This window comes from Ochotona curzoniae, unplaced genomic scaffold (assembly GCF_017591425.1).
Source record: "Ochotona curzoniae isolate NIBS_2020 unplaced genomic scaffold, NIBS_Ocur_1.0 scaffold_1037, whole genome shotgun sequence".
Classification (NCBI taxonomy): domain Eukaryota; kingdom Metazoa; phylum Chordata; class Mammalia; order Lagomorpha; family Ochotonidae; genus Ochotona; species Ochotona curzoniae.
In genome coordinates, this window is record NW_024467083.1 from 27,502,204 (window position 1) to 27,646,382 (window position 144,179).

Genomic DNA, 144,179 nt, shown 5'->3' on the forward strand with positions numbered 1-144,179 from the left:
TTATTCTTATTGTAAAGGCAGACTTAACAGAAAGAAGGAGAAAGAAAGATCTCCATCTGCTGGTTTCTCCTCAAATGGCCACAACAGCCTGAGCTGAGCCAATTTAAAGCTAGGAGCCAGGAGCTTCTTCTGGGTTTCCCAAACAGATGCTGGATCCCAAGGTTTTAAGCCATCCTCTGCTGCTATCCCAGGTCATAAGCAGGGAGTTGGATGGGAAGTGGAGCAGCCGTAACAAGAACCGGAGTACATATGGTATCTTGGTACTTGCAGGGGGATGATAAACCATTGAGCCATCATGCTGGGCCCTAATTTAATAGTTAAACTCATTGTTTCACCTTGCATATTGAATTTCTCCATTCAGTTAATAATTAATTTACTGAGATCTTACTGTATTGTGGGCAGTATATTAAGTATTAGAAATACAAAGATTAATTATAAAATATCTTCCTTCAAGAAGTTTACAAGTCCAAGGAAGAAGCAGGTGAGGGACTCAAATTTTATTCCTATGGTGAAAGGCTGTCTATCAACCATAATTAAGAGTTATCCCAGGGCCCGGCGCTGTGGCGCAGTGGTTAAGGTCCTCGCCTTGCACGCCCCAGATCCCATATGGGCGCCAGTTCTAATCCCGGCGGCCCCTCTTCCCATCCAGCTCCCTGCCTGTGGCCCGGGAAAGCAGTCGAGGACGGCCCAAAGCTTTGGGACCCTGCACCCGCGTGGGAGACCCGGAAGAGGCTCCTGGCTTCGGATTGGCATTAGCCGTTGCGCTCACTTGGGGAGTGAATCATCGGACGGAAGATCTTCCTCTGTCTCTCCTCTCTGTATATCTGCCTTTCCAATAAAAATAAAATAAATCTTTAAAAAAGAAAAGAAAAGAGTTATTCCAGGTGTAATGAAACCCCAAAGGAAGTTCACGTATCTAACACTGGGAATCAGGCAAGTATCCCTGGAGGAGATAATAGTTGATAAATTTAAATCTTAATCCAGGGTTTAGCCACTGTGCAAGTAACAGGGCACACAGACCTGTATTAAGACCTTAGTATTAAGTAAAATTACCTTACTTATCAATGTGCTTGCATTATATGTGTCATAAATTTTGTTAGTGGTGACTACTGTCTCATTGGGTCTCTACAAGAGAAAACTTACCCAAATAATTTTAAGAAGTAGCATCCTGTGACCTTTTAGCATCATTTTCCTTTCCTTTTTTTTTTTTTTAAAGATTTATTTATTTATTGGAAAGTCAGATATACAGAGAGGAGGAGAGACAGAGAGGAAGATCTTCCATCCGATGATTCACTCCCCAGGTGACTACAACGGCCGATGCTATGCTGATCCGAAGCCAGGAGCCAGGAACTTCCTCCGGGTATCCCACACGGGTGCAGGGTCCCAAAGCTTTAGGCCACCCTCGACTGCTTTCCCAGGCCACAAACAGAGAGCTGGATGGGAAGTGGAGCTGCCGGAATTTGAGCTGGTGCTCATATGGGATCTCGGGGCGTTCAAGGCAAGGACTTTAGCCGCTAGGCCATGCTGCTGGGCCCATCATTTTCCCTTGCTAAAATTAGAGCCTATGCCAGATTTGGTTAAGGAAACTAAAACTAAATACTAAGAGTATTTTTTTTTTTAAGAACAACTTAATTTGGGCCTGTAATGGTAACCTAGTGGCTAAAGTCATCGCCTTGCATGCATCAGGTTCCATAAGGACACCGGTTCTAATCCCAGCCACCACACTTCCCATCTAGCTCCCTGCTTGTGGCCCGGGAAAGCAGTCGAAGATGGCCCAAAGCCTTGGGACCCTGCACCTGCACGGGAGACCTGAAAGTGGCTCCTGGCTCTTAGCTTTGGATTGGCCTAGCGCCAGCCATTGTGGTCACTTGGGGAGTGACTCATTGGATGGAAGATCTTCCTCTATGTCTCTCCTCCTCTCTGTATATCTGACTTTCTAATAGACACATATTTTTTAAAAAGCAACTTAATTTATAATCCTAGAAAACAATGTTAATTCAAACACTAATAACTATACACTATACTAATAACTAATCTTCTTGAGAATATTTTCCTATAGTTCTTGTGAAACAAAAAACAGTTTTTGAAACATAATTCTTTATTTTGAAAGATTTAAATTATAATGACAAGACAGAGTTCCCATATGCCCCACATCTCCTTTCCCTTATTATTACTCCCTTAAAATAATGTAGTATCCTTGTCATATCTATGAACCATACTGATACACTGTCATTAACCAAAATATATCTATTATTAACATTCCCTTGAAAGTGCTCTTTCTGTTCAGTATACCCTATTGTCCCACATTATCCTTAGATATCACGTCTCCTTCCTCTATAGTTTCTCACACTTCCCTTGTTTTGCGGACCTAGAGAGTTGAGATGATCAGGTATTTTGTAAATATTTCTCCACTTGGGTTTATCTGAAGGTTTTCTCCTGATCCCTTTAACAGAGGAAGACTACAGAGACAAAGCGACCTTTCCATCGAATCTTATCCGGAGTCCACCCTATCAGCATGACTCATTCGTATTCCCATAACCTTGATCACTCAAATGACAGGGTGCTTCTGCAATTGCTCCCCTGCAAGGTTATAAATTACTTGGAAATCTTCCAAATGGGAGATAGGTCTATGTCAGCCCGTTGACATATTTTTTTTCATTCATTTATATCATATAGACTCAGGAGGTTTTTAAACATATATTTTATATTAAAATTCAATAGTAAAATATTTCTTTTGTTGCTCAGATTATTCCAGCTTTGGCTTTGGGGACCACATTCAGATGGTCTCTTTGATAAGCTATTTCGTTTACTTTTTGAGTAATCCTTACTCTCTGGCACTACTCTCTACTACTACTACTACTACTATATAGTTAGTTTACAAAATATACTTGAGAAAATCATACAACCATTTCATATGGCTACAGGAACAGGAATAGCAGTATACATGTATAAGTGCACATTTGTTCCCATTCCTCAGTAACTAGGGCTTAGTGTCTCGAGTTGCTCTACCTTCCATTTCCTATTCATATCTTACTGATACTTTGGTTTGGAAATTAACCAGAAATTTTCTTGTAACCTTACATATTTTAAGAATGAGAGTGTCAATTAATTCATAAACAAGCTAAAAGAGCATCACATTTCTGTGTTAAAAGAAATTAAAGAGACCTTCTGTTTACTTTTGCACTAGAGTAATCTGCAGATTTAAATACTAAATCTGTTTCAACACATGATAAATATCCAGTATCACAGGGATTAGAGAAGGAAAAAAGCCTTAAAAGTAATACAAGTTCTTAGTTTTCCAATTGTCAGAAATTATTGCCAAAGGTAAAATAGGCAAAATGGCTGACAACCATCCAAATAGTTAAATGATTAGGATGAAGTTCTTGTATTCTTCTTTATGTTTTTTATGTATTTGTATTAGGAAAGATAATAATTCCTAATGCTATTCTTTGAATTATTAAAAATATATCCTCTGTTAAATAATAGGCAGCAATCCAAAAACTTGTCTATCTTGCCCAAGCCTGCTCCATCTTATACCTTTCTTCGTGGTTTCAGCGTCCCTGAGAGCTAACATTGAATTATCATCTCTGTGAAGAAAGAACAAAACTTCTACAGGTAAGAAACCATATTCAGCATCAGTACCAGAGGGAAGCCTAAATCCCTGCTTTCCACTTCATTTGTTCTGTTTCTCAGTTCTCTGTGGTGCGACCGAGGTCAGCTGGCCTAAGCAGACTACTTCCACATTTAGTTAATCTCAAGTCTAATTTAACACATAAATGATCTCTTCTGCTACTTATTAATTAAACTCCATGGAGGAAAAGGAAAAGAAATTGGAGCTAGGGGAGATAAGTCGCTTTTGTAGATCACACTACTACAACCATTAACAGCTAGTTCTCCTATTTCCCAAGATAAAGTCTTGTTGGATTCTCAGATATGGGAACTGATAGATCAGAAAAGATAAGATAGCCGCTGTAAAAAATCCAAATTCTCAACCAATCTGACCCAGTTTGCAGATGCCATATTATTAGCATGGTTTGCGAACCTAGAAAGTTGAAGGAAAAATGAAGAGAGGGATAATGCTTTCCAAAGAGAAATACTAGCAGAATTCTGGCAATTTGAAACAGGGAGGTCTTTGATCTTGTCAAATTCTGAAGGCATCTCTGTGTTAGCTTCTCAAGGAAAACTGGTGCAATGACAAAGTAATGGCTAAAAATAACCCAAAATGATAGCAAAGAAAGCAACAGCTAGCACCAACTTGCCCACTGTCATTGCTGAAGTTGCGGAATTACTTCTGTCAACTGCTCTTGTCATCAAAGGCTTCCTGATACGATCCTCCATGGTGAGGATAGCTTTTCGAGCCCCAGCCCATTTTCCAGGGCCCTGCAAACGATAGTGGATTGGCGTACAGGGTCCCACAAACAATTTTAATGCCAGCTTGGGGTCAGTGAAGGCCAGGGAGAGCAGATTAGGCCTGACCCCCAAAAAACCAGCAATTTCTTCCATGGTGTCTATGTAGTCTCCCTGAATAGTATGGCGTTGGCTCTCCACATACCTAAAGTAGAAAGGGCAGAAACCATAGCTTGTTAACAAGTCAGTCATTCAATCAGTGCTTTTTATTGGCTCAGTACCAAGCTAGGATCAGTGGTAAAAACGATGGAAAACAATGACAAGACATTGTCACTGTCCTTAATGAGGTTGTCATTTCCTGGATGAGAAAAGACAATGTACATGGAACAACAAAGAATAAATACTTGGTGAATTATGTGATTTTAGATTACTCAGTAGAAATTTAGACAAGGAGCAGTTAAAGGAGATCTGTAATAGGTACTTAGAGGATATAACAGAAGCAGATGAGAACACAGAGGAAAGGAGTACAAGTTACGGAGCAGCAGAGTGAGAGCGCCAGGCAGCAGTGGACGGAGAGTATCTGTGGGCACCATGTCCAGTGAAGGAGGCATAGTGTGGAAAATGAGAGCAGGTGTTGGCAGATCCAAGAGGTCTTCCTACAGTGGACTCTGATGTTGTCAGAAAAACACTCACTCTAAAATTCTCAATTATTTTATGAAGGCATTAGTGACAGGATTTACAGAATAGGGTGAATTTCAGGGTGAGTATGAATTTCAGGGTGAATATGAATTTGTAATTCTGAAAAAACAAGGGAGGATGACTTTGCCACAGTAGGAAGTAGCCCTCCAAATGGAGCCAAATGCAATGACTGCACCAAGTACAGAATGGAAGAGTTTAAAAGACTTTTGGGGGCGGGGAATGTGGTTCAGATGTTTCATTCTGTTAACTCCCAGCTCCCAGCTTCAGTCTGGCTTAGCCCTGGCCCTAAAAACAAACAAACAAACAAAAACTAAAAGCATTTTTTTCTGGGAAAATTTCTGTTTCTGTGCGGAAGAAGTGGGATTTGGAGAGCTAATGGAAGACTTTCACTTTTACTACTTTTTTTTCTATATATTTTTACTTGAAAGGCAGATTTTACAGAGAAGGAAAGACACACAGACACAGAGAGAGAGAGAAAGAGAGAGAGGTCCTCCGTCTGCTGGCTTACTCCCTAAACAGTTGTAGCAGCCAGACTGAGCTAATGCAAAGCCAGGAGCCAGGAGCTTCTTCCCGATCTCTCACTTAGGTACAGGGGCCCAAGGATTTGGGTCAGCCTCTGCTACCTTCCCAGTCCGCAAGCAAGGAGTTGGATCAGAAATGAAGCAGCTGGGGCATGAACCACCACTCACGTGGGATGAGGATTAGCCTGCTGAGCCACATCATAACTTTCACTTTCTATACTGAAAGAACAGTGGGCCCAAAAGGAAGTAAGAGAAAGTTAAGTGATTGAGACTGAGAAATCAAAAACCATGTATAGAAAAAAAAATACATAAGATGAATATGAAGTAGAACTGGAGAGATGGAATTCCAGAGGAAGTGATAGATGGTCAAGCAGGAATGTACTGGAGTGGATTACAGTTTAGAAGAGAGGAAGAAATGGCAACTTTCTGTTAGGGAGGGAGGGAGGTTACGTTGGCTCAGGTGTTGGGAGCCATGCATGTATGTGTTCTATGGTATTGGACCATAAGCTGTAGAATTCATGAAGGCTTGACAAGCCGTAGAATTCATGAAGGCTTGACAGAGCACCTGCTTGTGAGTTTGTTATGAGGATGAGATAACCTCCCTGCACGTGAAACACTTGCTCTGTATATACCCTCAGTTAAAGTGATAGTTCCTGGGGACTGCTCACAGTCAGAAGGTGTAGTTAGGCAAAAACTAAGCCAAAGGAAGAAGAAAGTTGAAGGATGACAGATGAGTGACAAGAAGGGACACACGCACTCCGAGAGGGAAGGGATGCTTAAAGGGGTTAAGCTCAGTAGAGGCAGAAAGGCAAAAGAGGCCAGTCATGGGTGACCCCCCAGTTTCAGGGGTGACTGTAAGTTCTGAGACAGGGGCTTACAAGGGAGCAAATGGTGACACCTTAGGGCACAAGATGTGGAAATTTTGCCACAGATGTTTGCCAGTGAAATACAGGAGAAAATAGAAGTACCTGGGGAGGATGCTAAATAAAAACATTTTCTCTTCTTCCTCCAAGATAGGGGAATATATGTTGATACCATCACCCATTAATGACCTCTATGGGTCCAGAATGATCAGTTTCAGCCTTATACAAAGAGAACCACCCTGTAACTGCTCTCAGATACTGAAGTTCAAGCTGCTGCATTACAAGGCACTAAGCAGCTGGCTGATGGTATTGCCTTCCCAATTTATGTGCACCTAGGGGTAGTGTCACATGATTATAGCCAGCCAAATGGCCACCTCAGATTGATAAAACTACCTGCAGACCTGGAATTCAGGCATATCTGCCCCATTAGCTCATTGCCACTGGTCCTTCCTTGGGCAGCTCTACTAACATTCTAAACACACACACACACACACACACACACACACACACACACACACACACACACACACACCATGGCTGATGTTCTCTCTATGTTCTCTCTCTTTCTCCTACTCACGTTTTTGTTTAGGGCCAAACACCTTTTCTTACCTTTTAAAAAAGCATCCTCTGCTTTGTTACCCATTTTGAAATCATCAGTGCTATTGTCCCATTCTAGGTTCACAAAATATTATTCTCTTTTCCACCAAAATACAATCTAAATCCTTAAACTAACACAAGGAAGCTAAAAACAGTCTAATGTAGTCTTTTTTTAAGACATAGAAAGAGACACAGAGGTCTACTGTGTGTCCATCTACTCCAACCACTGGCCCACTCTCCAGATGGCTGCAATAGCCAGGGTTGGGCCAGGCAGAAGCCAGAAATAAGGAGCTCCATCCAGGTCTCCCACATGGATGGCAGGTGCCTAAACACCTGAGGCATCATCTGCTACTTTTTCCAGGTCATTAATAGGAAGCTGGATTGTAAGTGGAGCAGCTGGTAAACAAATCAGCATCCATGTGAGTTGCTGGTGCCACAGGCAGTGACTTTACCCATTACACCACATTGCTGGCCCCACTAATAAAAATTTTGAAGGGGAAAAACAAATAGAAAAAGTGTCCAGGGAAATTAAAAAGATCCGAGAAGGATTTCTTACCTTTTTGCCATTTTCTCTTGACTTTCAGTTATGTCTGCCATCATTTCGCTTTGTGAAGGTAATGTCTTTAGCCCTAAAGAGAAAAAAATAAAATTGTAAATATAAAATTACCACAGTGGAAACAGCAATCCTTATTAACAATGACTATGCTATAGAGAATTCAGAGAACTAGAGGATTATTTTCTGAACTCAAGAAGATTTCAGTTCACTTAATTACTTACCTACCGCAATGTACTGATGTAAAAATCTGTAGCTTAATATATTCTAGTTTGTCTTAAAGAAAAAAAAAAAGGTTTACTTATTTTTATTGGAAAGGCAGATCAGATTTATGGAGAGAAGGAGAGACGCAGAGAAAGGTCTTCCATCCACTGGCTTACTCCTCAAGTGGCCACAACAGCTAGAGCTGAGCCAATCTGAAGCCACGAACCAGGATCTTCCTCCAGGTTCCTCATATGTGTACAGGATCCCAAGGGTTTGGGCTTTCCTCTATTGTTTTCCCAGGTCATCAGCAGGGATTGGATGGGAAATGGAGCAGCTGGGATATGAACTGGTGCCGAGATGGGCTCCTTGGATTTCCAAGGCGAAGATTTAGCTACTGAAACATCATGCAGGGTCCCCTAGTTTATCCTCAAAAGATACTTCTCTTCAGCTCTGCCCTCCAACGGATATCTGCCTCTTCAATAACATACTTTTCCTAATGAGAAATAGAACATGGACATGAATATATCATAAATGACCTTCAAGGTATATGGAAAATTAAGTACAAAGACCTGGGGAATGAGGAGACATCTCTACCTGTACTCTTGATAACACAGAGACTTTATATCCTAGGCAGAGGAGAAAATAAAAGCAGGCTGCTAATCACCTTGCATGCAAAGTCCTAGAGAAGATAAGCCTCACCTTCCAAATAGGGGAAAGGCCAGGGTCAAGTCTTATTACCTAATCTTGACAAACAAATTTAAGTACCATTACGTAAACAATTCCAATAGTAGGAATTTAACCCTAAGGAATTTAACCCTTCTGGCTAGCCAGAAGGAAACTGATATTTAGGTCAATATAAACAACTATAAACTTTAATAATTAGATATCCAGGCCGTATACCACTTAGAAAACTACCCTGAGCAAGTCCTAAGGTGTTATTCCAAGACATTCTGGAATTTCGGGTTTCTAGATGGAAGTATTTCTTACCTAACTCAAGCCTTCTCATCATGGACACATTAATCAAGTGATTATCTCATCCCTCCTGAAATACCTTTGGTGATGAAGATCTCATTTCCTTCTGAGAAGATACAGTTGTTTGACTACTTACTGGACTGTTATTTAGCTTGACCTGAAAATCTGCACCTATGCAACTTGCATCATTGGTCTTAGATCTGCCTGCCACAGAGTTAATTTTAATATACGTAAGCCCTTGAAAAATGTCTAAAACAACTGTCACAACACCCTTCAGTCTCTCATTAGGAGACTTAACAGCTCAAGTTCCCCATAGAAGGAGTTTCATACACTGTCAACTCTTCTGGGCATGCTTAAGTCATTATGATGGTGGATCCCGCTTATAAATGTAAGACTTGAAATTCAGCACTCGGAAATAGCATGCTGGATTTTTCCATGTGTGTTTCCATTGAATCCATATGAATTTTATTTATTATTGCCATCAAACAGGAAACACTGAAACGCTGCATTTGAGATTAATCACAGATCTCTTAGAATGTTAAAAATCAATACATTTTCAGAGTTCCAAATTCTGAATCTCATAGTACAATTATAGGTTTCTTCCTCCATAACATTTCTAACTAATAGCAGTTAAATTTATAATTGTACTATGAGATTCAGAACAGCCCATTAAAAAATTCCTATTATCACTTGCAGAGGATATCTGGCACCACAACAGAGGACAGAACTAATCGATCAACTACCCCTGCCATATGTTGGCAGTGAAAAACTGGGCAAACGGAGACTCTAAGATGTACTATGTCAATCAGTGGATTCTGCAGCGACTTCATCGGGCTTGGAATGGCGAGATTGGCAGCAACTCAGAACTGTTGAACTATCAAAACCACTTGAGCAAGACCCTCGGAGCATGCCCCACATCAGGGACCTGGGATGGGTGGGAGGTTGGGTGGGGTTTCTCCCTTTATCTCCCTATTTACCCCAGATACAGAAAAAGAAGAGAATGTGGAAATAATAGTCTTACCCACTTTTCTGTAGCCTTTGAACCTTTGTGCCCTAATTAACCATGTGAAGATTGTCAAAAATAAAGAAAAAAATTCTTATTATCTAGATACATGTACAGTATCAGATACTGCAGTCCTAGTAACTCATTAATCTGTCTTTAATAGTGTTTCCTTGATGGGTACATATAATCTTTACTATGTTATCTCCTTGTCCTTTGCATCTTGCTCCCTGTTTTGAATTCTCAATTTAAATAGAAGGCCAGAGTCTCATGGCAAGTGCTTCTCTCCTATCCCCAGCATGCATTCTGTGATCAAATCCTTTCAAATTTGCCTATGAAATTTCAGTTGAGTTTCTCTCTGTCCCTTAATTATTACATTGGCTTAAGCATTCATGAAGTCTTCCTCAGACTCTGACCACAGACTTTTACTAGCTGATTGCATGCTTCTCTAATGCAGTGTCTAAGTTGCACATCTGTTTTCCAGTTAAAATCTTCCCATTGGGGCTGGCATTGTAGCTAGTGAAACTGCTACCTGCAATACCATCCCATGTGGATATCTGGAGAGAGCAACAGAAGATAGCACAAGTGCTTGGGTCCTTGCACCACATGGGAGACCTTGATGAAACTCTTGGCTTCAGCCTGACTCAGCCCCAGCTGTTGCAGCCATCTGGGGAGTGAACCAGTGGATGGAAGAGCTCTCTCTTTGCCTCTCCATATACGTGTGTATGTATTCACACATATATGTACGAAATGTTGCCTTTCAAATAAACGAATGTTTAGAAAAAAACATTCAGTGATTCTCTATAGCTTATATTAAATGCAAGCTTCCTGCATGGCACCCGGAGATATTTTCTTTCTTCATGTAAAGATTCATGTATTTATTTGAATGACAAAGTGACAGGAAGCAGGAAAGCCAGAGACAGACGGGTCTTGTATCTGATGGTTTACTCCCTCAAATGGCCACAAAAGTTGGGTCTGAGCCAGGCTATAGGCAGAGGCTTGAAACTCCATCCAGGTCTCCCACTTGGGTGGCAGCAAGCCAAGCATTTGAGCCATCTTCTCTTTTCTCAGGCACATTAGCAAGGAGCTTGTTTCAAAGTGCAACAGCTGGGCCTCAAACCAGCTTTCTGATAATGTGATGTCAGCATCACACACAGCAACTAAACCCAGTCCTCTTAACAGCCCTCCAAGATTTGTCTTGCTATCTTCTTCATGACTATCTCTAGCTTCATTTTCTTTAATTCTTATAACATTTTATTTTTTCAGCATTCGGGACAACATGCAGATCCCAGAGCTGATTTTGTTCTGTCATTTGTTTTTCTCTAACTTTACGTAAATATTAGTGATTTCCCTCTCTCTTATGGTCAGGATTTCCTTGTCCGTTCTTAAACCAAATGTAGCTCTGGCTGAGAATGGTGTACATAGTGCCACGGCCCCCAAGGCAGCTCCTCTCCCTTGCTATTGAGGATACAGGAAGCGTCTGCAGAATGAACAAAAACATTAATAGTCTACTTCTCTGTCTAACTTGACTCTGAGTTCCATCAACACAAGGATTTTCTGGTTCATTGTATTTCCCATCTCACTACCCACAGAGGGCCTGGTATGTGCTGAGAGGTCAGTAAAGGGGAGCTGATTTTCTGTTAATCCTGGCCTGCTCCAGCGCATTTCAGCATGTTAGGAGAGAGGGCTGTCACTCTCCCAGTGCAATCCAGCCTTTCACAATACTGGAAATGGCCTAGATAGTTAATCAGCTGAGATCTCCTGATAAGAAGTTACAGTTATATAATGTACATTCACCCAAGGCTAACAGGTATTTGTTTGAACAAAATGTTGTTAAACTCTCCTCTGTGTGCTTGGTATTGGTTTAGGCTTAGAACACAAAATAAAACAAACATGATTCTTCAACATTTCAGAAGCAGTTCTTTCCATCTTAAAATGATACTGGTTTGGGCCCAGCGCGATGACACAGTGGTTAAGGTCCTCTCCTTGCACGCCCGGGATCCCATATGGGCGCCGGTTCTAGTCCCAGCAGCCCGACTTCCCATCCAGCTCCCTGCCTGTGGCCCGGGAAAGCAGTCAAGGACGGCCCAAAGCTTTGGGACCCTGCACCCGCGTGGGAGACCTGGAAGAGGCTCCTGGTTTCAGACAGGCATAGCATCGGCCGTTGCGCTCACTTGGGGAATGAATCATCGGACGGAAGATCTCCCTCTCTGTCTCTCCTCTCTGTATATCCGCCTTTCCAATAAAAAAAAAAAAATGATACTGGTTTATAGGAAAAGGTTTAAAATTTTGTGTGCTATTAAGATAGCCCCCAAGATATCACTCCTGGGTGCAGTTCAACTGTTCGATCTTTCCATATGCATCTGCTCTGATATCTGAAGGGAACTCTCTTACTTCCTCTACACTTGTTTTCTCCAGTTAAACCTCTCTAGCTCTTGTAGCTGTACTTAAAATGTGCTTTCCTTCCTTTTTTTAAAAATGTGTTTTTAAATCCTTTAAATCATTCTTATCACTCTCCTTACTTAATGCACTCCAGAAATTTCACATATAAAATTTGCCTTGAGGTGTGGCCTAATTTCAAAACTTATAATGTGCAATGCATTATCATTATTTAAAATAAGGCTAAATTTAACTAAGATTTTTGGAAGTCATGTATTCTAGTAATTCATATTGAGCTTTTTGTCTCAAACTCCAGGAATAAAGTGGGAAATAAGAAGATCTAATAGGCTGACTATTCTACATTCTAAACTAGACTCCTACCTGGTGTCAATTTTTAGCTGAAGTCAAGTCAGGCCATTTATGTATCTGACTTTATCAGTAGTAAAAGACAAATATATACCAGTTGTATAAAATCATCTACAGAGTTGAGGTCACAGCACACCTAGTTTGGAATAATGTGTGAGATGATCTTGTTTAATATTCATGGTTATAAATTATTACTCTGAAATCACTCAAGAGTAAATTATATATGCTGACTTTGTACCAGTCACTATCATATACTATCTTGAGTTGTTTAAAAGGAAGTACACACACATACAGAGTTCAACATACTACTAGTTCAGTCAATTTTGCACACTTACCTTTAAACACTTGAGTGGCCCAACGTGCTTGCAGCTCTGAAATAGGCATAATGGCTCCCAAGGGCTGGATCAAGCCTATCATTGCAAGAGTTGGCCTTTCCAGGTTAGGGGGGAAGACCTTCTTATACAGAGACACCTTGTTTTTGACCACTTTAACAGAGTCTTCAAGAAAAGGAAAGGAAAAACTATAGCCTGTAGCAAAAATAACAGCATCAATGTCATCCTCCCTGGAGCCATCCTCAAATATGGCAGCTGTTTCAGTGAATTCCTTCACATTCCCTTTTATCTTGACAAAGCCAGAAATGATGCGGTTTGGCAGGTCATCATTTATTGTTGGATGTTGACTGAGAACTCTGTGAAGTGGTGATACAGTCCAAGAGAAGGAGAGATGCGAGTGAGAGAGAGAGGGAGAAAGAGACAGAGGAATGGGAGATGGGGTGGGGAGAGGAGAGAGGAAAAAGAGAGAGAGGAGTCAGTACCACGTAGGCAAAATTCTACATCGATGAAGATGGCCAATGGCCTCCCCCCTCAGTTCATAAATAAAATTCTAAACAGTCCTAAATGCACCAGCTTGGTACGCATCAGGATCTAAGAACAGAAGTTAGACCCTGGACCACTGAAAGGAAGGATGTTGGACTAGTGAAGGAAGGAGAGTGTCACTTAAGGAGTAGTACCCTTGTGGTTTCTCAGGTAACAGTTATACTATAGGCCAGTGGTTTTTATCCATGTATCAAGAAACCTGGTAGAACTAAACTATCAACATGTTTGGTCTCATTTTAGTTCCAAAGGTGCAAGGAACATCATTTTCCAGGCTGTGCAACACAGTCCATGCACATGATAATTTTCAGTTCATAAATTGCTTTTCCACTCATTAACTTATTTAGCCCTCATGTATTGCTGTGAAGTAGGCAGACAGTTGTCATTAGGTCTTACAGATGAGGCAGCAGAAGCTTACGGAAGTTAAGTGACTTGCTCAGTGATACACACCTAGGGCTTTAGAATTTTTATAACAAGTTTTGTATGCACTCATTTAAGATATGTTGGGCCTGACAGTAGCATACCAGATTTAATATAGGATAGGAATACAACTAAATGAATAAAATTAGTTAAGTCCCCAGTATTTTGGATTTTTCTAATAGGTTGCCTTAACTCCTGACTCCTAAATTAATCAGCTCTGAGAAACCTTAGCCCATTATCCTCAGTCAGAGCTAACTTAGCTTTAGGAATGTTTTATGTCTAAACAACTTAATGCTTTGCTAGATGTAGCTGTGCTTTGGTTATAAGCTTTAGTCAGATTCATTATTCTTTCCAAACTCATGACCATGTCCTTCTTTCTATACCTTCTCACTTTTACTAACTGGACCACCATCTACCAAGATGCCTAAGTCACAAAACTGAAAGTCTCATATCTGATTCCCAAGCCTTTCCCCTTTATCCTCTTAACATCCTCAGAATAATTTTATCTACTCCCTCTCTTGACTGCTGGCTTTCCTCATTCTCCTTTTATACGAATTTTGAAATGGTCATTCTGAAATGTATTTGTTATTACATCTCTCACTCTTTTAGATCTTCGAATACATTTGTGCTGTGTTTAGTCCAAACGTTTTGTTAAGCAAAGCATGCAAAGGTTTTTATGCCCAATTAAACTAGAGCTGCAGTCAGTCACTCAAACCTTTGTCACTAGTCCAGCCAGACTATGTGCAACTCCCATAGCATAAGGCCCTTTTATACTATGCCAAGACTTTGCCCTTAAAGTAATCCTTCCCTGCCCTTTGGTCTTGGCTTACTCCTACTATTCCATAAAGCCTCTCTTCTGCAACCAGAAAAGCCCTGCATATTAAAATAATTGAGGGAAATGTTGGGAAATACAGATTTCCATTATCACCCCCAATGATTCATTTCACAGAAAAAAATGTCTTTTTAAAATGGAATAACTTAGTAGTTATCCAAACAATACACTGCATCATTAACATGGATAAACTGATATCAAGTGGTTCCTGATGTGACTCACCAGATAGTATCTAACCTTAACACAACAAAGGAAAACTACTACGTAAGTCCAAATTGAAAGACTGTCTTCAGAAGAGTGCCTTCAAAAACCTATTGGATTCCTAATAAGAAAAGTTCATGTCCAAAAAGAAAAAAGAAAAGAAAAGAAAAAGAAAAAGAGTGGAGAATTATTTCAGACTAAGAGAGAAGAAAAGGACACAGCAACTAAATACAATAGTGTTAGTGGTAAGTGATAGGGTCCTGAATTTAAGAAAAAACTATGAAGAATATTATTCGAGAAAACTGTTCAATTTGAACATGCTAATATATTAGATGATATATTTTACCAGTGTTAAATTTCCCAAGTGTTACAATTGCATTATGAGTATGTAGAAGAATGCACTCTTTCTTAGGCTACTGAATGCTGAAATATTTAGGGAAAACTATCTTAATCATTGTGACATATTCTCAAATGGCTCAGAAAAAATTGTACTTACCTTTGTACATATATGGGCTATGTACGTGCACATCAGATCTACACATAGAATAAAGTGTAAATGTACATATAGAGTGAGGTGTATCCAGGTAAGAGGTAAATAAGTTTTCTCTGTACTACTTTTGTGAACCTTTCTATAAATACGAGCATTTTTAAAATTAAAAATGTAGGCAGGAAAAAGCATTTAAAACCAGTCCCTAGGAATATTTTCACCATTAATCTTCCCGGCTGTGGGAGGACTCTATCCTTTATACTGCCACAGAATTCTAAATATTTCTTCATCATTTTCTATTATATTTTCTTATCTTTATCTAAGATAAGATCCATTTCTCAAGTTTGCTGTTAGCTGCTTGTGTTGACCTTGTTTTAATTACTTTGCTTTCCTTGAGACTCACTTTTTATATGTGTAGTATGTAAACCAAAAATAGATTAAAAAAACATCAACCTATTGGATTATGGTGACCTTAAATGAACTAATTGATATAAATCATTTAGCACTGAATTTTACAAAATAAGTCCTCAAAGAGGTAAGTTGTTTTTATTTGAGTCAGTATTACAATTGTATCCTTTCTCTCTCTGTTTCATGCCCTTTATAATGCCTGGCTGTAACAAATGCTCACTGCTTTTGCAATGAATGAATGCATACATGAATGAATGATGATGTACTATCATTCTGTTGTTGAGCATCATGCAAAAACATCTGATTCTGGGGAGAATGAGAAAATGGTTCATGCCAAGGAGAATTGTAGAAACACACAGACTAGCAGGTCTTAGACTTCTTAGGGGGGAGGGTAGCCCTCAGGCTCCCAATTGGTGTAATTCAGATTCCATCGGCTTTACTAACATGCAGGTTCTTCTAGCTCTAATATTCACCTGCAGAAACAGTCCTTATTCCTGTACTTTGGCCATTAACCACCCCAGCTTCATCCTGAAAACGTACCTGTGTTTAGGCTTCAGGCCAAACAATGTGTGATCAAACCTTTGGTTCAACATTCTTTCAAGATACAAATTTGAAAAGTGTTCACCACAAATCTTCTTTAAAAATTGGGCAAGTCGAGAAGAGAGCAATATGTCAATAGGATATCCATGGTCCCCTACACGATTCATGACCCAAGACCCTCTCCTGGTACTGAGGAAAACCTGGGAACAGAGAACAGATGGAATGTTTTTGTCAGTCTGGCTTATAAACCTTCAAAAGCACCCCTGTGTTTATCAAGAGTAAGTTCATGCGTTAGTCCTGACTTTTAGTACCTGTATAGTCTTTATTTTCCTGACATTTTCCTTCCCTAAGAATAAGCTTACAATTAAGTTAGTGGATGCTCTCCCCAAGAGTATGTCTTGCTCTGACCTTCCATTGCCATTTGGTTAATGCCACTGCACTGCCTGAAGCCCTTTCTTCTCTTCATTCCCCCAAGCCTATTTACTTTTATGATCTGGATAAGATCTACTTCCTGCACAAAGACACCACTGACAATTCATGCTAACAACTTTCTCTTTACCCTCTGAACTTCTCTAGTACGTACCACTTGGACACACCTTCCAAGCCATGGAATAGTAAAACTGAAAGCAAGTGGAGACCATTTACTTCAAAATTGACATAGATTGCATTATTACCCCAAAGTCCTGTCATTCTTATGCTGATACCACGCTTTATACACTAAGTTCCTGATTCTTCAGTGTGGGAAGTCTAAACTCCCCAGCAGGTCATCGCTTCAATATGTGACCTGTCAATCATTGTGCTAGCTCCTTTATATTCTTATTTATGCAACACAACAACCTCTAGAGGAACGTACTGCTATCACCATTTTATGGGTGCCAGAGGGAGCATGGGCATCTGGCAGAGGGAGCATGGGCATCTGGCTCAAGATTGTACTTATGGCTGTTTCTAAGATCATGCTTAAGAAATTTTTCATTAATTGTTAATAGGAAAAGAAATAATATAGTTAGTAGGACAACAGGAAGTTGGAGTTTCTGTGTCTTCTACAGGAGGAAGTCCATGTTCAGAGATCATCAGAGTTTGATATTCGGTTATGTGGCGGAAGCACAGGTGTCTGGAATGATCCCCAGAGCTGTCAGATATTGAGCATGGTCTTTTGTCTAAGATGTCATGTAGTAAACTAGTCTTCCTCTAGAGGAATAATCCTGTCCTTTACTCCTGTATCCTCTCCAGTGGTAACCTTAAGTGAATCACAAATACTTTTATATGTTTAATTTAAAGAACATGCATAGTCTAGGGACCCCACAGTTTTATGTCCAAGCTATGTAACTTGTAATGAGTAATGTAAGTACATACAGACTAGCCAAAAGGTTTCCTGCTTATAAAATAGTAACAATAATGCACATAGAAGGCCAATATGATGAAGAATGAATGATTTTGTAGAAGATATGGTATATAGTAAAGACTTCATAAATGTTAAATGGTTATTTATGCTTCTTTTATTTTTCCTCATGATGCAGTTCCATAGATATAAGGATTTACCCCTCTACATCCCCTTCCTCTTCATTCTGTTTTTCCCATATTTTTACAATGGTAAAGTCCTTCAGTAACAGACACAAGTCCCACATTCTGCTATTTAAGTGAATCATGGCGTTGTAGGTACAGGCAATGTACCTTATTATTATTTCTTAAGAAAAACAGTAAGAAAATATGTTTAATCAAAATAATCCTAGATGAAAGCAGTCTTCTAAGAGAGGGATACTTTCTTTTCACAGGAGCATTTTGTGATAAGAATTAGACCAAAACTTCCTTGGTGAACTGTGAATGTATAGATCTAGCTAAATACAGTACTGTCGACATGCCCAGTGGAAAGCTAGAAGTTGGCCACTGAATTTCTTGGGCTTGCAGGAGTGGTGTGAGGCAATGCATGCCCCCAGGTTCTCTCACAGAAGCCGCTGCCTGGTCTCTGCCCAGTCTGTTTTCTTTGGCAGTCTCTAGTTATTCAGGGCAGGGAAGGCCTAGTATTCTGAGATGGTCACTGGATAAGCCAATAGTAATAATATTAAAGAAGGCTCTTGCATCTCCACTACCATAACACGACACAGGTGTTTACCTACTCTTTTCTGTGTAATTACTTCCTGGTAAGTGTTCAGTGAATTCACACTAAGTAGCAAATATAGTCTCATTTGTGGTTATACCTAGAGATAGTACAAGGAAAAAAGTATGATTTGGACTGAGTTGCTGGTTAAGGTTCACTTAATGAATTTAGGGCATGAAGTTTCCATTAAAAAAAAAAGGCTTACAGCATATCTGTGAAGCAAAGGTTTAAGTTATGGAAGAAATATTAGGCATTAACCTATGGCCAATAAAGATATGGATAACAAGATGTAATAACATGTCCTTTTTCAGGTATTTAGTTTGAAGATAACAATTTTGTTTTTACCTGTTCCAACTCTAAGATACAAAAGTCAAAACCCAAATCCAAGCGGACAGAAATCACTTTAGAGTGAATGTCCCTTGGTGTTTTCCTAACTGTATGCAAAGGTTAGCATACTGCTCGCCTGTGCTACAAGTGTGGATGCTCTCTATACTGACAGCTGCTATGTCATTCAGAAGATAAGTTTTCTTTTTCTTTAACCTCCTGCCATTTGGGGAGTGAAAGGAATATTCACCCCCACCTTCCGAGTGAGAAGTTTTCAATGAATGCAAGGGCCACACTCTGAACAGGGTACTCTAGCAACCTCTCCCAGCAAGCATTTGGTCTTCTTTGTAGCTAGAGGCATGCTCTGAAAAAATGCTGACTGTCAGCATGGCCATAAGCTCCAGTGCCTCAGTGTGAGGCCAACTGAATGCTGGAACACTAATTAGTCATCTTGGCTCTTCCCTTAGCAGTAGTCACAGTGTTGTCAACTGAGACGTGAAAACCAAGGCCTGCGTTTGCACTCATCCTGATGGCTCTGCGTAAATACATATGCTCTCTGGGAGATCTACTTCCTAGGTGACGGTGAAGCTGCAACAACTTAAAAATAATTTATTGATTCCAACCTGCTTAGCTGTGTGGCTGATCTCCACAGCCAGGTCCCCTCCAGAATTCCCAATGCCAATGATAATGACTCTTTTTCCTTTGAACTTCTCTGGGTTCTTATAGTCTCGGCTATGCATGTACTGTCCTTTGAACTTCTCAATCCCTGAAAGAGAAGGGGGAAATTTTATTTCGAGTGGATTCCTGCACTGGATATCATGAATCAGGTTACTTGGTTTCTAAGCAGTTGGAAGCTAACATCTATATTCTCCCTATACTTAAACAGCTCTCTTGTATTTCTGAATGTTTGTGTCCGTTTTCTGATCCAATAGTCTCAGTGTACAACTTTGGGGTTTCCTTGTCATAATTGGCTTTTCTAAATTTTATGTCACTCTCTGTGTGTCTCTGTCACTCTTTCTCTCTTTCTCTCTCTCCTTGTCTCTTAACTCAGGAGCTATTTGTACTGTGGATTTGTAGCCTCATAAATCTAAGCTGCCACAGAAAGCCCCCATTCTCTTGTCTGTTCACTCCCCCGATATCTATCCTTGTTGCAGTTACAGCACACATGGTGTTATGAGTGCTAAACCAGTAGTGGGGAACATCCCAGCCTGCAGGTCTATGAAATGGTTTGGTTTGACCCTGCCAAGGCAACTGCAGGTGGGACTTGAAGCTCAATAAGTCTACAGCAGGCTAATTTTTAAGCTGCTAATTTTGTTTGGCCCATGATTGTAAGTATCCAAGTGGCCCTTGGCAGAAAATATGTTCCCCATCCTTTGCTCTAGAGTATACATGGAATACACATTTTTTTTTCCAAAAATGAAAATCCCAAGACAGAGACTGAAATTAAGTTCTAATCTTTCATTTTTTCCTTAGGAACCCAGTATTTTCATTTGCTTCAATTGCTAAACAAAACAAAACCCTCATTTAACATAACCGCGATCAAGAATTCTCCATTCTTTCTTTTTATGCTTAGAAAAACCTAAGTTATAGTGAAACTAGATAGACAAGACCTCTGATTTCCTCTAATCTACAAAATGACTCTTTCTTTCTGCCATCCCCAATGGCAAACCATACAAAATACCCAGACATGTCTCAGGGGTGCATGTAGAAAATTAGGGTAAGTCTTATTTGATATGAATGCAGGAATTCCCCAGACCTCAGTCCTCTCATTTCTCAGGTAAGGGGCAAGGTTCAAGGGGCTTCCTCCAGGACAGGCTACTCACCAGGAAAGGTGTCCAGCGGCAGGTGAGCGGTGGTGTGATGGCCGCTACAAACCAAGACTCCATCAAAGACAGTCATCTCCTTTTTCCCTTCACACTCAGTGACCACCTCCCACTGACCAGAAGTGGAGAAATCAGGCCGTTTCTTCACACTGCACACAGTGGTCTGAAAAGGAAAGTGAGGACCACAGGGGACTGACCCCACAGCTTCTTTGATGTGATTCCTCTGTGCAGAGTGTCTCACAAAGGGTTAACATCGCAAGCACAAGGCTCTGGAGGGATATTTGATGTCCATATGCCATGTATGAGCTGTTGTGTGTTGGGCTTCTGGCCAACAGAAAAAAAACTTCCAGAGGGGGAACTCAACTTACTGAGTTCGCAGGCTAATCTACTCTCTACTGCTTGAAGAAAAGTACAAATTACGAGGTCTCTGTGTCCGTGCGCTGGCCACACTGGCACTCAGGGATAAAGCCTTGGCTTCCATGACACTTGCTGTCCTCAATGCTCATTCCTTCTCCAACCCTCTCACATCCTCTGATATCATCTTAATGATATCAACCTTGGCCATTGCAGGCATTCTGGGCGCAAATTAGGAGATGGGGGAGTGCTCTCTTTCTCACTTTTTCTCTTTGTTTGACTGTTAATACATAAATTTTTAATTTGATGTAGCAGAATAATTCCAAGGTAGAAAGTGTGGGCCATTTTTCCAGCTATCAGAAACTGCTGTTCCTTTGTAGTCAGAAAGTATGGAAAAATCATGAATGGTTTTAGAGCAGGAAGGGGACTTTGAAGTAATCTAGTACAATCTTAATACAAACAAGGAAATTCAGACCAACTGAAGCTGAAGAAATTGCCTGGCTAAGGTTGTAAGTGAGTAAATGATAGATCAGAGACTCAGAATTCAGATTTCTGTTTTTCACTTCAGGGTTTTTCCTCTACATAAGAATTCACATGTTTATCAATAACTTCCTGATAGTTACCTAAGTCCTTGTAATGACCACATCAAATAATATATCAGAAAGTATTTTAAAAAGTATAAAAGGGTGAGCAATGGAGCTGAGAGGCCAGAAGATTTTAAAGTGCCCACACTTATCAGTCCCCTTCTCTCACTGGAAAACAATTCTCCTTATCTGTTTCCTTGCAGTCAGATCTAACTGTGAAATGCAGGTAATGAAACACTCTGGCAGACGCTGCCTATATCAGCAGCCAAGTGAAAGACCTCTCCCTGAATATTTTCCAGGTCCCGAGTGGACTGCATGGAATCTGCCTGGACAGATTCGATCCATGTGCTTACCAAATCAATCATGTCAGATGTCAGTGCTGGTAACCAAAGCCACGTCATTTATTTACTTAACAATCTTCAACACAAAGACACCCATAGGCTTCCCTACCTTGAACTGAATATGCTTCAGAAGGCCAAATTCTTTGGCATACATCCTGAAATACTCCAGGACCTGGGAATTGTGCATGAAGTTGGGAAAATGATCTGGAATGGGGTAGTCACTGAAGCACATCATCTCCTTGGAGGTGTTGATGATCACGGACTTGTAGATGCTGGCCCTTCCTTCTTCGGGACTTTCCTGCAGTGAATACAATGGGAGGTTTCATGATTTAGAAACCATCGGTGAACATTTGAAAAACTATGGTGGGGCCCGGCAGCATGGCCTTGTGGCTAAAGTCCTTGCCTTGAACGCCCCAGGATCCCATATGGTGCCGGTTCTAACCCTGGCAGCTCCACTTCCCATCCAGCTCCCTCCTTGTGGCCTGGGAAAGCAGTCGAGGATGGCCCAAAGCTTTGGGACCCTGCACCCGTGTGGGATAACCGGAAGAAGTTCCTGGTTCTTGGCTTCGAACTGGCATAACATCAGCCATTACACTCACTTGGGGAGTGAATGATCGGACAGAAGATCTTCCTCTCTGTCTCTCCTCCTCTCTGTATATCTGACTTTCCGAAAATAAATAAATAAATCTTAAAAAAAAAAAAACTATGCTGGAAGAAATGCTAATGAGCTAATGAAAACAAAGTGCAGACACACACCATTTGCACATCCGCCCATGGTTTGTGCTGTCAGTGTGACTTGATTTTGAAATGATGCTGAATGACTTTCCAAGATTAACTGGTAAGTAGATCAGCAGCGTCTGGTGGGGTCTCCTAGAAAGCTCACTCTGGTGAAAGCCAGCTGCTGTGTAAGACATCTAGCTAACCTGAAACTACCCCTTTGGGAGGCAGCCCCACACAGCCACATGCAGAGAACGCTGCGAGATCAGCTATCCCAGCTGAAGTTCTAAACATAGGAACAAAGACCACATCAGCTGTCAGATCTCATCTGTCATCTGATTGCAATCATGTGAGAGTCTAGAGGACAGTTGCCCAGCAGAGTGGCAATCTTTTCAATATATACTTAGCAGCCAGTGTTGTGGCACAGGAAGTTAAACCAACACTTGCAACATTTGGATCCCATATTAGAGTGCCAGTTCAAGTCCCAGTGCTTCTTTCTCATCCAGCTCCCAGCCAATGTATCTGAGAAAGCAGAAGAAGATGGCCCAAGAGTTTGGATCCTTGCCACTCATGTGGGAGACCCTGATGGAGTTCATGGCTCCTGGCATCTACCTGGCCCAACCCCAGTTATTGTGGCTATTTTGGGAGTGAAACAACACATAGAAGATCCCTCTCTGTGCCTCTCCCCAACTGTTTGTCTCTATATACATAGCTCTTTCAAAATAAATACATCTTTTTACGTTTATTTAAACATTTTGCTTGTACATGAGGACATTTCTAGAGACAAATTAAGAAATAGCAGACACATTCTGGAATTAGGATGGGAGAGGGGAGAAGGGACCTATTCCCAACTCCCCATTTTTTTTTTTAAGATTTATTTCTTTTTTTGAAAAGACAGATCAGATTTACAAAGGGAAAGATCTTCCATCCACAGATTCACTTCCCAAATGGCTATAATAGCCAAGCTGAGCTGATCAAAAGCTAGGAACTTCTTCCATATCTCTCGTATGGGTTCAGGGTCCCAAGACTTTGGGATATTCTCTACTGCTATCCCAGCAGGAAGCTGGATGGGACATTAAGTAGCCAGGACTCAAACCCGTGCTCGTATGGACTCCTGGCACTTACAAAGTGAGGACTTAGCCACTGTGCCGGGCCCAACACCTGAATTTTATTTACTCAGCAGGTATTTTTAAAGTTCTTCTGTAATAAAATACTGTATTAGCTGCTGAAAAATATAGACCTATAATTACAGCTATCTTTGACATTACTCAATTATTTATATTCTTTTTCTAGTCTCTGTCACATCAAAATATTATCTTATGTCAATAAAAATCTTCAAGTCCTCCCAGCCACCTGATTGGATGCTAAGATAGGATGTTTCAACCATCAGCTTTACAGAGAAAGAGAAACAGAGTAGTGTTGGCTCAGCGCTGGTCAGATTTCAAAGTATACAGTTTCCAGCCACCAGTAAATAAATTAACCCACTACAAATTTTGTGCCATGCTTGTATTTTTGCCTAGAAACGAGAGTCACACTTTTGAGTGAATTTCATGTAAGAAAATAGAAAGCAGGAGAAATTGGGTTGGGTAATTGGAGTGGAAGGGACTGGATGCAATAGTAAGGCCAGAAGACAGGAGAAAAGAATCCCTTTTGGTGGGGGGAGGGTGGGAAGAGAGGGAAGAGGGGCGTGAGGATTGTTGGGTGTTCTGTTTCTATGTCAGATTCAGGAACCCACGCATGGGAACTCAATTTGAATTGTTATTTTCAATCTTGTCTGCAGATTAGAATCAGTTGGGGAGCTTTAAATAATTTCAATGCCTGGGTGCCACACACATCAGCCCCTCCGTTAACTGCACCCTCTGCAATGTGCAGACAGGTCTGAGCATGTGTAAGAGGGAGGACATAGCCTGAGAGAACACACAGCACTGGAGTTATCCCACTAACCTCAAAAGCCCTTTCCACATCCATTCTAGCTAGACTTCCAAATGCCTTGAGAGCAGGATCAGATAGTCTTGTGTATCTGTGTCTCAAACTGATCCAACATAATCTGAGGTCCCCAAGTGTTTGCTCTATACTGACACTGATTTTGAATTATGACTGCTGTGTCACGCTCATTTATGACCTGGGAAAGCTGGGTAGAGGCTACAGGGTGAGGATTCTAACTTATTTGAGTCTCAGGCCAATAAAACCATAAATATGTAGACATAGACTGACAACATGTTTGTTAAAGTTCCCCAGCTAATATTTTCAAAATGTAGCCAAAGCTTAGAACCATTACTCTCTTAAGAGTTTTTGCATCCATTTATTCTCTATTTTTTTTCCTATTTTTAAAGGGATTTACAAAATTTGCAGATTTTAAAAGACTAAGAGGATGTTTTCTACATATTTTTTTTGTTGTTTTTGTTGTTGGAAAGGCAGGTCATATTTACAGAGAGAAAGAGGGACAGAGAGGAAGATCTTCCATCCACTGATTCAATCCCCAAGTGACCACAACAGCCAGAGATGAGCCAATCAAAACCAGGAGCCAGGAGCTTCTTCCACATGGGTGCAGGGTCCCAAGGCTTTTGGGCCATCCTGTGCTGCTTTCCCAGGCCACAAACAGAGAGCAGGATGGGAAGTGGAACAGCTGGGATATGACCTGGCACCCATATGGGATCTCAGCAGTTGTAAGTTGAGGATTTAGCCATTGAGCCATCCTGCTGGGCCCTCCTACTTAATTTTATATCTCACATTTATGCTTAAAAACATTTCTTAAATATGCCACATAGTATATTACATTGTATTATTTTTCATGATATACATATACTTTTTTAATGTTTAGGATTTTTTTTAAAGATTCATTTTTATTGGAAAGGCAGATTTATACAGAGAAGGAGAGACAAAGTGAAAGATCTCCTGGTTCACTCCCCTATACACATACTTTCCAGCTTTATTTTGTGAATGTGCTTATCTGGTCAGCAGCATCTACATGACTTGGGGCTTGATAGAAATGCAGAATTTGGGCCCAGCAGGATGGCTCAACAGGCTAATCCTCAGCCTACCAGTGCCAGCATCTCATATGGAAGCCATTTCCAGTCCAGGTTACTCTTCTTGTAATCCAGCTCCCTGCCTGTGGCCTGGAAAAGCAGTCGAGGACGGCCCGAAGCCTTGGGATACTGCACCCGCGTGGGAGACCCAGAAGAGCTCCTGGCTCCTGGCTTCTGAACGACTCAGTTTCAGCCTTTGCAGCCATTTAGGGAGTGAACCAGTGCATGGAAGATCTCTCTCTCTCTCTGTAAATCTGATTTTCTAATAAAAAGCAATGAAATCTTAATAAAAGAGAAAAAAATGCAGAATCTTGGCACCACACCAGAGTAATGATTCTGAATGTACATTTTAGCTAAGTTTCTAGTGTTTCATGGACCTGTTAAAGTTGGAAAACTACTGCATAGGTATGCTTTAGGGTTTTTTTTTTTTTTTAAATCCAGGCTGACTGAAGGATATTAAAAATTGCTTTTCCAGTATCAAGTACTCACTAAATTCCCAGAATTTCCTAAGAGGTTTGTCATTTGCTAAAAATTACTTAGTTATTAGCTATGACAGAAAAGCAGAAAGGGAGAGAACTTTCATCAACTCGCTCACTCAGCTGGCCTCAACAGCCAGGGGTGGGCTAGGCTGAAGCCAGGTGCAGGAAGGTAAAGGCTCAAGCCCTTGGGTGTTCCCAGGCACTTTCATGGGAAGTTGGATCAGAAGCGGGGCAGCCAAGGTTCGACCTGCACTCCAGTTTAGGATGCTGCAGATTAACTTGTTGTGCCGCAACACTAGCAAACAAAAGCAGTTGCAGGTGCCCTCTTCCAAAGACAGAACTTTGGCCTTCTGAAAAGTTCCAAACAAACAAGGCTGTCAGACTCTGTTTTCTGTTCAAGGATTAGCACCCTGAAAGAACTGCAGAAGGTAAATCAGACTTTTTAAAAAAATGAAATATGTAATAAAGTTAGAGAAAACGGAAAGGGGGGAGTCCTGAGAAGAGCTGCTGACAGGTGCTTTTCAGCACATTCACCTGTGCGGACAGACGAGGCGCAGTCCTTCAAGATTATCTAGCCCTCCTTGTTTGATAGTGCTTGTTACTTTGTTACTCTTAATGAGTTTGCTCCTCTCTTCTCAGAAAGTAGCAAAAGCCGCTAAAGGAAAACGGTGCCTGTGTCATTTTCACAGAAAACAAGAAAACAAACACAGAATGTTGCAACCACCCATGTCCCACTTTGCTGCCAGTTCAGGCTCACAGGAACCTGTATTGCCACCTGCGAAGACACTAGCTGGCTCCACTCCTGCCAAGCCCGTCCTGTCGCCTGGTGCCGGGGAGAAAGTCTGCGGCTCCTCGTTGCAGAAGGAGCCCAGGGAACCAGGGCGCCGGCAGGTTTACCTCGAACCTCCAGAGCCCTCCGATGTCGTGGGATCTCTCAAAGCAGACAGGCTCCAAGCCCTCATCCAAACAGGTCTTGATGGAACACAGCCCGCTCGCTCCTGCCCCAATCACGGCGACTCTTTTCTTGGTCATGATCTCCCAGGAGTGTCACTTGGCTAGGTTTATGTCCCTTGTCCTAAAGAGGGAAAAACACGGCAAAACAACAACAACAAAAACAAACAAACAAACAAAAAAACCGGAAAACACGCATCAACCAACACGTTTTGAAGAAGACACTGGCCCCAGCAATCCGCCTCAAAGGCCGCAGGGAGAGGAACGTCTGCGGAAACTAGACTGTGTCGTCCTGTGGGAGTTGCTACGCTGGGCGCCCGGCAGCCTCCCGCCAGCAAGGTGCAAAGCTACGGGGCCCGCGCTGCGCCGCGCCCTGGACCTCACCGACTGCGCGAGGTCCTAACGCCGCGATCCGAGGAACGCTGGTGAGGCTTTACTGCGACCGAGTAAATATAAACAACGTAAAACCCCCAAAGCATCGGCCCACGGGGCGGAGCTTCCCGCTGCACCGCCTCCCGGCCAACGTCCTGCCCACCCTGTCCCTGAGCGCGAGGGAAACCTGGACTGCGTGCAGTTCCGGCAGAAGTGGAGGGTGCGACTCCTCGGATGCACCACCGCAGGTGCAGGCACTCTGATCGGCTCTCGCCCGACACTGAGCGGACTCGGGCTCCGTACAGTCCTCCGCTCAGCTGACCACTTCCTGGTCAGCCTTAAAGTGATTGACAACCCCAAAACAAAATAAGCCTTGGTCCCAACGCTTTTGTAGAAAGCTACGTTTCAAGGGATTTGATAGAACAAGTGACACCGAAGGACTGGTACCCAGGGTAGGAATGAGCCTTGTGTCAGAGAGCAAAGAGGAGTGGCGCTGTTTCCAGCCCGTGAGAGATCCCCGGAAGAGAGCCAGCGAGGTGGCCCAACAGCCAATCCTCCACCTGCAATTGCTGGCAGTCCAAGTGAGCTCCAGTTCGTGTCTCCAGTTCCCGTCCTGCCCCCTTGTTAATGGCCTGTAAAGCACAGTGGATGACCCAGGTCTTTGGGCCCCTGCCTTTCCGTGGGAGACTCCCCCGCCTCCCCTGGGGAGCTCCTAGCTTTGGATCAGCTCAGCTGTGGCCCCTGTGGCCGTTTGGGGAGTGAACCAGTGGATGAGAGATTTCTATCTCTCCTTCTCTGTGTACATCTGCCTTTCAAATAAAAATATTTTTAAAAGGAGAGAGAACAAAACATAAACTGCTAATTGCAATGATAACAGGATGGGTTTTCCATGTACCACAATATCCACTAATAAAATATAACATAAAATGTAGCAGAATCAACCTTGTAGAACTGCCCACAAAAAGGATGCAGAATTTCACACATGGAATCAGGCTTCTATTCTGACAGCTGTCAGGTGCTGTGAGAGGCACACACTGTGAGTGATGCTATGGGTTGTTTCTTGCTCCCCTCCTACCATTTCCTGACTCAAGTCTTCTTAAGGGGGCTCAGTGCCAAGCAATGCTAGGCCTGGGGGTTTGACTTACTAGTTTTACTCTGGAAGTATTCGCCACAGGTCGGTGATCAGATTTTTGTTTGTTTGTTTTGTTTTCAGAGCTTACACTGTAGAGTTCAAAAACAGTTTCTTGCTAATCAGCCAATGAGATCATCTCATCAACCCCATGAGGCCAGCCCTAGCATCACCCCACATATGTTTTGTGGAAATAGTGACACAGAGAAGCTAACCAACCCACAGAAGATCACACAGCAAGCAGGTGGATAGGAAAGGAATGCGAGTCAGCCAGTTTGTCCCTGTGCACAGGCACTGGGTCACTGCATACACTGCTCTCGCACCATGGGATTTTTTACTTATGAGGCCACAAATCCTTTGTCTTCCATTTCTCTTCTCTTTGTTGCATCCCCTTTCTCTGTCTAACCCATGCATCTCATGGCATTTTAGTGGAACCACTTTTAGATGAATTAGAGCCCACCTTACTGTGACTACTTTATAAGACGTTTGAAAATGGGTGTGAGAGATGCAAGAGGACAGGAGTGCTGGCATGGCAGGTGTCACACTGCTCAAGATGTCCACAATGTATATCAGTGGGCCTGGATTTGGATCCAAGGCCCTGCTCCCAATTCCGTCTTTGTGGTAATGTTTTCCCTGGGAGGCAAGAAGCAGCTACTCGAGAATGGGGGGTCCTCAGAGAGAGGGATGCAAGTATATAGTGGGCTGGGTTGGGCTGGGCTGCAACATCCATTGTCTTGGTAAGAGGTGGAGGCTTGGTAAGGACTGGAGACAGAACTGACCTATCAATTATAGCTACGAGTATGTGCTTAGGCTGATGTGGGTGACAGACTGAGCCAGACACTATACTGGTAAGCACACACAAGAGTTAGTTCTGAAATCACTTCAAAGTTTCTTTCAGAATCCACCCCCCAAAAACTGAATCACTGGACTCAGAACTCCAGCAACTGTGGGGAGAACTGCAGGATCTGTAGTCTGACCATGGAGTGCATGTGTCAGAACTGCGCCTCCTCAGTGTCTAAGACTAAGCAGTGGATGGTCTATCTGGACGCACATGGAGGATATGGCAGTCCACTGGGGCATGCAGAGGACATCTGGTACCATAGCAGAGGATAGAAGGCAGAACAAATTGGACAACTACCCCAGCCAAGCTTTGACAGCAAATATCTGGGTGAATGGAGACTCTAAGGTGGACTATGTCAGCCAATGGACCTTGGAAGCACTTCCTCATCCTTTAGATGTAGTTCTTTCAAAGGAGCTATTTATCAAAACCCCACAAATCTCTCAATAGCCATATCAAGGCAACTTAATCAAATAGCTCTTACATTTTTTTTTAATTGACAGCATTCCAGAACTATCACAACCACTTGAGCAGAACCCTTGGAGCATGCTCCACATTAGGGACCTTGGGATGACATCGGATAGCTATTACCCATTCCTGGATACTAAGGCAATTGGAGGCTTGGTGCCGGGGACCAGCTCCAGCTGACTGAGAGCTTGCAAAGGATGCGTGGATTGGCAAGATGATAGGAAGAGATAAGACACGGACCACTATGACTTGATGCTCATAATGGACAACTCAGAAAAGTTGCCTTGTTTATTTATACATAAATCATCACAAGTTTTTGCACAACATCCAATTGTTTCATTTTTCATTACATCATGGTTATGAAAATGCAAGAAGCAATCCTAAAAAATATTTTTCTATTTCAAAGAAAACATTCTTAGCAAACCATTACTCATTGAAACCTGCAATCACCTAGCTGAAGCCAGGAACTCCACGGTTGGCAGCACATGCAGTTACATAGTGACAAGTAGTTTACTTATACTCAAAATCAATTTTTACTAAACACAAACTAATATTGATTAAAATATTAAGAATACAGAATTAAAAGATCATAAATGAAAGGATTTTATAAAAGCATATAACAGATTCTTTGCTAAATCTTATAATCAAATCATGCATTAATTACTGTCACCTTCACCTAGTGCTGATTCAATTGTTTTTTATTCTTTTGTTAAAGGGCAGTGAAAGGGATCAAGGCAATTCAGCTAATCTACAAACAGAGGGCCTCTACAAGAAACTTCCTTTCATCTATATAAACTATTTTCTTTCCCTAAATATAAATGCCAATATAAGATAGAAATTTTTATAAATTGTTTTCTTTCCCTAAATATAAATGCCAGTATAAGATTGAGATTTAAGCCATTTCGAGGGGGTTTTGTTTTGTTTCCTTTTAGAAGATGCCCCACATATTTTGCTTTCTTGTGATAAACTAAAATGCGTCATATCATGTGTTGTAACAGTTCGAGGAGCATGGTAAACAAACTCTTTGTGCCTCCATGATTGCCATCTATTCCAGGATATTATCAAGCCATTTCTTAAAGAAAACATTACTTATACTAGGGCAAATTTCAGGACAAAAGTGGGCACATAACAGGATGTTTGGAAACATAGTGGGCTCAATTGTACTATTGTATACTTTCAACTGTGTGTCATAGCCTTACTATAGGTGTTTTTATCATAACATGATAGATCAATTTGAGGTGTCATACCAGTTACAGGAATCACTTCACATTAGCAGAAAAACAACAACACCCTCAGAAGAATTCTATGAAACATCAGAGAGGTGATTGAGTTCCATACAATGGGTGAGGCAGCAATGAGGTGACCAGAGACATTCTGCTGGGCCTTGCCTCGCAGTCAGAAAGTCCTCGCAGCCTTGCTAACTGAGGAGTGGTGCTCATCACACACCCATGCCATCTGACCCAACTGCACGGCTCCCCACAGCTTGGTATGGTTTCTTCTCTCATCTCCCCTCTTCCCCCAGATACAGGAGGAAGAAAAGAAAGTTTGGAAACAATGGTCTCATCCTCTTTCCCCTAATCCTCACCCCTTCCCATCCTGATCAATTATGTAGACATGATTTAAAAAAAAAATGGGATTCCTACGACTCGTGTGGGAGGTGGGAGGCCCAGGTAGTTTCTGCAGCCAGGCCCACTCATGGCTACTGCTGGCATTTAGAGGGTGAACCAGCATATGGGAGATTTCTCTGTGTATCTTTGTGTTTCACATAAAAATGAATGGATGAATTAAAAATAGGTTATTGGCTTGGGAAATCATTTGACTCTATTAAAAAGATTTCTGCCCCTTGCAAGATTTAAATTAGATGAAAATATAGTAAACATACATTGTGGGGAACATGGAAAAGTGAAAAGAAGAAGGCTCAAGGGTAAAGAATAATTTTTTTCCAGGAAAAAGCAAAGTGCTTTTTTACTAGTTGATGTAGTTCTGTCAAAGGAGTTATTGTAAAATATCACTAACCTCTCTAGCCATATTCAGGCAACTTAATCAAATAGCTCTTACATTTTTAAAATGTTCCATTCAGGTTTTTGCTTTTGATTCTCTTTTCATTTTGCTCCAAAAACTTTAGTATCCTGTGAAATTACTACCAAAAAGAATGCCTTTTGTCATTAAATCTCTTTTCTTCTATAGCTGTTTTCTCCTAGGTAGAAAAAGCAGAGTTCTTTTTTTTCCCCCCTTTTATACAGTTATCTAAATTTATCTCCTTATAAATTTCAGGAAAATGATTTAAAAAAATTTTTTTAAAGGTTTTAAGTTTTATTTAAAAGGCAGAGTTACAGAGAGAAGGAAAGCCAGAAAGATGGCTTTCTCGTGTGCCATTATCATGTTTCCATGATATCGTGGTTTATTAGGTACTGGAGTTGCTGAACCTCATGCAAGCACATGCGAACCAGAGTGAAGCTAGCATGTCACCCAGAATCCCCAGAACTGGAGTTGGGTGATCCTTTTGGATGCGATTTGGAGTGAGGGTAAGGAGTCCTGAAAAGTGAATACAGACTTTTAGCAACTAGAATGGTAGCAGATACTACTCACCGTTCATGAAAATCTGTTCTCTTCTCTTACGGCACAGTGTACTTGCGGCTGCCAGAGGCTGCCTATGCAGGAACTGCATTTCCCAATCTTTCCTGCAGGCACACGCAACCATCTGATCATGTTCTCACTATGGAAATTTCTTCTAACCTGTTCCAACGGGAAGTGCTTGCACTAGTCTTACTCCATGTCTTTCTTCCTGGAGCCTGGTCTATTGACATAGATATTCTTTTGAAAGCAATGTGTTGAAGTGGGCAGGTTCACCAGTAGGTTGAGTCCCTAACAGACTAGAAGATCACCTGGGTTATCAGAGTGGGCTCATGGAAATCACAAACATCTTATGAGAAGAAAGGTGAGGAGTATCGATAAGAGAGATTGAAGCCATGTGTACAACTAAGACAAAATGCTGAGCTGTTGGCTTTGCAGATGGAGGAGGGGCCCAGGAACCAAGGAATGCAGCTCCAGCAGGTGGGAAAATGCCAAAGTAAGAACCTTGCAGGCCCATATGATGGCTCAGCTGGCTAACTCTCCAGCAAGTGCCGAGATTCCCAAAGGGTGCAGGTTTGTGTCCTAGTTACTTTACTTCCCATCCAGCTCCCTGCCTGTGGCTTGGGGAAGTAGTAGAGCATGACCCAAAGCCTTGGGACCCTGCACCCTTGTGGAAGATCTGGAAGAAGCTCCTGGCTCCTGAATTAAAATCCTCAGAAGAAAAGTGGATCTTGATCCAACTTGTCAGGCACTAATCACTTGTGGGGCTTGCCTGTTGGAGCAGTGCAGTATCACACTCTAAGGGAAATTGCACCTGCAGTGGTGTGCAGCAGTGCAGGGGGCCTGATGGTCCTTCACTATAGACTTATGAATTTTCATCTGACAAGTTTAGGCATATTGTAAGGAGGGAGGCAAAGTCAGGAAGCTTCTGCAGGACTGTGTCTCACCAAAGATTTCCACTGTTACAGAACTGCCACCATTGTGATATAATTTGACTACTGTATTCAACCCCAGCAGTCATGACATTTAGAAGCACAACTGGAGCAATGGAATATGCCCATTTTCCAAGGGAGTTTATCATCAGATGGAAGATATTCCTCTCTGAATATCTGACTTTGCGATAAAAATAAAATAAATCTTTAAAAAGAGAGAGAGAGAAGCATCCATAGTTCAGGGGAAATTTTCAAAACACTGAATTAAAAAATATTTAAATTTTTAAAAGTTCCTTTTAATCTCAAGTCTTTGAGATAGATTGGTGGCTGTTTTCTTCTGTGTTGAGCATAAGCTTCTGAAGCTGGTGCTTGGCATCTTGCTATTTGGGGTGGCACCAATTGGGCAATCATTTTGTTTATCTTTGTGCCTATCCTCTACTGTATGAATTATATAACAATTGTAAAAGTTGAGATTTGTTAAGCGTAAGTATTTCACATTTGTACTTACCTTAAAGATGATTTTAGTTATTCTGCATTTTTTTGCATTAACATGTAGACTCCTAAGTCAGATTACCAATTTCTTTCAAAATAACCCTGTTTGGATATCAATTAGAATTTACACTGAGAGCATAGATCTATTTGGGAAATAGTTTTTTTTTTTTTTTAATTTCTTTCTGTGGTGTTTTAAATGTTCAGTGTAGATTCTTGCCCATGAAATGTGGTATCTATACACTATAGAATAATGTTCAACCATAAAAATGAATGGAAGTCTGTCTTTTGCAACAAGATGAATGCATCTGGCAACCACTATGCTTAGTAAAGTAAGTCAATTTCAAAAAGACTAGTATCATATGTTTTCTCTGGTATATGGCAGCTGATACAGAATAAAACGAATATATAGGAATGAAATGGTCACTGTGGGTATGAGTGTTGTTTTTAGCCTATGTTTGTACTCCAATGGCCTTTTTTGCGTCCTTTTACTTACTGAATATTACGATTAGTGGTAAATTAAGCCTGTGAATTTGTGTCTTTGTAAAAACAGATGAAGAAAGAGGAGGAAGGGTATTGAGGGGGATCGGGGAAGTAAAGGAAGTGTGGTCATCTTCCTGGAACTGTACCTATGAAATACACAAAATGCATTCTCTTTACATTAACAAATTTAAAAAAATTAGTCTATTATAGGGACTGGTTTTGTGTTACATTGGGTTAAGCCACCACCTGTGATAACAACAACACGTATAACTCTAGCTTGAGTCCTGGCTGCTCCACTTCTGATCTAGCTCCCTGCAAGTGCACCTAGAAAAGAAGCAGAAGATGGCCCATGTGCTTTGGCCACTACTACCCATGTAGGAGACTCAAATGGAGTTCCAGGCACCTGACATCAGCCTGACCTGGCCCTGGCTTTTACGGTTATTTGGAGAATGAACCTACAGGTGGAAAATCTCTCATTCTTCATCTCTCTGCGACTCTGCCTTTTAAATAAAGATTTTCTTTCTTAAATTCCCATTCTAATCCATTATTATAAAATTTTCAATATTCAGACATTATTCTGTGGGCCAGGACAATGGATCATTAGTTAATCCTCCACTTCCAAGTGTGGCATCTCATATAGATACTGGTTTGTGTCATGGTTTCTCCACTTCCCATCCAGCTCCCTGCTTGTTGTCTGGGAGGGGAATGGAGGATGGTCCAAGTGCTAGGGACCCTGCATCCATATGGGAGAACTTAAAGAAGCTCCTGGCGCCTAGCTTTGAATCTACTTGGCTCTAGCTACCGTAGCCATTTGGGGAGTGAACCAGCAGATGAAAGATCTTTTTGTCTCTCCTTCTTTCTATAAAAATGCATTTCAATGAAAATAAATGTCTTTTTTTTTTTAAAAGTAATTGCTGTGAAAAAAAGGACAAATATATCAGAAAACAGTCAAGAGTGGATTGATTCATGTATATAAAGTAATTTAGTTTCCAGTAAAAGGTTCTTTTTTGGGCCTGGCACGGTGGTCTAGCGGCTAAAGTCCTCGCCTTGAACACACCAGGATCCCATATGGGCGCTGGTTCTAATCCAAGTTGAGAATGGCTCAAAGCCTTAGGACCCTGCACCCACATGGGAGACCTGGAAGAAGTTCCAGGCTCCTGGCTTTGTATTGGTGCAACACCGGCCATTGTGGAGAGTGAATCATCAGATGAAAGATCTTCATCTCTGTCTCTCCTCCTCCTCTCTGAATATCTGACTTTTCAATAAAAGTAAAACAAATCTTAAAAAAAAAATAAATAAAGGAGGTTCTTTTTCAAGTTACTGGAGGAAAATATGAATTATCAATAAATAATGTTCAGTATATACTTGGAGAATTTAAAAATGAGGTCTTCATGCTGTATAGAAAAATTTTAGAGCTAAATATAAAAAAGTGAAACTAAAGAAATACTGGGAGAAGTATACGAAAATTTATAATCTGGAAGATAAGAAAGGTTTTTCTAATTAAGAGACAAATTTCCAAGATCTATGAGAATAAGATTTACATATGGAAATTCAGAAAGTCTTTACATAGATAAAACTGAACAAAGTCTAAAAAAGCAATGAACAGTAGAACATATTCAACAAATAATTAAAGCAGAAGAGCTCTCACACAACTGCAGTAATACAAAAGGACAACACAAAAGAAAAATAAGTAAAAATTATGGAGATTTGCAAAAACATTTGTTAAAAGATATTCAATCAGGTATATAATAAAAGGAACTTCAGACAATGAAAAATTGTTATCATTCATGAGATTACAAAACAAAAGATTGATCCTACTTTTGTTTTTTTTAAAGATTTATTAATTTTTAATACAAAGTCAGATTTTTACAGAGAGGAGGAGAGACAGATCCTCCATCTGATGACTCACTGCCCAAGTGACCATATTCCCAGGCCACAAGCAGGGAACTGGATGGGAAGTAGAGCTGCTGGGATTAAGAAAAAAAAATCTTTATTTAAAAGGCAGAGTCGCAGAGAGATGAAGAATGAGAGATTTTTCCACCTGGAGGTTCAGGCAGTCAGTTATGTAGAGGGACTCCAGGGGTGTCTTCAGGTACCTCAGCATCTCTTTCAGGTGATCTTCACGGAAGCAGATGGAGTCCAAATGGAGCTCTTGCAAGCCGTCCAAACGGTGGAAATGGGAGATAAACACACAGATGAGCTCTTCTTTCTTCTGTGGGGTCATGGAGGCAGACTCATGGGTTATGGGAGAGATGCAGCTTCCAGACATTGATCACCTGGCCCAGGTAAGGAGCAATCTTGACCAAAGTGGATACTTTCCAAGAGTAAAATACTTACACTTACGGGTGGAGTCCAGCTCTCCGATATCCAGCACCTCATTGACATTTTGGATGGGCTTGGTCAAGACCTTGAACTTCTCACAAACCATGTGCAGCAAATTTTTCCTCCACCCACAGAAACAGGTGGGAGAGAAACTTGTCCAGGGGTTCATCCTTGAGGCAAAGCTCAATGGACACCTTCAAGGTCAGCCTTGCCCCAGGCACAGACTGTGCTGCGTGAGGAGCCTCTGACACTTGAACTTCAGGCAGTGGAGATAATCTGCCCCCCCCCCCCCCCCCCCCCCCCCCCCCCCCCCCGCACCACACAACCCAGAAGTCATGAGTATCCCATAATTACACCACCTGCAGCTTCAAGGGCCTGGAATAAACCTTCCAGTGAGCAGGAAGTCCATCCAGTACAGTCATCAAGGTCCTTACGTGAGTGGTCCCCACCTGGACTCCCAAAGGGAGGCAGGCAAAGGGCCAGGCCTGCACCATGACCTTCAGGATCTCAGAGTACTTCCCAGTGTAGGCCTCCAAGAACAGGGATGGGAAGAGCTGCGGGGGCAGCTCCAGCACATTGGCCAGGGCCTAAGCTTTGAGCCTCATCAGGCACTTCCCTACTAGCTCCAGGAGGCGGGATGGAGAGTGCGGGCTCATTCTGAGGAAGCTGAAACCACCAAGACTGCTGCGGCAGGTGTGGGCTCCTTTAGTGACCGGGCATGGACACGCCCACCACAAGTTTTTAATATTCTCAACAAAGAAGTGGCCTTCAACTTTTAAAAAAATAAATTAGCATATGCCAATTGACTCAACTTTTTAAGAAATTTGAGATTTTTTTTAAAGTAACTAGCCTATCTTTTATGACCTTTTCGTTCCCATATGAGTATTCAAAAGACTTTATCTTAGGAAATAGGAGAACCAGCTGCTAATGGTTTGACTTTGTTCTACAAACGTGATTTAATTTCTCTCCTCCAGCTCTCACTTCCTCCCCTTTCCCCCCATGGAGTCTAAGTTGTAAGTAGCAGAGAGGTCATTTATGTGTTAAATTAGACTTGAGATTAACTAAACGTGGAAGTAGTCTGCTTAGGCCTGCTGACCTCGGTCGCAACATGGAGAACTGAGAAGCAGAACAAACGAAGTGGAAAGCAGGGGTTCAGGCTTCCCTCCGGTACTGATACTGAATATGGCTTCTCATCTGCAGAAGTTTTGTTCTGTTCTTTCTTTATGAACATGTGTTAGCTCTCAGGGATGCTGAAATCATGAAGAAAGGGCACAGGAAAGATCAGGCAGTTGGATGTTCCCAAGTAGCTGCTGGACAATAGAGGTAAGTTTTTGGATTGCTGCCTATTGGCAACAGGGTACACTTTCGTACTAAAACTGGCTTACTTATTTGGAGGAGTGACAGAAGGAGAGGCACAATGACAGAGACAGAGGTCGGTGTTCCATCCCTTGGTTTACTCCCCAGATGACTGCACTGCCAGGGCTGCTTCAGGCTAAAGATAGGGGCGTGGAGCTTCTTCGTGCTCTGCCATGTAGCAGGCATCCAGACACTCAGGGCACTTTCTGCTGCCTTTCCAAGCTACATTGGCAGGGACCTGAGTCTTCAGGGACAGCAGCTTTAGCCTTCTGCACTGCAACACTGGCCCTGACAGAATGCATTTTAACAGCAACATAAAAAATTTTATCTGTGGGGGACCAGTGTTCTGGCTCAGCATATTAAGCCACTGCTTCCTGTGACATCACATCCCACATGATTGCCAGTTCAAGTCCTGGCTGCTCCACTTCCAATTCAGTTTGCTGCAATGCATCTGGGAAAGCAACAGAAGATGGCCAAACTGCTAAAGTTCCTGCCACCCTGGGCAAACACTGGAATTGAGGTCCAGGCTTTTGGCTTCAGCCTGGCCAGAAGATCTGTTCCTCTATCACCCTGCCTGTCAAAATAATTTTCTTTTCTTCTTCTTTCTTTTTTTTTTTTTTCCTTTTTTTCTGAAGACCTTCCATCTGTTGGTTCACTCCCCAAGTGACCCTAACAGCTGAACCTGAGCTAATCCAAAGCCAGGAGCCAGGTTTCCCACATGGATACTGGGTCCTAAGGCCCTGGATCATCCTTTACTGCTTTCCCAGGCCACAAGCAGGAAACTAAATGGGAAGTGGAACAGCCAGGACATGAACTAGTGGCTATATGGGGTGCTGGCGCTTGCAGGTAGAGGATTAACCAGATGAGCTATCACACTAGTCCCAAATAATTTTTTTTAAGAAGTTATCTCTTGGACCAGGCACGGTGGCCTAATAGCTAAAGCACTCACCTTGAAAGCACTAGGATCAACATATGGGTGTAAGTTCTAATTCTGGCAGCTCCACTTCCCATCCAGCTCCCTGCTTGTGGCCTGGGAAAGTAGTCAAGGACGGATCAAAGCCTTAGGACCCTACACCCGTGTGGGAGACCTGGAAGAAGTTCCTGGCTCCTGGCTTTGGATCGGTGCAGCACTGGCCGTTGTGGTCACTTGGGGAGCGAATCATCATATGGAAGATCTTCCTCTCTGTTTCTCCTCCTCCCTGTATATTTAACTTTGCAATAAAAATAATAAAGTAAATCTTGAAAATATATCTCCTTATATAAATATTTGTAAAACAATTAGAAATGGGAGAACCACAGTCAGACAGTTACTTGTCATTTTGCCTAATTTACCTGTGGCAAATTAGAAAACAAAGAAGTGGTATTTTTTCTTGGGCCTTTTTCCTTCCTTAATTCTTGTGACTTTAGAGATTTATCACCTATTCAAACAGAACTAATGTTTTTAATCTACAAATTATTCTAGTTCAAGGTAAACATAAGATTTCTTGCTTTTTAAGAAAGTCCTTTTAACACATAAATTTGACTCTTTCATCATGCAAATAAATATATTGACACACTTCTACATTTAATACATAAGCTTACAAGAAAGCCCTGATTAATTTCTAAACTAAGTTTTAAGTAAGATGTGGATAGGAAATTGAATTCAGAACAACCCAAGATATTCAACTGTAGTTACTGATAAATGTGTACTAATATTTACTGATATTACAGTTACTGTACTTAGAAGAAATATCATTTCCTTATTTATTTATTTATTTATTTGAAAGTCAGAGTTGGCTGATGAAGCACTTGGCTTCTGCCACTGTGGGAGCTCCTGGGGGCCTGGGGTATGGACTTGCAGGGTCCTGGGGATGGTGTTGGTGTGGGCATGCAGGGACTGTCGCCAGGCAGGCAGGGGGAACCTAGGGATTTCCTCAACTGCTTGATCTTGGACAAGGTTGCACAGAGGGGAGAGAGCCCTAGGTTAGCATGCTGGCTTGGAACTCTGGTGGATTGGACTTGGGGAACTGTGACCTGCTTGGATATGGGTGGACGGAGGGGTAGAATCGCAAACCAAAATGTGTGCCAGAACCTTGGGTCCCTAAAGGGCGGCAGAGCTCCAGGCCAGCACACAACCCCACAAGAAGCCTGGTGTGCGAAGTCCTGACTGGGGAACCCATGCACTCCTGGGCCTGAGCACTGTGGATTGTATAGCAATATGTGGGAGCAAGACTAGTAAGGGATCATGTTGAAAATTAGGAATGACTACTGGGGGACATCCACTGACAAGGCCACTACACTCACAGGTACCTGAGGGGGCTGATAGAGCAGTTTGGAGGAGGGGAGCTAAAGGACATTTCTGAGTCAGATGCACCTGCCCATATGGGAGACATGAGCTGGGCTAGTTAGCATCAATCACTGCTGTTCACCAACCACCAGCACACACTAAAGCTAAGGCTATGGGCCTACCTGTCAGGACTAGATAATAGTGCCTGTCAGAACAGGGTACAGATAATGTTAGGCTGGGTCATAACACTAACCAGCACATGAGAGAACTAGTCTGGGAACAGATTCTGTGAGGGAACAGTGGGCTCACCACTGTGGAACTGTAATTTCCGCTGAATTGCACAAGAGCTGGGGATGATGACAGATTAATCTAGGCATGACCATGAAACCCCAAGGCACTCATTCCTGGGGTTGGAAACAGGCTGGCTGGTCTAGGCTGAAACACCTGTATACGTTCCCAGAAATGGGGTATGAGTAGGTCAGGCTGCAAAATAAACCATCAAACAAAAGGCTGAGGACATGGTAGGTAAGATCCTAGCACCCACTGACACATGTGAGATATGGCTCTTTGGGGAACTAACCTGGTGGGCCACACTCCTGCTGGTGAGCACTTGATTCAGGCCTGTGTGTAGGAAGGCCAGCCAAGGCATCTCACTTGTCAACAAGTGTGTGGAGTGGTTCCAGGGGTGGGGAGGAAAGAGGGAATTGTTGATTGGACAGAGCAAAGCCAAACTCTAGCACATTGGCAGGCACTCCAGACAGGATGGAGTGAAGGCCATGCCAGACTAGGCTATCGAACATACCAGTTTGCATGAAGGACAGAGATGGGGACAGGCTGGGCAGGGTCAAGCTGTAGCACCCACCAGTCAGAACTGGGATCCTGGGGACAGACTGGGACAACCCAGGCTGCAGCATCTGGTAACAAAGGCCAAGATGGAGGATGGGCTACACTGGGCTGTGTCAGAGAAACTACCAGCATGTGCAATATCTGTGACTGGGAGGAAGCTTGGTCAGAGAGCTAAAGGGACACCCTGGCTGGGTTATGGTTCCCAATGGTGAGCATGAGAGTTGCAATGGGGATGCTGAACTGGGCTGGACATGACTGCAGTATAGCTGGAATGGGAGTGGAGTGGGTCTGGAGTGTGCCAGACTAGCCTAGATTCCAGCATCCACTAGTGCTCACAAGAGCCAGGGTGGGTCTAGATGAACTGGCTAGGTTTGGATGCCTGCTGAACCATGTGAGAGCTGAGTCCGGGTGGACAAGCCATGGCTGGGCTGTAGAACCCAACAGTAGGAGCCAGAATGAGTGTGGGCCAGTTGCACAAGGCTTCTGTACCTTCCAGGACAGGAGATGGACCAAGTCAAGTTGAGCCAAGGACCCAGCAGAGTGAATGTGAGATCTAACACTGAGAGGTAACATGACAGAGGAGCTTGGGGTACTCCCCTGTTAGGATGCAGTCCTTGCAGGTGAGCACAAGAAGCAAGACTGGGAGCAGCCCAGACCAGCTGAGGTCACAGTACCCACTGGCATACACGTGGGTCAGTTCTAGGGGCAGGCAAGGCTAGGCCAGTTCATAGCACCCACTGGTAGATGTGAGAACCAGGTTGGGGTGTAGAATGGGCTAGGCTGGGCCACAACTCTAGCCAGTTCACATCAGGGCTGGGACTGGGGGCAATCCAGGCTGGATTAGGTTGTAGCACTCATCAGCTTGAGCTGGGACTGGGGTAGGTAGAGCACCCCCAGACAAATGCTGAGGTGAGGCAGGACATGCCAGACTGAGATGCAGTTCCCACCAGCACACATAATTCTTAGGGTGTTGGGGGAATGTAGTTGGAGGGCAGCAAGGACTCTGCTCCTGGGCCACTGCTCTGGCTGGTAAGATTGAGAACTGGGACTGGGGCAGACCAGGCTAGGCAGGGCTACAACACCCCTTGGCCTGCATGTGAGCAGGTTTAGAGGAAAAACCAGGCTAGGCTATGAGACTGTTTCTACTGGCACCTGCATGAGCCAGAGTTCAGTGCAGGCTGGTCAGGCTTTGCTAAAGCTTCAGCTGGCAAGTGCTGGGAATGGGGGCAAGTCCTGTGAAGCTTGACTGTAAAACCTCCTTGAAAGTGCAAGATGCAGGGCTGGGTGTGGGCCCAGTGGGGAAACGGTGGGTACCCCTCTGACGGGCTTCATCTGCTATCAGTGAGCATACAAAGCAAGGCTGGGGTGGTCCTAATTGGACAGGCAGTAGCACCTGGCAGCGTAAGTGTGGGCTGGATAGCAGAGCTGGTTGGTCTGAGCCAGGATAGAGCACCAATTGACATGTAGAAGAGCTGAATGGGATGTGGGACAGACTGGACAAGCCTGCTGTACATAACATCATACACTGGAGCCAGTGTTGGTGGCAGGCCTGGTGGGATTTACTGGGGGTTTCTCTGACTGGGCTACAATTTCCACTATTTGTGTGATGCCCAACTGTGTGCTGGCAGGGATGGGCTGCAGCATCTGTTGGTTTGCATAAGAGATGGGGCTGGAGACAGAACTCACCCAGTAGCTACAACCACCAGTTGTATGTGTGTGTAAACCAATGTGAGTGACAGACTGAGCCAGACCTGGTATGGTTTGACACATACAGGAGTCAGGTCTGGGGTTACCTCTCAGAACGTTTCTTTGGGGACCACTACTTCCTTCTCTCCCCCAACAATGGGACTGCTGTACTCAGAACTCCATCCATGGGGACAATTGCCAGATTCTGTGGTCTGACCACTCATTACATGACCCATGGCGAGAAGTGATTGGTGGAGAGTGGTATAAAAGCAGCTGCTAAAAGCAATAAGACCTATTTGGAGAAGAACGGACAGCAAAGGGGGACAAAGAATGGACAACAAAAGCAATAAGATCTACGGGGAGAAGAATGGGGCAGTGAAGAAGGGTACAAAAGCAGTAAAACCTATGGGGAGAAAAGCTAAGATGCACAGGGAGAAAAGCAGCGGAGAAACATTTAAAAGCAGCTGCTTTTGCTCTAGAGGTCCAGTTGTGGTTCCTGACCCTCAAGAGTGTGCCTCATAGGTAATGCCGCTGTGGGTCGGCGACAAGAGATAGTACTGAACTTCCCCTTGACTTACATCCTAAAGGCTGCCTCTGTGGTCTGCTGTTCCAGAGGTCAGGGGAAAGAGCAGTGTGCTAGGTAGCAGGTGACTTATTGATTGTTACCCAGTGTTTTGCTATTCAAGATACCCAACTAGGCCAGTCCAGCCTCTGATAGCACTTGTTTCAATGTGGAAAGCCAGGGATTTGGACAAACAGCTGCCAATGTCAGAAGCTGGCTTCCCATGAGTTCTGTTAGCTCTGCCAATGCCAGGCCACTGACAACATAACTCTCCTAGGGGTTGAAGGACTTCTAGGTCAGAAACACAGACTTTGTTGGCCTGAGGTTAAAAATTCTTTTGCTCTGTGCAGCTTCCAAAACAATCATTGCTATTAGAGAGGATAGGCTAGGGTTATTGCTACTGCAGGTACAACTGAATGTTCTTTTAGATTGGGATGACCGTCTGTTCAGACTAGCTCTCCCCCACGTCCAGTCAGGTAATGGAAGTCAACAGGGTGTCTCTTGTAAGACACCACCTTTTCTTCCAGGATTCAGGGATCATATCCTTGAGGAAATTACTAACCATTTCTTTTTAAGGTATCTTTAATCTCTGCCACAGAACCAGGGTATCTGGGAAGCACTGACCACTCTGTTAATTTCATCCTGTCATCACTTTCAGTCAGGGGACCTGGTTTACACCAAAATGTTCCAGAGAGCAAGACCAAGCTCAGTCTGAAAGGAATGTTACTGTGTCATCCTCACTACTCCATCCCTGGTCAAAGTCCACAGAATACCTGCTCGGGTCCATCACTATCATGTTAAAGCTGATAATTATCTGGACTGATGACCCTACAACCACAATAAAGTTTCCCTTTTATTGACTAGAAGAAAAGTCTTGACCAAAAATGGATGATCACATCTGAATCTGACCTGTCTTTATCATAAAAGGGTTATTGTTATAATAGTCCCATAATTCATCTCTGATTAATGCTTCCCTAAGTCTGTGCTTATTCCACAGATAAAGGATACACAGAGAGATAGTGGTCTCTGTGTGCAGAGTAGAAATAGCTGCTCTTTTTGTTATCTCTGTACCAATAGGTTTATAGGTTTAGGACTGGCCACAACTATAGCTCTGAGCACAGCTGCATTAGTTCAGGAAAATTAGACATCACCTAGCTAACAGAAGCCACTGACGACAGCAGAGGCCACCTTCAATATTCTGTCAGCCACCTCCATGACCAGGTTGCTTTATTGGCTGATGTGGTTCTCCTGATGAGGAGAGGGCTGAATTTCCTCTTCATGACTCAAGGCAGACTCTGTGTCATCTTGGGAGAAACTGCTGTTTCTATTCAAACCAATCAGGAGTCATTACTGACTCACTCCAAAAGGTTAAACAAAACTTAGACTCGCTGAAAACAGCAAGTAGAATCCCAGTCTTGGTACAGTGGCACGTGGGACTGGGATCCCTGGCTGATCACTAGTATAATGATCCCATCATAATATCATGAATGATATGGCAGGTCCATTCCTGGTATTCATTGTGGCCCTCCATGTTAGGAAATAGCTCCATGTTAGGAAATGGCTCCCGTCTATTATCTGAGAACAGTTTGTTCCTATTTAGTTCATTGTATATGTGTACTCATGATTCCATTTTAAACTGTTTCTCTGATCCATAGGATGATCACACAGTCCTCACATCAAAAGCAAGGGTTTGATTACCAACTTCAAAGTGGGGGGTGTGGAATAATAGGCCTGACAGTGAGGGCCTCCATCGTGAGTGGTACTCCATTTTAGGTAACTTCTGACCTGTGAGCCTATAGCTCATTGAAGAAAACCACATCCTGCTTGGGGCAAGAACACTCCAACCCCTGGCTAGGAGAAAAATGAGTTTCACCTGGTTCAGCCACATCGCTAAGGTAGTTCTGCATTAGCTCAGGCCTCCTGAGCCCCTCCCAGTTTATGGTTTTTGCCTTTATAAACCCTGCTGCTCTTACAGTTCAATGTGGTCATGCGCCCATTCTTTACCACTGCCAATAAGGAACTCCCAAATGTCATCCGCGTGTGGCTCCTATGTATTGCTTGCTTGGTTTTACTATTTCTTTTAATACCTTTTAAATTGGTTGCCTAATAGATAAACCTACCCATGTGTCCTGTAACAGAGGATATAAATCAAACCTAGAGATCAGGATGCAAGAGCCACTTAGGCGAGGTCACATAAAACAGAAGGCACCTAGAGAAGCCACCAAAGAGTAAAAGCTAAGTTTTTTCTTTCTTTTTTTTGGAAAAACCCAAGTTGGAAAGCTGCGTTGTAACATCACTGTAGCTCCACTATGTGACACTTTTTTTTTGTAACCTGTGCCTTAGAATTGAATCTTGATTTTTTGCTGCCTATTTCATTAAACAATACAAGCCGCCTGGGATTAGTGGTCCATCTCTAGGTTCGTAAGGAGCGTTTCTTTAGACCTGCATCTCATGGGTGCTAGCTCAAGTCCCAGTGACCCTACTTCCAATCCAGCTGTTGCTAAGGCACATGGGAAAGCTGTGGAAGGTGACTCACGTGCTTGGGCCACTGACCCACCTGGGAGACCCTGATGGAGTTTCTGGCTTTTGGCTTCAGCTTGGCCCAGCCTCAGTTTTGCAGCCATTGTAGGAGGGTTGGGGAACCAGTAGATGCAAGGTCTCTTTATCTCTGCCTTTCAAATAAATAAATTGTTCCTTAATGTTCCTCAGACATAGTAGGTGCTCAATCAATATTTATGGGATAACTGGGGATAGATTAGCTTGCAAAAAAAAATAGCCTTTTATGTTTAAAATGTATAAGCCAACATGGAGTTCTCATTTTTGCAGCTCCCTAAAATTCATTGTAGCAGTGACATCTTTCATGATCTGGGTTGACTACAGTGCTGAGGGTCTCAATTTTGGCGTACAGCTACCAGGGAGTAAGGACGGGGTTTAGGAGCCTAAACTTCTCATGCAAACGAGCTGAGCATACTATCCTTTGCAATGTCGCCATGAAACACTAGAAGGCAGAACTCACCCCTTACAGAATTCCATGCCCCTCAGAGCCCAACAGAGGGTCTGACCATGGCAGCGCTGGTTGTAGAGCTCAGACAGCCCACCTCCAGGATCCCCTAGTTGAGCATCGTGGAGAGTCAGTAGGCTGCGGCGCACAGCGAAAGAGGAGTTTGTGAGAAGTTTCACCTGATTCCCCTAATCAGCTCGGGTCCAGACACTCGCGCAGGACTCGCCCCCTTGCGGCGGCGCACGGCGCGGAGGGGCGGAGCGTCGCGCAGCCCTCATGGAGGACAGGACTCCTGGCTTCCTGCTGGCCCTTCGGACCAAGAGCGGACCCCAAGGGGTGCGCACGCGGGTGCAGGAGCAGGACTTGGAGCGGTGGGGCCTGACGGGTGAGTGGGCTCCCGGCGAACGGGCCACGCGGGTGCCTCTTCCCAGGAGCTGCCCACCTGGCGGCGCCAGGGCTTTCCCGCCTTGGGGGCGCATGGAGAGAAAGCCACCGCCCGAGCCCGTGGCCTCGCGGGCCGGCGCGCCCTGAAGCCTCCGGTGTCCGGTCCTGCAGGACCCACGGCAGGGGAAAGTTGGCCTGAGCCGCGCGGGGTCGGGAAGGGGAGCGATGGCCCGGCGCTCCGGAGGCCGGGTTGAGAGCTTCCGCTCCGGCGGATTACCAACCCAAGAGTGGAGTTTCCGGGCAAAGTGTGGGTCAGAACTAGGCGCCCCGTTTCAGGAGGCGGTTCCGTCACCCGCGCACGCGCAGTTATCTCCTGACGAGTGATGGTGGCGGACCGGCAAAGTTGGGGCGTCGCGCCCCTCACCGTGGAGGCCAGCTCCCGGCCCGCGGCAGCCGCCCTTTCCCGGGGCTGTGACACATGGACAGCGGTGCTCGCGCCCCCCACTCCCCGCCGTGTCTGTCCTGTGCGGCCGCGGAGTCGGGGCGCAGCGGTCTGGCTTTCCGGGTGTGCCAGCTCTGGCTGATGGCTGTCTTCGTTGATGGGGGAGGTTGGGAAGGGGTTTTGGGAAACGCTGACCGAGAGGGCTCGAGGGACAGGCCCCAGAGACGTCCCTAGACGACCCGTGCTGTTGGCGGGAGAATGAGCAGCCGGGAGTCGCTAGCTTGAGAGAGGGAGGCGGAGGTGAGTAAAAACAGTGAATTGATAATGGGAGGGAAAGAAAGCCAGGAAACAGGTGTGGTCACTGCGTCCCTACTGGATATTATCATTGGTAATTCCTGTGTCCATCTGACAATCATTGATTGTTCTCTGTAAGTTGGTTAGAATTGGTAGATTGTTTTTTTGGCATGACCCGCCTCACGTCAGCGTTTGCCAGTGGGTGCTGTAGCCTGGCTGGTCGGGCCCACCCCCAGTTCCAACTCACACTTGTGGGGGCCTAGCCCAGTCGAGCCGGCCCCCCTGGTCCTAATGTGAACTGGCATGTGTTGTGACCGAACCTGACCCGACCCATACTCTGTTGTGGTGCTTGGATTCACCAGTGGGTGATGTGAACTGGCTCAGCCTGGTTTGCCCCTGACCTGTGCCAAATGTATGCCACTGGGTACCGTATTTTTGGCCTGCTCTGGGCTGCTCCCTGTCTTGGTTCTTGCACTCACCTGCAAGGGACTGTGTCCTGACAGAAGAGTTTCCCAAGGTCCTCCATCTGAACCTCTTGCAATGCCAGATATCGCACCCATTGGTGGGTGCATGGATCAGCCCTACTTAGTTTACCTTCTGTCCTAGGAGGGACAATGGCCTTTCCTGACTGGCCTTCAGCCCATTGTGGTTTTTACTGTTGATTACTATATTCCAGCCATCCCTGGTCCACACCCAGACACAGCTCACACATGGCTCAGTAGGGACCTAGCCTAGCCTGTCTTACACCTACTCTGGTTCTCACGAGCACTAGTGGGTGCTGGTGTCTAGCCCAGTCCGGCGCATCCCAGACCCAGCCCACATCCATGCCGAGGGCCCCTGCAGCCATATCCAGGCCAAAACACAGCCCCCACGCTTACTACTGGGAGCCACAACCCAGCCAGGACGTCCCCTTAGCTCCTCAGCCAGGCCTGTTCGCAGCCATAGTTTTTGCCCATGCCGGTGATTATTCTGACCCAGCTTGGCATAGTTCCTCACCTGTCTTGGCTTTTGCCTTTGGATGCTGTAGTCTGGCCTGACCTGGCCTTCCCCAGACCCAACTCTCGCTGGTGGGTGCTGGAATGTGGCTCCGCTGAGTGTACTCCCCTTGCTGACTCATGCAACCCCGGAGGTGTGACAGCCTAACTCGGCTTGCCCTGATCTCCAGCCTGGTTTTCTGCTCTTGCAGATTGGATAAAGTTTGCTCGACTCTACCTGGTTCTCCCCCTTCCAAAACCAACCTACACATTAGCCAACAGTTGGAGCTACCTTGCCCAGCTTACCTGATCCATAGGCGTGGACCATGTGCTCATCAGTGGGAACTCTGACCCACTAGGGAAGTTTCCCATGTTCCCCCATTTGGCTCACTCCCAGATCCAGATCTCATGCATGCCAACTGGTGTTAGGCCCTTGCCTGGCATAGCCTGCTCCTACATATTGGCTTTGTATGCACTAGTAAATGTTGTGGGCTGGCTCACCTGACACTGTTGTAGGATACAGCCTGGACCTGCCCAGTCTGTTCTCGGTTCCTGTACACATGAGTGATGGCAGGTTCCATGGTCACAACTAGCTCAGCCCATCACCAGCCCAACTCTTTTTTTTTTTTTTTTAAAGGCATAAAGGTGGTTTATTCAGGTTAGCTTAGGTATCCTAGCCACCTCTCCCAGCCCAGCATGGCTGGGCTGGGGGAGGGGCAGCTGCAGGGAATGCAAAAAGAAGCGCGAGCAAGTCAGAGAGAGAGAGCCCAAGCCCCCCAGTTCTTATACATTTCAGGCTATTAATTATACAGCCATGATTTAGCAGGCTTCTATTGGACCACCCCAACTCTTGAGCTAACCAGCGGGACTTGTATTTCCATAGGGTTGGGCCCACATATCCCCCACAGAATCCACCCTAGACCTGGTTCTCTCACGTTCTGATTAGTGTCATGGCCCTGCGTAATGTGACCTGTCCCCTGTTCCAACATTCAGTCAGGTGCTAGAACCTAGCCCTGCTAGACAGATCTCCAGCCCTGGCTTTTGTGTGGACTGCAGTGTGGTGGCCAGCAATGTTCCATGCTAACAAGCCCTACTCAGGACTCCCATGTGGGCTGGTGTATCAGTCTGATCCATATAGATTTTCCAATCTCTTCCCTCCAAACCAGCAGGTTTCAGTCCCCTCGCTTACCTGCAAGTACAGTGGCCCTATAGTTGGGAGTCCCACGGGTTCATTCCTCACCTAAACGTACAGTGGCCTTATCCATGGATGTCTCTTGGCAGTAAGGCCACACCCCCAAGATCCCAGAGCTTCCCACTGTGCGGCCCACGGGTGATGCCCAGTATTGTAAGCCCAGGATTTGCTCACTGCTTGGCAGTGGTGGCTGGGACTAGGGCCCCAAACAATGAGTACAACCTGGCTCAGGTACCCCCAGCAGCCCCACACTGAAGGGAGCTCGCTTCACCCAAATCCCAAGGTCAAACTCACCTTGGCCCCTCCTGCCAAGATGGCAGTGGTGCGTGGAGGCAGGGACTGACCTGAGCTCCCGAGAGATGCCTTCACAGTGTACTTACCGTGAAGGGAGAAAACTCAGACCTAGCAAGTCCTGGACTCACTCACCACTTGGCAGCAGTGGCTGGGTCTAGGACCCCAGCCATTGAGTCCGACCTGGCTCAGATACCCCCAGCAACAATCCATTGTGTTGGTTGTACCAGTGTAGGTGAGAGTTAAGAAATCTGTCATTCAGATAGTTTTTCTTCTGTAAGTAGCATTTTTTTCCCCCTGGCTGATTTAGATACTTTCTTTTTCTTTAGTGAGTTAATAATTGTCTTGCAGTGTGCTTCTTCAGGCCTTTTCTGCTTCAGTTTCACTCACCTTTTTGAATCTGAGGACGAATTTGGTAACTTTTCTGCATTAGTTCTTGGACAGTTTTCTCTATTTCTGTTATCTCTCTTCTTTGTTTATGGGACACTAATAAACAAAGTTAGGTCTTTTGTTAAGTCCTGCAGTTCCCTGAGGTTGGTTTGTTTTCAGTGTATTTTCTTGTTACTATTCTGATCCTGTAATTTCTTCTGTTTTTTGTTCCCTGATTTCCTGTCTATCCTGCTAATCATCTTATTCATTGAACTATTTATTTTGGTTACTGTATTTTTCAGCTTTGAAATTCTCATTTGGTTCTTTTTTTTTATATCTTCTCTCCGTTGGCTGAGATTATCTGCTTCTTAACGAGACTGTGTATTTTTTCCATTGTTCAGCTTTGTTCACAATTGTTATTGAAGCATTTTTATCATTGCTACTTTAAAAGCTTTGTCAGTAATTCTAACAACTGTGCTGTCTGAGTGTTGGCACTCATTGTCTTTTTGTTGTTGGTACCCATATGAGATGCTGTGTGGGGAGCGGTGCGCCAGGAGCTGACCCCACACATATGAGGAGCCACAAGATGGCGGCTGGCCGAGGGCCAGGAGGCGGGATTTATCCTGCCAGTAGGTAAACAGGAAGTCACAGGGATAGGCTAATGCCCCTATGCTGTTGCTACCGGCCTATCAGGTAGCGCCGAGTGGACCCACGGGGAGAGGTGATTGGTGGAGAACTGTATATAAGCAGCCTGCTTTCGGCAATAGACCTTTTCGTTCACCTGCTTTTCGTTCGTCTCTCCCTTTTTGCTTGTTCATTTGTGTGTGTGTGTGTGTGTTCGTGTGTTTGGTTCAGTGTGTGTGTGCCGGTTGTGGTGGTGGTTCCTGTTTTTCCAGGCCCTGGAGATTCCTCGTCATTTTAGTGTTGCCACAGGACGGCGGCAAGTGGTGGCCCGTACGGGGAATTTTCAGGCCAAGAACAGGGAAAAACGGCAGAGAGGGGAATTTTCAGCCTGTACCGTTGTAAGTGTATAGAGTAAAAGTTATTTTATTTTCGCCTTTGAGGCGGTTAAGTGGTTTTAGCCCAGAGAGGCGGATTTTAGCCCTAAGAGGTGGTGGTTTTTTGTTTCTGAGAGGTAGCAGGATTGTGCTCAGATGGGGTCTGAGGTTTCACGTGCCCACATGGAGGAGCCGTTAAATGGGTTGTTGAAGGCAAATGGCGCTCCCCTAAATTGGCTACTGCCTGTGCATTTTTAAGGACCTTAGAACAGGTGAGTCCGTGGTTCTTAAAAAAGGGACTCCTTAATGTGCCTCAGTGGGAACACCTGGGAGACGACTCAAGGAGAGCCAATAACCAACAGCCTCTTCTGGGGGGGTGGTGCAGAATAGCTTAATTGCTGGTTTTAGCCAGCTGCGATGATTTATTCCCAGTTTAAAAGCCCTCAGAATGTCCCGTTTGGTTTATTCCAAGGAACAAATAGATTATTTAGTTAATAGTTTGGATAATTGCATGGCTTTTCTTTTTAGGCCCACTCCTGTGTGCCTGAGGCCTCCCTTTGTGTTTCTTGTTAGCAATGCTAGTCAGGTAGGGATTCACTTACTTGTGAAATAGATTGTTTTCTTTCAGAATGTTGGAATACAACCGAGTACCCGCTGGCTGTGGTGATGTGCGTGCCCACCTATTTTCCCAGACTGATGACGGTTAAAGAAGACTACCTGTCCGTCCTCCTGCGGCCAGAGCACGACTTCGGGATTACCACTGCCACTGTGACAGCAATAGCTACAGCTGCCACTGCTGTCTCCACGGCCATTGCGGCCCTAGTGACTACTGTACTGGCGGCGATGACGGTGAACGCCCTGGCGCAGCAGACCTCTGTGGTTCTTCAGACACAGGAGCAGTTTAACCAACATGTTTGGACTGGCTTGCTAATCATGAGCTAATGAGTGGACTTGATTTAAGAACAGGTGGACATGTTATCTGAGGTCCTCAGTTTTCCAATTTGCCGCTAATCTGTTTAGAAGCCTTTCAGTTTATTTGACTGGGACTTGAGATGTTCAGTTTCATAATTTACACGCTGGCTGCGCGGGCAAAAAGTTGTAACCATCTATGCCACCCGGGTTGAGGTGGCTGCTGTGGAACAATGGGTTTGTCATGGGTATAATCTGTGGCCCATTGGGGCAGACATTGGCTTGGGTTTTTGTCCTTTGGAGGGTTATTGTGCTTCGTGATCTTCCTGCTTGTCTGGTTTATGCACCGAGACATCAGCAAGATAACGCCATTATGTGACTGGCCCCGATGGCCCTGGGAGCAGGGGCCTCCCCCGGCTATGGTTAAGCATGCTAGACTGGTAGTCAAAAACGGGTAAGATCTGCGGGGGACACCTACCAACCTAAGACAGGGCGTAGAGCTGGAAGCTCTGCCACCCAATGACGGGTAAGGAGGTAGTCCTGCTGTGGGCGACCTAAGACAGGCACGGCCTCACTTAGACAAAAAGGGGGGAGATGTGGAAAGTGGTGCGCCAGAAGCTGATCCCACGCATATGAGGGGCCACAAGATGGCTGCTGGCCAAGGGCCAGGAGGCGGGATTTGTCCCACCATTAGGTAAACAGGAAGTCACAGGGATATGCTAATGCCTCCACTGTGATTATGGCATTGCTACTGGCCTATCAGGTAGTGCCCAGTGGACCCACGGGGAGAGGTGATTGGTGGAGAACTGTATATAAGCAGCCTGCTTTCGGCGATAAACCTTTTCGTTCACCTTCCCTTTTCATTTGTCACTCCCTTTCCGTTCACGTGTTCGTGTGTCTGGTTAGGTGTGTGTGTGCCGGTTGTGGTGGTTCCTCAAGATTCCTGTCATTTTAGTGTTGCCGCAGGACGGCGGCAATGTTGAATCTCCTTCACTCTGCTGTTGAAGTCTTATTTATATTTTGGACATAGTGTTATAGGAATGGGTTTTGTACTCTCCTTGGAGTGCAGTAAATGATTAGTAAAAAGTCAAACTATTGTCACTGCTTAAATGTTCTATCATTATACATTGTGTAACTTCACACTTGATCTTAGCCAAAAGGCCGGGAGGTGATCATTGTGTGATTTCTAAAAGTTATGAGTTTAGGGTCCAGCGTGGTAGCCTAGCAGCTAAAGTCCTCACCTTGCACATGTCAGGATCCCATATGGGTACCGGTTCTAATCCCAGTGGGCTCACTTCCTATCCAGCTCCTTGCCTGACCTGGGAAAGCATTTGAGGATGGCCCAAATCTTTGGGATCTTTCACTCACATGGGGGACATGGAGGAGGCTTCTGGCTCCTGGCTTTGGACCGGCTCATCTCTGGGCATTGCGGTCACTTGGGGAGTGAAGCATCGGACAGATTAGCCTCCTCTTTGTCTCCTCCATTCTGTGTATCAGACTTTACAGTAAAAAATTAGTAAATCTTTAAAAAAAATTATGGGTTTAAACCAAGAGTTAGATTTTGCTAATAGTTTTTATATAGAAAGCATGTTTAGTGGGCAGGTGTTGGTGTAGTGTTTAAAATGTCAGATATCTGCACCCATAATTGGTGGGCCTGGATTGGGTGCTGGCACCACTGCCAGTTCCAGCTTCTGGCTAATGCACATCCGGGGAGGCAGCAGGTGGTATTTTCAGAGGTTGGGAGGCCTGGATTGGGTCACTAGGTCCAGCAGCTGCCAATGTTTGGGAGTGAACCAGCAAAGGAGAGCTCTCTGTCTGCCTCTTGGATATGGTATGGTTAGGGTCTTCCTCTTTCCAAGATAGACCTATTCTGTGAAATTGGATTTTCCCCTAAGGGAAAGGAAAAAGGGCAGGGAAACCTCCATGTGGTTTTCAGACATCTTCTGCCTGTACACTTGTTCAATCTCCGTTTTTTGAAGTGTCATTTGCATTTTTCGCAACAGTGCTGAAGCACAATCTCACGTAGTTCTGTGTCATTTTTTCCTTTCGGCACCAATGGCAAATTGAAGTGGGTGTGACTAAGTAAGCAGTCATGTGTGCACAGTATTATTTGTTAAGTTGTATCAGCGCTCTTGCATTGCCAGGAATGTACATTGGCGTGGGACTGAGGCAGTACAGAGGCCAGATCCTAAAGTGACTTTCTTACGTATCAAGCAGATCGGGCAATGATGACACGCTGAGTTAGGACTTTGAGTATCATGGTGACTAGGTCTAGGCAAAAAAAAAAGTTTGAAAGTCAACAAGGACCTGTGTGTCCATAAGGTCCCAGTAGAGGATATGGCCAATAAAGTTTGGTGCTAGTGAGAATGTAAGCAGTGATTTTTCTTGAAAGCCTAACATGCCCTATGTGTGTGTGAAAATGTCTACTCATTGGATTTATTGTACTTCATTTCCAGGGATTCGTCTACGTGCTTATCAACTGGAAGGTGTCAACTGGTTGGCCCAGCGATTCCATTGCCAAAATGGCTGCATCCTGGGAGATGAGATGGGCCTGGGCAAGACCTGCCAGGTGTGTTACTGGGGCATGACCACCATGCACTTCTATGGAAATATCTCCTCACTGCTGCTTACCCTCATTGGTGGCTATCTATGATATGCATTTTTATACTAGAGGGTGAAATGTTTGAACCTTTATTAAGAGATTACAACCTGGAAGTTGATTTTCCTAGTTTTGGGGGTGATTTGAAATTGTGTCGCTCTCCTTGTGTTTAGGTTATATCTGTGAGAAAACATGCGGGAGCCAAGATTGTAGTTATTGGGGCTGGATGAGGGGGTTTTCTCTCTGGGGAGCATCCACACCTGCAGTTGGACTCACTTTGACTCTGGTTTCCTAAGCAATACTTTATGATGTTAACCGGTTCACTTCTGTTGCTCTCCCTGCCTCAGTGAGGGGTGAAATTGCTGGAGAATACAAAGGAAGCACCCTGTGCTTTCCAAAATGACTTTGCACTGAATGATTTTAAAAGATGGTAGACTAAAATCTAGAGACCTGAAGAACCAGATGTGGCCTCCTTGGGTATTGATTAACAGGTGTTGAGGGTGATACTTCTGTCAGGGTGATCACCTGACCGACAGGTGTCAGTGGTGGGCTTGGATTGATGGAAGGTCCTGTCACAGCCACCTCTTGGGTTAACCACTCAGGCTCATCCACGGGAGTTCAGAGCAAGCCAGTGACTTAGGATACACAGCAGCCACAGCTTGGTCAGAAACGGTGGTGATATGATATTCCTGATCCCAGGAAGGTTCAACAGGGAACACAAACAACAAGGGGCTCAGCTGCCCTGTTTTATTTTTTGAATGTTTATTTATTTGGAAGACAGAGCTGTTCACTTCCCAAATAGCCACTACAGTCAGGTCTGGTCTAGGTTGTAGCCAAGAGCCAAGATCACTTTTGTGGTTTCCCATGTCAGGGAGCTGGATCGGAAGTGAAGCAGCCAGGGCTCTAACCTGCACTCATGCACAATGCCTGTTGCAGGTGTTGGCTTAAGCTGCTGTGCCGCAATGCCAATCCCTCATCTGCCTTTTTAGAATTTCAGGTATCTCCCAGTGGCCTTCTGTCCATAAGCATCAAGCTAGATACGGGTTTGCACATGTCTGGTCAGTGTGTGGCGTTTGTTCTAGCCAAGCACACTTCATCAATCTTGAAGTTATTCAGAATACAATATGACCTCAGAGTAGGGTACCCTGAGGTACCTCCTGGGTCACCTCCTCAGCTTTCTTGGGCAGACTTGTTTCTAGTGCATTCCTGAACTGAAAGCTATGGTTCTACCACACAGATATTTTCCCGGAGGTCTCTGGGAGTTACATGCTTGCCTTTCCCTAGGGTTTGGGCAAAGCTCTGCTCTAAGTGCACGAAAAATACATGACCTCTGAATTTGTATTGCTACAGATGAGCTCTTAGAATTTTTACATTTGTTCAGGAAGGAATGTTGTTCTGTCATGTCTTGTCATGGGACAGAGTTGGTCTCACAGGATGAGTGGTTCTTCCTCTTTAATTTTCTGCAAGGATTTATGTAAGATTTGTGTCATTTCTTGCATCTGTTTGGTAGAACTCACTGCTGACTAGACATTTGCTTTGTAGACATAGCTGGTTTGTGGAAATAAAAGAAACTTTCTCTGAATTATATCCTCAAGAAAAGTTCAACAGAGTGGCTTTAGTGAAGTAAGTTTCTCTTATAGGGCTTCTCTGGGCACAGTTTGGATGAGAAGCCATAGAATTAAAAAAAAATCACAAAGTTAATCACATTTAAAAATGAGCTGCTATGCTATAATCATTGCACTCTAACTACAACACGTATAAGTTTGTATTTTTTTAACCTAACACTGTCATTACAATTTTCCATTTCATTGTATTCATCAATGTCATTTTCAACTGATGAATATCCACGAAGGAATTTATCATAATTAAATGTAATATGGGTGAGGAATAGTGAATTCCTTCATTTTTTGTGTGCTATTTAAATCAATCTTGATGTGCACATCTTGGGCCTTTAGCTTTGTCAGCATTTTGAATTATGTGCTTAGGATAGATTTTTCTGAGAAATAGCTTCACGTTTGGGAATAGAGGCCCTCCACACATATTTTGCTTTTATAAAATGTCCTGTTTTCTCCAAATATTACCACAACTTTCAAGTAAACAAAATGAAACAACAACAAAACACACGTAGCAGAATCTTTTGAAGAATACCCATTTGGCCTTAGGAAAGTTTTCATTCTGTGCCTCTAATTGGGCTTTTGAGGCATTATTTGCAGTCTGTTGTCTCCTCTCAAATGTTGCTGCATGAGAGCAAGGGGCTTGTCTCCTCTGGAACTTCCAACAGTACCTGGCACCTAGACGCCTCCCTAGACAGCGTACGTGGAAGGGAGGAAAGGAGCGGGGCAAGGAGGGGGTTGGAGGAAAAGCCGAGCAGGCAGAGGAGGCCACCACGTTTCCCTTAGTGTCACAGCCAGGTCTTGGCACTTAGGTTCTCACAGTATACCTGATCTTACTCAATAGGTACATTATTTTCATTCATTAATATTGTCTTTCCTGATTTTTTCACTTTTGTTCGAGATTCATTTACTGAACTGTTTGACCTTGTTGTTTAACTGTTAATGTTATGAAACACCCTAAATTTCTTTAGCATATATATTGAGGCTTACGTAAGTTCATTTTAGGAATGGATGACTCTCCTAATATGTGGAAAAAAATGTTTCTTTGTTAATAAAAGTTTTGCCTATGAGTTTGTGTTTGGTGGACGCAATGTGTTTGGGGAACACTGCAGTTGGTTCTCATGACAAAATGTTGATCAAAACTGCCCTCTCTTTCTGTTTTCCAGACGATTGCTCTCTTCATTTACTTGGCAGGACAATTAAATGATGAAGGACCCTTCCTGATCCTTTCTCCCTTGTCTGTTCTGAGCAACTGGAAGGAAGAGCTGGAGAGGTAGGGAGCAGATGCGGCTGAAGTATTACCGTCCATGTGTAAAATACGATTAAGCAACATGTCGTTGAGATCAGTGAGCTTAAGTAACAAACACATGTCCCTTAGTGTCACAGTTAGGTCTTGGCACTTAGATTCTCACAGTATACCTGATCTTACTCAATAGGTGCATTATTTTCATTCATTAATATTATCCTCCCTGACTTTTTTCACTTTTGGTCAAGATTCATTTACTGAACTATTTGACCTCGTTGTTTAACTGCTAATGTTATGAAACACCCTAAATTTCTTTAGCATATATATTGAGCTTAATTATCCCAAAAAACTCTGAACTGAAACAATGTGGGATCTAATGGGGGAGAATCCAGTGAATGTTACTGTTATTTGTAATTTAAAGGTCACAACTCATTTTTAGAACTGAACAAAAGGAGAAAGCATCTTCTTTTGAGTCAGTATGGAGTCAGAAGAGCCCTAGTAGGTCTGACCCTTCAAACTGCTCATATGGGAACTTGCCGTCACAAAAGATGAGAATCCTAAAATTATTTCTGGATGTAGGGCCACATGGGATTTTTGTGTTGCAATCCTTCCATGAAATGTGATTTTCCAGATACGAACATTCTGTCTCTGGCACTAGCATTTGTATTCATCTACCTTCTTTTCTGGGATTCAGATTCGCTCCAGGTCTTTGTTGTGTAACATATGCAGGAGACAAAGAGGAAAGAGCCCACCTTCAGCAAGATCTAAAGCAGGAGTTACGGTTTCATGTACTGCTGACCACCTATGAGGTACCTGTTCATTTCTCTGTAGTGTGCATTCCTAATCTGGGACTTTGCAAACTGTACACTTTATTGACATCTAAGTTTCTGGAGAGTAGACATTTTTCTGCAAAGTCTACTTTCTTTAGCTTCTTAAAGATTGTGATCAAAAGAAGTGAAGGATCATTGTGCTTCAATTCAGATAGATACCATCCTCCTCCCTCCTGGTGGATCAGAGGAGGGGCTTCCCAGGGAGGTGGTGTTTGCGTTTCCTGTTGGTTGATGAAGGGCAGGCAGGCAGGCAAGTGTTGTGGACCTGTCAACTGGAGGGTAGGGATGAAGCAGCACTTGAGTTTAGTTTTTTAATGCCTGTAGTTCTTCAAGCACTATAAACAAGACCTGTTACTTACCTGTGCCTCCTTTCCTTTGTTTCTAAGATAGTGCTCTGTAGAAATCGCGCTCAGGATTTGGATTTATTCTCTAGTAATATCAGAATCAATATCAGTGCCGGCCTTTACAACATGTTGTCTTTAATTTTTCAGATTTGCTTGAAAGACGCGTCATTTCTAAAATCGTGAGTAGGTTCTGTTACTTCAGAAATTGCGTTAAATGAGTCAGAAGAGTCATTCCTTTCCTTCACATTGTAGTTCTTTGCCGCTTTCCTAGTGTCTTCCCTGAGTCCTGTTTGTGGATAGGCAGCATGATAAAACTCTTCCCCTCCAGCCCTCTCTGCCCGTCAGTTGGGTGCCCTTGAATTAGCTTATTCTCCATGAACTTCAGCCTCTTTATCTGCAACACGGGATCATTTAGTTTCTTACCTGGGATAGCTGGTATAAGAATTAAATGAGACTAAATATACATGGCAGGTGGTTAATACATGTTTGATTCTGTGCATTGCAGCTTGCTTAGGTACAGTTCAGGAGATTGTCCTATAATAAGGGAGGTGAGTAAATTGAGCGCTTTCCTGGGAATAACCTAATGTGGCAATTAGTGCTGTAGAATTAACTTTTTAAAAAGGGAGTTGCGAGTATACTTCTAAGTAGTTAACCTTTAGGCCTCATACTCATGTTAGGTCATAAAGTGCAGGAAACTTAAATGAGACTCTAAGTACCACTGCCTGCCAGTAGGATGAATGCTGCAGTGTGTGGATGTACCAAGATAACAGTTAGTGTGAACCGAACAGTGGGTGGATTTTGGATAAGTAGCAAAGGATGGTGTGGCAGCCGGGTTTCAGCCTTGATAACCTATGAATTATCATAGGTCTAGCACAGAAAAAGCTAGAGATTCTGTGTCTATAAAATTCAGCAATTTTCATTTTAAAAGTGCTCATCAGTATTTAATTTTTGGTTTAATTAATTAATTAATTAATTTAGATTGCTTTATTTTTTATGGGAAAGTCAGATTTACAGAGAGAGATACAGAGAGAAAGATTTTCCACCTGCTGGTTCACTACCCTTGTGGCTGCAACAGCCAGAGCTGAGCCAATCCGAAGCCAGGAGCCAGGAGCTTCTTGTGAAATTTGATGCCTTTTATCATTTCCCCTGTTTAAAATTACATGTCTTTAGCTGACACCACTGTCTCCATTTTCTACTATTTGAATCTCTTTGACCTTGACCAAATCAGCTGACCTTGTGGGGCTTCAGTCTCATGTCAGTAATTGAGAACTGTTGGTTTACTTGCTAACGTTCTCTAGGACTGCATGGTACGTGAAGCCCTGAGCTCATGTCTGTAGGAGGACATGATGTTTCCTTTTTCTTTCTGTTTCTGGCACCTTCTTTCCTACCTAGCTGTGTCCTGTCTGCGTTATCTACATATTATTTAAATGTCAACATCACATGAGGCATGCGGTTTGTGCCCTTCCTGTTGGATGGGCTTAGCATCAGCCTTTATAGCAACAGTCACGATTTTTCTGTAAAATTCCTGGTAGTGAGATCTGTATGTGCTGAGTGATGTGACACTGAAAGCTTGGATTTCCCCCCACAGCTTCCACTGGAGTGTTCTTGTTGTGGATGAAGCCCACAGGTTAAAAAACCAAAGCTCCCTGCTGCATAAGACGCTGTCAGAGGTAAGCTCATTGGATGGTCTTGCTTTTTATAGCGACCTCTCCCCTCTTAAAAAAACAAAAAACAGGTAGAACTTCTGTTTTGGAGCAGTTTTCCATTCACAACAGAGTTGAGCAGACAGTGTAGACATTTCCCAAATGTTGTCTGCTGAACCCCATGTACAGATTCCTCCATTACCAGTTTACAGCACCAGAGCATGTTTTTTAGGAGAGATGAATTTACATTGCCATGCCATGATCATCCAAGGTTGACAGTTCACATTAGGGTTCACGCCAGTGTTGTATGTCCTGTGGGTTTGGACAGTTGTATGTTGACATTCTGATAGTGTGCACGGTCCTAAAAATCCCCTGCACTCCACCCACTCATCCCTCCCTCCCCCACTGTAACTTTTTTTTTTATAAGGTTTATTTACAGAGGGAAGGAGAGACAGAAAGATCTTCCATCTGCTGGTTAACTCTTTAAACATTTGTTTCATTTGAGAAGCAGAGACAGATGAACCTCATCTGCTGGTTCACTCCCCAAATGTCCAGGAGCTGGGAACTCAATCCGGGTCTTCAACATGGATAGCAGGAACCCCATACTCAGCCCAGCACCTGCCGCCCTCCAGGCTGCGCCCCACTACTCGGCCCAGCACCTGCCACCCCCAGGGTGCGCCCCACTACTCGGCCCAGCACCTGCCACCCCCAGGATGCGCCCCACTACCCGGCCCAGCACCTGCCGCCCTCCAGGGTGTGCCCTCCAGGCTATGCAGGGAGCAGAGCTGGGACCAGACGCTAGTCACCCAGTAGAGGATTTGGGAGGCATAACTGCTGCGCCAGACACTGGCCTCATGATTCTTTTTTTTTAAAATACTGTGCTAGGTCTGTATCAAGTCCAACAAATTGAAATTTTTCTCCAGTGAGGTTTCTGAAGGGCTAAATGAACATCTGTGGCTAACAGAAGTCATATTTAGTAAGGTCTAGCTTCTTCCTCTAGTCTGTTTACTAAAATGTAATTTTCAAATAAATAAGACCCACACCAATAAAATACATCATATTCTAAAAATGTTAACAACTCTTCCTTTGATATCTTCAAAGGGGCAGTTTCTCCTTAAAAATTTATAATCCTTTTGCCTGCAATATATTGAACTTATTTTACTGCTTGTCCAATTTACTCTCAATGTGGAGTCATGTGTGACCAATTCATGCCATTGAAGGTTACCTTCTGCTTGTCTTTACCATACGTTTGAGTGCAACTCATTTGCTCTCACTTTCTTGATCTTGCATCTTTCTGGCAGAACAGATGAGACATTCTGCAACAGCCTGCATTCACCCGTTTTTCTGTTAGGAGCCAGTGGAGTGTGAAGTTGCCTTGCTTTTTGTTGAGATGCTAAAGGTTGCTCATTCATTAAACCACCTGTGTTAATTTCTGTGATGATAATTCAAGTTTGATCCCGGTCCTCTACAGTTAATGAATTTAGAGCTCATTTTGAGGAACACTTTAGGTCTCATCTACAAATGGAAGGTTCTGGAGTTTTGGTGTAGATGCTGGTCACTGTGTATTAATCTTAAGGACTGCTGGAGCCAGCATGATGGCTCAAGTGGCTAATTCTCCTCCACCTGCAAGCATCGTCATTCCTTTTGGGCGCCGGTTCATGTCCTGGATGCTCCCCTTCCCATCCTGCTCCCTGCTTATGGCCTAGAAAAGCTGTGGAGATTGGCCTAAGTCCTTGAGATCTTACATCCGTGTGGGAAACCCGGAAGGAGAGCCTGGCCCCTTAGGGGAGTGAACCAGCAGATAGAAAATCTTTCTTTCCATCTTTGCTTCTCTCTGTGAATCTGCCTTTCCAATAAGAATTTTAAAAATCATGTATATACATTAAAAACAAGATTGCCGTCTCCTGTTGGGATCGCCTCTGCTCTTTGCTTTTACTGTAGGGACTCTTAATAGTGTCTTTTTCCCCAGACGATTGTTGTCTTGGTCCGTTTGTGCTGCTGGGTGGTCTATGCTGAGCAGAAATGTATTTCTCACAGTTTGGTGAGGAGCTTCTTACTGCATCGTTGCAGAGAACAGATAGACAAGAGTGAGCACAGGGAGGGCTTGAAGGTGAAGCCTTTTTGTGACATTTTTTTTTAAAGATTTTATTTTGTTATCATTAAAATGTTTTTTTTTTTCTTTTTATTTTGTGAAACCTCTTTTGTAAGGGCTAAGTCCCAGGCATGCGGGAGGAGCTTTCCTGGCCCCCGTCACCTCTCTCAGGCTCCACTCCTCAATAGCATCACATTGGCAATACCAGGATTTTGGAGGCGATGCATTCAAATCCTACCCATTGTCTAACCTCCTGGTGTCTAACCTCATGACAGACTGCTTCATGCATCAACGGGCCAGTTGGCCCATTGGCCAGTTGGCAATGGGAGAAGGGAAGCAGGTATAGTAAAAGCACCTGGATTTGGATCAGGGAAACAAGTTCTCTGGCCCCAGAGCCTTTTCCTGTTACTCAGAGAGAAACTGAGGCTTAGCGGGGCTTACGAGGATGTTGTTCCAGCTATCTGGACCTGCCTTTTCAGGAGAAGTTTCTTTTTTTCTTTTCCTGCCAGGTTATAAGTTTTAATAGCAAATGAGCACTACTTTGAAACAGAAAATTAATCCAGGGTGCCAGCATTGTGGCAAAGTGCATTAAGCCTCGTTCTGCAGTGTTTGCTTCCCATACGGGTGCCAGTCCAATCCCAGCTGCTCTACTTTCCATCCAGGTCCCTGCTAATGTACATGGGGAAGCAGCTGGAGGTTGTCCAAGTGCTTGGACTCCTGCTCCCTTGTGGGAGACCCAGATGAAGCTCCTGGATCCTGGCTTCTAGCTGATCCAACCCTGGTCATTGTGGCCATTTGCAAGTGAACCAGTAGTTGGAAGTTTGTTCGCTTGCGCTCTCTCTCGTTCTTTTTCTGTGTAATTGACTTTTAAATAGACACTTTTTAAAAGCAAATCCATATCTTAGGATAAGCTGACTTCAGTTAGTTTTGTGCCTGTATATTCTTTGATAATCTCTGCTCGTTATAGGGTAAATGTATATTGTAAAAATGTGACTTGGCTGTTGGAAACATTTCTTCTTGACCAGGTCCCATGCTTGAAACACTGAAATGTTGCCTAAAACACACAGCAGCTGGGAAGGATGGACACTGATTTGACATTTTAAAGAGAAACAAAAGGAGAATGAGTTTCTTAAATCAGTTTTAATGGATTTGTCCTCTTTCAGTTGTCACTTTTTCTTCTAAAATTAGAACTTTGTTATTATTCTCTCTCAAATCAAAATATGTCAGGACAGGAAGAGAAGGAGAGTCCATCAGGAATTCTCCCATGCTAGTGCTTTGCTGTATGTGTTGCCATGTCCTGGATCCACATATAAGCACATATATGTTATTTAAAACAATCAAAATGCTTATTTTAGATATCAAAGCACACTGTTGTATGCACTATCCCTGCATAGTTTTCGTAATGTACATTGTCCATGAATTTCCTGGAGACCTCTTACATATATGGATTTCAAAATTGTTTTGCACCCCAACTTCTTTTAATTCTATTTTCCACAAAAAATGTGAGATAATCTTTTATATAGGTATGCAAACACATCCATGCTGTATTTTGCTATTTTAAATAATGTATATGCATAGGATATGACTTGCCCATTTTGCCGTAAGAGCTTACGGATGAAGATTGTAGGGGGTGGCTTGGTCTGGCTTGTGAATGTTAGATTTTCACTTGTTTTTACCTGTGTCTTTAAGTTCTCTGTAGTCTTCAATCTCCTGTTGACCGGAACTCCCATCCAGAACAGCCTCCAGGAGCTCTACTCCCTCCTCAGTTTTGTGGAGCCTGATGTCTTTTCCAAGGAGCAGGTGGAAGAATTTGTTCAGCGTTACCATGATCTTGAGAAAGAGTCCAAGTCAGGCAAGTGCCCTTCTTACCAGTCATTCCCAAGAGATCTTGGCCCAGAAACTGCCCTTGTGTGAAATGGTTGTAGCTAGAAAAAAGGAATAACCAGAGGATGGCTTACACATGAAAGAAGAGCCGTTGAAAAAGGTAGTTGCTAGCTCTCTGATGTTGTTTCCCGTTGGCTGCTGCTCATGACTCACTTGCTATAGGATTCTGCAGTAGGCCTTCCTGGGTTCCTTTCTGGAAGAGGTAGAAGGTGCCTGTAGATTTGCATACCTCTTTTTTTCCTAACTTGTAATTTCTGTAACATCTTTATGACCTCTCCAGGCCATTTTCTGAGAAAGAAAAGTGACTTCTGCTGTCCCACATTACAATTGTGCATTCTACAGCATGGGAGTTTCTTTTTTTTAAAAAAAAATCATTTATGGATTTACTTGATAAGAATGTATGTGCGAGCACATGCTTCTATCTGCTAGTTTACTGTCCATGTGGTTACAATAACTGGGGCTGGACCTGTCTGAAGCCAGGACCTGGAACTCTATCCAGGTCTTTCACATTGGTGTCATAGGCCTTCTCTGCTCCCTTCCCAGGCACATTAGCTGGGAGCTGGACTGGAAGATGAGCAAGCAAGACTGGCTGTCTGATTTGGGATACCTGTGTTGTAGGTAGCAGTTTAGCTCACAGCACCCTAACAGCAGCCTCAGGTGACCAAAAATCACGTGTGGACAGGAGGTGGAAAGTTTTCCTTGTTTAGGCAGCTGGTAGCTTTCTCTAATACCTTTGCCCCTCTGCCTTGTGGAATTCTCTTTCTATCCTTGTGATGGTTTCTAGGATGATTATTCCTGACAAATGGCTGGCATACCAGCCAGTGAGTACATATGACCTGGGTAATAGGAGTTGGATGGGCATCTCACAGAGAAAATGTCCATCATATAGGCTGAAGATTGCCAGGGGATCCTGTTCTGATTGTATACCTGCATTTTGGGTTGCCAGATAAAATAGAGGTCCATAAAACATTTGCTAGGACACTTGCATTTAAAAGCTGTTTGTTTTTCAGATGTCTTAAGCTATATGTTTACTTATTTGGAAAGTAGAGTTAACAGAAAGAGGGAGAGACAGATTTTTCCATGTACTGATTCACTCCCCAAATGACCATCATGCCTTGGATCGAGCCAGGCTGAAGCCAGGAGCCTGGAACTCGTTCTGGGTATCTTTCGCATGGGAGGCAGGGGCCCAGTTGCTTGGGCCATCTTCTGCTGCTTTCCCAGGCACATTATCAGTGAGCTAGATGGAAAGTGGAACATCTGGAACTTGAATCAGCACTCACATGGGATGCCTGGATCACAGACGGTGGCGTAACTTCCTACAACACTGGTCCCTTGTTCAAATTTAACCTGATATTTGCATTTTTACTTGACCAACCTACATGTAGTACATGCTCTTGTAGGCTAGTTTTTGAAATTTGGGATACCTGGGGAGGAAACAAGAAACACAAAAGTGAAAAGAATGGGGGTTGAGTGCTGGCAGCATTTCCTGTCTGCTGTGTGACTTCACATGAATGGCTTCACTTCCCTGAGCCTCACTTAACTCGGCTGTTAGGATAGGGGCAATTTTAGTTATTTGCCATACATTTCTGTGCTGTGCTACTGATCAATGAGTTTAGATGAAGAAATACTCTAGAAAAAAAAATCTTCAGGCAAAATGAGATTGTTAATAAGAATCAAGCTTTCTGAGTACTCCTGGTTCTTGAGTTAAAAGCTAGTTGTGATTCCAAAAGGATTTAGGAAGAAGAAAAAAAAAAAAAGTGAGAACATTTCCATTCTTGGCCAGAGCACAGACTCAGCCTGTCGTCTAGGAGTGTGGCACCATGTCTCTGCCATCATCCCATTCTTGGGTTTCTTCCTCCCACAGCCAGCGAGCTCCATGAGCTCCTGCAGCCCTTTCTGCTGAGACGAGTGAAGGCTGAGGTGGCCGCGGAGCTGCCCAGGAAGACGGAAGTGGTGCTGTACCACGGCATGTCGGCCCTACAGAAGAAGTACTACAAGGCCATTCTGATGAAGGACCTGGGTAATTAATCTCAGGGGCCTTGTCCAGGTGTGGGGGATGAATCAGGATTTGCTTTGCTAGAATTACACTCAAATTGGCCTAAACAGAATGTATTTTGAATAGCACTCAGAGCGTCCACACTGGGACTGCAGCAGGGTTTCTAAATTGCAACTCAAGGTTGGTATGTGCTGGTTGTGGAATTTCTCTTCTTTCCCTTGCCCTGTATAACTGATTGCCTAAGATAAAGTGCTTTCATGCCTCACACCCTGATAGATAGAAGGGGGTTTCAAAGTGTTTGTAGAAAACTTTCTTAATTTATTTCTTTCCATCATCCCTTGAAGTTCCCTTGTATTAAAGGAGCTGAAAATTTTTGTTATTCAATCCACCCTGGAGCAGTGGAACAATCTTTCTCAATTTGTTGGTTTGTTGTTGTAGTTCTTGACTCCACAGCAAAAGAAGCAAATTCGGGTTTTTTGAAAAATGACTGACTATAGTTCAATGTATAGTTTAGGTTTCCTTCTTAAGAGGATGGGAAAATCTTATTCAAGTGAGCTGTTCTCAATTTTCGGAAATTTGGAAAGTTAGTTTAGGATTAAAGAAAATAGTATTGATCTTATAAGGTTATTTATAAAAATCCTAGGTTTAGTTTTTGGTCTGCTTCTGTAGTCCATCTTATTTTCCCTGCCTGTGTGTGTGTGTGTGTGTGTGTGTGTGCGTGTGTGTGCGCGTGTACATATATTTTTCTTTTGAATTTCAGATGCATTTGAAAATGGTGTGACAAAAAAAGTAAAACTCCAGAACATCTTGTCCCAGCTTCGAAAGTGTGTAGATCACCCTTACTTATTTGATGGTGAGACAGCCCCTTTTTCCTTATGCTATTTTTTGGTAATTTTTTGGGGTGGTCAAAATCATTTCAAAAAGCAAACAGCAACAAAAAAGAGTTACCTTTATTAACTGTATCTGTTTGTTTATTTTTATTTGTGCAGGTTGAATATTCCCAATTTGAAATGCCTGGGCCAGAAAATGTTTCAAATTGTGGCTTCTTGTGGATTTCTGTAGTATTTGTTCAGGCTTTACCCATGAAGCAATAAGCCGCTGAGTCAAAAAGTCACGATGCTCCACAGTGAGACTGAGCACGTGGTGCATTTTGGGTTTCAGGGTTCCGAATCAGAGCTGCTCAGTCTGTACTGGTGTTTATAATATATTGTTCATATTCAGAGTTCTTCAGTTGTCCTCTTAGTATCTCTGACAGGCATGTTTTTGTTCCTCTTCTTGATTTTGCTTTTGAAATCTAAAATCCAGTCATAGATCTTTTTTTTTCCCTCTGTAACCCTGGAATGTTCTTTAGCATGTCTGGTGTGTGTTATCTTTTTTATTTTTCGTGACGTTGACAGTTTTGGAGAATCTAGGCCAGCGATGTTACGGAACGTGCCGTGATGTGGATTTATGACACTCTTTTTTTCATGATTAGATTTCGCATGCCTTGAATCCACTCAGCCTTTCATCGCCAGTGTTCCAGAATCCCTGGTGTTGCCCAGCTGGTGGCTCCCCATTTATGTTATCGTACACCTGGGACAGTGCATCACTTCCTTCTCCGGACATTGCCTTCTCTGGGTTCCCCGGCTAACACTTCCCGCTGCTGCTTCTGCCTTCCCTCTGTTCCTCATTCTGCTCTGCCACGTCCCATTCAGCTGCCACGTATGAGTTTTCATGTGCGGTGTTTTCACTTTTAAGCAGACTGGAGCTTTTTATATTCACTCTGGGACAGGTCCAAGGCTTCTGTGACTATAGAATTCAGGCAGGGTGTTTTCTGCAGTAAGGACTCTTTGCCCAGTAATGCTATGAACTGTTAAAAGATTTTAAAGGGGTCCAGCATTATGGCACAGTGGGTTAAGCCACTGCCTGCAAAGCCAGGGTCCCGTATGAGCACAGGTTTGAGTCCCAGCTGCACCACTTCTAATCTTGCTCCCTGATAATGCACCTGGGAAAGCTGCAGAACGTGGCCTATGTATTTGGGCCCCTGCTGTCCATGTGGGAGACCGGGATGGCTCCTGGCTTTGTTGCTGACCCAGCCCTGACTGTTGTAGCCACTGGGGATTGGAAGATCATCTTGTCTCTCCATCTCTGTTCTCTCTGACTCTGATTTCAAATAAATAAGTAATTAAAAAAATAATTGCCCAGAATTTTATTTTTTTTTTAATGGGAAAGGGAGCAATAGGAAGATGTTATTTTTTAAAAAACTCCAGGATAATTGTCTGCCGTCTGATACTTTTGAGAATCACTACTTTATCCATCTAAGCCATTTTTTTCCTTATTTGAAAGACAGAGTTAGAGACGATGAATATCCTTTGATTCACTCCCCAAATGCCCCTAATGGTGTAAGAGCCAGGAGCTGCATGTGGTCTCCCATGTGAGTGACAGGGACCCAGGAACATGTGCCATCTTTCATTGCCTTAGCAAGTACATTAGCATGGAACTGGATTGGAAGATCATTTTGCCTGGGCAACTGGCACTTGATCCAGTGCTCTTATGGGATACTAGTATTATAGGCACTGACTTGACCCACTGTGTCACCCTGCTGCCCTAAGCATACTTCTTGATTAATTTTGTACAGTGAAAGAATCAGGATTGTAAATATGGATCTCCTTGATCTGCAGTGGCGTCCTAGGTTGGTTGGATGTTCCAAGCTCTGATTTGTGTTAAGCAGCAGTGAGGTTGGTATACAGATGCTTACAGAATATCTCAAAGAGAGATGAGCTGTAGTTCCGTCGTCTGTTAGAAGGTGCTTGGTCTCTCCGTGTAGGATAGCTAGCTTTGACTTCTCTACTCAAGGACTCTGCCTTGACCGGGGCCCCTTACTGGGAATGGGTGCTTTCATTTCCAGGAGTGGAGCCAGAGCCTTTTGAAGTTGGGGACCACCTGATTGAGGCTAGTGGGAAACTTCACCTGCTGGATAAGCTGCTGGCCTTCCTATACTCCAGGTAGGTGATGGGTTCACATTTTCTCCTCCAAACTAGTGACTTGGAGACCTGAACAATGAGGACCTGGGAGTGAGGAACTTGATGAGTTTTTTTTTTTTTTTAATTTTTTTTTTATTGGAAAGGAAGATCTACAGAGAGGACGAGAGACAGAGAGAAAGATCTTCTGTCAGCTGATTCACTCCACAAGTGGCCACAATGGTCAGAGCTGAGCTGATTCAAAGCCAGGAGCCAGGAGCCTCTTCCAGGTCTTCCACGCAGGAGCAGGGCCCCAAGTTGTGCTGTCCATATCCCACTCTGGATACCTGGTGCATGTGAATCAGACCATTACAGCTGCATTGTTTGGTCCCTTAAGGAGAGAGACACCAAGAAAAATTTCTTTTACGATTACCTGTTGGTGCCATGCCTTACATTGGCACACAGCAAAAGCTTGTTTATTTTTCTTGGCTTGTGCATGTGATTGGAACTCAGAAGGATCTTGAGGAACTCATTTCATAGACCCCCTAAAGATTTGTGACTTTTCCAAGGTCACATAGTCAGCACATGGCAGAGATGCAGTTAGAAGAAAGACCCGCAATTTCAAGGACATAGCTCTTTTTCTTCATTTGGGGTGATGGATCCTTGAAGGAGTTCTGCTTAGCTGTTCGTTGTACAGTTGTGGCCAGCTCAGGTTATGTTGATTTTTGTAATGATGGCGGTGCTTTGACAGCCTCTTCTTTGTATGAATTTAAAATATTTGCTGGTAACAAAGAACTCCAGGTTTTAGTTCATCCTTGGCTGAATTCATTTTTCCTCTCGTTTCCCATGAGCTGAGTTGTCAGCTGCCCCTTTGGTTCTCTTAAATAATGCCTTACTGACTTTCAGCCATTGCAGCTCTAGGTGAGAGTGGAGTGATTTTACACCCCCAAGTAGAGATCAACTGTAGAGGCTCTTCACGGACCTGGGTTGTGCCTCTGCATGTGTGCGCGTCTGAATCTGCATTGCACTCTTACTTTGCTGCTGAAATGAAAGCTTAATTCTTTCCTATTATATAAATTGACTTCCTAGAAAGAGACCTCCTGGTTATGTCAACACTTTTCAGACCCCCTGGGGTACTGACATGTGCCTCTGGGGATGTTTGCCGTCTAGTTTGAAAACTGTTTTGAGGGTACACCTGTGCATGGAGGTGCAGTCTTAACATCAAGCATTTAGAGTTTCTGAGAAAATCTGTGGCATGACAGCTATATTTCTACTTCAGTGCTTGCATTTCATTTATTTATAAGCTTGTATTCTTTGCTAAGCTTTGCCTGAAGGGAACTCACCTTAAATACAACTAGAGCTGGCAGTTTTCTCCTTTTGTTTCTCTTGCCAGGGGCCATCGGGTTTTACTTTTCTCCCAGATGACCCAGATGTTGGATATTCTCCAAGACTACTTGGACTACAGAGGTGACACACCCCTTGGCTACTGTATCACCTAAGTATTTTTTTTTTTTTTAGATTTAGTGCTCAGATAGATCCATGAAGAGTAATGGGGGTTGTGAGGATGTTAAAAAGAAAAGCCGTGCAAGGACACGACTCAGTACCAAAAGCAGATGAGAAGTAAGGAGAGTTGCGTGAACATCAGGATTATTGGCACAGTAGAAGTACCTGGGTAGAAATGGGCATGCATGTTCTCACTGCTTCTGTGATTTATAATCTTGGGCAGTGGAGCAGGTGCTGCAGAAATGTTGAGTATTTTTGCAGATATATGGCCAACGGCTAGAACATTCAGTGCTCTATAATGTTTGTCATAATAGTTGACTACCTACTCAGCATTAGTAAGAAAGATCCTGCAGGTCAATCCAGGGTAGAGGTATGATCAGTTAATTCTATATATACAAAAGGAGATGAAGGTTATTACCTAGGAATGTTGCTTAATATGTAATTACATTTATGTGGAGTGATGGGGAAAAGCCGTAAGATTGGCTGACTGTATTTTCTTCTTCAAAAGATTTATTTTATGTATTTGAAAGGGAGAGACAGAAAGAGGGAGACAGAGATCTTCTTGCCATGGATTCATATCCTACATGGCTGTGATGGTCAAGGCTGGGCCAGGCTGAAGCAAGGATCCAGGAACTCCATCAAACTCCCAAATAGGTGGCTGGGGCACAGGCACCTGAACCATCTTCCAATGGCTTCCCAGGCACATGGACAGGGAGCTGAGTTATAAGTGGAACTAGTGGGATTCCAACTGGTGTTCATATTGATAATAGAATGCTTAGTGTCACAAGTGGTGGTTTAGCCACAGTGCCAGCTCCTGTTGGTTGATCATGAGCTCAGTGGTGAAGGAAGTCTCACCTCCAGAAAGTGTAATGTAAAAAGCTCATAGTGAATCCCTTAGACTAGGTTGATGCTCCCTAAGAACTGTAGTGTATCTAATCCACTGAATACTTACAGAAATGCTAGTGGCACACTGAAGAACCCTCAGTTGCATAAACATGACCTAAATATATAACTCCCCTTTCTAACCTGGGTGCGTGGTGACAGGTGGAAAACCCTAAAGGTTCTCTCAGAAGCAGATGCTGGGCAGTAAGGTGGGTTTATTCACTTGCTCCCGAGGTCTTGTTCTATTGCTTACATGAGTCAAAGTTGGTCTCTGCACCACGTGAACCTTCAGGCTCTCCCAGGATAGTCAACACTGAGTGCTAACTCCATAAATGCAGAAGACGTTGCCTGTATATTTAAATCCGAAAGTAGTATGTTATGATGAGTTATTTCATAAAATGATAAATGGTCCCCCCTACATGTAGAATTTTTCCCCTGTATAGAAAAGAATTGGTTTGGGTTTGACTTAATTTTTAGTCCCTGAAAATTTCTCTGTTCCCTCCCACACCTTGTCTGCAGGCTACAGCTATGAGCGTGTGGATGGCTCTGTGCGAGGAGAGGAGAGATACCTGGCCATCAAGAACTTTGGACGGCAGCCCATTTTTACCTTTCTCCTGAGCACCCGAGCAGGTAGGCCCCACAGGCTTCGAGGAAAGTACAGAGTGAGAGAGCGTCTTTACAGCCCAGTTATCGGCGCGTTTTTCTACAATGCTCTGAAAGATCAGGTTATTTACAGAGGAATGTTAAGAAAGGGGAACCGAGGTAAGGATTGCAGTTTATCCAGGCGATGGTGTTCGTCCAGCCTCTCTAAGCTGACATCTCAGAGAAGCAAGGCTAAAACTGGGGGTTATTGCATAGCAATTCCAGTCTGACAATGTACCTGGCAGTGTCCTGACCCATTAGGAAGGCAGTTTCCTTCCTCATCATGCATTAGAAGAGTAAGGTGACGGCCTCTCTGCTCACTTCCTCCTGAGGAACTGTAAAAGCTAAAAAAACCAAATCCAGTTGCTCGGTGTTCTCATGGTGCACAGCATCCCAAGTCAGCACTGACTTCAGGTCTGGCTCCCTGGGACAGCGGCAGAGGTTGACCTAGGTCCTTGAGTCCCTGTTCCCATGTGACAGGCCTGGAGGAAGCTGCTGGCTCCTGACTTGAACCTGGCCCATCCCTGGCCTTTGGGGCCATTTGGGCAGTGAACCAGAAGTTGGAAGATCTGTCTCTCCCTCACTATAACTTTACCTTTCAAATCAATAAATCTTTTAAAAGATAATCTAATTGCTTAGAAACAAAATTGTGAAACTGCCTGCTATTTAGAATTATTTACTAAATATATGACAGAGTAGTTTCATATATTACTAAGTAATTGGCCATCAATTGTTGGGGATGGAATTATCCTTATATCCTGGAGCAAGGAGACCTTAGTTTTGAATTCAGCTAAACACTGATGATATAGATGCAGGATTAAAGAGAGACTAATTTCTTCATAAAAAGTTCAATCTTGTTTAGAAAGCATTTATGAAGTACCTACTAAGCGTAGATGAAAGAAGAATTCTTAAAATAAGAAAGAGGTGTTAGATTTAATCCTTGATTGTAGGAGATTATTTCACCTGCTTATATCTCATTCTCCTCATAAAATCAACTCTTTTAACACACTCCTGCATTTCAGCCACTCCTCAATGTGATATGTGTCATAGGGTGATCTGAAAAGTAGCATGAACAGGACAGACATATCAGGGTTGGGAAAGACTCTCTATTTCTGCCCGATGATTGCATTGTCTTCCTACCCGGAGAACAGCGTTGGTTTGCAGTGTCTAAAATGAAGAGAAGCTTCGTTCATCTCCTGGAGAACTTGGGAATAGATCCTGTACGTTGGCCTTTTCTAAATGCTGTGATATTTGTGATTGTATTTTTTGCTGAAGATCTTGTTTCTTAAAAAAAAAAATTTAATTTATTTGAAACGCTAAAGTTATGAGACAGAGAAAAAGATCTATCTGTAGGTTCACTTTCCACATGTCTGCAATGGCCAGGGCTGGGGCCAGGCCAAAGGCAGGAGTCTGGAACTCCCTCTGCATCTTCCACCTGGGTGGCAGGGGCTCAAGCACTGAGCACCTTGGGTACCGAGGAGCTGGATTGAAAGTGAAGCAGTCACTACTCAAAACTGTCACCAATTTAGGAGGATGACGTGGCAGCTGGTAGCTTATCCTGCTCATCCCGTGTTTTTAGTGTAGTTCTGCGGCATTTTAATTTATTGAACTGGTTGCCCTACAATTTTCTTTTCTTTTTTTTTGTTCTTGTTTTCCATTTTACAATTTTGCAGGCATAGGGCTTCCTTTCCCCTCCACACTCACCCTACAACTTTCGACTGTTCGTGTGTGTGCATCATCACCACCAGGTGGCAGTGATAACTCAAGAATGTGCCTCTGCCCCAAACTAATACCAAGTCTGCTTACTGACCCAAGAAAAGCATAAGATTCATAGAGCACGTTTCTAAATGAAGTAAGTGCCTGGAAGATGTACAGTGGAGTGGATAAAGACACATGGTCAGGAGCTGGAGTAGGAAGGACTGCATCCTGGCCGTTTCAACTTCTGGCTCTGCAGCCTCTCTGTTTTTATTTCAACATCCGTAAAAAGGGAATGATAATGATGATAGTAGTAGAGCCGTCTAGGCAGGTAGGAATATATGTGTCCTTATCGCAGCCTGTGTGATAACCACAGCAGAAAAATGTGGCTTCCACAGTTACAAGGTAGCATCTAGCATCTCTCTGTAATCTGTCATCATTATCTCTGTATTACCTTTACTTCTGTGGTTCGGTCAGAGTGTCTCTGCCTCATCTGTCCTGAGATCCCTCCCGGAGTTAGCAGTCCTTCTCCGGGCAGTGCATCACTCGGGCTTCCTGGAGCACACCTTTTCCGGCTGGCTTGCATATAGCAACAAGCTTCGGGGACCTCGGGCAGAAGGAGTCCGTCTCTTACTTGTTTTCACATTTATCAAAGAGAAACCTGCAATTTACTTTCCAAGTTCTCTTAATTATTCCTGTAAGCTGAGGTACCTCCTCAGCTCTTTTCCTAGAGTGCTGAAGAAAAAAAACTAGAAAATTATTCTTTGGAAGGTTCTTGTCTCACTGTTGGTTGTGTCGTACTGTGACCGATGAGTGTGGCAACCAGTGGAGGAAACGCTATACTTTTCTCCATGTTGGTGGGCGGGGGGGGGGGACCTCCTGCTCTGCGGCCGAGTATCATCACCGCCACTCCTTGACATGACCGGATCCTCCCTATTGCTCAGCAAACACAGGTCCTTCCCCACAGATGTGCTAAGAGACATAGTCTCTTTGTCTCTCTAGTCCAGGTGTCTAAGCCCAAGACTTAACAAGACTGCACAGCACCACCTGACATATCCTCCTTCATTGCCCAGCCTGGTACCCCTCACTCTGTTATTAGCTAGAGTTAAAACTTTGCCAAGCAGTCAGGAGTTCAGGTTGCTCTGTGGTTGAGGGTGGAGGTGTCTCTGAAAGAGGAAGCTAGTTGCTTGACCAACTTGAGTTGCCCGAGCCACTCCAGCCCATGTCGTTGTCTTCTAGCTCCCTGTCTTTGTCCCTCATCATGTTTTCTTTGGTCGTTGCTTTCAGGTGGAGTTGGCATGAACTTAACAGCTGCAGATACCGTTATTTTTGTGGACAGCGATTTTAATCCTCAGAATGATCTGCAGGCAGCTGCCAGAGCACACCGCATTGGGCAGAGCAAGTGAGTGGTTTGAGCATCTCAGCAGTTGCCCATCTCTCCGGCTTGCCTGATGGAAGTTCTGGGCCAAAAGAGGAAAGAGCCCAGCTCTGGTGACAGCCTCAGACTGCAAGTTAGAGACCACCAGGTCCAGCACTGCTGGTAACTCCCAGTGTGGGTGCATCACATGATTAGTCCAGATTTACTTTACTTAAAAAGGGAACACCAGGGCAAGGCATTTTAATGTAGTAATTACAACTGGACTGTGATTATGGTTGGGTTGCCTGCAGCTCATACTGGAGTGCCTGGGTTCGAGTCCTGGCTCTGCTCTCTATCAGCTTCCTGTTAATGCACACCTTTGGAGCAACCATGATGGTTCGGTCAGGAAGGACCTGGTTGAGCCACAACCCGAGTTTCATTCTGGCTAAGCCCCAGCCATTACAGGGATTTGGGGAGTGAACCAGTGTATGGAGTATTTGCTTGCTTTCTCTCTCTCTCTCTCTGCCTCTCAAATAAGTAAATAATTTTTTATAAAAGGCAAATTTGTCTTATGAAAGGATTTGAAGGAACCTTTAGAAATTTTTTAACATCCTTCTTGTTTTAGGGTCTAACTAAAAAAAAAATGGGAGTGTAGAGTTTTGGAGCAACAGTTAAAAGACAGGTGTAACCTTTGACTCGAGGTGATTTTTAAGATTTATTTATTTTTATTGGAAGGCAGATTTGCAGAGAGAAGGAGAGACAGAAAGATCTTTCATCCACTGGTTAACTCCCCAGGTGGCTGCAATAGCTGGAGCTGAGCCAATCTGAAGCCAGGAGCATCCTCCGGTTCTGCCATGCAGGTGTAGGGTCCCAAGGCTTTGGCCCATCCTCTGTTGCCTCCCTGGCCACAGGGAGGGAGCTGGAAGGGACGTAGAACATCTGGAACACGAATTGGTGCCCACATGGGATCCCAGCACGTGCAAGGCAAGGGCTTCAGCCACTAGGCCACTGTGCTGTGCCCCCAAGGAGAATTTGTATCTGAGTTTTTCTTGGCCTAAGTACCTCAGTATGGCCACTTCACTGCCCTTCTTTTGACAATTCTGAAACAGTTCACGGGAATTTGAAGCCATTCGTCTAAGAAGCACTTTTAGTTGTCCAGTGATTGTGGTATTTGATTGCTTTTTCTAGGCATTTTTGCTTTACATGCTTTTTTTCCCCAGTTGTATGGACTCACAACACTCCTTTGATCTCACAGGTCTGTCAAAGTGATTCGGCTGATTGGCCGAGACACCGTGGAAGAGATAGTCTACAGGAAGGCGGCCTCCAAACTGCAACTCACCAACATGATCATAGAAGGAGGCCATCTCACACTGGGAGCCCAGAAACCTTCTGCAGAGGGTGACCTTCAGGTAGAGGACAGCACCCTCATGTTATACTCGGCCATACTCTGTGGTTGGTACTCTACATGGATGGGGCTCCATCTAAAAAGAACCAGCAGTGATCACTCATCCTAGCTGGCCTAACTCTGATCTGACATGCTTTCAGTGACTGGGGGATCCTGTTGGAGCTAAGAATGCGTGTGATACACAAAGGCAATGGACTATATAAGATGAAAAAGAATGTGCCTCATTGATTAGCTGTGTGGTTGTAAGCAAATGTCTTTTTTTTTTTTAAAGATTTATTTTTATTATTTTTTTATTGGAAAGGTGGATATACAGAGAGGAGAGACAGAGAGGAAGATCTTCCGTCCAATGATTCACTCCCCAAGTGAGCACAACGGCCGATACTATGCCAATCCGAAGCCAGGAGCCTCTTCTGGGTCTCCCACGTGGGTGCAGGGTCCCAAAGCTTTGGGCCGTCCTCGACTGCTTTCCCAGGCCACAGGCAGGGAGCTGGAAGGGAAGCAGGGCTGCCGGGATTAGAACCGGCGCCCATATGGGATCCTGGGTGTGCAAGGCAAGGACCTTAACCACTTGGGCCACCGCGGCGGGCCCTGTAAGCAAATGTCTTAACCACTGGGATCTACTCTGTATTTACTATTCCAAAAATGAGGAATACCTCTGGTTACCCCAATGGACTGTTAAAAGTTAGATTAAAAAAAAAAAAAAACAGAATTAATCAACAGTGATTAATTCTGTATCTTCATCTCAATCCCAGACCCTTTGATTGGTAACTCATATTACTTTCATATTCAGAGGAAGGTGAAGAAGATCAGGAATTTGAAATTATGCCACAGGAGAAATGGATGAAAGTGCTGGACTTAACTGGCTTGAGGAGGAGGATTTTGGACGGGTGTCAACCGCTGACTTGGACGCTCTTGGAGTTGTGTTTCAGACAAAGGTGCAGAGTAATTCCATAGCAGCCTGGAGTCATGTTACAGTGTGTCCCAGGTCCTTGACCTGGCTGCAAGGATGAGGTCTGGATGGGGAAAGGCTAACCTGCAGGGTGCTAGAGAGGTGGCGTAGTATCAGTGTCTGATCTGGCAGCAGTAATGGAAAGGTGTGGTGTAAGAAGCATCACCACAGAAGAAATAACAGGAGTTGGCTACTGCTCACAAGTGAACAGCTAGGGAGATGAGAAATTAGAACGTAGTGTAAGGTCTTAAACCTGGACTGGGGGCAAAGAAAAATAATTTTTTGTAGAAGTGTGCAGGAGAAATCAAACCTTAAAAAGACTTACCAAAAATATAATGAGCAAATAAGGAAAACAAATTACACAATACTAGAGCTTTTCAGTTAGTCTGAACTGTTTTTTTTCCCCCTGTAGTAACATCCACAAAGGCCAGCTCATATCTGGACTGTGTCATTCCTGTTAAGAAGTCAGTAACTTACAGGAAAGGCTCCAAGTTTGGTTTGTCTGGGGACTTCATGTAGAAGGAGTGATTTTGGGTTTTAGGAAGTAAAATGTATTCTTTCCTCTTTTTCCTTTTGTTGCCGACTGTGATGTCCTGTGCGTAATTGCCTCTGCGTAATTTGATTCTACACTACCTAAGAAGCAGTTACAGATGTTAGAGGAAACCATGAGAGATGGTACACCGTGGAGACTTTAAACATAGTTCAAAGAACCTGGAGAGAGATGAGTTCACCTCTGGGTGTGCTAAGGGGGATGTGAATGACAGCTCTGGAAAGCCCACCACACTCTCTGGTGTTAGCAGACAGAGTGCTATCGATGGACGGGTCCCCCAGCAGAGGGACCTCAGGGGGTTCAGTCTGGGTACTCCTGCGATGCAGATGCCTGGGAACTTCCTTGTGAAATGTCTGGTGGCAGCTTATGCTGTGGAGCCAAAGACCTGTCTGCCCGAAGGGGGCTCAGCTGGACTTCTTGCAGGCTCATGGTAATTGCAAAGTTAAGAGTCAGGTGCTAATTTCTCATTTTTCAATGACCTTTCTCCCTGTCTAGATTGTATATAGAGTGTTTGGTGGTTGCCAAACACAAAGGTAGTAATAACCCAGTGCCCTTGTCTCAAAAGAAAGTAGAGGATTATTTCTTCTTCTTCTTCCCTCCTCCTCCCTCTCCCGCCTTCCTCTTCCTCTTCTTTTTAAATCAAAGGACTCTGATAGTAAAAGATGTGATTCTGACTTGATAAGCATTTTGGAATTCTGGGGTCCTGAGAGTGGAATGCAGGATTGTTATGCTGCAGCGAGAACACAGCAGACACAGAGAGAGGCCGGCGTAGATGGAGTGTTTATTGAATGCCTGTTGTGTGCCTCATACTGTCTGAGCTGCACTTTTCCAATTGTTTCAGTGAATAGCAACGCTCTCTTCATCCCCATCCTAAGTACAGTCATGTGTCACTAGCCATAGGGGTGCATTCAGAGTAATGATTTGTTAGGCAGTTTCATTGTTGTGCAGACACCATGGAGTGTAGCTACACAAACCTACATGGTGTAGCCTCCTGCATAGCTGTGCCATATTGCTCTTGCCACCCTGGTCAGCATGTCTCTAGCCTGTCTATCATAGGCAGCTGTAACACAATGGTATTTGTGTATCTTAATATGGAAAAGGCACAGAAAAATACCATAAAAAGACTTAAAAATATATAGTGCATCTGTATAGGACACTTGCCATGGAAGATAGTAAGTAGACTAGGAGTTGGTTTGTGTGAGTTCGTGACTGTTGAGTGAATGTGAAGGCCTTAGTGGGTGGTCTGGGCACTGCCAAGGGATCCACAAGCAGGACTTGAAATTCAATAAATTTACAGCAGCCTGACTTTTAAGATGATGATTTTTATATGGCCCATGAATGGCGTCATAAATGTCCAAATGACACTCTGTCGAAATAAAGGTTTTAGGCCCTACAACACTGAACACTATGTACTTCTTAATCACTGTACACTTAGGCTACACTACAGCTTGTTAAAAATGTTTAACAGTAGCTTAACTTCAACTTAGAGTAATTGATTTTACTTTCTAAACTCCTTGACTCTTGTCAAAACACACACACTGTGGGGTGAATGTTGTGGTACAGGAGGCTGAACTGCCACCTGGGACGCCTTCACCCTGTAACAGAGCACCTGGGGTGGAATCCTGCCTCTGACCCGGCTGCTTGCTAACATGCCTGGGAGGCAGCAGATGACGGCCCAAGTGCATGGCTTCCTGCCGTTCGTGTGGGTGATCCTGATGGAGCTCTTGGCTCTTGGCGGCAGCCTGTCCGAATCCTGTCTGTTGGGAGCATTTTTGGGCCAATGGGAGGTTCTTTCTCTCTTGCTGTGTGTGTATGTGTGTTTCTTTCTCTCTCTGATATTATGCTTTTGAAATAAACAGTAACTTGAAAAAAAAATGAACATCTGAACAAAAGATATCTTTTATATCCTTGCACTTTAAGGTTCTTCTATTTAGAACCTTTTAAGGTTTCCAATCTCTTTTTAACAGATTAACTAATCTTGTTAAGCTAATTTCCCCCGCCCCACATTTTTATAAAAGACCTTAAGATTTCCAAGTCACTCATAAGAATAAAGGATCTACAGAGAAAAAAGGCAGAAAACAAGGGTCCCCAGCCCAGTAGTGAAATCTTTTTATGGCGGAGGTGAGGTGTCTGTTACAATCCTCGCTCTCTCCCGAGTTTGGCAATGGATAGGAGTTAACAAGGTTTCGCACTTCTCTTGTGGCTGCTGGGAATGTGGGTTAAGTGAGAGGTGCTATTAAACAATTCAGGAAATTACTGTTGTCCTTCTGAACACATGGAGGTTTATAAAAATATTATTTAGGATGAAGAAAGGCAACAGCTCTGATCATCACTCCTCAGCCCTCTGCTTAGCCAGCTGTGCAGCAGTCCTGGCTGGCGTCATCTGGGATGAGGCAAGCAGGGCTGTCTGTCAGTTGAGCCGTGGCTTGTTTCCTTCAGCCCCTTTGGAAATGACACGTACCCTGATGATCGATTTCATGAGGACTAATTGGTCGTTTCTGTCTCCCTTCATTCAAGCTGAGTGAGATACTCAAATTTGGTTTGGATAAACTGCTCTCCTCGGAGGGAAGCACCGTGGATGAAATAGACCTGGAGTCCATCCTGGGAGGAACAGAAGATGGACAGTGGGTCTCTGATGCCTTGCCAGCTGCTGAAGGAAGGAATGAAGAGCAAGAGGAAGGAAGTAAGTTGGGGGCAGGTTGCAGCCAACGGCACAGCCACTGCAGCTACAGTGTGCGTGATGTGAGTAGCCACGGGAAGTCCAGCCCATTGCTCCTGGGCCCTGTTACCATCTAGAGAACATTGCATGGTGCAAGAAATCTTCCCAGACTGAGTGGAAATTTAGTCTAGAAATCTAGTTCCCTTGTAGCTGAGCTTTGGTCAGGAGTCATGCTGTTGATGTTGTTGACGTATCCCTCTCAAGGATTGGGATTTGAGTCTGTCCTCCCCTGGCTACAAGCATCCATTCCTTTGTTAATTACTAACTGATGGTGACCCCCACGCAGTGAAATCCCAGCTTGTGCTCATGGAGCTTTTACTGTGTGCCCACGAGTGGATGTGTGCCATGCGGTCTTTCCATCTAACCTCCATGATACTATGTGAGGTGTCAGAAATGATTTTGTCTTTTTCTGCCCTCCCCCTCCATTTGTCTTTCTGTTTTTTTTTTCTTTTTTTCTTTTTTGAGTTTTGGATTCTGGGTGCTTTTCCACATAGTGGTAGCTCTATACAAATGCTCTTGACATTGCTACTTTGAACTGACTGTTTTCCTGTGTGGTGGCAGCAGGGATTCGGGGTGGACTGGAGTGAGAGGTTTGAGAATCTTGCCTGACTTCTTGATCCAAGGGAACCGCCTTCCAGTGATAGAGGGAAGTGCAGTTTCCTCACCAGGTGGCACCTTCTGTTCTTGCTGCGGAGTGGGCGTGGTGTGACTTTGAATTTTACGAGTCTCTCTTGTTTCTATAGAACCCGAATTTCCATCACTTGCTGCTTTCTTTCCCTCTGCCACAGAGTCTCCAAGGGCTGACTCTCACTTCTGAGTCTGCCGCAGGTCCTGCCTTGTCTAGTTTCCACTTGAGGGTTTTCTAGTCCTTTCTGCTTCTCAGGGGCTGCTCTTCTGGTCTACCAGGTCTCAGACCTGTCCTCGTTTTTATCCCCTTTGGGAAGGGGGTGACACTCTAGGGGATAAATTGGATCTGTGTGACATGGCCAGAGCCCGGTGTCTTCTGTGCAGTCTCGGCCTTTCTGGTTTGGGGAAGGAGGAACCCGGGAGCTTGTAGAGCTGGTTCTGGATGCTCGTTACTTTAGGTGCAAACTGAAGTCTATAGTATTCGTCGACCGCACCAGGTTTGTAGCAGACATAAGTTAAGGTAGGTTTTATTAGTCCTTGTTAGTCTGTTTGGTTTGAAATGTAGGCATTGTTTTACATTAAACTGCTCTTTTGGTTCTTCTCATATTTTATCTTTAAATGTCTTTAATTTGTACATTGCTGTTTATATTCTTTAAGAATTCCTTCTTGCTCTCTGGCTGTTTTCATTGTATCCTGCTCTCATTTCAAGAACATGATATCATGAGGACATCTGTTATCATTTTAGACTCTTTAATTGTATTGATCGTTTTTTAAAGATTTATTTATTTCTGTTGGAAAGCCTGATATACAGAGAGGAAGTTCTTCCATCCAATGATTCACTCACCAAACGGCCGCAACAGCCAGAGCTGAGCTGTTCTGAAGCCAGGAACCAGGAGCTCTTCCGGTTCTCCCACATGGCTGCAGGGTCCCAAGGCTTTGGGCCTTCCTTGACTGCTTCCCCTAGGCCACAAGGTGGGAGCTGGATGGAAAGTGGAGCAGCTGGGACAGTATGGTGCCCATATGGGATCCTGGCACATGCATGGTGAAGATTTCTAGCCACTAAGTTATTGCATTGGACCTGACAGTTTTTATTTTATTATTTGATTTTTTTAAATGTTTGGTGTCATCCAGTGATCTGGTTACCTGTGCTGCCTGAAGCACTGATGCGTAGCTCTGGCATGAGCAGGGACGCGGCCTTTAGGCCTTGTTTCAGCATTATTGTTTATGAAGCAGCTTGAATGAAGTTTCCCAGCTGTCCTTATTTGAAGTCTTTTTCACTGGGCAGTTCCTTTTCTCCAGAGCCGAATCCTCCAGTGCCTCCCTTGGAAGAGGCAAGGGTCAGAAGAAAACTGGTCTCTTACCTCGAAAAGACACAGTGATGGGAGGCTCATGGTGTTTCCACTGTTTGCTGTGTTCAGCTTTTCTCATTAGTTCCCTGGCTGAGTGGTCCCCTTTTCTTGTTAAGTTCTAAGCTTTTGGACACAGTAGTAGGAGTGTTTGGCCCCTGAAATCATTTAGTCTAGCCCTACTAAGGCAACCACAGGCAGTAGCACTTCAAATGAAAAAGTTTACAGCAAATTAATTTTTAAAGTTGATAACCTAGTATGGCCCACAAGCGGTGTCATTAAAATCTAAATGACCCTTGGCAGGACGAAGGGTTGCCCACCCCTGCGTGATCGAGGGATTCTCTAGTCTCAGACTCACCACTTGACTGGCCATTTGTACTTTGCTTGCAGAGCTTGTGTTAATCTGTGATTTTTTTTTCCCTCCAGCAATTTTACATTTTCCAGTTGTTGAACTTTTCCTCAACTATCGACTCATAATTTTTTAAAAAATCCCTTTCCTGTCATTTCATGGTTTTAGCTAAGAAACAAATGCCTTAAGTCGTTATATTTTTAAAAATATTTATTTATTGGAAAGGCAGATATATAGAGAAGAGGAAAGACAAAGAGGAAATCTTCCATCCAATGATTCACTCCCCAAGTGGCAGTAATGGCTGAAGCTGCGCCGGTCTGAAGCCAGGAGCCAGGAGTCTCCTCTGATTCTCCCATTCGGGCACCAAGTCCCAAGGCCTGAACTGCTTTCCGAGGCCACAAGCAGGAAGCTGGCTGGGAAGAGGGGCTGCTGGGATAAGAACCAGCGCCCATATGGGATCCTGGCGTGTACAAGGCAAGGACTTTAGCCACTAGGCTACTGTGCTGGGCCCGCATCATTGTATTTTTAAGTTACATGTTGATCATATTAAATGCCAAAGCTCTTCCACTTATTTCCACATTCACTTAATTTGCGTGTCTTCCTTGCACAGGGACCATGCAAATCTTCCCTGTATCATTCCAATTTTAGTATATGTGCTGCTGAAGCGAGCACTCCACATTCACTTAATTTCAGCTTATTTTCCTAATGTTTACTAGAAAATAAGATAGTTGCACTGTTTTCAGAAAGATAATTGTATTTTAAAGACTTATTTATTTTTTATTGCAAAGTCAGATATACAGAGAGAGGAGAGACAGAAAGGAAGATCTTCCGCCCGATGATTCATTCCCAAGTGGCCTCAATGGCCGGTGCTGCACCAATCCAGAGCCAGGAACCAGGAATTTCCTCCAGGTCTCCCACGTGGGTGCAGGGTCCCAAGGCTTTGGGCCGTCCTTGAATGCTTTCCCAGGCCACAAGCAGGGAGCTGGATGGGAAGTGAGGCTGCTGGGATTAGAACTGGTGCCCATATGGGATGTAGAGCGAGGACTTTAACTGCCAGAGCACCATGCGGCCTGATAATTGTATTTCTTAATCCAGCTACCTAAAAAGAAATGACATTGTTTTCAGATAGCCCAACTGCCAGTGGCGTTCCTCAGCTGTTGTACAGTTCAGATTTTGTCTTGGACCCAGGGGTCTGGGTTCGCTGTGTGGTGGATGGTTGCCATGACAGGACTCCGATGAGGGTCTACACCTGGTGCAGTCCACCGGCTGCAGAGTGAAGACAGGGCGCATAATTTTAAAAAAAATTAACAAATGTGAAAGACTAGTAAATAAAGCAGCCCCAATCAAATAAGGAAAATGAAGAGCAAGGTTGCTTTATCTGGGATGCCAGCGTGTTTTGAAATGCATGTTTCTAAGTTGAGAATTGAGTGCAGTCTGAAGCTACATATGCTGATCATATCTGACACTTCGCAGCTCTCTTTTTTTCTTCCACTTGTTGATAGAGTGCCTCATTGAAAGCCCCCTGCTGATTTAATTAGCAAATGCCAATTAGAATTACAGCTGGTTAGATTTGGGTACAAGTGTGAAGCAATTGATCTCTGGAGAATGATAATGTTTTGCTTTCATACTCTCTAGGGAAAACACACTTATAGCTGATTTCATAATGCTGTGAAAATACCATTATTTGGTAACATGTGCTGTTAAACATGGTTCGCTGTTGAATCTTGCTCTTTCCGGTCTCTGGCTGCTAGTCTTGGCCTGCCATGACTGGATGCCTCATCTTGCAGATCACCCAGCCTCGTTGAGCCTTTGTGTCCTCAGCTGTAAATGGTGCTGTTAATGTTTGTTGGCTTTCCTCTTGACAGCTGTAAGACCGCAAGGTGATCACAGGTGCAAAGTGTTCTGATAGCTTGTTGTCTCTGCACTCTTCTGCAGACACTGTGATATACTGAAAAGAGCAGCCTGGCCTTACACTGTTCAGAAACATCCCGCCTTCATTGGCCCGCACTGAGAGTTGGGAAGCCCCTTATCCTGCCTGAGCCTCACTTTCCGTATATAGCATCATGATGTTGCTGCATGAGATCTAGAAAGAGCATTCTAAATCCAAGGGATCATTGTCATAATTCTTTATTTGCTCAGAGATTGTTCATGTACTCCTTTTGATGTTATAGGAAAAGGAGAGAAATTGTTGAGCATTAAACGTACATTTAGGGGCCAGGATTGTGGCGTATCAGATGAAGCTGCCACCTGTGACACTGGCATTCCATGGAAATGCTGGTTTGAATCCTGGCTTCTCCATTTCCAATCTGGCACTCTGATCATGGCCTGGGAAAAGTAGTGATAGAGGACCCTAGTGTCTTGGAGCCCTGTACTCCAAGAGGAAGACCTGAATGAAGCTCCCGGCCTGCCTTCGGCCTGGCCCAGTGCTGGCTGTTGAGGTCATCTGAGGAGTGAGCCAGTGAATGGAAGATCTCGTTCTTTCTTTCCATTTCTCTCTCTGTAACTCTCAAATAAATGTATGAATCTTTGAAAAATAATGTGTTTGAAGTAAAAAAAAAAAAGTATAGGTTTATTAGAAGCTGTTAATGTGGTTGTGGAATGAGTGAGTGATAATGTGATCCAAGACTCAGCATTGAAGAGGGACCCGGCAGGGAATCCCAGATCGCTGAGGAATGAACCAAAAGGGTTCTTGCAAAGCAGACATGTGGGACCCTTTGTAGAGCCTGAAGATGTGTCAGTGCAGTGGGAAAAGGCATACCTTCCGCACACGCTGGCCTTTGCTCGTGTTCAGTACAGCCTGGTGCTGGCAGCAGCGTCCATCCGTTCTTCTGAATCAAACAGTTCTTTCTGTCTTTGTGTTCTCAGAAAACCACATGTACTTATTTGAAGGTAAAGATTATTCCAAAGAGCCCAGTAAGGAAGACAGAAGATCATTTGAACAACTGGTGGCGCTTCAGAAAACCCTTCTGGAGAAGACTCGTCAAGAGGGCCGGTCACTGCGAAACAGAGGCGGCGTAAGGACCATTCATTTATTAAGGGAGAGAGTACAATATGCTAAACTGTTTGCCTAAGAAGACAAACAAACTAAGGAAGCCATTTTTTTTCCCTTAGGATAACCTGTAAGAAATGAGTGTGTGTTTGTTGAAATGTAAGCATTATATAATGTATGCAAAATGTTGGCTTCAAAAGCATTGATGGGTAGAGGAATGGGCTTTGAGTTTCCTTTGTGCATTAGGGTGCCTGGCTGTGCCCTTAACTGCTCACTACAGGAGGCAGCAGGTGATGGCTTAAGCACACGCACTTCTGCTGCCTGTATGGCAGACCCAGCTGGAGTTTCTGGCTCCTGGTTTCGTCCCGGCCCTGCCCTGGCTGTCATGGGCATTTGGCAAGTGACGAGAGACCTGGCTATAGATCTTACTGTACCTGCAGGTACTTATCCCAGGCCTTGTGGAGGAGTCTGCCAAAAGGAGGCGCGTTCTGAGCCCAGAGGAGCTGGAGGACAGACGGAAGAAAAGACTAGAAGCAGCAGCCAAGAGGAAGAGGACGATGGAGGAGAACAGGAGGAAAAAGGAAGAAGCTGAGCAACAGAAAAAGTGCGTTTGTGTTATCAACCAAGGGCCGTGGGTGGCAAGGGAGTCGCTCTGGGCTAGTGAGCCTGCAGTTGAGCATCGCCGTAGGTGCAGGAAATGTCGGTAAAGTTAGCAGTTCTTGTGGGTCAAAGAATGCCTCCTAAAAGATTAAACTTTAATATTTACTTGACTTATGCCAAGAGTCTTGAAGATCACCAGCAAAGAAGATGAGTTCTGCTTAACAACAGTAAAACAAATTTCAGATATCCCTGAGTGTTTCTGACAAAGAGCAGTTTGTTTGAATGATCTCATTTAGTCCTGTCTTGTAATCGGGCACTTTAGGTAGGTGTTCACCATGGACAGCTAGTCAGGAGGCAGTCAGGTCATAAGCAGAGAACTGCGTCCAGGGGGCTTCTAATCGCATCTGGGAGCAGCAGTGCAAAACATGCACTAAGGAAAGGTCATGTCCTCTTCTCTGACCTGCTGAAGGATGGCCTGGTGGGAGTCCAACAACTACCAGTCCGTCTGCCTGCCCTCCGAGGAGAGCGAGCCGGAGGACCCCGAGGATGGGGAGGACGAGTGCTCTGCTGAGGTGGACTACGACGAGGACCCAGACACAACCTCCATTAAGTATGTCAGTGGTGACGTCACCCACCCTCAGGCCGGAGCCGAGGATGCCCTCATTGTGCACTGTGTAGGTAAGTGCCAGGAGCTGGGCCGTGGGCTGATGGCCCAAGTGTGCTAGTATGTGTTCCAAACACTTGTGCATTTTATAATCAGCATGTATCCATTTGTATCCTGAGAGTTGCCTGATCGTCTAAGTCTCGCCTTCCTATTCCATGTCCTGGGATAATACCTGCCTTATCCTTATGCAGAGGTTTGAAGAGGGAGAAGTGAGGCAAAGACACCACTCTGTGTTTTCCCTTACAACCTTTGTACTTCTTGTCTTCTCTGCCAGAAAACCTCTTTCCTCAAGTAACTACATCAGGCATTATCCACCCGTCTCATTGTCAGAAGTCCTCCTTGGTGGCCTTGTACATACAACGTGGCCCGGGTGCATGTCTCTTACTCTCGGTCCTCCTACACTGTTGGCCCTTACATATAGCAACCCCTGGCATTGTGTTTGCATTTATTTATTTGTCTCACTTATGCTTCGTGGGAACAGAGGATCTGTGTGTGTGTTCACTTCTCTAGCCATGGTGCCTTGGCATCAGGCCATCCCCTGTGGGAATGAATATTTGTAGTATGTGAGTATAAATACAGGACACTAGCCAGCACTGCTGTGCTTAGATCATCTATTAAACTTTCCCTCTTTCCTACCTGCAGAATGGGAATTATGTGTCCCTGTGTTTTCAGTACTTCATCTTTCCTGGTTACATGATATCTACTCTCCGTGTTTCCTCATCCCCTAGGATCTGCAGATGTACCACAGAGATTTTGCTGATTCAAAACACTGATTCCCCCACCCGCCCCCTGTTTTGATAGCCTGGTATATCTTTCAGACATTTTAAGCTTATTTAGATAGTCCATTCTGTATGATATTCCTTGAGGATCAGTTTTGTTCCTTTCCTCCCCTTTAAAAAAAAAATCATTCTTTACTGTATATCTGTGTTTTTCAAAAGGAAGGACTGCATTTTTGCCCCAATAGATGAACATTCTCTTTCTTCTGTCAGATGACTCTGGCCGCTGGGGCAGAGGTGGTTTATTCACAGCTCTAGAAACTCGATCAGCTGAACCAAGAAGGGTCTACGAACTGGCTGGGAAAATGAAAGGTAAGAAGCAGAGCAGAGGGAAGGGTCAGGGATGGGCCAAGACAGAGGAGGACACTTTAGACAGCGCGTCCTGTGGGTTAAACGGCCCTGGGTGAGGACTTAGAAGAACTGGCTAGATAACTGAATTCTGACATAAGTTAGCCATTTGTCTTGTAGCTATTTGAGGCTGTTTTCTTATGTGTAGTTTGGAAATCATAACCTGTTCCAACTCCCTCATGGGATTGAAGGGAGGGTGATGACTGTGCACATACTGTGAAAATGTCAACCTCTGCTATGTGCTGAAAGTACTGCGATGAGGGTCACTCACCCATCTTCAGGAGGGAGTATATCATGAAAGCAATCAGACCTGATGGAGAGAAATTGGACACACTGTTAAAACACTAACAATGGCAAAGATCGGGGATTGAGAAGGAGGGTATAATGGAAAGTCAGCGTAGCTTGGGATATGGCACCCCTGGAGACAGAAGTAAAGCTATTTGGAGCCAAGAGAATTTGGAAGGCCAAACAATGTCATCCCTTGGTACAGAGATGTGAAAGGGTTATTTCCCTGCCCCCCCTTTTTTTAAGGTCTATTTTACTTGCAAGAGTTATGGTGAGGAGTGTTTGGGGAGACATCTCCCATCTGCAAATTGACTCCCCAAATGGTTGCAATGGTTGGAGTTGAGCAAACACGGAAGTTTAGGACAGTTTAAAGATTGGATTACCAGTCTTTCCCCTCCCTTCATCCGTTTTTGTTTGGGCAAAAAGTTTAAATACAGTTTTATGTGAAGCTGTAGAGTTAACTGAACACCCAGAGCATCATTTTATTTGATGTGGATGTGATATGAAAATACATACCAGCAGTTAGACTAGGATGCACTGTTTGGATAATATAGGACAAAATAGGAATCCCAAAGGCATTTCCGGCTCAGAGCAGTCCCTCCCCAGCCCCCAGGGAGCTCTTGGTTTTGCATTTTCTTCAGTGCGTACAGGGGTTCAGCGTTGGTAACATTTTAAGAGTAGTGGGTTAGGAGGTAGAAGTCGGCAGTGAAGGTGTGCGAGTGCCTGGCTGAGGTGGTGCCTGAGCCAGAGGAGGGAGAAAGCCTGTGAAAGACTCAGGCAGGCTGGGGCTGGAACCTAACGGGATGTGCAGGCTGGGGCTGGAACCTAACAGGATGTGCACCAAGAAGCCAAGGTCCCCTGTCGGTGGCCCCAGCCCTCAGTGAACTGAATGTTTTTTTCTGTTCTTTGTTGTACACAGACTTGAGTTTGGGAGGTGTCCTTTTATTTCCTATCGATGATAAAGTGTCAAGAAACGAAGGACAGGATTTGGTAAGTAAAAATCTCACATCTTCGCTCAAAGCACAGGTTTGGCTCACATCAGCTTGCCCCGACGCCTCTGCTGCCTGCCCTGGCCTGGGTCACTGTGTGTGCATTTGCCATGGCTGCCCCAGCAATAGCCAGCTGCTGCGGCTTAACCTGGAGGCACTTACACCCTCATAGTTCCAAGTCAGCAGATTCGGGTTCTTCTGTGCTGCTCTCTGTGGCTTGTAGCTCAGCTGCCTGCTCAGAGTGTCCTTACATGGCCTGTCCTGTGGATGTGTGCATCCTGGGGTCGTCCTGTGTGTCCAGATGTGCTGTGAACGAAGACACCACCCGGAATGGACAACCCTCACCCAACAATGTCTTTTTAATGTAATTGCTCCTTTAAAAACCCTGTCTCCAAAATAAGGTTGCATTCTGAGCTTACCGGGACTTAGGTCTTTAACTGACAAGTTTTAGGTCAACACAAATAGATTGGGCCTCTCCACTACATTTCTAATATCCCTCAGGCTCCCACTGACCCGGAAGTTGTCCTTTCCCTCACTTCCTGCATATACCCTACCATGAACCAGGCTCTTATTTGTCAGAGTACTAAGCTCGGAGGAAATGAGCAATAACCACTTGCTGGATGGGTCAGGAGACCTGGCTCCAAAGTCTGAGGGTTTCATCATTACATGAAAACTTCTATGAAAGCTTGTGCCTTCTGGCCAGCTGTAAGCAGGGAAGGAAGAACGAACCCAGCTTTTCTATGTGTACGCCACAGTCCTCCTTTTGCACCTAAAGAGACTCCCGCTTGCCTGTTGTTCGGGAGGCCTGTCATGAGCTTCGTTTAACACTCCTGCCCGGCTTTCTCAAGTGCTGGAATCTGTATTCGAATTTGGAGCTAAATCTTACTTGGTTAGAAAAGAAAAAAATTTGGGCACTTGGTTTAAAGACAGTTTCATTCTCCTGAGATTGGTGATCCATGTTGGCAACAATAAGATGGTTCTTTTTGTTTAGTTCTTTTGTTCAAGTACTTTCTAAAATACTGAAAACAGAGTGACACGGTTTGTGCGTGAAACTCTGAATTCAGTGACTCGGGGAAATGGTTTGTAATAAGCAGAGCACCATGTCTAGTGTGACTGTGGTAATAATGCTTGCCCTGAAGTCCCCATGCCACTCTCCAGCTCTCTGCCACTTAGGTTGGGCCAGGGTAGGGAGATTTTTGGCATTCTATCCTCAGGGGACTGTTTGAACAGAGTAGAAAGATTGCTTGTCCAAGGGACTGGGGGACTGATTCGAACACTAGTTAATTAGTTAGAGGGTTGAGGTTTAAGAATCCCCCCAAATCCTGTTGATTCTCAAGATTCCGAAAAATTCTTCCTTTACTCTTGAGAGCATTTCCAAGTAAAATGTTTGTTTTACTGTGGAGGCTCCTCAGAAGTTAAAAATTGAATTACTGTATGAGTCGACAATCCCACCCGTGGGCCTACATCCAAGGGAAATGAGATCAGCTAAAGATCCCTCATATTTACTGTAGCACTAGTCACAGTAGCCAAGACTTGGAGACAACACGACTGTTTATCAGCCGATGAGTGGGTAAAGAGCATGTGGTACATTTGTACGATGCAGTACCATGCAGTTCTAAAAGAGCATGAAATCTTGACATGAAGTCTGGTCAACCTGGATGGAATCGTTAAAAGAACCAAGCATCGTCACTGCAACAAGTGCTGCATGATCTCATTCATGTGGCACCTAGAAGAATTTAGCTCATAGAGGTTGAAACTATTGTAGTGGTTACCAAGGGCAGGGAAGAGCAAAGGATAGGTGGGGTAGAGAGAACGTGACTGATGGAACTATATGAGAAAGTGAGGTAGGAATTTATAAGCTTTGATATTTATTGCATAGTGCAGCAATAGTTGACAGTGATAAAGGACTGCATGTCTAAAAACCTACAAGTATTTGAATGTTGGCACCATGAAGAAATGATAGAAATAGTTATATATGTATAGAAATATCATATAGTACCCTATAAATATATGCAATATTTTTGGTCAGTTAAAAATGTGGGGAAAATAATTATAAGTTTTAGACTCTGGTTTTAACATCGCTTTAAAAAAAGAGAAAGAATGGTAATGATGGGACGTGAGTTCAGGCATTCTGTAGACCAGTGTAGTCAGAACATGAGGAGAAGCAGCCACAGCCTGGGGGGGCCATCAGGGGCTGGGTCGCCTCCTTGGGCAAGGCCTTTAGTTGGCAGTGTAGCTGTCTCATGTCAGTTCTTTCATGGTCGTTCTTCCTAGTTGGCCTTGATCGTAGCTCAGCACCGTGATCGCTCCAATGTCCTGTCCGGCATTAAGATGGCAGCCCTAGAGGAAGGCCTGAAGAAAATATTTCTAGCAGCAAAGAAAAAAAAAGGTAAACTCTTGATATACACCTGGCTCAGGAGTGGGTAGATTGTGATGTAAATTTAGATGGGAAATGAGACATGTCAGGACTCTGCTCGGTCTGCACAGCTAAGAGCAAACCAGAGGAGGGAGTGGCATGGTAGAGCCTTTCTCTTCCTGAAACATTTTTGTATCCAGCGTCTCGTGGGCCCTCCAACCCAATGAGTGTTTTTATCATGATGAGGAAGCCGAGCACTAGAGGAGTACTTTATCATGTCCACCTAGGAAATGCTGTTTGTTATGTCTGTCCTCCACAACGCACACTGTCTGCCAAAAAAAAAGTTTAGTTTTGTGTCCAAACCCAAGTGCTTCTCAGTGTTGGTTGAACTGATCAGCTTATTAGATATTCCTTGCTTATTTCAATCAACACTCTCACCATCAGTCATATTCTGTTGTACCCTACTTATTTATTCTCAGAGCTTCTGGGTCCTTGTGTTCAATAGAACTATTTAATTTTCCTCTAATACAAGCCCCTTCCCAGAATATTTTTAACAGTGTGATTGTATACTTTTCAGTAGAGCCAGTTATTTCCTACTGTGTATATTTCATAACCAACAGTCAACTTATGTGTGAAGATGTCATGATCTGTTGTTTTTCATAGCAAGTGTCCATCTGCCCCGCATTGGACATGCCACGAAGGACTTTAACTGGTACGGTACTGAGCGACTTATTCGGAAACATCTGGCTGCGAGAGGCATCCCAACTTACATGTATCCTTTTGAGTATTATCTTGAATAGTGTGCTCTCTCCACTGCAGCTGGAGAAAGGCCTTTTCTGGTGTGACTCTGTAATCCGAGGGCAAACACTCTCTGACCACTTTCCTCATTCTGCTGTTCTTCAAGGAGATGAAAAGCAAGGCACACATTCCAGCTTGTCTATATCCGATATTTATATACCTAAGGAGGAAAATACAGCTAAGCATTTCTGGATGCCAGCAGGTTAAAAGATATGTGAAGGGGAGAATTAATTGAGCCATTGAGTAACATAGGAGGTAACTTCAAAAAGTTCATGGAAAACAAATTTAAAAGTTAAGCTTTTGGTGCCAAAAAAAAAAAACAAAAACAAATTTTAATCCATGCTTACAAAGGGTCTTCAGAAAGTTCATGAGAAATGTGTATTATGTAACAAAATAAACTTAAAAATGTGTATTTGCAGTTGGCAGCATGGAGTAGTAGGCTAAGCCTCCAACTGTGGTGCCAGCATCTCATGGGAGCCAGTTCATGTCCCGGCTGCTCCACTTCCCATCCAGCTCCCTGCTTATGGCCTGGGAAAGCAGTCGAGGACGGCCCAAGTCCTTGGGCCCCTGCACCCACATGGGAAACCCAGAGGAGTCTCCTGACTCCTGGCTTTGCATTGATTCAGTTCTAGCCATTGGACTATGTGGGGAGTACATTAGCACCTGACAGATCTCTCTCCTCCTTCTATATAACTGCCTTTCAAATAAAAATTAAAAATCTACAAGACCATTTTTTAAAAAATATGTATTTATTTGCATCTGCTTGAAAAGCAGAACAGAGAGGAAATAAAAAATCTTCTAGCTACTATTCACTTCCTAAATACTCACAACTGCCCAGAGCCAGGCCAAGCTGAAACCAAGAGTCCAGAATGCCCCCTGGGTCTCCCTATGGTGGGGGCCGGGCACCTGGGCCATCTCTCAGTGCCTCCCAGGATGCATTAGCAAGAAACTGGATTACAGAGCTGGTTGTGTAGCCACTCAAACTGGCACCTCCATATGGGCTGTGGGCATTCCAAGCAGCTGCTTAAGCAGAAATGCCTTAACACCAAGCCTCATAAACATTTTTTAATTCATTTTTTCCATGAGCTTTTTGAAATTCTGTTGTGTTGGATCTTTTTCACATCATGTCCCAGAAGATTCTTCAGCTCTGTGAACCAAAACCTAATTCTAAGAATATCATCCTGTTCCCTAAAACAAACCTGTGGCTTAAATAAATAAACTGTGTTACTTCTGAGTCTTAGATGTACTGTCAAGGCAACATGAAATTCATTCTATTAAGTTGTAATCTACTTTGGCTCAACTAGTATCTTCTGTTGAGCTCTTCGATAGGTAATTTGGCATTTGCATTGTGCTCAGTGCAAAAATCACTCAAAGGAATTGTATTGATTCTCCTGTTCTGCTCAAATCTTACTTATTCAGAAAGTCTTTTTACTGATTTATTGAAATAAATTCACTTGGCGATGATCTTCAAGACATTTAAATTGCCAGTAAAGCCTGATAGAGAAGTCATGCTGTATGCCCTTGCATAGGGAAGGGTTTTGGAGCATCACATGGCAGTAGCACTGCTGGGAGGTTTTTTGATCTGGTGAAAGGAAGTACTACTGGAATGGGGATTGCAGTAATTCAGAACTAGAGGCCTATAGAACTAGTTTTGTTAATGTCAATTTACATGATGAAATATATCTTCCTTGACCGTACTCCTCAGATACTATTTTCCTAGAAGCAAGGCTACTGCGCTTCATGCACAGTCCTCCTCCTCCTCCTCCAGGCATCTGGTGCCTTGACATTTGGCCGAGCATCAGATCCAGTTTTCAGCAAACAGCTAATAAAACAGCTACTGTCAGAGTCTTCCAGCAAGTAACCACGATCGTGTGGCCTTCTGAGATGATCTGTTTCCTGAATTCGGGTTTTGTTCTGCTGGATGTGCTGCTCTGATTTGGTACCTGTAATACAGGGATGCACAATTTACGAGCCTACTTTAAAAAGTTCATGGAAAGTAGAATTAAAAGCTAATATGCATTTCCATGAGCTCTCTGATGACCTCTCCTGTTTGGGAAAGCCCTAGGGCCCCAGTGCGCATAGCTACTTGCAAAATAATAAATGTTTTATCTCTAGCAGTTTCATCACTTCCTTTTGCATGTCTAGTTTTCTTCCTCTGCTTTAAAGAGAGAAGGGCTGTATGGATTAAGGAGATAGGAGTGGTACTAGAACAAGGTGGCCCTGGGCAAAGGAAGTACCTTCAGCCTGCGTACTTCAGACAGGAGTTTGGAGGCTAAGAGGTAAAATTCTCGATCCTGACAACTGGCACGCTTTCAACCCTTTACACTCTGCTCAGCATATAGAAGGCTGGAAGAAAATAGACCTGTACAGCCATGTGACTTCAGAAAAGCAGCATGGTCTCTCTTCTCCTACCCACCAAATCCAAATTCAGGCATGAGAAATAAAGCCATTATAAAAATGGCTTGGAGCCCAGCACAAGAGGACCAGGAAACCACCAGAGGAGGCCTAGGTGGAAAACTACACATTGTGGTTTTTCACACTTTCTGGAAACTGTCAGTTGACTTGATTTCTGCTGCTCTGAGACCTCAACATCCAGAGAAAAGGCCTCTGCAGAAGCCTCACCCAATAGCCCTTAGTGCAGGGAGCCCTGGGAGTTGGGGGAGTTGGAGGCAGAACCACAACCTAAAGAAGGTGGCTCCTTTAGCACTGGGTTTTACTCACCTGTTGACTCCCTTACCACCCCCTTCTCCTTCAAATGTTTTGAAAATGTGCTGGAGCCCTATCAGATCGTACATTTATCATTCTTTACTATTCTTTCCATCAACCCTTAACATGAAGGTTGTTAAAATAACTTCTTGACTTGTATCTTAAGTTTCTTTTACAACTAGAAATAGAATCGCAAAAAGAATGTAGTGAAACCTAACTTGACAGGCAAATGAGCCACCTCTGAGAAACACAGCAACTTAATTACAAATTATAAATAGGTGAGGTGTTAGCAAATGTGAAGAAACTGTACTGTGCAAAAGCTGTAGACCCTTCTAGAATGCTGTTCTGATTTCTGCTATCAGGGGATGTTTGTGGATATATGAGAGAAGCATCATGGCAAGGAACTCCCCTAAGGGGGGAGCATGCCTAATCTTTTGGGGGCACAGTTTTCACTCTGTAGTGTCTGCTGTGCGTATGGACTTTTTGTCTGGATGGAGCGTCTGGATTGTGCATCTCTGCCTCCTGGTAAGCAGCGAAAATGACATGGGAGATCCCCAAACCCACGGAGAACATTTGCCTGAACAGTGACACTTGCTGCTTTGCTCGCCCGTCTCTTCACGCTTCACAGTCAAAAGCACAGCTATCACCACATCCCTGGAAGGCATTTTATAGTGCCTCTTCTCAAAGAGCTGCCTTTGGAAGGAAAGAGAGGCAACCTACTCTATTAAACCCAAGAGTGCTTTTTGAGTTTGTTTTTTTCCTTATACAAATATCTTATACAAATATCGTTGACACTCTCTAGCCTCTGAAGATGTGACTAACAGGACAGTAGCAGATTTTATTCACAAAGAAGGCTTTGCAAACTAGTTTTTAAATTTAAAATATATTTTAATTTAAAATTACTTAAAAAATTTATTAGCTAAACATATATATATTTAGCTAATATATATTTAGCCAATGCATATATATTTAGCTAATATATACATCACATATAATATGCAATAGATAATATGTAAATAATATATAATATATAACAATATACAATATGGATGATATATAACACGATATATATGTGATATATATAATATGCAAAATACATATCTAATGCTATATAATATTTAACAAAATATATGACACACATACAATATATAATTTATATGATATGTAATACATAATATATACTATATCACATATAACATAAAATAAATCATATGTGATGTCACATGTAATATTGCACATTATATAACAATATATTCTATATTACATATGTACTTACAGTATATGGAAAATATAGAACATCTAACAATATATAAAATATATATGACATACATCATATATATAATTTATATAATATGTGATATATAATATATACCACACATCATATATAATATATGAAATAAATCATACACTATGTGATATATGTGATATGACATAATATATAATGCATATCACATCATATAGCATATATTACATTTGTGTTCGCATATATAATATGTAAAATATGTCATAATACTATATATAATATATGATATAGATATGTAATATAAGTCATATATTACATATAATATAAATCATATATGTCATATAACATCACATATATAATATACAACATATAATATACATGTAATATATGACATAACATGATATGTATCCGATATATAATATATTGTATATAATATATAATGCATATTATACATATCATGACATACTATATTTGTTATATGTCATGATACATAATAAATGATATATAATATATATGTGGCTATACCATATAATTATATATTCATGTTATAAATTTATATATTATAATTATAACCATTCATAATTCATAAATCTTTATATTATAGATCTATAATTATAATTATATCAATTATATATAATAAATATAAGTATATAAGTATATAGTGTATAATATATATTAATCTTTAAAATACATACATATATGTCATATATATACATATATATTTATTTCTATTGGAAAGAGATATACAGAGAGAAGAGACAGAAAAAAGATCCATCTGCTGGTTCATTCTCCAAGCAGCGACAATGGCCAGAGCTGAGCTGATCTGAAGCCAGGAGTCAGGAACTTCTTTTGGGTCTCTCATGCTGGCAGGGCCACAAAGCTTTGAACCATCCTCTACTGCTTTCCCAGGCCACAAGGAGGGAACTGGAAGGGAAGTGGAGCAGCTGGAACACAAACTGGTGCCCATGTGGGATCCCGGCACATGCAAGGCAAGGACTTTTAGCTACTAGGCTACTGTGCCAGGCCCTAAATTATTTTTATGTCACTAAAAAACCTACAAGGGGCTAACCAGGAAGGAAGTTAGCTTTGGCTTAGCTTAAAGGTTATTATAGCATAAAATTGCTTACACCTATTAGTCTGATGTCTGATAAGGATGGTCGAACTCATGCAACAGGATTACAGAGGCAAGAGAGAAAGCAGAGAGGTGGAAGCACACTGGCTTAGGTGGCCAACCTCTCCTGAGAACTACCCTAAGGACACAAACCCCAGTGATCTGTAGGCCTCCCACTGGACCTCCTTCCACAGATCAAGTCTCCAGCCTTAACCCCACAACCATTAATTTGTTCTATTAACCATGAACAAGACTTTGGGGTTTAACTGTCACCATGCATTTGAGGAGCCAAAACCTGTTCAAACCAAAACACTGTCCTAAGTTCTGCATAAAAATTCTGTTTTTTTTTTGAGAATCAAGATGATGGAATCAGGTAAGGAGACATTAAAACTGATGGAGAAACATTAACCAGGATGAAGAAAAGAGGGCACATATCAGGAAATAGGAGAGGACAGAATGATAGCAGAGAGAACCTGGAGACTGACAGACACAGGAAAGCAGCGAAAACAACAGTGTGGTGCTGCAGTCACCCCATATTAGAGTGGCACTCAGCAAGCAGCCATCTGAACTCTACTAGCAGCCACAACTCCACCAGCAACAAGGTGGGAAGGGACTTCACTGGAAGCTCCAGAGGTGAACCCAGACAAAGAATGGCACGTCCTGCTGGTCTGTTTGAGTTGACTGGAAGCAAAGAAAGAGCAGTAGATCCCAAATAGGCAGTGCAGGAACAGGGTGGATTTCACAGCCCGGACTGCACCTCTAGAACCAAATCAAGTGCCATTTTCTGTATGGAGGTAAAAGCTATAGGACAGTACTGTGTGTGCACTGAGCTGGGAATGAACCCATTTCTGGCTCAGTGAACTGCAACAGCATGGCATCCTACAGGTTCCACCCAAGACAAGTACAGGTAGCCCTCAGACCTGAGGGCCAGCAGATTAAAAACTCTAGTACTGGCACATCAGGCACCATATCTTACAGTGTGGCAAAGAATTTGAGACTGCAGGGACAACAGTGAGCCCACACACTGAGCTAAGAGTGAACTCACTGAGCTCAGTACATTGCACTGGTCCCACAGGAAATAATACCAACTTTGGCATCATACAAGTCAAAATGGGTCCAGGTGGCCCTCAGACCTAACAACTACAGCAAGATCAGCATAACCAGCAATCTAGCTATATAGGACACCTCATGTCTCCTTAATCCTGGGACCTGCTCCAACCAGAAGTGGGAGAAAGGTTGTACAGACAATGGTGCAGTCTCAGCATGGTATCACAATAGGTGGAGAATGGTAAGCCTGGAGCTGGGCCTATGAGACCATGGTGGAAATCTAACATAAGAACCCAGACCTGGAACTCGCTGGAGGGAGTGGCCCAATTGGCTGCAAACAAAGCCATATGTACCAGCTGCACTAAGTAAAATCAAGCTGTAAACCAGTGGGTGATACAGCTTAGAAACCTGCCCCAAGGAAAAGACTCTTCTAACCAGAAATACAATGACCAAGAGCAAAAGAGGAGACAAAGGCACACTGAATATTACTGAAGACTCCCCTGCAAAGGAGCCTTTGCCAAGCTCAGAGTTCACTGAGGAAGACATCGAGAAAATGGTGCATACAGAATTCAAAACACTTGTTATAAAATTTCTTATCAACAATGAGAAGAACGTAAAACAAGTGCTCAACGAATTTAAATAGCATGTCACACAGGAAATAGCAACACTGAAACAAATTCAAGCCAAATTATTGGAAATGAAAGGCCCAATAGAGCAAATTAAAAATTCAGTGGGGGCCCAGTGCAATGGCCTAGTGGCTAAAGTCGTTGTTTTTCACGTGCCCGGATTCCATATGGGTACTGGTTCTAATCCTGCTGGTCTTGCTTCCCATCCGGCTATTTGTGGCCTGGGAAAGCAGTTGAAGGTGCCCCAAAGCATTGGGACCCTGCACCCACATAGGAGACTCAAAAGAATCCCCAGGATCCTGGCTTCGGATTGTCTCAGTTCCAGTTGTTTCAGCCAACTGGGGAGTGAAATATGGGTCAGAAGATCTTCCTCTCTGACTCTCCTTCTCTCTGCATATCTGCTTTTCCAATAAAAACAAATAAAAAAAATAATAACAGTGAAAAAAAAACAGTGAAAGTCTCCATAATTGAATGAAGCAGAAGAAAAAATTCAAGAATTGGAGGATAACTCTTTTCACAATGGTGAAACAATGAAAAAGCTGGATGCAGAGCTGGGTCAAGTTAAAATAAAGTATTCAAGAGGTAAAAGTTACTATTAAAAGGCCAAATGTAAGAGTTACAGAAGTCCCAGAAGGTGCAGAAAGAAAAGCTGGGTTTAAAAATGTATATAGCGAAATAATAAAGGAAAATTTCCCTAATCTGGAGAAAGGAAACAACATCCAGGAGGGGCACAGAACTCCCAACAGCCTTGACCAAAAACAATCTTCACCACAACACATGAGAATCAAGCTCTCTTCAATTGAACATAAGGAAAAGATCCTTAAATGTGCACGTGAAAAAATCAACTGCCATATAAAGAAATGACAAACTCACAGGAGACTTCTCACAGGAAACTCTACAGGCAAGAAGAGAATGGAGTGACATATTCCAGATTCTAAAGCAAAACATTATCAGCCCAGGTTAACATACCCAGCAAAACTTTCCTTTGTCCTTGGAAATGAAGTAAAGTTCATCCACAGTAAAGAAATTTAAAAGAATATGCCTCTTCCAAATTTGCCCTACAAATGATACTTCAAGATGTTCTCTTGACAGAGAAGAGGAATAGCACCCACCAAAACCAAAGGCAAATGTGAAGAACATCCCAGTAAAGTAACAACACAAAACTAAATCAATGAACAACCCATTGCTAAAATGACAGGACCAAATTACCACCTATTTGTATGAACCCTGAATGGAAATGGCTTAAACTCATCAATCAAACATCATAGATTATTAGACTGGATTAAAAAACAAAACCCGTCTATTTGTTGTCTATAGGAGACACATCTCACCAACAAAGATCAGCAGAAAGTATCTTATGGATTTTGAAGGTTTTGTTTTTTTTATCTCTTCAAAAATACTTTCTTCTGATTAAATTCTTCAGTGACTCAGTAGTATCATTTTCTTCAAGAAGGTTCTTTATTTTCATTTCTTCAGCGACACATTAGTCATTCAGTAGAATGTTACTTAACTTCATGGTGTTGTTATTTTCTTTCTTCCTTGTTGATTTTGTATTGTGGCTTTTCATTTAAGGGGATGTATAATAACTGTAATATCCAGATGTGAAGAGCCAATGCAGTATATATTTCTACTCCCAGATCAAAGATGGACTCCCAATGAAACTGTTAACTATATCTTGACAATAGGATTCTGTACTCCTGCCATTGTCCATGCCCACAATGATGGATAAGACTGTTTATGAAAAAACGATATTGTTGTAATAATAAAGGGGAACTCAGTGGAGGAAAGAGGGGACTTGGAGAGGGAGTATGGGAAAAATCCCAGGACCTATGTATCTGTATCATAAAATGATATAATTAAAAAAAACTAGTGGAGTAAAAAAAATGTTTGTGAAAAACATAGTGTATTGTAATTCTCACCCATGTCATTACAATAGTATAGTCATTCACAATGAGCTTTACTTTGTAATGAGCCTAAACTAATACTTTGAGCCTCTAATCTTAACTATATAGACTTCTTCAAATATTGCTTGAATCAGGTATTTTAGTCTGAGACTCACCTCTGGACTCGCTGAGCCAACGTGTTCCCCTGTTTTGCAGTCTACTAACCCTACACCATCCACCACCATCTATTTGGTTGTTTCCCAGAGACATGTGCTCAGACCTTTGCTCTTATAGGTGATCCTGTGCCCTGCTTTTCTCCCCTAACCCATGCGCAGCCCCCATTGTCCTCTATCGAATCTAGACTTCTTCAGGAATCCATAGGAAAGCCTTCCCCACTTGTTGCTGTTGATGCCAGCAGGATGTATAGCATGCTCTCTTCTACTCATGGAGATATTTACTTGCCCCTCGCCTAGGTACTCAGGGTTTTACCTCATTTTTTTTTTCATAGCACCCAAGGTGATTGGACACTCAAATATATGTTGCATTCAATTGGAATGGAAATAATGATATCAGTTTTGGGAAAAATTTCCACCCTACACCATAAATTCCAGATGGCTAACATAGTTAAACAACAAAAACTTACAAATACAGGGAAAAAAATTGTCATTTTTCTGGTGTGTGAGTGGCAACTGCCCTTTAAATCTTCTTCCTAACTGGTCACTAAAATACCAGTGATATTCAGGTGACCCTCACCACCACACTGAGAATAGAATGCCAGCCAACCAATAACAGTAAGTGGCACTAGTTGTAGGGTAAAGTCAAACTGACATTTTATTGTAGGAAGCAGATTGCCTAAAAACCGACCTTCACTAGTGAGCAAATGAGCAACTATTCCTGTCTCCCCCTGATTCTACTTGGACTCTTTCATTAAACAAAAATGTCCTAATTCCTCATGCCCATGCTTGTCCACCCTTATCTCAAAGAAGTTGTCTATATTGTTTTCTTCATTTGCCATTCACCTTTTGATCCATATCTTCTTGACTTTGTGCCCTATAACTTCCACCGAGTCCATGTTGAGGATCTCTTGACCACCAAGTCACTATATCATTCAGAGGCTCTGTTTTTGGTTCCATGTTGACCTTAATACAGTTTAGCACTGTGGACTGTTTTCCCCTTACTGAAACACCCTTGCCTTAGTTTCTGTGACAATATAATCTACAGAAAACAGTCAAACAACACACACACACACACACACACACACACACACACACACACACAAAACAAAAGCTGATACCTCCAGGAGCTTATCTTGTACCATGTTCACAAAGTTCCTGTTCCCCCACCAATCTTTCTGCCCAGTTTATTAGTTTACTGGGATTGCTATAATGTTACCACAATGTTTTGAACCACACAGTTGTTTTCTCATGGATCTGGGAGCCAGAAGTCCGAAGACCTTCAGAAGATATGAGGCCTTGGATTGGCGGACGTCCACCCTCATGTTGCCTTTTCACCTGGTCTGTCCCCTGTGTCTGTTGCCTTTGTGTGTATTCAAGTTTCTTATGGAAATGTCTCAGGTTTGGTTAGGGCTGCCTCAATAACCTTCCTACAGAAATGATAAGGGATAAAAATCAAGTCAGGATAACACAGGTGAGCAGACTCTGCCTGAAGCATCTTTCTACATACTCAGCCAGGAGATGACAATCTAGGAAGTGCTCTATTGCTACATTTTCCATTTCAGAGTTCAAAGGTAAACTAGCTGCTCTCTAAGGAATTGATAGTTGTATTTTTAAATTATAAGATGCCTATGGATCTGTGATTCTGGGGCTCACTCCCCTAGTTAGGGTTCACCTCCCACCTTTTTTTTTTAAAGATTTATTTATTTGGAAGTTACAGAGCAAAGTGGAAAGGGGGTGTCTTCCATTTACTGGTTCTCTCCCCAAATGGTCACAACAACCAGACTGAAGCCGGGAGCCAGGAACTTCTTCCATGGATGCAGGGGTCTAAGGACATGTGCCATCTTCTGCTTTTTGTCCCCTTAGACCGTTAGCAGGAAGCTAGATGAAATGGAGTGACTCACACTTGAACTGGCACCCATACGGGATACTGGTACTGCAGGCAGAAGCTTTACTCACCATGCTACAACTCTGGCACAACTTCCATCTCTGTTCTTAAGTCCACCTTGGCTGATCTGGATTGCTGCCCTTTCCCAAAGCATATTACCAGTCAGTGTAGGCACATATCCCCAGGGGAATGCAGCCCACAACCAAACCCTTGAAAACCACCTCAGGAGAAAACGCTAACATAAAAAACAGAAAAACCAAGAGCTTCACGACTATAAATGCATGAAAAAAAAAAAAACCTCCTAAGGGCATGTATGAGCGGTATGAAACAAGGTTTTTTCAAAAAAAGAACCAAATGAAACACTTATGTAAAATTAGGCGAGGAAATAAAAAGATGAGATAAATAGCGGAACTGATAAAACACAGAATGGTGACTTGCTAGTAGGAACTGGGCAGATGCCTTCAGCATCACATCACTGGTACACTGAATGAGGAGTTGCTGTGTGGGAGGGCTGGGTCCTCAGCACCCATGGCTGGGAAAGCTCGAGGGAAGAGGAATGGCTTCTTAGGGCACTCTGGGGAGGGCTGGGCAACAGGCTGCCTTTCTGACACAACTGGACACAGATGGTCACAAGCTTGCTTATGGAGACAAGTCAGTGTATGCTTTGGAGGGAATGGCAGCCAGAGCTCTATGCCATAAGTCCACTGCAAGCTGTAGCTGGAAGAGAGACACTCTGAACACAAACAACAAAAGCACCTGCAAAATATTTCCCACAATGTAGAGCATTTTTTTTTTAGTTAAAAAAATCATATGAGTTTTAGGGATGGAATGAAACTATGATAGTGGAAGATCAACCAGAAGAAATATTCCAAAGTACAGAGGAAAAATGTTAAAAGGTGGTTTCACAAGAGGAAAAGTATTGGGGATAACTCTAGGAAACTTATATGGAAATAATGAGTTCAAGAAAAAAAAAAAGAAGACGTGAACAGATGGAGGCAATACATCACTTATGACAGACAAAACCTTTCTGGATTGCAGGAAATGTTGAGCATATAAATTACTCTGAGTACCAGTCAAGACTGATAAAAAATACAAGGCTAATTCCAGTAAAATATTTGAAATTTGGGGGCTGGTTCGATGGCTCAGTTGGCTAATCCTTTACCTGCAAGCACTGGCATCCTACTTTGGTGTCAGTTCTGGCTGCTCTACTTCCCAATTCACTTCCTACTTATGGGTTAGCAACGCAGTAAAGGATGACCCAGAACCTTGGGACCCTGCACCTGCATAGGTGCATGGCTCCTGGTTTGTTTCCTGGCTTTGGATTGGCTCAGCTCTAGCTGTTGTGGTCATTTGGGGAATGAATCAGTGGATTTAAGATCTTTCTCTATGATTTGCCCTTTCTCTGTAAATCTGCCTTTCTAATAAAAATAAGTCAATCTTTTAAAAAAAATTCTTCAGATTTTGAGATTAGAAGACCAGTCTTGTGAGTTCCCAAGAGGAAGATCAAGTCATTCTCAAAAAGCAAAAAAATGTGATCTGCAGCTGGCTCTGCCGCACTAGAGGCAGAGGGCAGTGCCCTAAAACACCAATAGCAGCCAACAGCACTGTGATCACAAAACCTCACACCAGGCAAGGTGGGCTCTCCTTGCCACTCCTAGCACTACTTGAGGCAAGTGCATCTGCTATGATTCACGTGTTGCAATCCTAACCCCAAGATGATGGAAGTGGAAAGTGTGGCCTTTTGGAGGCAATGCTAGATTTCTGTTACTGCAACGGAATACCTGAGAAAACTAACAATAAAGAGGAGAGGTCTGTTTTGCCTCACAGTTCTGAAAGTTCCATATTCCAGGTTTGGGTGGTTGGTGAGGGCAGTCTTGGTGGCAGGGGCTTGGGTACCCAGAGCATCAAGAAGTAAGCGAGCACACACATGTCTGTCCAAGTTTGTTTGGTTTCTTTGAAGCCAACAGGATTTATTCATGGGGGTTCTACCCAAATGACTGAATACAATCCAAACATCCATGAGGCCCTGCTTTCAGACTGCCTTACTAACATACTCTCAGGACTACTTACATAAGATGCACGGGACCAAGTCTGACACATGGGCCTTTGGGGGACATTTAGCATCCAAACTCATCTGCACTCCATTGCAAAGGGCATTAGGCTATGGGGGTTGATCTGTTACAAGGGAGATCAGTGACTTTACAGAGGGAGGATGGGGAAGGAAGGGAGAAGGGGAAGGGAGAAGAAAAATTCTTAAAATCCCCAAACAAGCAAGGACACGTTTCTCTAATTATAATCACCATACAATTTTTTTTTTTTTAAAAAACATGAGTTACCTTCAGTTAGACTGGCTGTTATTAAGAACACAAAATATAGCATGTGTTGTCAAAGGATATGGAGAAAAGAGAACCCTTGTGCAACTCTGATGGAAATGTAGACTAGTACAGCCATTGTGGAAGACAGTATGGAAGTTTCTGAAAAAGAGAAGAGACTAAAAATAGACCTGCCATATGACCCAGCAACCCCACTGCTGGGTGTGTATCCAAAGGAGACGAAATAAACCTTTCAAAGCGACATCTGCACCTCCATGTTTATTACAGTCCCAAACACAATAGCTGAGAAATGAAAGCAGCCCAAGTTTGCACCGACTGATAAACGCACAAACACACGTTAGCACATGAGGATACTGTTCAGCCATAGAAAAGGATGAAATTTTGTCATTTGCAATAATGTGGATGGCACTGGAGGTCACTATGTTAAGTAAACAAAGCACAGAAAGCACTGCATCTTATTCATATAGAATCTTTTAAAAAATATCTTGCAGAAGTTGATAGCATGTTGGTGGTTTCTAGAGGCTTGGCAGAGTGAGACTGATGGAGGAATGGGCGAAGGTTATTTAACAGATAGGATATTATAATTAGAAAGGAATAAGATTCTGGTGTAGTACATAATGAGGTGAATACAGATAATGCACTTTAGTCCTCAAAATGAAAAAGTAAAGTCAAGGATTTTTAAAAATATTTTCACCACAAAGGACTGATGAATGAGGGGATATGTATGCTTACTTTGATTGGGTATTACTCAATGTATATTTGTACTGAAACATCATATACTACCCTATAAATGTGTGTAGCCTTTTCTGGTAGTTATACTTTTAACAATATTTTTTAAAACATGAAATTATAGACAAGTTCAGTATATGCAACAAACACTTGAAGGTAATATGTGAGCTAAAAGATATCAAACTTGAAGTTATAAAATCTGAGAAGTTAATTAAAAGAATTCTTTTCTACCTCTATGTAGTCCACAGCAAAATTTGTATTCAAGGGAAATTCACAAAGCTTATTTTTAAAAGTTAAAAATAAGAGAATTTAGTATTCATCTTAAGAAGATGCAGGTTGGGGCCACCATCATGGCACAGTGGATTGCTGCTGCTTGTAAAGCTTACATCCCACAGCAGCTATTGATTTCAATTTTAGCTGCTCAACTGCTGACCCCATTCCCTAATAATCCACTTGCGAAATATATTTGGGACTCTATTTGCTGGATAGAGTTCCTGTCTCCTAGCTTCTGCTTGGCCCAGCTCTGGTTAATATGACCAGTCATGGGGTGAACTAGCTCATGGAAGATTCTCTCTCTTGCTCTCCCATTTCAGCTCTGAAACTCTTTCAAATAAATAAATATTTTGTAAAAATAAATAAGTCACTGAACAACAAAATAGGACACACTGGAGTCAGGTAAATGTTAAAATTAGTGAAATATAAAAAAAAAGACAAATAAAACAAGCTTGACTAAGGGGAAAATGTGACAAAGACAGGTAAGACTAGAAGTGAGAATGCAGAGAACAAAGAATTCTAAGATGCTACTGAGGTTAGCTCTGTGGCAACAAAAAAACTGTAAGATTTTTTTGTGAAAATGTTATTTTTCAATCCTAGATCTAAAACAAAAGTTAGAATAAATAAGAATAAACTATAGGAAAGAGAGGAGTAAAAACAGATCAAGTCCAAATGAATGGTAAATATATAGAAACAGTTGCTTTGCTTCACTGATATTAAAGAATTCCTGTCGAAGTAACCACATATGCAATATATACTGCTTCCTCGAAGCCAAAAATCTGAGTGGAAATACATACTGTTCACCACAGCAAGTAACTTCCACACGTTTGTGGTGGAACTGCAAAGCGTTACAAAGCCATCTGACAATATTTGTTAACATTAAGAGCACACATATTCTTCCATCAAATGTTTTCAATCTTAATGTGTCACATAGATGTAAGAGCACAAATATTTAAAGAATATGCTGGTTTCATTGTTGAGCACTAACAACACTGCTCATATATGGCTGGCATCTGTTCTATTTGGGAAAATGAAAACTTGGTTGAGTTCCATATCTTATTGCTATTATTTCTTTCTGGTTTCACTTCTTTTTTGTTATTATTATCATTTTATGATACAATTCCACAGGCCCTGGGATTTCCCTTACTCCCTCTCCAAATTCCATCCCCACTCACTGAGTTCTCCTATATCATTACTATAAGTTCTTCATGCACAGTCATATGTCCATTATTGCAGGCATAGACAATGGCAGGAATCCAGAATCCTATTGTCAGGATATAGTTAGCAGTTTCATTGGGAGTCCATCTTTGATCTGGAAGTAGATATATACTGCGTTGTATCCCCACATCTGGATATGATAGGCTCCATTACAGAGTTACTGTACATCCCCTTAAATGAAAAGTCACAATACAAAATTAACAACAGAAAGAAAAAAAGGAAATTAACGACATCATGCAGTTAAATAACATGCTACTGAATGACTAATGTGTTGCTTAAAAATGAAAAGGAAAATCAAGACCCTTCTTGAAAAATACTACTGCATGATCTATGAGTCACTGAAGAATTTAATCAGAAGAAAGTGTTTTGAAGAGATGAAACTAACAAAAAATTTAAAATCCATGAGACACAGTTTCTGCTTAACTTTGTTGGTGAGATGTGTCTCCTATAGACAACAAATAGACGGGTTTTGTTTTTAATCCAGTCTATTAATCTATGATGTTTGATTGATGAGTTTAAGCCATTTCCATTCAGGGTTCATACAAATAGGTGGTAATTTGGTCCTGCCACTTTAAGGAATGGGTTGTTCATTGATTTAGTTTTGTGTTGTTACTTTACTGGGATGTTCTTCACATTTGCCTTTGGTTTTGGTGGGTGCTATTCCTCTTCTCTGTCAAGAGAACATCTTGAAGTATCATTTGTAGGGCAGATTTGGAAGAGGCATATTCTTTTAAATTTCTTCACTGTGGAAGACCTTTACTTCATTTCCAAGGACAAAGGAAAGTTTTGCTGGGTATGTTAACCTGGGCTGATAATGTTTTGCTTTAGAATCTGGAATATGTCACTCCATTCTCTTCTTGCCTGTAGAGTTTCCTGTGAGAAGTCTCCTGTGAGTTTGTCATTTCTTTATATGGCAGTTGATTTTTTCACGTGCACATTTAAGGATCTTTTCCTTATGTTCAATTGAAGAGAGCTTGATTCTCATGTGTTGTGGTGAAGATTGTTTTTGGTCAAGGCTGTTGGGAGTTCTGTGCCCCTCCTGGATGTTGTTTCCCAATTCTTTCTGTAGATTAGGGAAATTTTCCCTTATTATTTCATTAAATACATTTTTAAACCCAGATGCTCTTTCTACACCTTCTGCAACTCTCATAACTCTTACATTTGGCCTTTTAATAATGTCTTTCAATTCTAAAATACTTTTTTTGGCCTGATCCATCCCTGCTTCCAGCTTTTTGTTTGTTTCCCCCTTTTTGTTTGTTTCTCCCTGGTGACAGGAAATATTTTCTAATTTTGAGATTCTTTCCTCTGCCTCCTTTATTCTATTTTGGAGACTCTGTACTCCACTTTTAATTTGCTCCACTGTATCTTCGTTTCTGATAGATCAGCTTTCATTCGATTCATTTCCTGTGTGACATATTCTTTAAATTCCTTGAACACCTGCTGTACATTCTTCTCATTGTTGATAAGAAATTTTATAACAAGTGTTTTGAATTCTGTATGCACCATTTTCTCAATGTCTTCCTCAGTGAACTCTGAGCTTGGCAAAGGGTTTTGCTCCTTTGCAAGGGAGTCTTCTGTAATATTCAGTGTGCCTTTGTCTCCCCTTTTGCTCTTGGTCATTGTATTTCTGGTTAGAAGAGTCTTCTTGGGACAGGTTTCCAAGCTGTGTCACCCACTGGTCTACAGCTTGATTTTACTTAGTGCAGCTGGTACATATGGCTCTTTGTTTGCAGCCAATTGTGCCACTCCCTCCAGCGAATTCCAGGTTTGGGTTCTTATGTTAGATTTCCACCATGGTTTCCATAACCCCAGCTCCTGGCTTACCATTCTCCACCTATTGTGATACCGTGCTGAGGCTGCACCATTGTCTGTACAACCTTTCTCCCACTTCTGGTTGGAGCAGGTCCCAGGATTAAGGAGACATGAGGTGTCCTATATAGCTAGATTGCTGCTGGTGCTGATCTTGCTGTAATCTGTTGGCTGTTAGGTCTTGATGCCAAAGTTGGTATTATTTTCCTGTGGAACCAGTGCAATGTACTGAGCTCAGTGAGTTCACTCCTAGCTCCTTGCGTGGGCTCACTGTTGTCCTTGCAGTCTCAAATTCTTTGCCACACTGTAAGATATGGTGCCTGATGTGCCAGTACTAGAGTTTTTAATCTGCTGGCCCTCAGGTCTGAGGGCTACCTGTACTTGTCTTGGGTGGAACCTGTAGGATGCCATGTTGCTGCAGTTCACTGAGCCAGAAATGAGCTCACTCACAGCTCAGTGCATGCACAGTAGTCCATAGCCCTTGCCTCCTTAAATTAAATGGCACCTAATTCAGCTCTAGGAAGTAGACTGGGCTGTGAAATCCACCCTGTTCCTGCACTGCCTATTTGGGATCTACTGCTCTTTCTTTGCTTCCGGTCAACTCAAACAGAGCACCAGAACCCAGTTCTTTGCTTGGGTTCACCTCCTGAGCTCCTGGTGAATGTCGCTTCCCACCTTGTTGCTGGTGGAGTTCTGGCTGCCAGTGGAGTTCACATTGCCACTCACTGAATTCCGCTGGTATATTACTCACTGCCACACCACACTGTTGTTTTCACTGCTTTCCTCTGTCTCTCAGTCTCTGGGTACCCCTCTGCTATTGTTCTCCTATTTCCTGGTATGTGCCCTCTCTGCTTCACACTGGCTAGTATTTCTCTGTCTATTTAAACGTGTTTTACCCTATTCCACCATCTTGAGTCTCCAGGCACCCTTATGTTTAAAACTGTATATATAAAGTAAATGAAATTTCCTCTATCTAAATAAAAAAGAAAATGTTAATCCGGTGATGCATTCTGAACATGCTTGTGTGTGCCCCTTGGAGCTTTAAGGTCCTCTCTCTCTAGGCACTATAGATCAATGTGACCTCTAAAGGGTTCAAATGTGGTCATATGAGCACCAGTTAAAGTTCTAGGTGAGCTACTCCTGATCCAGCTCCTTGCTTATGTGCTTGGGAAAGCAGCAGCAGACAACCCAGACCTCTGGTCCCTTGTATGCACATGGGTGACAAGGAAGAATTCCTGGGCCCTGGCTTCTGTCTGGTTCAGTTCTGGCGGTGCAACCCTTTGGGGGAGTAAACCAGCAGATGGAAGATCTCTTGTCTATTGGTAAATTTTCCTTTCAAAAAGTTAATATTAAAAAAAATAGAGGTAGAATCCAGTGAGAGGGCACTGGGGCCTTGCCCCTAGAAGAGATTAAGAGCGACAGAAGGAGTTACTGAATGTGAAAGAATGTGTGCAACAGAGTATGAATGAGAGAGTGCAAGTGACAATGTGACAGAATGTGTATGTGTCACAGAGAGCTTGTGCCTGATGATTTACTACTCACATGCCTGCACCAGCCAGCACTAGACCAGGCCAAGGCCTCAAGCCTTCCTCCAGGTCTGTCATTAGGCAGCAGTGCACATCAGCAGGAAGCAGGATCAGAAGTGGAGGTGAGACTCAATTCCATGGACTCTCAAAGAGTTTCAGCATCCCAAAAAGAAATGTAACCTTCTGTGCCCCCAGGTCTACCCCTCAACTATAAATTCTACTAAAGCCATTTATGAAGGTACTTCAAACATTTTGTGGAGATTGGAATTACCACTTTATTTTCATAAAAACTATTTTCTAGATCAATTATTTTCACAGTATGCTTTTTCCATGAAGGTTTTGAAAACCGCATATGGCTAATGTATTTCCTATAATTTACATTAAGATGTGCTAAAAATATTAAATGCATACCAGGTTTCAAAGCCTTATTATGCGCAAAGAATGTAAAGATATTTCATTAATATTTCTTACGTTGATTATGTATTGAAATGATAAACCATCAAGTAAAATAAAAATCATTTAAATTTGATGGTGAGATTAGGGGTGGCCCTTCTCCAACTGGGCCTTAGCACCTACTGGCACATGCAAGACCTGAGGTTTGCTGCGGGCCCTGGATTGCATGTGTCAAGACTGGGCCACCTCAGTTGCTGATGCTGAAGATGCACATGAAGGACATGACAGCCAGCTCATCTAGACCGTTAGAGGCTGGAACAATTCTCCTGGCCAATCCTTGCCACATGCTCATGTGGATACACTCAGCTGGACTTGGTCACCCAATAGACACTGAAAATATTATATCCACCCTAGTGCAACAAAACCAATGGTGTCTCAGAGCTATTGAAGCCACTCAAGGGATTCGCTCGGAACACTCTACACCAATAGCCGTCTCAGAGCTATCAAAACCATTCAACTAATATCCTTGGAACACTCTCCCACACTGGGATCTTTAAAGGGTCAAACAATCATCCCCCATTCCCATGTGCTGATGTAGTTTGATTGCAAAGAGTAGCTCTCCTTCTCTTCTGCTGTGGACCCAGGAGAAAAAAGCATGTGTCCCATCTACTTTTTTTTTTTTTAATTTCGTTTTGTGACACAGTTTCATAGGCTCTGGGATTCCCCTAACCCCTCCCCAGTCCCTCCCGGCCCCTATGTTGGATTCCTCCACATTGTTGCAGTAGTACAGTTCATATCCAGCCGTGATTCCCTTGTTGCAAGCATGTACCATGCATAGAGTCCAGCATCTTATTGTCCAGATATGTTCAACATTTTATTGGGAGACCATCAATGGTCTGAAAATAGAGCTGGCAGAATATCATCCCCTCCAATGAAAACTCAAACACAACATCAACAACAATTTACAACATTATGGAGTTAACTGGTATGGTACTGAGTGACTAATATGCTAGAAAATGCAAGTTCTTAACCTCATCCTGTGACTACTTCATTGACATTTCAAGTTTAGTTCATACACAACCAGCTGCTCACATGTTGAAATGGTTATAGGATATTATTCAGCTGTCTTGTGCCTATTTTCATTTTTGTATTTAGCAGCTTATAGTATTGAGGCATGATTTTTTACTGAACTTGGCGAATTTAGGATAGTCCAAACCGGTTTGTAACTCTAACAAGGCATATGTTAACGACTGGGGCACAGAACAGTTTTAGGAGGGGTATGCAGAGAAATCTTCAATACCTTGGTGAGGAGTAACTAATCTTTGTGTCCTACTTAGTAAGGTATATGTGAGTCCAAGCTGAATGTTTTCTGTCTGTTCTAAGCTTTCCTTATTGGTCTCTGCCTATCTAATTTTTTTGTTTGTTTGTTTTTGAGGGGCGGGGAGCCTCCGGAGTGACCCTGATGGTCATTGGGAGAGGGTGGGGATTCAAATTTGGAACTAAGTAAGGACCAGAGAACATCTACTTTCCTTTATACTTCGACCCTACCTGTTCTAACTGAAGGCCCACATGGGCATGCAACCCTCTCAACTATGTAAACAATCTTGAAAATAAAACTTTAAAAATATTTAATTTATTGGAAAGGGAGATTTACAGAGAGAAGAGAGACAAAGATCTTCCATTTGCTGGTTCACTCCCCAAATAATTGCAACAGCCAGAGCTAAGTTGATACAAAGCTTCCTCTGGGTCCCCCACATGGGTGCAGGGTCCCAAGGCTTTGGGCCATTCCCTACTGCTTTCCCAGGCCACAGCAGGGAGCTGGATGGGAAGTGGAGCAGCTGGAACACAAACTGGCATCCATATGGGATGCCAGCACCATAAGGTAGAGGATTAATCTGTGAGTTACCACTCTGGCCTATATGTATTTTTAGAAAAGGACAAGTTTTATATATAGCTTTTTTATCAGAAACCATGTAGGGAAGAAAACAGAGTGAAATATTTAAGTTCTGAAGAAACAGACATACTAACCTAAAATGATATATCCAGTGGAATTATCCTATAAAAGTAGGAAGAACTAAACACATTCCAACACAAACAAAAACAGCTCCTTGGGCAGATCTGTGTGCTAAGATATAGACATAAGAAGCTCTTTAAGGAACAGGAAAACTATATAGATAAGAACTTTAGATCTACATAATGTTTCAGGGAAGGAATATTAAGATACAATAAGATATTTTGTTCTTCCTATTAACTGAAAATATAATTTTTTTGTTTAAAGTGATAATATTAGCAGTGGATTGGGTGACCAGATCATGCAAAAAAAAGTTACCTGGATTACAGCACTGTCATAAGGGAAGAGAGAGAACAGGAATCCTTTCTTATATGATACTTGTACTATACCTGAAGATGCATACATTGTAATGGTAACTGGAAATTTCAAATTACAGAGTAGCCACTACAATTTTTTTTTTTAAAAAAGGAAATGCAATTGTTAACAGAGAAATAAAATTTAACATAAAACAAGAAAAAAAAAAAGGGAACATAAAAAAAGTTCTAAGTGGGAGAGCTGGCATTTTGACCTGACAGATGAAGCTACCACCAGTGATGTCAGCATCTCACGTGAGAGCCAGTTCGAGTCCTGGCCCGGCCTCTCCATTTCCAATTCAGCCTTGTATGAATCATGTGCCTGGAAGAGCAGTGGAAAGTGGCCAAGTGCTTGGTCTCAACTACACATACAGGAGATTCAGCTGGAGTTCCAGGCTCCTGGCTTTGGCCTAGCCCAGCTCTAGCCTTTGTATCCTTTTAGGGGAATGAACCAGCAGATGGCTCTAGCCTTTGTATCCTTTTGGGGGAATGAACCAGCAGATGGAAGATCTCTCCCCTTCTCTCTGCTCTGCCTTTCAAATAAACAAGTACTCTAAAAAGAATTCTATGAGCAGAAGATAGATACAAACACAGTAGATAGGAATCCAGCAATATCAATAATCACTTCAAATGTGAATGGTCTAAATATACCAAGTAAATGACAGAAACCGACAGAGTGGAAAAAACAAGATTTGGGCTGGCATGATGGCTTGATTGGCTCATCCACCGCCTCCAAGCACTGGAATCCCATATGGCTCCAGTTCGTGCCCTGACGGCTCCACTTTCTATCCATCTCCCCACTTAACAGTCTGGGAAAGCAGCAGAGGATGATCCAAAATTTTGAAATTCTGCGTCTGCATCGAAGAGCTGGAAGAAGATCCTGACTCCTGGTTTCAGATTGGCTCAGCTCCGATGTTTACTGCCACTGGATGGGGAGGAAGGGATGTGTATAAACCAGCGGATAGAAGATCTTTCTCTCTGTCTCTCATTCTTTCTGCAAATCTACCTTTCACCTCCTCCTCCTAATAGTAATGATGATGATGATAATTATAATATAAGGATTGCTTTGCTGTCCTTGAAATAGATGTGATTTCCAGACTACTTGGAGACAAGTCATCCCAGCTGGTTGCCATTTAGTTTCTCATCAGCAGAAATCACTGGTTCACGTCCCTATGAACTGGTATACACAGGTTATATGAACTAAAAGGGCAGACTTACAGCAGAGTGCTGACAATCTAGGTGGGTGATAATATGGGGCTGGCAGACTCACAAAGCTCTAACAAAGTAACTTCACCTTCTGAATCCAATGCCCTTTTAGGAGCTGCACCCTTAGAAGCAGGCAATGTCACCCCATTTCATTTTCTGTGATGGCGACTAAGAGAGGACTCTCAGCGTAGTGTACATGGTGATCCAGGACTGGTTCACCGTGCTGGGCACTTGCTCTGTGCACTCTTCATTTTGCCCTCGGAATCCCTAGCATCCAGACCCTTGTCTGCCAGTTCTATGATGATTCTGTATCCAAGAAGGGCAGCCCCTAAAGCTGTAGACTCTGCCTCTTGTTTCGATTTAAAAAAATATCAGGCATATAAGCAGCAAGGACCCAGCAGGCCACCGAGAGGAAATGGCACTTACAGAAATCTCTGGCAAATCTGTCTTCTCTTTCTTGGTCTTGCTCAGAGTTGTCTTGTTGGCAGGCAGCCGCCTGTGAAATGTGCACATTTCAAAGCAAATGGCTCCAGGAGCTCATAATTGCTGCCAAACGTGTGTGGATTTTAATAGCCCATTTTCATTAGCCTTGTGTGAAATCACCTGTCTCTGTGTTGTTACCCAACTTAATTGTCAATTATGGTGATTAAGCTTGGCTTTCACTACCATCGCTGGTGATCATTAGTATTATCTCTGAGGCTGAACGAAGGAGTAGAATGTTTTACGGGCGAAGGAGAATATTTTGGTGTCAATGGCTGAAATGGCACTTTTCTTTGTTTGAGCTGACCAAACCATAGTCCAGCTGTCATTTCCAATCGGCCTTTGGATATCTTAGGAAAAAAAAAATCTGTCTTTTATCATCAAAGAGGGATTCTTGATACTCAGCCCTTATAATTCTCCAGAGATGTTCACCATAGCTAACTGAGACAATAGGTCAGGTAATGAACACCTTTGGGGTGTTTTCAGCAATGTCGATGAGTCTAATTATAACAACTGGAGCCCTGGAAGAATTTTAGGGGAAAGCACAGAAAGTGCAAACAGTAGGAAACTTGAGATTTGGATTTTTTCCCCTCCCTGTTCTTATCAACCTTGCTAAGCTGTAAGTACCTTGCCTTGACTTCTTCTGTATAGAGTCATCTAATATTTTTACTTTTCCTGGAATTTTGAAGAAACAAGAATGAAAATCAAGAAAGCCATCATCCCTTTTCTTCCTCCTTAAAAATTTTTAATTTAGTAAAATTCCCAAGCCTATTTCTGTTATGCTTTTGTGGGATTTCAGGACATGGCACAATAATGAAAGACATTTCTTAAAATGATATCATTAGATGTCGTCTCTGGCATTTGAACACCACGTGTGTCCCCAAGGCTTCTGACACTCTTACCACTGGATCATTCCCTTTATCTTTCCAAACCCAAGGAGAAAACTAATAAGAGATTTAAAAAAACCTTCTAATTTAATGAGAAGAAAGGAATTAAATCATGCAAGCTTAAGGGAAATCAGTGACTTTGTTTTCTGTGGTAGAGGAGGAGGAAGGCTTAGTCCCAGCCATTCCTGTGCAAAGATCTTGTGGCAAGTCTAGACTGAAACTGACAAGAATTAGACAAGAATTTGTTTCCCATGTAGTTTTTCCAGCTTTCCAATGTCCAGTGAGTGCTTTTTCTTGTTTTTAATTGTTGTACCTTTGTTTTGTTTTGTTTGAAGGCACAGAGCCAGAGAGCTGGAGAGCCATCTTCCATCAAATCATTCACTCCTTAAATTCTGCAACAGATGAGCTGGGCCAGGGCCAGGCTAGGATCTGGAAAGCCCATCCAGGGACACCAGGTGGGTGGCCTGGCTCCAAGTTCTTGAACCTTCATCTGTTGCCTTCCAGAATATGCATCAGCAAGAAACTGGATCAGAAGTGGAGCCAACGATCAAAGCGCGAACTCCAACATGGGATGTGGCTGTCCGATACAATGTCTTTACCATTGTACCAAACACCCCTTGGGTTTGCTTTTTTTGGAATCTAATTACAACAGGTGCTATCTTTGTCACTTGGCTTCCAAACACTGTGTACTCAGACACATATGGAGTATCCTCGTAAGCTTCATGGCCGTTCACCCACACGTAGGGAACGCCTGCAGCCACGATTTTCTAATTCCTCTGAATGAAAACTATTCTACTCATAGGAAATGTGCTATTTTAAACTTTCCATTAGGGAAAACTTGGTTCAGTTGTCACCTAGAATTAAGAGGACACATTCCAGCTCAAACATGTCCTCTTCTATGATACGGTTTGGCAATCGTTCATCTCCAAGTTCCAAAGGCAAAAACAAAGAACCTCCTTTCTATGCTCCCACAATTTATTGTTTTGATATTATGTAAGCAACAGAGTGACTATATCTTATCAATGCTTGTTGTGCAATCCAAAACTGTCCTCAGATTTGGTCAAGAAAATGCTATTTCGGCAACTGTTACTCAAGCAAGGATAGAAAATGAAGGAAAGAGAGAATTCCAGTACTCAAAAACAGGGAAGGATGGGTGCCTCATCGTAGACTTGTGTCTTATGGTGGACTGCTTCAAAACAGAACGGACTGCTTCGGAATCTTGCCTCTGCTGCAAAGACTAGATAAATTCTTTGTGGGAGCATTTTTCCAAATTCATGGAGTTACCATTCAGGCCTGTCCGTGCTTATGCCTGTTGCTAAAAAAGGCCTATTAGACTTGATTTAAGTTCAATTTGAAACTTCTGTGTTTATCCCTATGTTTTTGTGTCTCCCCTTAGGGTCAATTCCATATCGTACACATTATTTTCCGTAACCTAGTACTGCGTCTAGTACAAAGGGAACCACAGCAAGTGTTTGTTAAATAGGCTTTAATGTATCATACTGTAGGCCTCTCACTCCATGAATCAGTTTAAAAGTTAACAGTTGAGGGAAAAACAATGTTAGAAGCTGTTTTCCTCCTTTAATAGCCACACCCCTAACATACACTTGCTTGAAGCAATGAAACAAGACATACTAATGGGGGCTGGCATTGTGGCATAGCAGGTTAAGCTTGGCCTGGGATGCCAGCATCCCACTGAGCTCCAGTTTATCCCAGATGCTCCATTTCCAATCTAGCTTCTTGCTAATGTGCCTGAAAAAGCAGGAGGAGGTGATCTGAGTGCTTGACTCCCTGCCACCAATGCTGGAGACCCACATGAAACTCCTGGCTTTGGCAAAAACCCAGACCTGGCTGTTATGCTCAGTTGGAATGTGAACCAGTGGAGGAAAATCTCTCTTGCTCCCTCTGCCTTTCTCAGTGTAACTCTGCCTTTTCAATAAATATATAATTTTAAAAAATACATAATCATGGTTTTTGCTATTAGGGTACCAAGTTCCAACTGCCCCATAACTCTGCGTTTTCACTGAATATATGACTTTCTTCAAAGAGTTGTTAAAACTCAATCTAGCACTGTCACCACACCCTACCCCCAGCCTTCTCCTTCGTATGCATGGACTTGCTTCTTTCTACTTACTTAAATTTAGAGTTGCTGCTGAGATATTAGCTCCTAGTCTCGAGGGCTCCCAGAATTTCCCTGCAATGTTCCCTGATTTGACCATCTCTGCCAGTTGGGGTTTCTGAGGAAATGAACCAAGGCTGGCAGCAGTTGCCATGGTGACTGGATCTCTGGAGTGCAGTCAGGGGAGCATCCATTTGAAGGACTGGGGGAGCCACATTCTGGTGGGATGGCCAAGTGTTAGGAGCAAAATGGTCCTGGGGAAGGAGTGGCATCTCGGGGGTAGTGGGGGGTTGGGGGAAGAATTTCAGGGCACCTGGGAACTGGGCTAGACACTCTGAGGGGAGTAGCAGTGACTCCACGGGAGAGGAGTTTAGGTAGCAGCAGACAGAATCCAGTCTAGGAGAGCGAGTGCATGCATCACAGCGAACCCGGGCAGCAAGGCTTTGTGGTTCCTCACAGGACTCCTTAGCAGCTTGGGAGCCGCAGCAGAGAAAACAGACACAAGGACTTACCTGGGGTTGGGTGTTGGCATAGAAAGTGCAAAAAATATGTGTAGATCGAGCACACCTGTGAAAGTCAAACATGCCCATATTACTAAGAACCGCATACAGTCACAGAAGTTTTTGCAAAAACACTTGGCATAGGAAGAACAGAGTGCATGATGGAATGTAAAACCATTGGCATTCCTTGCAAGAATCACAAAAGCACAGTTACTAGGAGAGTGAAGTTCATAATCATTTTTTTAAAGATTTATTTTATTTATTTGAAAGTCAGGTACAGAGACAGGGAGGGAGAGAGAGACATCTTCGATTTGCTGTTTTACTCCCCAAATGGCTGGGCCTCCCACATGAGTGCAGGGATCCAAGGACCTAGGCCCTCCTCCGCTGCTTTCTCAGGAACATTAGCAAGGAGCTGAATAAAAATGGAGTAGTTAAGACTTGAACTAGCACCCATGTGGAATGTAGGCGCTATAGGCAGTGGCTTTACCCACAGCACTATAATGCTGGCCCTAAAGATTGTAATTTAATAGCAGATGGAGACACAGAGTCTCATAGTTTGCACTAGGTAAGCTCTTGTCTGGACATGTTTTGCAAGTTATTCTCTCAGGGTCTAACAATTGCAGTCTCAAGTCACAGCACAGCCAATGCATTTCTTCATAGAGTCCGTAGCTCCTAAAAATATGTGTTGAGCACAACAAATAGATATTGCAAGGATACTTTAAAATTTCATGGCAACTGGAATTAAAAGTTTATTTTGGTGCCAAGCATTTTTGAAATTCCTGTATTTGAGACTTCTTAAGGACCATTGTGTAAGGTCATTGGGAACCAGATGTCATTAACTTCATACAGTGAAACAGCAGTGCAGACCTCTAGAAGCAAGTCATGGACCCTGCTGTTCTCCCACTCACCTGCTTCCTGTTCCCTGCCTCCTGTCCTCTGATAGGGGATGATGTGGAGTCCAGAAGCAGCCCTGCCCAAGGGGACATCCACCTGGGAATGACCCAATCTGTTACCAGCAACAGAAACTCCAAAAGAGAACAGCTTCAGCAGACATGAATTGGTGTTTCCTCTTCTTGCCTCTTACTCACTCTGGGTGCAGCCCTGGCTGTATTACTTTCTCTTCTTCCGTAAGAAAGCAGAGTATAAAGGTCAGGATTGAGAATGCCTAGGGCAGGCAGCAGAGGCCAAGTTCACAGGACAACCATAGCTGAGGCTTCTCCTTTCCTTAGTTTTCATAATAATTGCAGAAGGATGAGAACTCAGGTTTGTGGAAGGAACAAAGGGATGAGCCTAGAAGCTTGCTTTATTTTTAGACCATTGAACCCACTGAACTTAGAGAGAGAGAGATGTTCTCCCAAGGGTACAGCCTAGGCCCTCACCATCTTGCTCTGTGTCCTTCATCCATTGTGCCTCTGCTGCTCTAAGAGCAACATGCCACACAAGCCCATCTACCAGTCCCTCCAACAATTAAAGCAGCTTCTGTGTTATTGAGCTTGCAACCACCCTGCACACCTTTGTCTCTTCTTCAGAGGAAACCTCCTTCAAGATCTCATCGGTATCCTCTGGAGGTGTGTTTGGTCCAAATTTCTCATAGATTACAGAGCCTGGACTGAACTTCCCAGGCATGGAGCAGAGCTGAGCAGGCTTCTGTTTGAGTACCCACGAACACCTGGATTTTCTAATGGTGGTTCCGTTGATTCCCAGATACTGAATCATGACCTGGAGTGCTCATGTCTTCTCCTAGATAGAGGTGGGGTATAGCTGTGTTTAGACCAGGAAAATGGCTTGACATTCATTTCTATTAATTGATTATCCACATTGATTAATCCTTCTGAGATGCTTTTAAAATCCTGCATCCGTTAGGAATCATGTCCTTTCCTTCAAAGACTATTGTGAGGGTTATAAGAGATAATAGATGAAAAGCATTTAGAATGCCTCACACGCAGTAAGCGCTTAATAAATAGAAGCTCATGTGATTACCGTCATCCTAGTTATGAACAAAATAAAATAAGCTCTTAAGTTCCTTATAACCTCCAGGAGTCTGGGATGTTTTTAATTTTTAGAATCAATAGGTCATTTGTTCCTCCTCATAACATTTTTATTTGTCATGTTTTTAATATCCTGTCTCTAAAAAAATAAGAAATAATGTAAAACAGTCCTTCTCCTCCTTTCATAGCCATGTGAGCCAAATGATGTAAACAGTAAGACTGTCTGACTGATAACTGTCACCACAGAAAATTCTTCAACAAAGGAAAAGGATTTGATGAGTAAATACAGTCAGCAGCTTCCAACAAGAATGATGATGAAGTGGCAGGTTCAATGCTTTGAGTGAAATTGGTGAACATAAATACAATGCAATGACCAAAAAAAAAATTGCCACAATCATGGTTTTGTGTTTAAAGCAGATATGAGATGAAAAATGAACTAGCAGATGGCTGCAGGAATCTAAAATAAGCTGTGTCTAGCTTCAGGAAACAACTTTCACCTAGTTGCATTATTACAGCCCCAACATCATCAAGCTTGGAATGCCAAATTTCTCAACATTTAGCCCAAGGAATTCATGCATGAGAATCACTAGGGGATGATTGTTTTAAATTAAGATTCCAAGGTACTGCCTGAAAATCACTGGAGTGGTATTTCTAGAGGTTGGACCTGGGAATCTGAATTATGACAAATTCTCCAGTAAATTCTGATACAAACAGAAGGTAGCACAGCCTGGCAAAGGGTAGCCATGCGTGGAGGAAAGAGAGGGAGTCTCACCAGACCTATTGGAGCCAAACACCCCTTAATCCATGTATACTGGAAGACAGGCCTCCTCCTTGCTCTGCTTCATTCACTCTGAGTCACAGTACAGTCCATGCAGAAAACATTACGAATCAAAAGCTTGGCTTTTTTCAGGGAGGAAATACTGTAGCCAATTATTTTCTGAATCTTCTTCTGTATCATTGAGTGCATCATATCCCTCATGGTCCAAACAGCTAGGTAATACTGAGCATAAGTAACCAAAAGAGGAAGACCTCTGAGATAGCCATTATTCTACATTATTATTCTACATTATTAAAATGAAATTCCTTGTTTAAGTCATCAATATTAAACACAGTCATTTAAAATAATATAACAAATATATGAGAAGTACAAAATTCAAAGAAGTCAGACACAGATTAAATCAGGAGTCCTTTAGATTGTTTTCTAGCACTGCTTAATCCTCCAAATTTTGGGAAAAAGTTTCTGTCTTCATCAACTTCCCATCACTATAATGATAATGCATCATTGTAATGAAGGGGCAATAGACTTTAGAAAATCTTTATTTGCCGTCTGCGTTGAGAGGTTCAATTCCAAGCTCAGGCAACCCTATTGGTTTGGCCTTTGTGAAGGCTGCTGATGGAGATGGCAAGGTGTGAGGACATAAAGGCTCACATGGTGACTCAGGAAGTAGAGAGACAGGTGGGTCTAAACTCAGGCTTTTGTAGCAACCCTTTCATGGAGATTTAGGCAATGACTGCCCTCCAAGGCTTACTCTCCAAGACCTAAGGATCTCTCATTAGATCCCATCTCTTAAACGATCCAACACTTCCCAACAGCCCCACCCTGGTGACCAAACCTTTAAAACAGGTACCATCAGAGGATATCCAGATTAACATCTAAACCAGAGGAATTTCCTTCCAGCTCCTCCTGAGTTCTTATGTGACTGTCCTCTTTGGAATTCCTTATTGGGCTAATCAAGGATTTCAATCTGAAAAAGTTTTACCTTCTCCCACAACTTCCCTTAGTCACAGCCACATGCACTTCTTTATCCTTCCTGCCCATGACGATTAAATATAGAAGCCACATTCCTTTCCCCAAAGGCTCATCTGCTGTTGTTCCTTTTTTTTTCTTACAAAACAACATAAGGGGAAGGAGAATAATTCGTTTTGTTAGCAACCTGTGTCAGTAGTGGAACCTCTATGACTATTTTTTTTTTGTAATAAGGGAGAAATATTTTAACTTCCTCAGAAAGTGAATCTTGATCTATTCCTCTACTGGAGAAGGTTTTCCTCATTAGGAATCCCTAAGCTTACCATCAGTGGTTTTTCAAAGAAATTATTCTTTGTAATTGTTGTAGAGCCAAAGTGCTTCTAGTTAAAGGAATTGTGTACTTCTTCATATAAGACAAACTTTCAAAATTTCTTTCATTTGAAAGATAGAGTTACAGAGAGACAGAAAAAGAGAGATCTTCCTTCTGCTGGTTCACTCTCCAAATGCCCACAATAGCCCCAGGTGGGCAGAACAAAGCTAGCAGCCTATGTGGGTGCGGTAACCCAAGCATTTGGGCCATCTTTTGCTGATTTCCCAGATAGCATTAAGCAGGGAGGTAGAGTGGATGGAGAGCAGCCAGAACTTGAACTGGCACCCATATGGGTTGGTAGCATCAAAGGTCACAATGCCAGCTCCAAAACTTAAAAAAAATTGTGCAGATGAAAAATTTAGCAAGTTTTCCAATAAAATTACTCAGTAATTTCATCTCACCAAAATTCTTCATGAAGCAAGTCAGACAAAAATGCATGTGTGCCATGATCACACTGAAGCATTTCTTTGGTTTTCTATGTTATTTTCCTCCTGAACTCCCAAACTGCAGACACAGCAAAGACTGACAACAAAATACAGAGCTGAGCCATGGGATCAGTGACTGCTGGATTCATGCTGGGGAAACTGCAGTCACCTCCTCTGAGACCAGAATCATTGTGCCAACAGAGTGGCCTGTGGAAAGCTGCCTTCTCACTTTCCGGTAGTCACCATGCTCCCCTTGGGGTCCCTGCCTTCTAAGCCTCCTACAGCGAGAGTCAGGGCAGGACTCATCTCCAAGATTTTTCACAATTCCCTGTGCTTGTGGATTATCAAATTGAGGCAAATGATTCCAGAGGCGGGTGAATTCCAGGAACATAACCTCATTAATTCAGTGATGCCCTACATTTCCAGAATACAGTCCAACAGTATAGGCAGAGCCATTTGTTTTCTTGTGAGTCATATGAGCATTTATCACTCCATACTCTAGTTACTAAACATTTCTCCCCTTGTATTTATATAGCAGGAATACTTAGATAAGGAGAGATGGGAACAGCAGCAGCTAAATTTACTAAATACTCCATGACCAAAGGCCCATTCATGATCTCATCTAATCCCCTAGTATTCCTGTAGATAAGCTGCAACTATCAAATCTATTGTACAAATAAGGAAGCTGAGGATTAAAAAGTTAATAGCCTGCTAAGATCAAGCAGCTACCAGAATCTAAGTTTAAGTAGCTCCTGCTTGACTTGACTCAGGAGGATATGACCATTCTACTCCATGATATCCAGACCCAGTTAAAGGGGGAGCCAATGGGAGAAGCTGAGAGTTCTTTTTACCTAAGAGTCAGTAAAGCAAGTGAAATATATGAGGGAGATTGAAGGGGGCTTCCTATCTACCCATCTGCCTTGCTTCAGTCATGTTTCTCTACCTCCCTCATTCCTGGGGATTGGTATTGGTAAAATATTATTGTGAATTATTATTGTTATTATTATTAAATTTTGAGGGTCTTTTGGTTTTGATTTTCTTCAAAGACCTTATGCATAACACTCTGCTATTCATCACACAAGATCTGGTTCAAAGTCACAACACTCACTGGTTTACATTTATGGAGTACAGGACTAGTATGAAAATTTCTAATCTTAAATTCTCTTACTTTGTATGTGGCAGTTAGCTCATGTCATAGGGAAGGTAAGAGTGGGGCTGGGGGAGGTGTGTTTCAACTACACACTGTTGTAGACAAGCACGTGGCCTGCTGATGATTCACTGCTAAGTTGCACAGTCCTAAAAGGAGCCAATGGAGCTATCCTGGGCGCCATCTTTAACCAACCCCCTCCCTTTTCATGCATACATATTCACCACTTTTATCAGAAGAAAATCCATTCTGGAAAGGCAGCTGCTTTCTAAATAAATTGCTGTTCCTCGGCAGCCGACTCCAACAGGCTGTTTTTCTCACTTCGGTGAATTTGTTCTGACAACAGCGCACACCAGTCATTTGCTCTTTTCCTTTCATGATTTGGTTTTATTATTAATCTATTCATTATGTTTATTGGTTCTGCCCATTATTTGAGCACCTCAGTGCATATTTACAAGTGCAATAAAAAGACAGCCTCAGCCATTGTAGTATACAGTCTCACAGGCAGTCAGGACGAAAAATGATCCTTCTGTTTTCAGCTTCTGATTAAAGCTATGTGGAGCTGACTGGTTGATCACAGAGACTAATTCAAAATGATCTAGTGAATGAGCAGACAAAATAACCATGCAATTGGTTTGCTTTATTTTCTCCCCACTTGATACAAATTCAAAGGTTAATAATTGTTTTTAATTGTTCAGATACAACTCACACATTGTAAAATCTACTTTTTAGTGACTTTTAGCATATCAAAAAAGTTGAATAGCTATCCAGATTATATAAGTCAATGTCTTCATTGCCCCTGCCAAAGAAATTCATACCCACTAATAATCACCTGTCCCTAGCAACTACTCTTCTGTTTTCTATCTCTATGAATTTGTTCATTCTGGATATTTCATATAAATGTGATATTGATATATAAGGCCTTTTGCGTCTGGACTCTTTCAAGAAGCATAAATATTTTTAAGGTTGTATGAATCAACACTTCAATTCTTTTCACGACTGAATAATATTTTTTGTTATGCACATAGCACACTTTGTTTATTCATTCATCAGTAAAAGAATATTCAGATTATTTTCAGTTTGTGACAACTACAGATAATTCTGTTAGTAATGCTTGTGTACAAGTTTTTGTGTCATCACGGTGTCTTTCTCTTGGGTGCACTTCTAGGAATGAAATTTCTAGGTCATAACTCTACACAACATTCTTAAGGAAGTGCAAAGTTATCTTCTTAAGTGTTGCACCATTTCACAGTTCCATAAATAATGTCCATAATAATGCACATCTTTACCAACTCTTGTTAGGAACTCTTTGATGAAAGCCATTTGAGTAGATGTGCTATGGCATCCCACTGTGCTCATGATTTGCTCTGCCCTATTGGCTAACCAAAATGAAAATCTTTCCACAACCTTATTGGTCATTTGTTTATCTTCTTGGAGAACTGTCTGACCTAATCCTTTCTCTACCACGGAACTGGATTACTTTCTTTTTGGTTGAATTTTAAGAGCTACTTATATATCTGTCAGATATATGATTTGGAAACTTTGTTTCCAATTCTATGGGTTGTCTTCATTTTCTTGATAATAGTCTTTGAAACAAAAAAGTTTTCATTTTGAGGAAATTTTATTTTTTATTCTCATGCTTTGCTTTTGAAGGCTTATATGTAAGAATCCATTGTATAATCCAAGGTCAAGATCATCATTATTTATATCTATATTTTGAGATTTATTTCTATAATTTTTAGCTCCTATAATTAGGTCTTTGGTTCATTTTTAAGTAGATTCTTACACATAGTCAGTGCTAGATACCAAATTTCATTATTTGGAATGTAGCTATTTAGGTGGTTCTAGAACATTTGTGGAGTCTAGCTTTTCCTTGTTGAATTATATTGGCACCCTTGTTAAAAATCAATATGTTTATGAGTGTACAAACAGATTGCTAGACTCCCATTTCTGTTCCATTCATCTAATTATCACGCTTATATTGTGGATTTGGAGTATGTTTTGAAGTCAGAAATGTGTGTCTTCCGATTGTTCTTAATTTTCAAGATTGCTTTGAGTCCCCTGCATTTCCATATGAATTTTAAGATCAGCTTGTCAATTTCTACAAAAAAGGAAAGCAGCTGTATTTGACAGAGATTATGCTGAATCTATAGTTCATTTTTTGGGAAAGTGTCATTTTAATACTATTAATCTTTCCAATTCATGAGCACAGGATATCTTGTCAATATTTACATCTTTTTAATTTCTTTCAGTGGCATTCAGGAACAATTTAATAATTGTCCTTTATTGAAACAAAGAGGCTGGAATTATCGATGATGTAAATCCCTCTTTCCCTTCCATCGTTTCTCTTCTCTTGTCCTCACACTCATTTTCTCTTTTGGTCTCTTTGTAAACCACCAGGAAGAAAAAATGCTAAGTTCAATATATGAAACAAGTGTTATTGTCAACAACACAGTTTGAAAAATAAGTGCAATACCTGGAGTAGTCTCAGCATTGGTCTCTATCTTCAGAGACATAAAGAACATACTGCCTTTTTACATCAATCTTACTTCATGTGTAAATACTGGCACTTTTAGGAGTCACTACAGTTTATACATGTGTCAATGTTTTTGTTGCAACTGATAAGCAATAATAGGCGATCTCCAGCTTCTCTCTCAACCTTGCCTAAAGAGGGAGTCCATTTGATCACCTTGTCTTCTTTACAGACAGGCTTAGCCTAGCTAAAAGAAAATAGATGTTTACAAAATCACACTTTGTTCCATCCACAAGGTGACCATCTGTTTAGAAAGATCACACACAGGGCCTGGCAACGTGGCCTAGCAGCTAAAGTTCTTGCCTTGAACACGCCAGGATCCCATACAGATGCGGGTTCTAATCTCGACGGCCCCGCTTCCTATCCAGCTCCCTGCTTGTGGCCTGGGAAAGCAGTCGAGGACAGCCCAAAGCCTTGGTATTCTGCACCCATGTGGGAGTCCTGGAAGAGCTCCGGGCTCCCAGCTTCGGATCGGTGCAGTACTGGCTGTGGCACTCACTTGGGGAGTGAATCATTGGATGGAAGATCTTTCTGTCTCTCCTCCTCTCTGTTTATCTAACTTTCCAATAAAAATAAATAAATAAGGTGGGTCTCAGGATGGGGAGTCTCATGCCTGGATCCCAAACAACAGCCACCATGTGCACATGGTGAGCTGTCCCCGGGTGGCTGGTGTGCCATTTGGTGCCAGGCTCTGCCTGCTGTACACCCGGCCAGGGAGCTCTGGGGTTTTGGTTCTGTGAGTCGCTGCTTAGTTAGCTCCAGGTTGAACCCATTCTGCTTCTAGGACATGAAGCATTCGTAAAGATTCCCATTGGCAATAACTCTTCCTTTGTAAAACTTGTAATCACTGAACAATGCTGACCACCAAATACCAGTCCATGCAAAAGTTATGGTCTCGGGCTTGTCCTGTAGAATTATATCATGTTACCTGACATGATGATGGATCAGGAGACGGGTCACATTAAGCAAGCCATTACATTAACTAGCACTCAAGAACCATACTGGGGGTAAATTCTGTGAGGAATGTGTAGGCCACATCCTGTGAAAATTCTAGCCCCACTGGTTATCTCAGGAGTTGGGGTGGTGATGGACTAAGCTAGGTGTGACCAAGGAGCCTGCCATCAATCACAGGTAAAGGAACCCCCAATAGTCTGGACTGGTCAGGGCAGCAGCACCTGAATGTGCATCCTGATTAGGGTGTGGGGTGGGCCGGGCTGCAACGTTCACCAGCTCATACAAGGCCAAATGGAAGGCCAGACTGCGCCGGGCACTGGCCTAAACCCAATGGCATGTTTGAGAACTGGGTCTGGGAGTGGATTAAGTGCAGGAACTTGGGAAACTCCCGATGAGTCATAGCTCCCGCTGGTGAACATGTGGTCCAGACCTGGGGGTCGGACAAGCTGGGAAAAGTAACTCCAGCAGCTGGCAAATGTGTCAATTGGTATTGGAACAGGGTAGATCAGGCAGGACTGAGCAAATCTTAGCCCACAAGCAAAACCAGAGACCAGGACAGAGCACAGGTCATGCCGAGCTAGGCTGTTGCAGCTATTGGTCCGCGTGAGCCAGGAACGCTAAGCCACAGTGTCTAAGGCAGAGGTCGGGACAGGTAAGGAGCTGTGCCAAGCTGTTTCAGAGCAACCACTGGCATGCAAGTGATCTATGGCTGGGAACAGACCCGGTTGGGGAGCAAAGGGGACAACCCTAGCTGGGCTGAGGTTCCCACAAAGAGGCGCGTGGCCTGGAATGGGGGCTGTGTTCTGATCTGGAAACAGTTGTAGTCTCCCTTGGCACAAATGTGGACTGGGATTGGATGCACCGAACCGGGCCAGAACCCAACACCCTCTGGTGTCCTGGAGGACCGGGATAGATGTGGGATGGACTAGGCAAGGTCTCAAACCCCTACTGAGCCATATATGAACTATATGTGGGTATGGACAAACCATGGCTGGGCTGAAACATCCAACAGCAAGAACCAGTTTGGGTTGAAGGCCAGTCAGGAAAAGCCACTGTTCCTGCTATGACAGGAGGTGGACTGAGAAGGGTTGGCTCATGGACCCACTGGTAAGCGTGAAACCTGGCATTGGGAGAGGTTCTGATGGAGGAGCCAGGCAACTCCTCTGGCAGGACACAGACCCGGCAGGTCAGCGCAAGAAACATGATAGGAAACAGCCCAGAACAGGCCATGGAAAGTTACCCACTGGCATACAATTGGCAGGGGTCAGGGGAAGACCAGGTTGAATCTGTCCACATCATCCACTGGCAAATCCAAGCACCAGAACAGTGTGGGTTGAGCCAGGTTTGGTCGCAACAAAGACTAGTGCACAATATGGAATGCCAAGGTGAGGTTGCCTGTACCGGAAAGGACCACAGTGCCCAACCAGCAAGCTTGAGAACAAAGAAGGGAGGGGGCAGTGCCGGCAGGGGAATAAGGAGTGCTTCCCTTGCTGGACAGCTACTCCCGCTGGAGAGTGTGGGCTGGGATGGGGGCAGACCAGACTAGGCAGGGCTATAACACCTGTGCGCCTCATGTGGCCTAGATCAGGGAAAAGCCAGGCTGGGCTGATTATTCCTACTGGTACAAACAAAATTAGAGTGGGTGAGGGTTGTCTGGGCTTAGCCATAGCATCAGCTGGCAGAAGCTGGCACTGGAGGCTAGTTCTGTCAAGTCAAACCACAGAACTATCTGGCGAGTGCATAATCTGGGAGTGGGAGAGGCCTGGGAGGGAAATAGTGGGCTCCTCCCTCTTGGGTTACCACTCCCATGGGAGGACATAAAACTAGGACAGTGGCTGGGGTGGAATGGGATGTGGGACAGATTGGACTAGTCTGCTACACATACTGGCAAACTAGGGTAGGGGGCGGGCCTGGTGGGAGTTATTGCGGGTCGCTCCAACTAGACTGCAGCTCCCACTGGTTTATGTGAGGGCCCAGTATGTGCGGGGCAGAACCAGGCTGAACTGCAACACCCATTGGTTCCAATGGAAGTCGGGAGTGAAAACAGAACCAACCCAGCAATTGCAACCACCAGCTGATCAGGGTGATGGACTGTGCCGGGCCCTGTACTTGCTAGCACATACAGGAATCTGGCTTGAGCACACCTCAGACAAAGTTTCTTCGGAAATATCCCTAATCAAAATGCTGGACTCAGAACCCTAACCAAGAAAAGAGAGAAGACAGAACAGGTCAACCAACCATCTCAGCTATGATGGACTATGTCAATCAGTGGATTCTTCAAGGACCTCATAGTGCTTGGAGTGGCAAGATTGGCAGCAATTCATAACTGTTGAAATATCAAAACCACTTGAGCAAGAACCTCAGAGCATACCCTATGTCCAGGACCTGGGGAGGGTGGGAAATCAGGTGGGCCTTCTCCCTTAATACCCTCCTTTAAACATGAAGGAAACAATATGGAAAAAGTACTAGTCTTACCCACTTTCCTGTAGCCCTTGAACCTTTTTAAATAATAAAAAATATTAAAAAATAAATAAATAAAAAAAGAAAGATCATACACACACACACACAGAACCATTTGACAGACGTGGAGGAAGGCCCTCAATTCAATACCACATGGGTGGCATTCACAGTCAAGGAAGACTTCCGGCAGTAAATGGGATAAGGAAAAGATGATATACAAGGATTCTTACATCAATCCCTGCCTCCCCAGCAATCACACACATTCTAACTCACACAAACATTTCCCATTATCTTTAGTTGTCAAAGCATTTGCTACCCTGAAACGTTATCTTTCTCTGTGATCTTATGGCATGACCCTTCCATATTGGGTCTTCACGGTGATTGCTTTAGTGATGCCCTTACCACCATGTAAGGCCACCATTTTCACCTTTACTATCTTTATTCTACAAGTAACATGCCATATTCCACTATCCCCTCCAACCAGCCTTCAACTCCTTATCATCACTTGTCAGGGCCTCCTGAAGCTACAACCCAATCTGATGGTGACTCATTGTAGCAACACCTCACTGAATCATTTTATTTTTAATTATAATTTTAATTTTATTTTTAATATTGTTTACGTAGTTGAGAAGAATGCACACCCATCTGTGCCTCCAATTAGGATGGTGAGGGTCGAGGTGTGGAGCAAGGTGAATAGGACACTGTTTCAATTCCTTTCTTCTTATTCTCCTGGTCTGCAGGGTGGGGGAGAGAAGGAGACTGCCATTTATTATCAAACTACCTCAGCACCTGGGGATGGGGAATCATTACTTGATGACACCTTATAGAGACCTGATGTGGGGAAGAGTGCAGGCTGTTACTTGAGTAGTTTTGATAGTTCTGACACACTGCCGGCTTTGGTTACTGCAAGGTTGAGAAAATCTTTCCAAGGTCCACCGGCTGACCAAGTCCATCTTAGTGCATCCATAGGCCCAGGAGAATATTCTGAACTGTTCTGCTTTCCATTCTCTGACAAGGCACTTGACATTCTCTGATAGCCTAGATGAGCCAGCTGTCATGTTCCTTGTGTACATCTGGGCATGCTATCCACTGCACAGGCATCAGCAACTGAGGAGGTCCAGTCCCACCCAGTACAGGTCCCAAGATCAGATCACATATCTTGTGATTTTCCCTGTGGCCAGGATTTGAGTCTAGTGGCCTAGTTATGGATTCCCCCAAGGACCCTTGCCTGAGGTGACCTGAGACTTGACTCAGGTGTGTGCCAACTAGTTCACTCATTCACCTGTAGCAGCCAACACACATACTGGTGGATGCAGCTACCTGGTCTGTTCTGCTCCAGCTCCATCTCTCACATGAACCGATGGGTGCCGATGCTTAGTCAAGCCAAGCCCACGACAGGTCCAGTCTTCACACACACCAGGGGGTGCAAGGGCAGAGTCAGGGCAACCCACAATAACCTGCACCAGGCCTTCTCCCAGCCCTGGATCTTGTGCTTGTCAGGGAGTAATGCAGTTCATCCTGACATAATTCATAGTCACAGCACTGCCAGTGGGCATTGCAACCTAGCCCCATTTTGTCTTTCATATGCATAAATGGGTGCAGCAACCAGGCCTAGCCTGGGCTGACCGGAATTGAGCCCTCATGTTCAACAGTGGAAGTGATGGCCCGGAAGGGGAGTCCCTTAAGCTCCTCTACCAACCCCAAGTCTTGTGTGCGTTGGCCGGTGCTGCAAGCCAGTTTGGCATGGCCTGCCCTGAGTCTTGGCACTCGCCAGCAGGTGCTGCAGCCTTGCTCATTTTGGCTTGCCCCCAGTTCCAGCTCTCAAGTGAACTGATAGGGTACCCAACCTGGCCTGTACCCTGTCCTGGCTCTTGCTTATGCCAACATGTGTTGTGAACTGGCCCAGCCCAGCCTGCTCCCAGATCCAGCTCACACATATGTCAACAGGTGCTACAGCCTGTACGGCCTATCCTGCCTCCAGTCTTGGCTCTTTAGTTCACCAGTGGGGGTTGCAGTTTATCAGGGGAGTCCTCCAAATTTCCCTACCATGCCTGCTCCCAATCCCTGATCAACATTTGCCAGCATTGTCGTGGTCCAGCCTGACATGGCCGGCCTCTATTTCTGACATTAACCAGGAGGTACCGTGTGGCCTAGTCTAACCAGCCACAACCATTCCAGCTCTTACTGGTGGGTGCTACAGCCTAGCCCATCCTGGCCCACACCCAGGCCCAGCTCATGTGTGACCCAGCAGGTGCAACAGCTTAGCCTGTTTATGTTTGATACCAACTCAGCTCTCACAGTACCACCAGGTGCTGGGACACAGCCCAGCCTGGTCTGCCCCTAGACTCAGTCCACATGCATGCCAATAAGTACTACAGTCTTGCCAAACCTGGTCCAACCCCAGCTCTGACTTGTGCATATCAATAAGAATGGCAGCCTAGCAGGGGAGTTAAAAAGTTCCCCTATAAGACCCATTCCAAACCCAGAACTTGTGTGCACTGGCAGGGTGCTTCAACTCAGTCTGGTATGGCCTGCCTTCAGTCCCAGCTCTCACCAGCAAGTGTTACAGTCCACCTGAACAGCATGGTCCACACCCAATCCTGCCTTTTGTACATACCAGCAAGTGCTGTGGCTTGGCCCAACTAAGCCTATTCCTAGACCCAGCCCACATACATGTATCCCTGCTTACCTTCAGCCCCAGCTCTCATGCTCTCAGGCCTAGCCTTGCCTATTCCATACCCACAGAGTCAACTCACACATCAGCCAACAAGTGAAGCAGCCCTGCCCAGCTCGATCAACACCCAGCTAATTCACATGCTCTCCAGCAAGATCTGTGGTCTAGGAGGGGAATTTCCCAAGGCCTCCTACCAGACCTGCTCCCAGCCCCAGATCTCATGTGTGCCTGTGGATGTGGCAGCCCTGCTTGGTGTGGTCTGCTCTCAGTCCTGGTCTTTGCATGTGTCAGCAGATGCTGCAGCCTGACCCATCCTGGCCTACTTCTAGCCCGGCTCCTTTGAGTGTTGATGAGCTCCGTGTTTCAGTTTAGCTCTTGCTATCACCACCTCCATTTCTCACACAAACCACTGTGTGCTGCATTTCTATAGAGGCAAGCCCACAAATCTACCACCAAAGCCCCAAATCTGGTTCTCTTGCATTTCTGTGGGTGTTGCACCCTATCCTGACATGACCCACCCTCGTCCAGACACTCACTGGCATGCTCAGCCAGGCATTCCTCCAGCCCCAGCTTTTCTGGGTGCTGCTAAGCGTGGACTGTGCTACTTAGCCAAGCCCACATTTCTCATGTGTGTGGGTACCTTAGCCTGACCAAGACGTGCCCTTCAGTTGCCCCCTCTCAAGCTCCCCAGCCACAGCATGTAGACTCCCATGGGAGTCCTCCAAAGAAGGACTGTGTGGTATATGCTACAGGAGCAAAGCATGGGGAATCTGTATTGAAGTCCAGGGAACCCGCCCTGCAAAAGAATAAATTAAAGGTGGATTTTCCCTTGTTATCATTTTTCAGATGACTTTCTACTTAGCTGAAAATGCGGTTTAAACCAGCCGTGACTCATTTGTCTCCAAGAGCAACACTTATTCAATCACCAAGTAGAGCAAAACAAGAAAAGATCCAAGACTGAAGCAGTTTAATGTCAGGGCAGTAGCCTCTCCATCCCCAAGTGCCACTGAAACTGTGAGTGTGAGGGGCTAAGCAGATGAAAGCATGAGTATGACCTGGGAGAACCCAGGGTAAAGAGAGGCAAAAAGGTGGTACTGGCTGCAGAGGCACAATATCAAAGCACAAGGCACTAAGGCTGTAGCTCTGTGAGTGACCAGCACAAGCACCCAGATAATATCCCAGACTGAGTGTGAATAGGAAACTGGGGACAAAAAGGGAACAGTAAAATGTTCCCACAAACCTGGGAATGACACAACATAATGACAAAGCCTGCCTGAAGAGAAAGGCAACAGATCAAACAAACCAAGAGTGGGCCCTGCACGATGGCTCAGTGGCTAAATTCTCACCTTGAATAAGCTGGGATCTCATAGAGGCAGCATTTTGTGTTCTGGTTGCTCCATTTCCCATCCAGCTCCCTGCTGCTGGCCTGGAAAAAATGTCAAGGATGGTCCAAGGCCATGGGAACTTGTACTCATGTGGGAGACCTAGAAGAAGCCCCTGGCTCCTGCTTTGGATTGGCTCATCTCTGGCCATTGCGGCCACTTGGGGTGTGAACCAGTGGACAAAATATCTTCCTCTATCTCTCCTCCTCTTTGTATATCTTCCTTTCCATTAAAAATAAATAAATCTTAAATAGACATATGGATAAGACAGAAACTCAGTAAGAAAGCAACAGAGCTTGCCCAGACAGTAGAACACATGGGCTTCATTGATATCTACAGAACCTTTCATCCTACAGACACAGAGTACATTTTTTTTTTATCATCAGTGGAACTTTCTCCAGGATTGATCACATTGCTCATCACAAAACATGCCTCAGGAAATTAAGAAAACATATACCAAAATTATTCTAAGCATCTTCTCAGAATATCATGGAATGCTACTGGAGACCAATAAGTCAAAATATCCCAGAAATACGTGAATAATTGGAGACTGAACAACATGCTGCTAAATGAACAAAAGGTTATGGAAGAAATCAAAGAGGAAATCTAAAAACTGCTTGAAATGAATGAAGACATCAACACAACACATCAAAATATGTGGAGCACAGATTAAACCAGTATTAAGAGGAAAGTTCATTTCAACTAATACTTATTTCAAGAAACTAGAAAGGCACCAGGTAAATGGGTTAATCATACGTCACTGGGAGTTAGAAAAACAACAACAAAATAACCCCAAGATTAACAGGAAAAAAGAAATATTCAAAATAAAGGAGGAAATAAGCTAAATAAGACCACAATAATAATACATAGGATCAACAAATCAAAGAGTTGGTTGTTTGAGAAAATCAGCAAAACAGATTACCCACTAGCCCAACTAATTTAAAAAAGGCAAAAGAAAAGATGCAAATCAATAGAATCAGAGTAGTAAAAGAAATATAACAATGGATACCCTGTATAAACATAGAATAATCAGGAACCATTACAAGCAACTACGTGCCAACAAATCAGAAGAACTACAAGAAATGGACACGTACTATTTAAATCAATAGAATCAGAGTAGTAAAAGAAATATAACAATGGATACCCTGTATAAACATAGAATAATCAGGAACCATTACAAGCAACTACGTGCCAACAAATCAGAAGAACTACAAGAAATCTGGACACGTACTATTTACCAAAACTAAATCATGAGGTTAAAGAAAACCTACATAGATGTATAACCAAAAAAGAAATCAGTAATTAAATCTCTCCCAACAAAGAAAAGCTCAGGATCAGATGGCCTCACTGATGAATTCTACAAATTTCCAAGAACTGACATCAATTCTCCACAATTTATTTAAAACAATAGAAAGGGAGGCAATCCTTCCAAACTCTTTTTATTAAACCAATATCACCTTAAGCCAAAACCAGATAGAGACAAAACAGTGAAAGAACAACAGATTGATATCCCTGATGAACACAAATGCAAAAATCCTCAATAAAATACTAGCTAACAGATCTAACAATATGTTAGATCATTCACCTTGACGAGATTGTATTTATCCCAAGCATGCAGGGATGGTTCAACATATGCAAATCAATAAACATAATAAACATCAACAAAATGAAAAATAAAAACCGTATAACCATATCAATAAATGTAGAGGGCATGTGATAAAATCCAACATCATTTCATGCTAAAAACCCTGAACAACAAAGGCATAGAAGGAACATTCTACAACACAACCAAAGCAATCTAGAAAAAGCCGAAACCCAGCATCGTACTGAACAGGGAAAGACTGGATGCTTTTCCCATTAAGATCTGGAACTAAGCAAGAATGTTCATTATCACCACTGCTATTCAATATAGTACTGGAAGTCCTAGCTAGAACTATTAGGCAAGAGAAAAAAATTAAAGGATTTCAAACTTGAAAAGAGGAAATCAAACTATCTCTATTTGCAGATGATATGAATCTATATACAGGGGGACCAAAAGACTCAGTAAAAAGACTATTGCAACTCATAAGAAAATTTAGCAAGGTAGCAGGGCACAAAATCAATGAGCATAAATCAATGGCTCTAGTATACACAAACAACTTCATGACTGAGAAAGAACTAGTAATAATCCCTTTCAAAATAGTGGAGAGGGCCCAGTGCAATGGCTCAGTGGCTAAAATCCTTGCCTTGCAAGTGCTGGAATCCCATATGGTTGCTGGTCCATGTCCCATATATTCCACTTCCCTTCCAGTTTCTTGCTTATGGCCTGGGAGAGCAGTAGAGGATGGCCCAAAGCCTTGGGACCCTGCACCCATACAGGAGACCTAAAAGAAGCTCCTGGCTCCTGGCTTTAGACTGATCCAGCTTCAGTTGCTACAACCAATGGGAAAACGAACCAGCAGATGGAAGATCTCTCTGTCTCTTCTTCTCTCTGTAAACGTGCCTTTCCAATAAAAATAAAAATCTCTGTAAAAAAGAAAAAATTGGTGGAGAAGAACATAAAATATTTTGTAATAAACCTAACCAAAGCCATGGAAGACCTCTATGAGGAAAACTACAAAACACTAAATTAAAAAAAAAAAAGAAACAGAAGATGACATTAAAAGATGGAGAAAACTATTTTGATCCCAGACCATCAGGATTAAAATAATTAAAATGTCCATGTTACTGCAAATAATATACAGATTCAATGTTATCCCAATCAAAATCCAACAACATTCTTCTCAGAATCGGAAAAAATGATACAAAAATTCATCTGGAAACGCAAAACATCATGAATAGTCAAAGCTATCTTGAAGAATAAAAATAAAGCTGGAGGAATCAGAATTCCAAACCTCAAGACATACTACAGGGCAGTGGTAATGCAAACAGTCTGGTACTGGCACAGAAACAGAGAAGAAGATCAATGGAACAGAATAGAAGCACCAGAAGCTAGCCCCCATATGTGCAGCTAACTCATCTTCCACAAAGAACTGAAAATAACCCACGGAAAAAGTTTTGTCTCTGCAACAAAGGCTGTTGGGATAATTGGATAGTAGCCTGCAGAAGTAAGAAGCAAGACCCCTCCCCCATGCCCCACCTGTTACCATACACAAAAGTCAAGTCTAACTATCTATTACAGGGAGACATAGGAAGCAATCTACAAGATATAGAAAGTGGCAAAGACTTCTCAGAAAAGTCACCAAAAGCACAGGCAGTGTAAGCAAAAATAAACAAATAGGACTACATCAAACTAAGAAGCTTCTGTAGAGCAAAGGAAACTGTCAACAAAGTGAAGAAGCAACCAACAGAGTAGGAGAAAACCTTTGCACACTACACAACCAACAGGGGACTAACATCCAGGAGTTACAAAGAGCTTCAGAAACACAGTGATAGCAAATAAAACAAACCAGTTAAAAAATGGGAGAAGGAAATGAACAAATTCAAATGAATAAATTCATTCAAAAGAACAAATTCAAATGGCTAACAGACATATGAAAAAGTTGTCAGGTTCCCTAGCAATAAGGGAAATACAAATAAAAATCATATTGAGGTTTCACTTACCTATAGTGAGAATGGCCTACATAAAGACATCTCACAAGACTTGCCTGCCTTCAAGGAGGTGGGGAAAAGGCATCCCACTTCACTGCTAGTAGGATTACATAGTGCAACGACCTGGAAGTCAGTGTGGAGAGTGCTAAGAGAACTGAAAACTGATCTAACATATGACCCAGCTTTTGGCAACATATCCAAAAGAAGAGAAACCTACATATGAGAAAGCGACCAGTCTCCCTGTATTCATAGCAGCACAATCTGCAATAGCAAAGATATGAAAACAACCCAGATGCCTGTCAACAGATGAGTGGATGAAGAAGCTGTGATATTTCTACTTTGGAATACTATTCAGCCATAAAAAAAGAATGAAATCCTACTTTTGCAACAAAATGAGATGAGTGGAGGGAAGCTGCATACCTACAAAACAGTATAACAGAAAACTATATATATATTTATAACTATATGTATATATATAATTAATCAAAAGAGTAACTTGGTGAAGTTGGAAAATCATGCCTCTACTTTGTATTATAGCATTTAAAGAGATTTATTGCAAAATTTATTTAAGTATTACTTAATTTCTTTTTAAACAGAAATCATTATTTTTATTCTTTAAAAGTGAGTGCTAGGAACTAGGACATACCTGTGATGTACAACAAAGAACTCATCTTCAGTGTCATCTGAACTCACAAGTATCTATTGCAACATTATACTGTGGAAGTCTCTGCTACATTTTTAAATTTGGAGTTGTGCCTCTTCAGGAATTTTCTATTCTGAGGCTCTAATAGGGACCAAAGTGAGATCCAAACGCAAAGTCCTTAGTCATCTTTGGGAACTGGTGTGTTACTACAAACTATTCACTTCCATGGGTTGACATCTTTTTAACTCAAACTCAAAATACATGGGAAAATAATTTTAATAATCTCTTCAACCTCTCAATCTCTAATTTTATTTAATAAAATGCTCACATCAATGGTAGAACATTTCAGAAGGAATTTCCTCAAGTGCTCTGGATGAGGTCATTGCTGAAAAGGGACCCTCTTCATATTTCACCTCATAAGCTTCTGTTCTTTCACAAACAGTAAGTGAGCACACCTCCAACGGCTTCAGGTGGAAGCGGATTGGAAGATGTTTACTTGGTGACAAAGGTCTAAGATACAGCGAGAAGAGGATATGAGATGTGCAATTAAGAAGGAAAGAGCAGGAACAGATGCAGACGAACATGTTGTTTGAGAGACTGCAGAGTTCAGTGTGGCTGCAATGTGGGGTAGAGCTTTGGGAGATGCTACTAGGCTTCAGTTAGATTGCAAAGTGCTTCATGCACCCATGAAGGAGGAGGGAGGAGTGATTGAAAGAGAGCCTGAGAAAGACCGATGGGGTTCTATTTTTCAGCTTAAATTGTGGTTACACAAGTGTTACTTTGCAATAAATAACTAAGCTGTATTTTGATAACTGCTACGTATATGTTATTACAGATGAAACATCTTTCTAAGAGGAGAAGGTCAGAGTCTCATTCAATTTCCAGCATGTGTTGACTAAGCATATCTAAAGATTTATTTTTTTATTATTTTTTGTTATTGGAAAGGCGGATATACAGAGAGGAGAGACAGAGAGGAAGATCTTCCATCCGATGATTCACTCCCCAAGTGAGCGCAACGGGTCGATACTACGCCGATCCGAAGCCAGGAGCCTCTTCCGGGTCTCCCACGCGGGTGCAGGTTCCCAAAGCCTTGGGCCGTCCTCGACTGCTTTCCCAGGCCATAAGCAGGGAGCTGGAAGGGAAGCGGGGCTGCCGGGATTAGAACCGGCGCCCATATGGGATCCCGGGCGTGCAAGGCGAGGACCTTTAACCACTTGCGCCACCGCGCCGGGCCCGACTAAGCATATCTAAAAAGAAAGCACCTGGACTAGTTTTTAACACATAACAAATGCTTAAAAAGTCATTTTTTTTTTATTTAAAATTTTTATTAATAAAAAGAGAATATGTTTTATGCATTTGGCACATGCAGTTCAAGAAGACAATCATACTTTCCTCATTTCTTCACTTCCCCCACCTCTTTATCTTTTCCCTCTCTTCAACAGTATTTTCAGATTGACAGTTTTACTCCACATTCACAGAATTAATTCTCCACTAATCAAAATATTCAACAAGCAAAAAAATAAAAAGTTCCTAAGACCACATTTCCGCTGGAGCATATACATAGGCTAAAAATGACAATCTTATCCCAAAGTAACCACTTCATCCCCACAGTTTTTTATATGTTCTATATTAGCTGTCCCATATCAGAGAAAACATAGGGTTATCTTTTTGAGACTGGTATTGTTTTCAAAGACAATCTATGTCCTATTTCAGGTCCCCAGCTCTCTTCTTCAAATGATTTTAACAATTTCTTCCAGAAATCTCTAGGTCATTTTCACACCTTGTATTAGTATTGAGAACCCCATGTTATCATCTCTACCCACACATAAGCTCTTAAAGCTGGGGTTTGTAAGTGATGCAATACTAGGTAAACTTCAGTGCTTATTCCAGAATTCTGTGCCTAGGAGGAGCCCACTTCTGCTCAAGTGCAAACTATGAAAACGCAGCATTAGGCACAGTGGAACCCACTTCTGCTCAAGTGTAAACTATGAAAAGGCAGCATTAGGCACAGTGTCTGTATCAGATGTTGACACCTTAGTGCAAGAGAACATCAACAGTAACTGGGGACCCATTCCTTCCCATTAAAGAATGGCTAAAAGGAGACATAGCTCTTCTTTTCCCCTCTGCATTCCTTCTTGCCAAATCAGCTTCCAAAGACATTTGGACAATCTACCCAACATAAACTGTATAGATTTCTGGCCACCTTTTTTATATTGTTGGCATGAGGCTTATCTTCTCCTTAATATGTCTAGTGTCCCCAGGTAAAAGGGCTAAAGAGTACTGAGTCTCATTATGTTAGTTTTACCATAAAACTGTTACTGAGGAGGAGATGGAAATAACAGGATACTTTATGAGAGCTCTGGGCTTCTTGAGTTCTCTCATGGCTCTTAATGAGAGCATAATCACAAAATTATTATGGGGAATTTTTTTTCTTTAACCAATAAAAATGACACGTTTTTCTGAGTAGGAACTAGGAAACAACTTCTGCATGTCCCTGCTGTCATTTACCTGCACATGGTGCAAGTGCTTATTTTTGGTCCTAATGAAGGCAGGGAGATTCTAATTATTTAGGGATGTGATTAAATGAGTTTCCCAGTGACTTGATGTCGCAGGAGAAATCTTTTAATTTGCACACTCCTATGGCTGATGTATCTTGCAAACAGCGACTATTTAACAATCCCCATTGCCACTCATTTGCCACTGCTACTCCAACTCATTGACTTTGAAAGTTTTAATAGTGCCCAATGAAACTTTTAATTGGCTACTGATTAGCGTTTAGGCTTTCTGAGGCAGGCTGTTAGGAGATGTAGCCTGGTTCTGCAAAGACCTGACCTAGAGGGTTCAGAAGAAGATCCCAGGCAAAAAGAATCTCCTACCTTTAGCCTACTCCCTGTTTGATCTTTTTTTTTTTAAGTTTATTAGATTTAAAACAAGAGAAAGAGAGAGTCAGAGTGAACAGGAGGTGGGTCTATATAATCTGCTGGTTCACTTCCTAAATGTATACAACAGCCTAGGCTGGGCTAGGCCAATTCTAGGAGCCAGAACTCATTCTGTGTTTCAAAGTGAATAGCTGGGCCCAAATTTTGAGCCATCAAATGCTGCCTTCGACAACATTAGCAGGAATCTGGACAGGAAGCAGAGAAAAAGGGACTCGAACCAAGTCCTTAATACAGGATGCGAACTAAACTTATTCTAAACTTATCTCATATTCTGCTTAGAAATTCATCAAAGAAAAGAATATCATAATTTCAACAATCCTGGAAATATAATTTTGCATAACTCAAAACCTTTAACCCCAGGGATAGGTAATATAAGCAGGTTAAACCACTGTATAGGATCACCACACGCCATGTTTGAGTGTCTGAGATCCAGTTCTGCCTTTGCCTCTCCTTCCAAGTCAGCTTTCATGCTTATATGCTTGCAAGGCAGTAGATAATGACCCAAGTACCTAGGATTCTGCCATCACTGCAAGAGAGAGCCAGATGATGCTCCTAACTCCAGCCTGGCCCAGTCCTGGCTGTTGTGGCCATTTGAGGAATGAACTAGTGGATGGAAGATGTCTCTCTCTTTCTCTTCCCCTTTCAAATAATTAAATGAAACTTAAAAAAAAAAAAAAGACACTCTACCTCTTCTTGTCCAAATCTCATTAGCCCTGATTTACCTCTGATCAAAATTTCAAGTTCAGCAGTTAATGAACCTGAAAGTCACCACATTGGGAATGTCAGTATCCGGAATAATTGTGAGTAATGAAACTAATATTCAGAGCTGATTTTAGGAAAACCCTAGGCAGTGTTAATGGAGCAGAAAATAAATGGAAAAGGGGGGTTAGGCCTGTGTTTTCCTAAAAAACTCACTGATACCTCTCCAGAATCAGTAGATTTCTGAGCATCAAGGAAAGAAGACTGGACTGATAAAGGTGAGCATGTCAAGAATCAACCTTGGCACAAGCAGTGGGTACAAGGAGGTGGGGAAAAGGGCTAAGTTTTTGCTGGTGTATACTTATGATCGCCTACGAGGTGGTCATACGTACTAATCACTCTAGGAATTCTTTCAATTTTGTGTGGTCATTAAGTTTCTCTCCTGTTTTTCTGAATAATTTTGCTCTGTGTTTTTTTCTTTTTAATTTGTCCTTTAAGAGAGCTGAGAGTGATTTAATTAAAACACTTTGGAGGAAGTCCAGTGTGCTCATCTGAAACTACTAATCAAAAACTTATCTGCTTATCATTCGACTTTCAGTTGCTTCATGGTTAATTTCAATGAACGACTGGGGAATATCTGAGTATGTTACTCAGCAAAGGAACCATCTGCTTAATGGTTGCATTTTTGGGTACTGTTTAGAACAGTCTTTTCCAGTATTTCAGGTTAATTGATTTCTGGAAAAGTGCAATTAATAGTGTGCTTAACAAATCAGTTTGCCTCCTGCTTGTTGTCCATTATAACACTCATTTTAGAAGAGATTTATTTACATATTCAAAATCAGAGTTATAGAAACAGAGGGAAAGACATAGACACTCTTCCATCCACTGGTTCACACCTGAGATAACTGCAGTGGCTGGGTCTGGGCAGGCCAAAGCCAGGAGCCAGGAGCCAGGAGCCAGGGACTTCATCTAGGTGTCCCACGTGAATGG

General features: G+C 43.1%; 2 protein-coding genes, 1 non-coding gene and 1 pseudogene across 5 annotated transcripts; 1 reads left to right on the top strand and 3 right to left on the bottom strand.

The window, feature by feature from the left end:
• Positions 1–2,086: 2,086 nt before the first annotated feature.
• Positions 2,087–27,542, bottom strand: FMO5 (flavin containing dimethylaniline monoxygenase 5). Of its 2 annotated transcripts, XM_040998848.1 has the most exons (10): positions 27,515–27,542; positions 27,340–27,391; positions 26,902–27,079; positions 21,892–22,080; positions 20,504–20,666; positions 19,304–19,446; positions 16,262–16,461; positions 12,837–13,189; positions 7,584–7,656; positions 2,087–4,552 (listed from the first exon to the last, which is right to left on the bottom strand). In XM_040998848.1, exons 3-10 carry the CDS (start codon positions 27,034–27,036, stop codon positions 4,207–4,209), a joined length of 1,602 nt encoding a protein of 533 aa, XP_040854782.1. In that variant the 5' UTR covers positions 27,037–27,079; positions 27,340–27,391; positions 27,515–27,542; the 3' UTR covers positions 2,087–4,206. The 2 variants fall into 2 exon arrangements, with proteins under 2 accessions (XP_040854782.1, XP_040854783.1); XM_040998849.1 differs by lacking the exon at positions 27,515–27,542 and having other exon boundaries at positions 27,340–27,407.
• An 8,688-nt stretch (positions 27,543–36,230) lies between these two features.
• LOC121168741 lies at positions 36,231–37,218 on the bottom strand (annotated as a pseudogene).
• Positions 37,219–46,553: 9,335 nt separating this feature from the next.
• Positions 46,554–95,261, top strand: CHD1L (chromodomain helicase DNA binding protein 1 like). Of its 2 annotated transcripts, none has more exons than XM_040998305.1 (23): positions 46,554–46,664; positions 54,589–54,701; positions 57,511–57,617; positions 58,285–58,399; positions 58,912–58,943; positions 60,353–60,434; positions 64,180–64,351; positions 66,248–66,403; positions 67,140–67,232; positions 69,267–69,363; positions 70,712–70,785; positions 72,223–72,333; positions 75,328–75,442; positions 76,653–76,806; positions 80,819–80,984; positions 86,208–86,356; positions 86,772–86,935; positions 87,401–87,609; positions 88,585–88,683; positions 89,924–89,994; positions 92,268–92,382; positions 93,013–93,121; positions 94,853–95,261. In XM_040998305.1, exons 1-23 carry the CDS (start codon positions 46,556–46,558, stop codon positions 94,929–94,931), a joined length of 2,691 nt encoding a protein of 896 aa, XP_040854239.1. In that variant the 5' UTR covers positions 46,554–46,555; the 3' UTR covers positions 94,932–95,261. The 2 variants fall into 2 exon arrangements, with proteins under 2 accessions (XP_040854239.1, XP_040854238.1); XM_040998304.1 differs by having other exon boundaries at positions 64,189–64,351.
• Positions 83,909–84,014, bottom strand: LOC121168892. Its single transcript, XR_005885763.1, has one exon. It is a non-coding gene; the product is annotated as a U6 spliceosomal RNA (small nuclear RNA).
• Positions 95,262–144,179: the final 48,918 nt, after the last annotated feature.

What these genes read in the sequence shown, in the direction of transcription:
- FMO5 (XM_040998848.1), bottom strand. Translation starts at nt 27,036, where the DNA reads ATGACCAAGAAAAGAGTCGCCGTGATTGGGGCAGGAGCGAGCGGGCTG. An exon ending in GGCCACTCAAGTGTTTAAAG is followed by an intron (nt 7,657 to 12,836) that starts GTAAGTGTGCAA and finishes TTTTCTCTTTAG; the next exon opens with GGCTAAAGACATTACCTTCA. An exon ending in CAAGAGAAAATGGCAAAAAG is followed by an intron (nt 4,553 to 7,583) that starts GTAAGAAATCCT and finishes TTTCTACTTTAG; the next exon opens with GTATGTGGAGAGCCAACGCC.
- CHD1L (XM_040998305.1), top strand. Translation starts at nt 46,556, where the DNA reads ATGGAGGACAGGACTCCTGGCTTCCTGCTGGCCCTTCGGACCAAGAGC. An exon ending in TACTGCTGACCACCTATGAG is followed by an intron (nt 58,400 to 58,911) that starts GTACCTGTTCAT and finishes TTAATTTTTCAG; the next exon opens with ATTTGCTTGAAAGACGCGTC. An exon ending in TCTCCTGAGCACCCGAGCAG is followed by an intron (nt 72,334 to 75,327) that starts GTAGGCCCCACA and finishes CGTTGCTTTCAG; the next exon opens with GTGGAGTTGGCATGAACTTA.